The sequence below is a fragment of the Populus nigra genome, chromosome 18, assembly GCF_951802175.1.
Source record: "Populus nigra chromosome 18, ddPopNigr1.1, whole genome shotgun sequence".
Classification (NCBI taxonomy): domain Eukaryota; kingdom Viridiplantae; phylum Streptophyta; class Magnoliopsida; order Malpighiales; family Salicaceae; genus Populus; species Populus nigra.
The window spans coordinates 12,103,891-12,244,687 of NC_084869.1; the positions used below are offsets into that span (position 1 = coordinate 12,103,891).

A 140,797-nucleotide genomic window follows, 5' to 3' on the forward strand; every position below is an offset into this window, starting at 1 on the left:
AGAAACAAATATGAAACTCCCACTGTAGTCACCAATTATTTCAAGCTCTTTCGTGCTTGCTTGAATTAAAAGAACTTTGAATTACACAATTATATGCTAAATTTAATGTTAACAATCTGAACTTCAAACACTGTTTTTATAACTTTAGACTTGTAGTTCCAGACATATAACAATATTTTAAAATTTTTGTGATCTTTTAATATATAGGGTTCAAACTTATTTGCAAACCTAAGTTTCGATACCAATTATTGAAAATTAAACACACAAGTATTTGAACTTTTCAAGTACTTATTGATCAAACATTTATTAAAATTATGAATCCATTTGCTTTTATATTTATAGAAAAATTACAACCTCTAACTACCATTATTCAGTAAAAATTATAACTAACTAAGCCAACAAGAAGAGCTAATTAGTCTAACAAAAATCTTTTTTGTATTAAGAATTTCATACTTACACTAAAATTTACTAGTCTAACATAAATATTTTTTTAATAGAGAATTTTTACTTACACTAAGATTTTATTTAACAGTTATTATAAGAGAGAATTAGTACTAAAAGAACTATCCTTTACCTTATTATATTATAGATTCTTTCCACCATTTTGTATAATTATGGATCAAACGTATATAAAATGATACCTCATTTTTTTTATTATTTTTAATTCATAGTTATTTAATTTGGTACCGTAATCTCATTAATCAAATTTTCAAAAATTCAAATCCTTTAACGACCATATTATTTAATAAAGTTTTGCTAGGTGGGCGTGAAACAAATTCCAGTTTTTATTTTAAATGTTGAGAGAAATGAGATCATCCAATTAAAATCTAAAACAACATTAAAATCAGATAAAATTCACTTGCTCATGAACTAAGATGCATAAAAAAAAATATTCAAATAAATTGAAATTAATGATGAACAAACAAAACTCACATGTTTATCATTACAGTGTCAGCAATTGCCTGAGAACATCATAATTTTTTCTCTTCTTTTCAAATCGCAGTGGAAGTATAATATATGAAATTAATTTCACACTTATCATTCATTTCAAATAATATTGTTGATATAAACAGAAGTTAAAGAATGATTTTATTGAATTTTAATTTAAACATTAATTATTACAATTGAAACTCTACTTAAATTAACGCTTGTGAAAGGCAATTGTGAAAGGCTCGATACCAATACCCTTCGCAATCCAAATGCCTTGGGTTGTTTGACTCCTGAAAATATATATAAGCTAGATTATCTTTCATGGCAGGGTGCAAAACTAGTAAATCAATAGACGAATCCTCCTTTCCAAAACAAATTAAAGAACACCGAACCTTCCTTCTTCTGCATCCATCAAGCCTCTGCGTTTTTTTCCATTGGGTTATTTTCCTTGGATAAGGCTTATGTGGGTTCTAGCAAATGGGCTGACATTATCATATGCGTATTTTGCAAAGATGGATACGTGTAGAAAATATGCTTTTATCTACTTTAAATATGGAAAAAGCCAATGGTGTTTAACTACTTTGAATATGATGAGGTAGGGCAATGTTCTAATGATTGTGGGAGATAAAAATTAGTAAAAATGATTGAAGAGTAGCATGTGTAAGAACCCTTTGAAGACAAGGCCGAGCTATACAAAACTGATAGAGATAATAAAAAAAATATTTATAAGTATGATAATGATGATGAGATACATTTCTTCAATGTTAAAAAAGATATTGCTAACATAAAAAATTGTTAAAAATTTATAATAAAGTATATTTCATACCCGATTCACCATAAATAATAATATGTTTGATTTAATTATTGACATAAATAATTATAAAAATATTATTGATAATACCATTAATATGTTAAATTACCATTAGAACCACATTCTAAACCGTATAAAATTATGCATCCTTTTTCTGTTAGAAAATATAATCATGAGATTTATTATTCTTTTTAGATGATTTTGACCAACCAAGGTCTAAAATACTCTGAAAAATAGCTGTAGATGGAAGCTAAGTAACCTTCGAAATTGTGTGTTCTTTCTGATGATCATGGATTTATTGGCCTTTTTTTTCTTTTTAATTAGTTTTCCTAACTTGGGAGAAAGGATTAATATTGATAAACGATACCATGCATAAAGGAGATTAGGTCGACACATGTCCTGTTGTGTGGTCCCACACCATGTAATGGTGAGACCACCACATTAATTGTCAAGAGACAACTGCTCTCTCTTGGAATTAAAATAAAATGGTCGGCTACTGTAGATAGTAGAGAGAATAGAATTAAAAGAGAGCAAAAACAGAGGAGAAAAACATGAGAAAGAAAGAAGAGGAGGCAGCAGAGCAGTCTGTCTTCTTTCTTCGATTTCCAGTTCGTTCACCGTTGGATCGGGCTGAGATTTTGACAGCAGCTTCTAGACACGTTCCGCTTCATTCTGAACGATTGGATTGAAGATTGGTGGTGTGGAAGCTGGTCGTTTTGACAGAAAACAGGGCTGTCAGTGTTGTGAGCTTTTCTCTAACATTACTCTCTTTAATCTTGTTATAATCCGAGAATAAGTTGTTCTTGATGATATATATGTTGTAGCCCTTAGTTGAATCTGAGGAAGAACTATTGTGAACCCATTATTTGTGATAGTGGAAGTTTTTAGGTGGACTCCGGTCCCGTGGTTTTTCCCGCATCGGGTTTTCCACGTAAAAATCTTGGTGTTGATTTGTGTGATTGTTGCATTATATTTGTTCATTGTTTGATTCTGTTTTTACTGCACAAAGAGGGAAAATGATTGGGACTTGTGAATTGTGAATTGTATTCCGCTGAATTGATCTGGTTAGTTGTCCCTAGTTTTCCCAACAAAGTGGTATCAGAGCATTTGGTTGTGTAGATTGAATTCTTGTGCAGTTAAAATGGAAAAGGAAGATTCGGGTATGATAAAGCTCACTTCCTCAAATTATTTTCTATGGAAAACAATGATGGAGGATCACTTATATTGCAATGATTTGGCTTTGCCGATTGAATGTAAAGGAATAAAGCCTGATGACATGGATGATGCAAAATGGAATGGACTAAATAGAAAGGCTACCGCTAATGTTAGAAAATGGGTATTTTCTAAGTCCATTAATTATATTTCTCAAGAACATGATTGCTATAAAGTTTGGAAGATGTTGGAAGAAACATTTGCCAAGAAGAGTGCACAAAACAAGGTTTTTTTAATTAGAGACCTTGTGAATTTGAAGTATAGAGATGGTGAAGATGCTTCAGTGCATATAAATGTATTCCAAGGGTTCTTGAATCAGCTGTCATTGATGAACCTTGAGTTAGCCAATGAAATGCAAGCATTAATCCTATTGAGTTCATTGCCAAATAGTTGGGAGACTTTGGTAGTGTCACTTAGCAATTCTACTCCGAATGGAAAGCTCACTTTGAAAACAGTGAAGGATTGTATCCTCAATGAAGAGAAGAGGAGGAAAGAGACAAGCATTTTCGAGTCTCATGCACTTGTTACAGAAAGTTGAGGGAGAAGTCAAAGCAAGTTCTCTCACTGCAAGCAAGATGGAGAATCCAGCAATAGAAAAGGTAAATGGAAGCCAAGAGGAAGATCTCAGTCAAGGAAGAGTTTTAAGTGTTATTATTGTGACAAGCCTGGGCATATGCAAAAATATTGCAGAAAGTATAAAAGAGATAAAAAGGGTAGAGATGAAGACAAGAATGAAGAGAATGGTACAGCTGCAGTTGTATCTGATGGTGATGTTGCCATTGTGTGTGATGATAGTTGTGTTAATCTTGCATGTCAAGATACCACTTGGGTTGCAGATTCAGCAGCTTCTTACCATGTTACACCCCGACATGATTTTTACACATCCTACACTGCTGGTGACTTTGGTCAAGTTAGGATGGGAAATCAAGGGATGGCTAGTGTTGTGGGCATTGGAGATATTTGGTTGGAAACCAATACTGGGTGCAAGTTGCTACTCAAAGATGTTAGGCATGTGCCTGATATGCGCCTACATTTGATCTCTACTAGTACTCTTGATGAAGAAGGCTATCACAGTTACTTTGGAGATGGTAAATGGAAGCTCTCCAGAAATTCCCTAATTGTTGCTAAAGGGAAGAAGATGGGTCTCTACATGTCACAAGACAAGGTGATCAAAGGAAAGGTGAATGCAATTAAAGATTGCTCTACTGATCTATGGCATAAACAGCTTGGACATTTGAGTGAGAAAGGCCTTGGCATCCTTGCCAAGAAGAACTACCTTCCATTAAAAGGTATGAACTTGAACACATGTACTCATTGTTTAGTTGGTAAACAACATAGAGTTGCATTTCAAAGATCACCTTCACATAGAAGGTCACATGTTCTTGATTTAGTTCATACTGATGTTTGCTCTATGATTGATAAGTCTCTTGGAGGTGCATTGTACTTTGTTAGTTTTATTGATGATCACTCCAGGAAGATTTGGGCCACTTGTTTGAAATCCAAAGATCAGGTGCTTGATGTCTTTAAGGATTTCCATGCCAGAGTTGAAAGAGAAACTGGTAGAAAACTGAAATGTGTTCAAGCAGACAATAGTGGTGAATACAGGGGTCCATTTGAGAAATATTGCAGGGAACATGGTATCAAGTTGGAGAAGACCATTCCTAAGACTCCACAGCAGAATGGAGTGGCTGAGAGAATGAACAGAACAATTGTTGAATGAATTAGATGTATGCTCTCTCATGCAAAGCTGCCTAAGTCCTTTTGGGGTGAGGCAATGAAGACCGCAGTTGCCATGATCAACCTTTCTCCATCAGTTGCTCTTGAGTTTGATGTTCCAGATAGAGTTTGGAAAGGAAGGGATGTTTCTTATGCACACTTAAGAGTGTTTGGATGCAGAGTATTTGTACATGTTTCAAGGGATAAAAGGTCTAAACTTGACAACAGGACAAAGTAGTGCATTTTCTTGGGCTCTAAAGATGATGAGTTTGGTTATAGGTTATGGGATCCAAAGGAGAAGAAAATTGTGAGAAGCAGAGATGTTATCTTCTTTGAAGATCAAACCATTGAAGACTTTGAACTAAAGGAGAAAACAGAGTCTACTACTTTTATTCCATCTAATTCAAATCCAGCACCTACTCCACAGTTACCTTTGATGCCTGCTAATCATGGGGGAGACTTGCAAAATGATGAAAATGGTGGTTTTCTTAATGAGCCATTAGTTGGTGATCCTGAATCAGCTAATGATGATATTGATGTTATTCCTGAACAGGTTATGCAAGAAGCTCCAGATGAGCCACAATTGAGGAGGTCAACTAGACCTCGCCAACCTTCCACCAAATACTCTCCTCATGAGTATGTGCTGGTTACTGATGGGGGAGAGCCAGAATGCTTTGATGAAGCTATGTCACATGAGAAGAAAAGTGAGTGGTTGAAAGCAATGCAAAAAGAGATGAAATCCTTGCATGAAAACCATACCTTTGAGTTAGTGAAGCTTCCTAAAGGTAAGAGAGCACTCAAGAACAAATGGGTGTTCAGGTTGAAAATTGATGAGCATTGCTCACAGCCAAGGTACAAGGCAAGATTGGTTGTGAAAGGTTTCGGTCATAAAAAGGGTATTGATTTTGAAGAAATCTTTTCACCAGTGGTCAAGATGTCTTCGATCCGAGTTGTGCTTGGCTTAGCTGCTAGTTTGAATCTTGAAGTTGAGCAACTTGATGTGAAAACTGCCTTTCTCCATGGTGATTTAGATGAGGAGATCTACATGGAACAACCTGAAGGGTTTGAAGCAAAAGGTAAAGAGCAGTTAGTTTGCAAGTTGAAAAAGAGCTTATATGGATTAAAGCAAGCTCCAAGACAATAGTACAAGAAGTTTGATTCTTTCATGGTGGATCATGGTTATGACAGGACCACTTCTGATCATTGTGTATTTATGAAAAGGTTTCCAGATGGAAACTTTATTATTCTCTTGTTGTATGTGGATGATATGTTGATTGTTTACCATGATGCTAAGAAGATTCAAATGTTGAAGGAAGAGTTAAGCAAGTCTTTTGCAATGAAAGACTTAGGACCGGCAAAACAGATTCTTGGCATGAAGATCACACGTGACAGGAAGAAGGAGAAACTTTGGCTATCTCAGGAGAGATATGTTCAAAAGGTACTTGAGAGATTCAACATGAGCAACTCCAAACCGGTTTGTTCTCCACTTGCAAGCCACTTTAAACTAAGTTCTAAGCAGTGTCCTTGAAGTGATGAAGAAAGAGATGAGATGAAAAAAGGTTCCTTATGCATCCACAGTTGGTAGCTTGATGTATGCCATGGTTTGCACAAGGCCGGATATAGCTCATGCAGTTGGTGTGGTTAGTCGGTTCCTCTCCAATCCTGGTAAAGAACACTGGTCAGCACTGAAATGGATACTTAGGTATCTCAAAGGTACTTCTAGTTTCAGCTTATGTTTTGGTAATGATAAACCTATGTTGGATGGATACACAGATGCAGATATGGCTGGTGATGTTGATTCTAGAAAGTCCACATCAGGATACTTGATGAAGTTTGCAGGGGAGCTGTCTCATGGCAATCAAGGTTGCAAAGTGAAGTTAGCATAGTTGTAATAAATTGGTTTGGTAGAGGTTGAACATGGCGTGTCTTCTCTCTTTGGTTTTTTCTGGGTCCAAAGACTTGGTTTAATCTTCACAATATTAACTCTTAATCATTTCAGCCAAGCGAGACGCAAGTCATTTTTAATTTGCGTGCGCCCAAGTGACTAGCATTTCAATTTTAGGCTGAACCTGATATTATTTAGATGTTGTTCGGTATCATTTCAGGTTTTTTTTAATAACTTTGTAAAATAGAAATAAGTTTTTGTAAATAACAAAAAGTGGATTTTTATTTATTTATTTATTTTTTATCTATAAGATATCATGTTTCTAATATCGATTTATAAGGCCCGCCACCGCTCTGATAGCCATAGCCGCCACAGCAGCAGCAACAGCAGCAGCAGCAGCAGCAGGAGTAGCATTCTTCGAGTTCTCCTGTGACCATCCTGAAGGAAACTCCAAGTATTACATTTCGAGAGATGCATAAATTTCTAGTAATAAAAAATTTAATCGGTTTAAAGTATTTTCTTGGTTTCATTGCTTAAAGTTTAGAAGTATAGGAACTTCACTTGGTATATAAATTGAAGATGGCAAATGATAAACCGAGAATGTTCTAATAAATTAATTTTAAAGTTTTTGTTTTTAGTAAAAACTACATTCAAACAGATATTGTGAATGCAATCAAATTACCAAATGAACATGTAATGTGATACCAGAGTAAAATATACCTGGCGGGATCTAGCTCCGGTCATCATAGGCTTTATCTTTTCTATGAAATTCATCCACAATGATTTGCAGTCCTCTGGTTTAAGGAGAGTGGTAGCTTCTGGAGAAACCTGCTCATATTTGATTATTATGTGAAACCAGTTTGACACAGAGACGTGTAAAACTAAATGCATTACATTTGCATACCAATAAGCATGCATAAATATAACTTAGCATGCATTCACCAACTGTTACCTCTTCCCATGTGTCTGAGGCAAGGGGGTCCAGTTTAGCTCCCATGAACGTATTTTGCGAAGATGGATCAGGAACAGTTCTATCCATAAGAGAGGAATAGAGTACCTTCTCAATCTGATCAGGCATTCCATCGAAGCGTATGGCCGCCATGATTGATAGTATTCTCAAAGACTGTAACAAAATAATTGGGAGACATTCAAAGGTAACTCAAAGTTTAACCAATTATGCATCCCAGCAGCCATTAATTATACAAAATCTAGGCAATGTTACCTTTGAGAGTGCGTTCCTTTCAATTTCATCAAGGTTTATTTCCCCAGTCCAATTATACCATGACATTGAGTTTTCGTAATCACTGAGGACCTGTGAAAACCTGGAATACGCTCCAAATCTTTAATAAAAAACAAAAGTGAAAAAGAAAACATCTACAATGATGTAATGTACCTATCCTTCATGCGCCTCAGAACTCTTCCTGCATCTGCTGCTTCTCTTGCCTTCATCTCCACTAAATTTCTGGCATGCTCCCTCAAATGTTGCAATTTAGTGCGGATCGCAGAACTACGCAAATCGAAACTAAAAACAGCATCTGAAAACTCTGATACAGCAGCCTCAGTGTTGCACTCAAAAAGATTTCCTATTGATGCCCATGTATCTCTTTCACCAGCTTCCAATAACGATTCTACTCTTTTGGCAAGCGCACGCGTTATTTGTTTCTATGCAGGAGTAACATAACAAGATTTGATAATTTGATTAAGTAGAGTGACATACATAGAACCAAGAACGCTAACGGATTGTGATATCAGTGAAAGAAATACCTTGTACTTTGCCATCATTTCTGACAACATATCACAAATAAGTTTTTCGCGGAATTTTGAAGCATTCCACTCACTCTGTTGAATGGCAGCATCTGAAAGAGCACAATATTGAAGGTAACTTGCCAAATCTAGGAAACTGAGTTAGTAGATGAAAGATGCTCACCAATCATATGAACACAATTTTAATCATAGAAGGATGAGCTATAATAGCAACATCTTAAAAAGTTGTAGTCACTGTGTTACATTTTGCCCACTAAGTTACTTTTTTATTCTGTTTATCTCAGCCAATCACTTTGTTCAATAAAGTATCCATTAAACTACCATTAATCTTCTTGATGCAGCCAGGTTATGTAAATATATCAAAGACTCTAGTCCTGCCACGTGTCAAAAGATTAGAGAATGAAATGGTTGAAATGCTGTTAGTAGTTGTTAATCTTGTTTGTCAGTTAAGAGAATTAGTTAGTATTGTTTAGTGAAGAATAGATAACGTGAGTAAGCTTCTTACTGTAGCAAAATATAAACTGATGTCAAATAAGGGAACAACATTCACTTAATAAAATAGTGAATCAAAAACAGAATTTCTTCTTCCTCTCTGTTTAACAGAATCCTTCTCTACTTTTCTTCTTCTCTCTCTATTTCTCTTTTCTGTGTAAATCTTACTATCCTAACAGGTTATACAACCCGAAGGTTCTGAGCATTCAAGTAAGGACTTGACACTATTAGATGAGGATCTAATACAGTCACTATGTAGCTGGTTAACATATATTTTTATGGACCAATGAGATAAGTTTAGACATAAGAGAAGGTCTAGTCATGCTAGACTAAGTTAGTACTTTAAAATTGAGATAACATAAGATTTACTTATTGAATCGGGTTCAAATTTTTCAAAATGATTATATAGACAGTTTTCCTATGAAAAACTACTCTATTGCTTATTGAATCGTTGAATCTTTCAGAATTAGGCCTATAAGTTACTATTTGGAATAATTTTGATTTTTCCTAGGATTTTCTAGATTTATCATTATTATTTTGGATTTTGTTTTAATTTCCTTAATGTTTTTAGAAATTAGGTTGTTTCCTGGTAGATATAGGTTTTCCTGGCCTATATAAAGAACATGAAAATTATTTGAGAAAGCAGCCAATTTTTAAATAATAAAATTGTGAATTTAGGATTTATTTCTGTGATCTTTTTCGCTCATTAAAATTTCTGTGTTTTCTGTGCTATTGTTGTTCTATTGTTGTTCTGTTAGCTTCCGCCAACATCACTTTTAGAGTGCAAATTGTAACAGCTTGAGATTTGCATGAGTACAAAATACAAGTGATCACCTAAGAAGAGGTGGAGGAACACATCCTGAGAATGTTGACTACATGTATACCTTCATTGATTCTAGTGATAGAGCGAATACAAGATTTTATATCGTCCATGAGATGAATAGCAGCAACATTCTGTGACTGTTCCAGGCTAGTTTTAAAATTTTAACTGTGTTCGAATACAAATGCATCAACATGGTATCATAGGCATCGTGTACCACCTCCATAACATATTGACACATTTGAGTTGATCATTATAAGAAATTAACATATAAATACAAAAACACCCGCGCAAAAAAAACGAAAAGCAAGTCAATTCTACAAATGTAAACGTAGAAGCAAAAAAAAAAAAAACAAATATCGACACATTTGACACAACCTAGGATGCGCCCTTGACTCTCCATTCAACTCTAATATTATACAATTACATGGCTATTTCCGAGATCTTTTAGGCGATGATATTATCACTCTCTACTTGTAGAAAATTAAAGGCTTATTTGATGAATTAGCCACAGCAAACAGGTCTAGATGGAGCAACTAACTGTCGTAACTTGATTTTGAGTTTCTAAAAAAATATCTCTGCAGTCATATTACTTGCCCATTGAGTGCCGCTAGTTTCCATTACAGGAGCATGCCGAAGAGAAATATAAAATTTCACAATTCATCAAACAGAAATACAAGAGTATGCCGAGCATCCTGTATCTAAGAAATTTAATTAGACCATCGAGAAAAATGAAATATTGACAATTTAACACACAGTCAAATGTGTTGATGGTAAAAATACTTGATAACAATAGCATCCAGAGAGTACCTCAACATTATAATTAAGAAAAGAATATAATGATAAAACAATTGAAAGAGGAGTTGCTTTAGAATATTATGAAGTCCGAAAAGAATCCTTTAATTAGTCATATTAATTGGATTTTTAGAAAAGCAAATAAAAAATAATATGTTCAGTGTTTGGAGTCTAAATACCTTCACATCCTTGATCAAACATGCTCATGCAAGATTGGGAACAGAGATGAATAGCAGCAACATTCTGTGACTGTTCCAGGCTAGTTTTAAAACTTTTAACTGTGTTCGAATGCAAATGCATCAGCATGGTATCATAGGCATCTCGTACCACCTGCATAATATATTGGCACATTTGAGTTGATTAGTATAAGAAACATATAAATACAAAAACACGCAAAAAAAAAAAAAGCAAGTCAAATCTACAAATTTAAATGTAGAAGCAAAAAAAGAAAGGAAAGATCAAATATCGACACATTTGACACAACCAGGGAGCTTAAGAACTTATAAAGAGGAAATATACATGCTAAGGCCTTACCATCAACGCCTTTGACAGCAACTGTCGCCGTTTTTCATTTCGTACTTCTTGATCAAAATACTCTACCTCCCTGTCATATCTATTGGGAAAAAAAAATGCAAAATAAGAGATTCCAAATCAAGTTGAACAAGAAGTAACGGATAATTTAAGTAGGAATCAATTACTTCGCGAACCAAAGTATAAGTATTAAATTGACACATCGTTTTGAGACAGACAATGTAAGTTAACATTAAATATCACACAGATCTTACAATGTGAACACATCATCATATAGAATTGACACCATGATGTATACTTACTCTGAAAGATAGGTTTCCAAAATAGAACTGACAGCTCCTCCAAACCCTGATACTGGACCAGCTTGAACAGCTTCCTTCATTTTCAACCAATCCTGTAAGAAATAAATTTAGTACTAACTGATATTAAATGAGGTCGGTGAACTTTAAAAGAAAGAAATTAGAAAATAAATTCAATAAAGTACCTCGTCGGTTGTAAAGCATTTGACCTTCTCACCAGCAATCTCTTCACATCGAACAGTGGCAACCGTGACCTGATAAACAAGATGAGAAGTATATTTACATATGAAACCTGATGGTTTATATTTACACAGGAAAATGGCGTTTAATAAACCTTGACAGCAGGAAGATCTAAATCCCTGTTGTCTTTTATTATTTTCCAAATCTCTTCTGCACGAAGAGGAAATCCTGAAGCAGGTTCAACTTCCTCCCTGTCACCAACAAGACCTCCTGGATAAATGGAATGGACAAACCGCTGCCTCAGTTGAGCAACCTGTAAATGTCAATGCTATCAGAAAAATGGAGTTACGAATTACAGATACTGGATTGTCACTTGATAATTGCTGTCCTAATTGCTCCCACATGCACAGATCCATAAAATTATCTTATCACTGGACGTAATGCTCATTTTGTCATTCTTACATTATACACTCCTAATGACTATTAAACACTCTCTAGTCAAAGTTAAGCACCAATGTGTAATGCATGATTATCAAGTTTAACGTGCATAAAAATTACTTATTGGTTAATTATGGACTCCATAGTTAACTTCTACATTAACCACATGAATTGAAGACGTATTCTCAGAAACGAAACACAGCCTGTCACTCCCACCAAACCTTTCCTGAGAGACCTGAGTGCATTGATGTAGCCATGTAGGGTATCTAAGAATATTTGCCCCATAAAGGGTTGGAGAATTAGGTTCAGGGTTTGACATATATGCAGACTTGGAATTAGTTTGTTCCCAGTGTGTCTAGAAGAATTTGGAGGTAAAATCAAAGCTGAGACTAGTGCCTAGCGAGAAGAAGAGAATAGAGAGTAAGAGAGAGAGAAACCATAGGCACCAGGCTTTCAAAGTAACATAACTCTCAATTTTATCTTGTAATTCAACTCTAATACAGGAATATGCTGCTGTTCTGTCCCTTCACGCAAAGCCAATGATTGTGAATTCCAATTATTTGGTAAGCATATGCAAAGCTACAAATCATTCCAGACATCAATTCTAGAAAACACGCAGCAGCACAATCTAGAAGAACTCAGGACAAAAGTTTTGAGGATTGACAAACTGCTTTCTTAGTGGGAAAGCTACCTGCTCTTTAAATTTCTCCTCTTGGTATTCATAGCTAGGCAAAGCAGTGATCCCCACCTTCATATCAATAATTAGAAGCATATTAAGTTCATGGAACTTAAACAAAAAGGCAATATATGGTGCATATATGCCAATGGCATCAGTATGGAGATGGAGGTGATTTGTCATACATTAAAAAACTCTCTGAGAGAAGCACTACTGAGAGTCTCAGGCTCAGCAACAGCAGCCCAAATCTGCAGAAAGTATGACCTCAGAAAATGCTGGAGAATAAGAAGAGAAATAATTGATCAAGAAAGAGAATTGCATAAACAGAGAATAAGAAGTATGAACAAAAGTACCTTCTCAATATCTTCTAAGAGAGCAGTCTTTAAATATTCAAGTGGAGTCTACATAGACAATCAGAAAAGGGACAGAGATTCAGCGTTGAAGATGCATTTAAAGAATGGAGCGCAAGGTGCATGGAATCTTCTCTCAAGAAACTTATGGGCACAACAAGTCCATACCTTTGAGTGATCACGTATAACAAACAGTAGTGTTTTTTTGCGGGGCTTGAATAAACGCTTCATGACCTGAATACAAGAAATAATAGATTATCACATATCAGCATCAAATTATGTTGGGTGAAATACTCAATATTACACACTGGGCTAAATGAATGCAGCTAAACAGTTTCGATAAAATGGGGTAAGTTTGCTGTGAATATGGAATCGGTGGCTCCTTATCTATATTCTATGCATGATGAGAAATTGATAGATATTAATTAATATATTAATCACGGCGCTCCGCAGTGGGTCAATATCTTTTTTTTTAAATATAAAAAAAATATTAAAAGTATAGAGAATATTTTAAGTCTCTTGAGTCTGGTAGTCAAGCCAAACCTAAGAGTGTTGGGTTTAGCGGTTATGCCAAACCCACGGTACTTTTCAATTTAACCCTTGTACTTTTGATTTTTTTTTTCTTGGCTATTTTTTCAAAGTTCTTATAGTTTTTAATTTTACCCTTCAAATCAAATTTATGGTTTTTTTCTAATAGTAATAATATTTTTTTTTCAAATTTGTTAATAATAACAACAACAATTTTTAATTTTATCCTTCAAATTAAATTAATTTTTTTTCGATAGTAATAAGTTTTTATTCAAATTTATTAATTATATTAAAAATATTAATAATAATAAATATAATGATATATGTCTGACCTAAGTTTAAGTGGGGTCTGACAAGTATGTCATACCCACTGTGCTTGGGTCTGGCAAGCATGCACTTTTGATTTTTATTTTTTCTTGACTCTTTTTTTTAAGTCCTTGTAGTTTTTAATTTTCCTCTTCAAATCAAATTTATGATTTTTTCCTCAATTTATTAATAACAACAACAATAATAAGAACAATAATAAAAACAATAGTAATAATAATAATAATTTCTAATTTTACTCTTCAAATCAAATTAATAGTTTTTTTCGAGAGTAATAATATTTTTTTCAAATTTATTAATAATTATATTAAGAATATTAATAATAATAAATATAATAATATTTGTAATATTAAAAATAATATTAAAAATGTCTTACCCAAGTTTAAGTGAGTCTAACAACATGCTAGACTTACCGTGCGCCAATGTCAGATTCAAGTTAGTTGGGTCCGTTGGTACTAGACCTTAGTTCCTTGGGTATGACATCCTCTACCAGATCCTAGTTTCTTGAGTATGACCCTGCCAGACCCAAGTTACTTGGGTCAGGCATCCATGCCACATCCAAGTTCATTGGGTCTGGCAAGGCTGAACCCCAAGAACAAGGGTTTGGAAGGGGATGTGATACCCAAGTTCCTTGGATATGGCACCCTGTCAAGCCTAAGTTTTTTGGTTTGGCAAGGAACTTGGGTTTGGTGCCCTTGTCAACCCAACTTACTTGGGTTTAGCCCCCTGCCAAACCCGTGGCATTTGAGTCTAAAAACCTTTCCAGACCTAAGACACTAGGGTTTGGCAATCATGCCTAACCCGAGGGCCTGAGGTCTGACTGTTTTTCCAAACCCGAGCGCCTTGAGTCTGACAAACATGCCTGACCCTAACGCCTGGGGTTTGGCAGTTATGTCATGCCCCGACGTCTGTTGCTAACCTAAAGTGCTTGGGTGTGGCAACCATATGGAAACGACAAAAACACCCTTACATGTAGACTTGTTTTTGTTAAGTCTCAAGAGTAATTTTGTATTTGAATTGTTTCAATAAAATGAAAAGATGGTGAAGCCCCTCAACACAAACATATATTTTCCCTCCTTCTAGGGTATGAATGTATTTTCACTGTTTATTTTTTTCTAAGATAAAATAAGGCCCTAACCCAAAGGTTAAAATGTTGTGTCTTAAAGGACTAATCAATATCTATATATCATTGCTCAAAGAACCCAAAAGAACCATTATGTCCCAATCAATCTTTCAATACCAAATGTATCCTATGAAAAAGATAATCTCACCCCAACTGCATGCTAACAAGTTTTTTTTTACAAGAATAATTAAGTTATTGGACTACTTCAATCTACAATAATTTATGTTTTGGTGAATAATAAAAGAGTGAACAGTGAAACACTGATCTCCCTGTAAATTGTATAATAATAATAATAATAATATATTTCTCCATATATAGCTATTACAAACTGGCTTACCTAAGGTTAAGAAAACCACAGTTAACCAATCAAATGCAATTAAACGTGACTATGTAAAGAAGTTTGGAAATTGGTTCAGTTACTTGATTACAGCTCACTTGAGTTAATGCAAATTGCTTTCAAGTACCTGGAAAACTGTTTTTAAAAGGGGTCTGCTGGCTGCATGTTCCAGACCAATGTCTTTGTACCACCTGCATATGATACTCAACACAAAATCATTTGACAGAAAAAAGTACTGTACAGAGTCATACCCAGTTGTGGACATTTATCAAACTTCCCAGGCAGAAAAGGCATTCAAATATTATAATGATGAACATACAAAACTCACATGTTTATCAAAACAACGTCAGCGATTGCCAAGGCAAATAGGGTGCTTTGTTTCTCAAACGCTGTGTCATCCTGAAAAAAGTACACATTCGCAGTGCCAAACTTGTATAAGCATCACACTCGCAGATTGAAGCCATGAAGTAATGCAACCAAAAATATTGAAACCATTCAGTAATCAACGATTTGTATGTCACAGAGGTTGAAAAGAATTCTATGCAACCATAAAACCCCTCTCAATTAACAAAGCAAAGCTAAAGTAATAGAAAGCTCAAAGAGTTACCTCGCCTCTTTGATTGCTGTCCGTTCCCTCGAAATCCATGGCAATCGTAAAAGGGTCAATATCACTACACTTTGCAATCCAAATGCCCTTGGTTGTTTGGCCTCTGAAACGTATATAACTATATTATCTTCCTCTTTCATGTATACAAAGCAACAAGAACAGTAAAATATACAAATTCTCAACTAAAAATAAAATAAAATCAAACCTTCCCTTGTATGCATCCATCTCCTCGAAATTGGTATGGAAGGTCTGATTCATTAGGGTGCTTTTCCCTGTTCAAGATTAATTAAGTGAAAAGCTATCACTACCAACTTCATTAAAATCAATGACTATATATTAAGAAATGATTAATAAATCAACAGGAAGTTAAGAAGTTGAAAACTTGCTTACCGCTACTCTGTGAGCCAATGATGGCAACAATAGCATAGGAGAGACCGGACTGAGCGAACTCGGTGGCTGTCATGAAGTCTTTGAGTCCATCCACGTTGAACTTGCCATTTCCATCAATCAGCTGCATGCCTTGCTCCATTTTCATTAACGATCTAACACAACCACAATAACCACAACTCTTGAAGTGTCTTCCTTCCTGTGTTCGTGTTTCTGGATTGCAGAGGAATCTTAAAGCAAAAGTAAAGTGGCAGAGACAAAGAATCCTATTAAAGTAAGTCTTCATGAGTCTACTTCTACTCGAAGAAGTTGTTTGCTTTTTTTCTTTTGAGTTTGGACCCACCAATAACTAAGAATAAGAATATGGATGGATGGTTATGAGAATTATCAATTTTATTTAATAGGTTAAGTTTTTGAATTAAATTAATTTTTTAATTTAGTATCAAAGATTTAATAACCAAATATTAATGAATTTAAATCTTACTGTTCTTATTTATTTGATAAAAATCAAGCACAAAGTAATGTGGATCTGTGTAAATTTTAGCTCAAAAAACTTTTAATTAAGGAGATATCTTAGAGAATAATATAAATTATATTTTGGAACCTTACATAATAGCTTAAGTTTTTGGGTTGAATTGATTATTTGATATGGAGATTAATTATTCTTGTGTTTTAAATTATTAATTTTGAATTTTTTTAAAATTTTTCCTAAATTAAAATTAATTATTTTAATATTTTTAGATATTTTGCTGATGTTAAAAGAATTGATAACATGGCATATCAAGGTTTAATGTCTTTAACTCAGTATTCTTCTTTCATAAATTTTCAGGGTAGACTATAAATTATTCTCTCTAGTTTTGCAAAATGAGTTCCTCAAACTAATTAATTAGTCTTTATATTTTAAAATCAGCCTATAACTTGATTTGTTTCATCCATTTCATGTTTTTTCCAATTAATTTCATTTTATTTTAATTTTAAGTATTAATTTCAAAAGAAAAAAGAAAGATAATATGAAAAGACTATTGAAAAGAAAATATTTTTTGGAACAAAAATTATTAAATTAAATATGTTTAACACTGGTAAAAAATTAATTTATTAATTTTCAAAATTAGAAAGACTATTCAATTTATTTTGAAAATATAAAAAAGAACCTAGCTAATTTATAATTTACTCTTCTTATGTCTAATGACTATCAAAGTACCTCTAAACTTTGACTTACGTTACCAAAATACGTTACCAAACTCTCAACTGAGTCCCAAATCCATAAAATAATCAATTTGATCCCAAATATTAAAACAGTTCTCAATCAGGTCTTTCTATTAATGTTCATCAATATTTTTTTCCAAATTTTCTTTAATCCATGTAGTTTTAATTGTATAAATTATGCGTATAAGATTTATACTATTAAAAGAAATTGATTAAACGATACAATTGAGAAATGCAATAAAAAATTTAGATTAATTAAGTTTATAAAATCTATAAATTGAAAATGTAATTGAGAACAAGTAAATGGATGTACGATTAAATTGATGTTTTCTTTTATTATGTTTATTGGAAATTTGACATAGTTTTTTTTCATAAATATAATTTTTAGTTAGTTTTTTTGTGTTAAAAGGGTAACATAACATAGCCAAGTTTAATGTCTTAACTCAGTACTCTTCTTATATTAGGCGTAAAAAATTTAGTGCTCCTAGTGTTACTTGTAATTGAGCCCATAATACTTGGGGTAAATTATTTATTTTTACTTGTAATTGCATCATAATAATTCTAAATAAAATAAATTAAAATAAATTATAAAATTTAATTCTAATAAACTCATTATTGAACAATGATATTAAAAAAAAATTATTTAAAAAGAGAAACAATAAAACAACCAAAGTTTACACATATTAACTTGCAAAACTCATGATTTAAATCATGAGAGTGAGGTAATTTCATATAAAATAAATTAAGACAAATAAGAAAACATAATCAATAATCAATCCAATGTTCAGGATGTTGAATGATAAAATTTTAAAAAAAATCATTTAAAAATTAGATAAAAAAACTTGAGACAACTAAGTTAACTCGTTGAACCCATAGCGTAGATCATAAGATTACTATAACCATCAAAAAACCAAACCACAATAAATTATAAAAGTTCAATCTCCATTAAACCAAGTGTTGCATGATGAAGTCAGGGAAAAAACATAGGTTTAGAAAAAAGAAAAAAAAAGTATTTACATAACAAAACGGTTAGAACAAAATTGAAATGTTTAGGCTGGAATTTGATCAAAAAATCCAAAATGAACCAAGATCCTAAGTGAGATAAAATTTATTTCAAGTTATTTTGTTTTTTTTAACTAGTACATGATATATCGAACATTCAAGATGAAACAAAATAAAATTAGCAACCTTGACAAATAATGTTGATTTGTCAAGCACAACACTTTTTGGAAGAATATATGAAACATAATGAAATTGGAGTTTTTAAAATTGTAAAAGTATAAGTGTTAGTGTTAGTTACATTATTATAAAACCTGAATTAGCTTGTGGGTTAGCTTAGAGATTAGATTGGCCTGGATTAACAAAAAAAACCTCTAAGTTTTCTCGATCAAACTCAGATAACTTGCTTGGTTGACTCGGAACCTAGGTGATCTAACCTAGTTGACTGCAAGCCTAGACTATTCACCAAAAAAAACTCTTAGAAAATTAATTCAATCAAACTCCAATTACTTATTTGCTTGATCCAATATCCATGACCTAATGAAACCTAGGCGAGATGTAATTATTTATTTTTAAATGGCACCATTTTAAATTAGGTATAAAAAAATCCTCAATCTCAAAATAGACAGTTACCATGTAGAACAGCTAATCCCCTTTCACTTTCAACCCAAAGCCTACTTCTTCATTTTCTTTTTCCCTTATAATTGAGGGCCTCAACCTCATCAACACCTCTTGCAATATCTCTTTCTGCTCCTCTAGTTAATTTATCAGCGACGAAAAGTCTTGCCTCAGCCTTTCTCTCTCTTCTTAGAGAGAAAACCAACAACCAGATCAATTGATGGCATTGATGCTGTCACATCTTGATATCACGATGATTAATTAAAAATTTTCATAGAATTTATCGGATAAAGAATAAATATTTAACATTTTGTTATTTAAAAAATTTTCCAATTATATAGAAAAGATATAAAGATGTGTTTTGCCAAATACACTAGTAACAAACACAATTTATACCGGATGAGTCTAAGGCCCAGATCCACCTCATTTTTTTTTATTTTTTTCTTACTGGGCTGGGTCTAGCCTAGCTGAACAGACTGGGCCAGACCCAGCCAGCCAGCCAGCCGGGTTACTGGTTCAGACCAGCGACCCGGCTCCCTTGTCTTTCTTATTTTTTTATAACTCGCAACCGTCCGTGAACTGTTCACGCACTCTTGCTACAGAAGGGGAGTAATTAAAATGCAGGGAGCGGCAAAATGCAGGTGCTGGATGAAGCACTCCTCGGACTCCCTCTCTGCTCCTCGTCTTCTCTTCTTGGTCTTTACGTTTTGCTTTCTCAAGACCCAGTCCTGTCCTCCCTTCCTCTCTCTTTTCTTTTTATTTTCTTTCTGGTTTTATCTCTGTATCGTCTCTGTTTTTTTTTTTTTCGTTCTCTCTCTCTCTCGGTCTCTTTCTCTTGCGTTTTTTTTCCTTTCCTTTTTCCTCTGGTTGATGGGATTAACTAGGGGAGGGGAAGTTGAAGTCCCCTGTTGCTCTCCAGCCATCTCTGTTTTTGGTTCTGCCTCCCTTGTTCTCCTGGTCTCCTCTCGTCTGGTTCTCCCCCCTGCTTTTTATAGGGCTGGACTTCTGGTGGTTCATCTGCCACCGTCTCTTTCCTTTCAGGATGAGGATAAGCGTGGCTTGGGGGTGTTGTTGTTCTGCCAGGACTCGGACACCAACAGTCCCGCCACGGGTGGACTGTTGGTGGTCGATTTTGACCCGGACTCTGGCTGTGTATTTGGAGGGGCAGCATGATTGCCTTGGGACACTTGGTGGACCACATCGGTCCGCGTTTGCTACGTTTGAGCCGCCCGTCATGGGTGGCATTTTGAATTTTTTTCTCACAGGCAGCTTCCTCTGTTCGCAGAGGAAGAAGACGATGAATGGGAATGAAACGGCGCCGTTTCTAGGCGGGGGCGGCACTTTTTCCATTTGGTCCTCGAAGTTGACTTGTTTAATTAAGCCCCTGGTCCAAATTGTAATTAGACCGCTGGATTTCAGCGCCTAGTCACTTTGGTCCCTGGAATTTAATCTATTGCAATTTTGACTCAAATTGACCTAGAACTTTGATATTTCTTTAATTAAACCCCTAATTGCATTAATTAACTAAATCAAAATTTAATTATATCCCCAAACTTATCAATTCTTTCAATTTCTATCAAAATTGACTTCCAAACTTAATCTCATTTTAATTAGTCCTTAAAACTTTTAATTTGTGTTGACTTGAACCAAACTTCAAATTATTCTTCATTCATTTTTAATTTTTTTAGTGAATTTGTGCTGTTAAAAATTGAATTATGACAAATATATTTACAAATATATCATCCACTTGTATGAGGGGTTTAAAAATTGGTGGTTGGGCCGGGTTTCTAGTACTCAGTCTTCTAGTTATGGTCTCATGGTTGCGGAAAAGTGAAAGAGAACACAAGGAGAAAATATTGGTTATGTTATGCTTTCACCATTTACCTCTTGCGAAATTCAGGTAATTTATTGAACATTGCTTTATTGTAATCGATCATGCAGTACTGATTTTCTAAAATCTTTATTGTTGAAGCAATTATCATGGTGTTTTTAAAAGCTTTTGGAGTTTGTAACTATTGGGAATTTCTTTTAATTAAACAAATTATGAGTGAATGAGAAATTAATCTCAAATAACTATTTTTACATTGTATTATTTTGGCTAACCTAATTCTTTTACATTTTGTTTAGGATCTTTTTTTCTAAAGTTCGATTCATTTCCTTCTATTCATCTAAGTGATTCTTGACTTTGACTACCACTTGTTTTGAAATATTATTCACTATTTCCATCATTGTATGATTAAAGTCAAATGTTACTTCATCATTTCGTTTCTTTATTTTGACATTCAATTTTTAATTAACATCTTCTAATTCCTTAATCATTCCTTTATAAGATTTCTTATTTAAGTTTAGAAATTTTTCAACCTCGTGTTCTAGACTTCTTTCACCATTATCTCTCTCTTAAATTTTTGGCTCTATAATGTCATGGTAGATCTCTCATTTGTTACCATAATCCCTTTATGATGATATTTAATTAATCATTTTTATATTTTGTTTATGTTTTTTTTTTAATTTCTTCGAAAAGAAGCCTATGTATTTTTTCAATTATTTTGTTAGCTTCTTCCACCATTTGTTCAAAGAGTATATATCTCTCTTCTACACTCAAAAACCTGCGTTCCTCTTCTTTATTTTCTACTGTTACTCTTGAAATGATTGATTCTATATTTCATTTTCAACAAGAACATCCACCAAATATTTTCTTTCTTCTGAATTTTCTAGTAATTTTGATCTTCCTCGTGCTATAGTTTTAAAGAAACAAATATGAGACTCCCACTGTAGTCACCAATTATTTCAAGCTTTTTCGTGCTTGCTTGAATTAAAAGAACTTTGAATTACACAATTATATGCTAAATTTAATGTTAACAATCTGAACTTCAAACACTGTTTTTATAACTTTAGGCTTGTAGTTCCAGACATATAACAATATTTTAAAATTTTTGTGATCTTTTAATATGTAGGGTTCAAACTTATTTTTAAACCTAAGTTTCCATACCAATTATTGGAAATTAAACACACAAGTATTTGAACTTTTCAAGTACTTATTGATCAAACATTTATTAAAATTATGAATCCATTTGCTTTTATATTTATAGAAAAATTACAACCTCTAACTACCATTATTCAGTAAAAATTATAACTAACTAAGCCAACAAGAAGAGCTAATTAGTCTAACAAAAATCTTTTTTGTATTAAGAATTTCATACTTACACTAAAATTTACTAGTCTAACATAAATATTTTTTTAATAGAGAATTTTTACTTACACTAAGATTTTATTTAACAGTTATTATAAGAGAGAATTAGTACTAAAAGAACTATCCTTTACCTTATTATATTATAGATTCTTTCCACCATTTTGTATAATTATGGATCAAACGTATATAAAATGATACCTCATTTTTTTTTTAATTCATAGTTATTTAATTTGGTACCGTAATCTCATTAATCAAATTTTCAAAAATTCAAATCCTTTAACGACCATATTATTTAATAAAGTTTTGCTAGGTGGGCGTGAAACAAATTCCAGTTTTTATTTTAAATGTTGAGAGAAATGAGATCATCCAATTAAAATCTAAAACAACATTAAAATCAGATAAAATTCACTTGCTCATGAACTAAGATGCATAAAAAAAAATATTCAAATAAATTGAAATTAATGATGAACAAACAAAACTCACATGTTTATCATTACAGTGTCAGCAATTGCCTGAGAACATCATAATTTTTTCTCTTCTTTTCAAATCGCAGTGCAAGTATAATATATGAAATTAATTTCACCCTTATCATTCATTTCAAATAATATTGTTGATATAAACAGAAGTTAAAGAATGATTTTATTGAATTTTAATTTAAACATTAATTATTACAATTGAAACTCTACTTAAATTAACGCTTGTGAAAGGCAATTATGAAAGGCTCGATACCAATACCCTTCGCAATCCAAATGCCTTGGGTTGTTTGACTCCTGAAAATATATATAAGCTAGATTATCTTTCATGGCAGGGTGCAACACTAGTAAATCAATAGACGAATCCTCCTTTCTAAAACAAATTAAAGAACACCGAACCTTCCTTCTTCTGCATCCATCAAGCCTCTGCGTTTTTTTCCATTGGGTTATTTTCCTTGGATAAGGCTTATGTGGGTTCTCGCAAATGGGCTGACATTATCATATGCGTATTTTGCAAAGATGGATACGTGTAGAAAATATGCTTTTATCTACTTTAAATATGGAAAAAGCCAATGGTGTTTAACTACTTTGAATATGATGAGGTAGGGCAATGTTCTAATGATTGTGGGAGATAAAAATTAGTAAAAATGATTGAAGAGTAGCATGTGTAAGAACCCTTTGAAGACAAGGCCGAGCTATACAAAACTGATAGAGATAATAATAAAAATATTTATAAGTATGATAATGATGATGAGATACATTTCTTCAATGTTAAAAAAGATATTGCTAACATAAAAAATTGTTAAAAATTTATAATAAAGTATATTTCATACCCGATTCACCATAAATAATAATATGTTTGATTTAATTATTGACATAAATAATTATAAAAATATTATTGATAATACCGTTAATATGTTAAATTACCATTAGAACCATATTCTAAACCGTATAAAATTATGCATCCTTTTTCCGTTAGAAAATATAATCATGAGATTTATTATTCTTTTTAGATGTTTTTGACCAACCAAGGTCTAAAATACTCTGAAAAATAGCTGTAGATGGAAGCTAAGTAACCTTCGAAATTGTGCGTTCTTTCTGATGATCATGGATTTATTGGCCTTTTTTTTTTCTTTTTAATTAGTTTTCCTAACTTGGGAGAAAGGATTAATGTTGATAAACGATACCATGCATAAAGGAGATTAGGTCGACACATGTCCAAACAGTATGGCTCCATTAATTAATGTCTCAAAAGCTAACACTTCATGGTACTTTGTAGCAGTCCGTGCACCAACTTCTGCTTGCCTTTTGAGGACAAGTTCACATGCATCTTTACCGAAAGTTGGAGATTAATTATTTACCGAAAATATCATATTAGAAGTTCCCTCCTTCTACCTCCATTGATTATTACTCTACAATACCAAATTCGATTAATCTATGATGAGAGATTTGCAAGATTACCATTTGTGGAAACTAAAAATATTTTTATCATTGTTGATTACCATTTGTAGAAACTGATGATATTTTTACCAGTACCGCTTATCAAATTACAAACAAACTTCTTTCATAAGTTTCACCATAACATGTTGCATGGATCGTTGGACACACAAATATAAACTATCCAAGTGTGGATTTGTCATTATAACTGTTGTCCCCACCTCCACGCTCTCAAGAAGATCATCGCTGCATTTACCACTGCAACAGGCCCCGCCACCACAACCCCCACCCCCACCCCCGCAGCCGCAGCCGCAGCATAGCTTCGAGTTCTCCTGCGACCATCCTGAAGGAAACACCAAGTATTACCTTTCGAGTGATGCATAAATTTCTAGTCATAAAAAATTTATTCAGCTTAAAGTATTTTCTTGGTTTCAGTGCTTAAGTTCAGAAGTATAGGAACTTCAATTGGTATATAAATGGAAGATGGCATATGATAAACCGAGAATGTTCTAATAAATTGAGTTTAAAGTTTTTGTTTTTAGTAAAAACTACATTCAAACAGATATTGCGAATGCAATCAAATTACCAAATGAACATGTAATGTGATACCAGAGTAAAATATACCTGGCGGGATCTAGCTCCGGTCACCATAGGCTCTATCTCTTCTATGAAATTCATCCACAATGATTTGCAGTCCTCTGGTTTAAGTAGAGTGGTAGCTTCTGGAGAAACCTGCTCATATTTGATTATTATGTGAAACCAGTTTGACACAGAGACGTGTAAAACTAAATGCATTACATTTGCATACCAATAAGCATGCATAAATACAACTTAACACGCATTCACCAACTGTTACCTCTTCCCATGTGTCTGAGGCAAGGGGGTCCAGTGTAGCTCCCATGAACGTATTTTGCAAAGATGGATCAGGAACAATTCTATCCATAAGAGAGGAATAGAGTACCTTCTCAATCTGATCAGGCATTCCATCGAAGCGGATGGCCGCAATGATTGATAGTATTCTCAAAGACTATAACAAAATAATTGGGAGACATTCAGAGGTAACTCAAAGTTTAACCATAAGCATCCCAGTAGCCATTAGTTATACAAAATGTAGGCAATATTACCGCAGAGAGAGCGTCCCTTTCAATTTCATCGAGGTTTCTTTCCGGAGTCAAATTATACCATGAAGTTGAGTTTTCATCATGATTGAAGTCCTTTGAAAACCTGGAATAAGCTCCAAAGATTTAATAAAAAAATAGAATTGAAAAAAAAAGATAGCTACAATGAAGTAATGTACCTATCCTTCATGCGCATCAGAACTCTCCATGCATCTGCTGCTTCTCTTGCCTTCGTCTCCAATATATTTCTGGCATGCTCCCTCAAATGTTTCGATTTAGTGTCGATTTCAGAACTGTTCAAATTGAAGCTAACAACAACATCTGAAAACTCTGATACAGCAGCCTCAGTGTTGCACTCAAAAAGATTTCCTATTGATGCCCATGTATCTCTTTCACCAGATTCCAACAAGGATTCTACTCTTTTGGCAAGCGCATGCGTTATTTGTTTCTATGCAGGAGTAACATAACAAGATTTGATAATTTGATTAAGTAGAGTGACATACATAGAACCAAGAACGCTAACGGATTGTGATATCAGTGAACGAAATACCTTGTACTTTGCCATCATTTCTGACAACATATCACAAATAAGTTTTTCGCGGAATTTTGAAGCATTCCACTCACTCTGTTGAATGGCAGCATCTGAAAGAGCACAATATTTAAGGTAACTTGCCAAATCTAGGAAAATGAGTTAATAGATGAAAGATGCTCACCAATCATATGAACACAATTTTAATCATAGAAGGATGAGCAATAATAGCAACATCTTAAAAAGTTGTAGTCACTGTGTTACATTTTGTCCACTAAGTTACTTTTTTATTCTGTTTATCTCAACCAATCGCTTTGTTCAATGAAGTATCCATTAAACTAGCATTAATCTTCTTGATGCAGCCGGGTTATACAAACTGAAGGTTCTGAGCATTCAAGTGAGGACTTGACATTACTAGATGGGGATCTGGCATAATCATTATGTAGATAGCCTAACACATGTTTTTGTGGATCAATGAGACAAATTTAGAAATAAAAGAAAAGACCTAGTTACAGTAAACTAGATTACCATCTTAAAACTGAGATAACAAAAGATCTGACTATTGAATTGAGCTCAAATTTTTCCAAGAGATTCTATAGACAATTATTTTACGAAAAGCTACTTTACAGCTTATTGAATCGTTGAATCTTTCAAAATTAGGCCCATAAATTACTATTTGGGACAATTTTGATTTTTTCCTAGGATTTTCCAGATTTATAGTTATTATTTTGGATTTTATTTTAGTTTCCTTAATGTTTTCAGACAGTAGATTGTTTCCTAGTAGATACTAAGAACTTGTAAATTTATTGAGAAAGTAGCTAATTTTTAAAGAATAAAATTGCGAAATTAGGATTCATATTTGCAACCCTTTTTGCTCATTAAGATTTTTATGTTTTCTGTGCTGTTGTTGTTCTATTAACTTTCGCCTGCATCACTTTTAGAGTGAAAATTGTAACAACTTGAGATTTGCACGAGTACAAAATGCAAGTGGTCAACTCAGAAGAGGAGGTGGAGGAACACATCCTGAGAATGTTGACTACCTGTATACGTTTATTGATTCTAGTGATAGAGGGGATACAAGATTTTGCTTCGTCCATGAGAGAATAAAACTAATTCAGGGCTATTTTGGGAGTTTGATTACTCATGCATATCAGTTAGATATGAAGTTTTTTCTTCAGGTTTAAATTATCTCTGCAGTCGTATTACTTGCCCATTGAGTGCTGCTAGTTTCCATTACAGGAGCATGCCGAGGAGAAATATAAAATTTCACAATTCATCAGACAGAAGGCTAAATAGCAGTATCTAAGCAATTTAATCAGACCCTCAACATTATAACAATAGCATCCAGAGAGTACCTCAACATTATAAATAAGAAAAGAATATAATGATAAAACAATCGAAAGAGGAGTGTATTGGGAATATTATGAAGTCCGAAAAGAATCCTTTAGTTTTATGCATATAAGATAACTGTATTGGATTTTTTAAAAAGCAAATAAAAAATAATATGTTCAGTGTTTGGAGTCTAAATACCTTCACATCCTTGATCAAACTCGACCATGCAAGATTGGGAATAGAGATGAATATCAACAACATATTCTTGTCCTTCATTCTGTGACTGTTCCAGCCTAGTTTTAAAACTTTTAACTGTGTTCGAATACAAATGCATCAGCATGGTATCATAGGCATCGCGTATCACCTACATAATATAGTGGCACATTTGAGTTGATCAGTATAAGAAACATATAAATACAAAAACACCCGCGCAAAAAAAAGAAAAAAAGCAAGTCAAATCTACAAATTTAAATGGAGAAGCAAAAAAAGAAAAGAAAAGATCAAATATCAACACATTTGACACAACCAGGGAGCTTAAGAACTTAAAAAGAGGAAATATACATGCTAAGGCCTTACCATCAACGCATTTGACAACAACTGTCGCCGTTTTTCATTTCGTACTTCTTGATCAAAATAGACTACCTCCCTGTCATATCTATTGGGAAAAAAAATGCAAAATAAGAGATTCCAAATCAAGTACGTTGAACAAGAAGTAATGGATAATTTAATTAGTAGGAATCAATTACTTCGCGAACCAAAGTATAACTATTAATTGATCATAATTCAAAGTTTCCAATCTTCGTTTTGAAACAGACAAGCATGTAGTTAACGGATCAACTGACGGAAGAAGTATTAAAATTGAAGAATCTTGGAACAAAACTGATGATGTGTGTCAATGGGAAGCCCACTGCAAGGTATTGTCCCACGTGACTTTCAGTGAGTTTTGTCCCTTAAAAGACACATCGTAATGAGAGAGGTGTCTTTGATACCATATAAGCAACTAAAACCCTCATCTCCCAACCAATGTACGTGGGATAATGGCATCATAAAAAACACAGCGTAAGTTAACATTAAATATCACACAGATCTTACAATGTGAACACATCATCATATAGAATTGACACCATGATGTATACTTACTCTGAAAGATAGGTTTCCAAAATAGAACTGACAGCTCCTCCAAACCCTGATACTGGACCAGCTTGAACAGCTTCCTTTATTTGCAACCAATCCTGTAAGAAATAAATTTAGTACTAACTGATATTAAATCAAGTCGGTGAACTTTAAAAGAAAGAAATTAGAAAATAGATTCAATAAAGTACCTCATCGAATGTAAAGCATTTGATCTTCTCATCAGCAATCTCTTCACATCGAACAGTGGCAACCATGACCTGATAAACAAGATGAGAAGTATATTTACATATGAAACCTGATGGTTTATATTTACACAGGAAAATGGCTTTTAATAAACCTTGACAGCAGGAAGATCTAAATCCTTGTTTTCTTTTATTATTTTCCAAATCTCTTCTGCACGAAGAGGAAACACTGAGGCAGGTTCAACTTCCTGCCTGTCACCAACAAGACGTCCTGGATAAATGGAATGGACAAACCGCTGCCTCAGTTGAGCAACCTGTAAATGTCAATGCTATCAGAAAAATGGAGTTACGAATTACAGATACTGGATTTCTCACTTGATACTTGCTGTCCTAGTTGCTCTCACATGCACAGATCCATAAAATTATCTTATCACTGGACGTAATGCTCATTTTTTCATTCTTACATGATACACTCCTAATGACTATTAAACACTCTCCAGTCAAAGCTAAGCACCAATGTGTGATGCATGATTATCAAGTTTAACGTGCATAAAAAATAATTATTGGTTAATTATGGACTCCAGAGTTAGCTTCTACATTAACCACATGAATTGAAGACGTATTCTCTGAAACGAAACACAGACTGTCACCCCCACCAAACATTTCCTAAGAGACTTGAATGCATTGATGTAGGGTATTTAAGAGTATTTGCCCCATAAAGGGTTTTTGGTAAGCTTGGGTTGGGGAATTAGGTTCAGGGTTTGGCATTTATGCAGACTTGGAATTAATTTGTTACCAGTGTTTCTAGAAGAATTTGGAGGTAAAATCAAAGCTGAGACTAGTGCCTGGCGAGAAGAAGCAATAGAGAGTAAGAGAAAGAGAAACCATAGGCACCAGGCTTTCAAAGTAACATAACTCTCAATTTTATTTTGTAATTCAACTCTAATACAGGAATATGCTGCTGTTCTGTCCCTTCGTACAAACGCCAATGATTGTGAATTCCAATTATTTGGTAAGCATATGCAAAGCTACAAATCATTCCAGACATCAATTCTAGAAAACACGCAGCAGCACAATCTAGAAGAACTCAGGAGAAAAGTTTTGAGGATTGACAAACTGCTTTCTTAGTGGAAAAGCTACCTGCTCTTTAAATTTCTCCTTTTGGAATTCATAGTAAGGCAAAGCAGTGATCTCCACCTTCATATCAATAATTAGAAGCATATTAAGTTCATGAAACTTGAACAAAAAGGCAACATATGAAGCATCTATGCCAATGGAATCAGGAAGGAGATGGAGGTGATTTTTCATACATTAAAAAACTCTCTGAGAGGAGCACTACTGAGAGTCTCAGGCTCAGCAACTGCAACCCAAATCTGCAGAAATTATGACCTCAGAAAATGCTGGAGAATAAGAAGAGAAATAATTGATCCAAAAAGAGAAATGCATAAACAGAGAATAAGAAGTATGAACAAAAGTACCTTCTCAATATCTTCTAAGAGAGCAGTCTCTAAATATTCAAGTGGAGTCTACACAGACAATCAGAAAAGGGACAGAGATTCAGCGTTGAAGATGCATTCAAAGAATGGAGCGCAAGGTGCAAGGAATCTTGTCTCAGGAAACTTATGGGCACAAGTCCATACCTTTGAGTGATCACGTAGAACGAACAGTAGTGTTTTTTTGCGGGGCTTGAATAAACGCTTCATGACCTGAATACAAGAAATAATAGATTATCACATATCAGCATCAAATTATGTTGGGTGAAATACTCAATGTTACACACTGAGCTAAATGAATGCAGCTAATAAACAGTTTTGATAAAATGGGTTAAGTTTGCTGTGAATATGGAATCAGAGGCTCAGGCTTACCTAAGGTTAGGAAAAACACAGTTAACCAATCAAATGCAATTAAATGTGAGACAATCCAAACTTGACTATCTAAAGAAGTTTGGAAATTGGTCACTTAAGTTAATGCAAATTGCTTTCAAGTACCTGGAAAACTGTTTTTAAAAGGGGTCTGCTGGCTGCATTTTCCAGACCAATGTCTTTGTACCACCTGCATATGATACTCAACACAAAATCATTTGACAGAAAAAATTACTGGGCTGCCTACCGACTATGGAAGGTCACATCATGAGTTTTTTTTTTTTTTTTTAATTTCGGCTAGACAGAGTCATACCCAGTTGTGGACATTTATCAAACTTCCCAGGCAGAAAAGGCATTCAAATATTATAATGATGAACATACAAAACTCACATGTTTATCAAAACAACGTCAGCGATTGCCAAGGCAAATAGGGTGCTTTGTTTCTCAAACGCTGTGTCATCCTGAAAAAAGTACACATTCGCAGTGCCAAACTTGTATAAGCATCATACTCGCAGATTGAAGCCATGAAGTAATGCAACCAAAAATAATGAAACCATTCAGTAATCAACGATTTGTATGTCACAGAAGTTGAAAAGAATACAATGTAACCATAAAACCCCTCTCAATTAACAAAGCAAAGCTAAAGTAATAGAAAGATCTATGAGTTACCTCGCCTCTTTGATTGCTGTCGGTTCCCTCGAAATCCATGGCAATCGTAAAAGGGTCAATATCACTACACTTTGCAATCCAAATGCCCTTGGTTGTTTGGCCTCTGAAACGTATATAACTACATTATCTTCCTCTTTCATGTATACAAAGCAACAAGCCAACAAGAACAGTAAAATATACAAATTCTCAACTAAAAATAAAATAAAATCAAACCTTCCACTGTATGCATTCATCTCCTCGAAATTGGTATGGAAGGTCTGATTCATTAGGGTACTTTTCCCTGTTCAAGATTAATTAAGTAAAAAGCTATCACTACCAACTTCATTAAAATCAATGACTATTAAGAAATAATTAATAAATCAACACGAAGTTAAGAAGTTGAACACTTGCTTACCGCTACTCTGTGAGCCAATGATGGCAACAATAGCATAGGAGAGACCGGACTGCGCGAACTCGGTGGCTGTCATGAAGTCTTTGAGTCCATCCACGTTGAACTTGCCATTTCCATCAATCAGCTGCATGCCTTGCTCCATTTTTATTAACGATCTAACTCAACCACAATAACGACAACTCTTGAAGTGTCTTCCCTCCTGTGTTTGTGTTTCTGGGTTGCCGAGGAATCTTAAAGCAGAAGTAAAGTGGCAAGCACAATCCTATTAAAGTAAGTCTTCATGAGTCTACTTCTACTCGAAGAAGTTGTTTGCTTTTTTGCTTTCGAGTTCCCTCCCCAGCAAGATAATAGTAAACTATAAATTAGTCTCGATCGCTAGTTTTGACTAATGAGTTAAATAATCCCTCTAGTTTCAAAAACAAACTAATTAGTTCTTATGTTTTTAAATTCACACACTTAACATGATTTGTTTCATGTTCTTTATCAATTTATTTCATTTTTTATTTTAAGTATCTATTTCAAGAGAAAAAAAAAGTAGTACGTAGTAGATATTACGAAAAGCTTACGAGGAGAAAAGAAAAAAAACAATTAACAACAACGAATTAAATCAATTATGTTTGTTCAAAACATTAATAAAACATTTTTAAAAACAAATCATTATAAAAATAATAAAAATGTTTAAAGTAAGTAAAGTGGTTTGCTTTACTTACTTTAAAAATAATAAAAATAATCACGATAATATGCAAGTAAAGTGGCAGGGACAAAATATCCAATTAAAGTATTCTACTATAAGTTGTTTGCTTTTTTTCTTTTGAGTTTTTACCCCACTAATAATAATAATAATAATAATAATAATAATAAAACTCAATTTAGGACTAAACCTATATACTCACTCTCAACTGAGTCCCAAATCCATAAATTAATCAATTTGATCCCAAATGTTTAAATCAATTCTCAATCAGGTCTTTCTATTAATGTTCATCAATATTTTTTTCAAATTTTCTTTAATCCATGTAGTTTTAATTGTATAAATTATGCGTATAAGATTAAAACTATTAAAAGAAATTAATTAAACGATACAATTGAGAAATGCAAGAAATATTTTTGATTAATTAAGTTGAAAAAATCTATAAATTGAAAACGTAATTGAGAACAAGTAAATGGATGTACGATTAAATTGATGTTTTCTTTTATTATGTTTATTGGAAATTTGACATGGTTTTTTTTATAAATATAATTTTTTGTTAGTTTTTTTGTGTTAAAAGGGTAACATAACATAGCCAAGTTTAATGTCTTAACTCAGTGCTTTTCTTATATTAGGCGTAAAAAATTTAGTGCTCCTAGTGTTACTTGTAATTGACCCATAAAACTTGGGGTAAATTATAATTTATAGTTAGTTTTACTTGTAATTAAACGATAATAACCCTAAATAAAATAAATTATGAAATTTAATTTTAATAAACTCATTATTGAATGATAAAATTGAAAAAAAAATCATCTAAAAAGAGAAACAATAAAACAATTTAAGTTTACACATATTAATTCGCAAAACTCATGATCTAGATCATGAAAATAAGATAATTTTATAGAAAATAAATTGAAAAAAATAAGAAAACATAATCCATAATCAACCAAATGTTCAGGATGTTGAATAATGAAATTGAAAAAAATATATCATTTAAAAATAGATAAAAAAAAATTAAGATAACTAAGTTAACTCATTGAACCCATAGTGGAGGTCATAAGACTAATATAACTACCAAAAAAGCAAACCACAATAAATTATAAAAGTTCAATATCCAATAAACCATGTGTTGCATAATGAAGTTAGGGAAAAAAAAATAGGTTTAGAAAAACTAAAAAATTATTTACATAACAAAATGGTTAGAACAAAATTAGAATATTTAGGCCGGAATTTGACCAAAAAATCCAGAATAGACCAAGATCCTAAGTGAGATAAAATTTATTCCGAGTTATTTTTTTTTTTAACTAGTACAAGATATATCAAACATTCAAGATGAAACAAAATAAAATTGACAACCTTTACAAATAATGTTGATTTGTCTAACACAATACTTTTTAGAAGAATATATGAAACATAATGAAATTGGAGTTCTTAAAACTGTCAAAGTGTAAGTGTTAGTTACATCATTATAAAACCTGGACTAGCTTGTGGGTAATCTAGGATTCAGACTGGTCCGGGTTAACCAAAAAAACCTCTAAAAAGTTTTTTCAATCAAACTCAAATGACATGTTTGGTTGACTCAGAACCTAGGTAATCTGACCTATTTGGCTCTAGGCCTGGACTATTCATCAAAAATTCCCTAGAAAATTCATTCAATCAAACTCCAATTACTCATTTGCTTGACCCTATTTCCAGATGACCTAATGAAACCTAGGTGAGATGTAGCTATTTATTTTAAATGGCACCATTTTAAATTAGGGATAAAAAAACTCCTCAATCTCAAAACAGGCAACCACCCTGTAGAACACCTAATCCCCTCTCCCTTTCGGCCCGAAGCTTGCTTCTTCTTCTTTTTTCCCCTCATAATTGAGGGCCTCAACCTCATCAACACCTCTTGTAATATCTTTTCCTACTCCTAATTAATTTATCAGTGATGAGAAGTCTTGCCTCAGTCTTTCCTTCTCTCCCAACAAAGAAAACGAGCAACAAGATCAACTGATGGCATTGATATTGTCACACCTGAATATCGCGACGACTAATTAAAAATTTTCATGGAATTTATTATATAAATAATAAATATCTTACATCTCGTTATTTAAAAAAATTTCCAACTAGATAAAAAAAATATAAAGATGTGTTTTGCCAAACATATTTTTAGCAAACATAATTTGTGCTGAATGGGTCTAAATCCCAGATCCAGCCCCTTTTTTTTTTAACTGAGCCCAGCCGTACAGCTGGGCCAGACACAGCTCCTTTTTTTCGCTTGCTACAGAAGGGGAGTAATTAAAATGCAGCTCTCTGAAAAATAAAAAATAAAAAATGCAGCTCTCTGCTCCTCGTCTTCTCTTCTTGGTCTTTACGTTTTGCTTTCTCCAGACCCAGTCCTCTCCTCCCTTCCTCTCTTTTCTTTTTATTTTCTTTCTGGCTTTTATCTCTGTATCGTCTCTGTTTTTTTTTTTTTGTTCTCTCTCTCTCTCGTTCTCTTTCTCTTGCGTTTTTTTCTTTTCCTTTTCCTCTGGTTGATGGGATTAACTAGGTGAGGGGAAGTTGAAGTCCCCTGTTCCTCTCGAGCCATCTCTGTTTTTGGTTCTGCCTCCCTTGTTCTCCTGGTCTCCTCTCGTCTGGTTCTCCCCCCTGCTTTTTATAGGGCTGGACTTCTGGTCCGTCTCTTCCCTTTCAGGATGAGGCTTGGGGTGTTGGTGTTCTGCCCGGACTCGGACACCAACATTCCCTCCGCGGCTGTACTGTTGGTGGTGGATTTTGACCCAGACTCTGGCTGTGTATTTGGAGGGGCAGCATGATTGGCTTGGGACACTTGGTAGACCACATCGGTCCGCGTTTGCTACGTTTGAGCCGCCCGTCATGGGTGGCATTTTGAATTTTTTTCTCACAGGCAGTTTCCTCTGTTCGCAGTGGAAAAAGACGATGAATGGTAATGAAACGGCGCCGTTTCAAGGCTGGGGCGGCTATTTTTCCATTTGGTCCTCGAAGTTGACTTGTTTTAATTAAGCCCCTGGTTTAAATTATAATTAGACCCCTGGATTTCGGTGCCTAGTCACTTTGGTCCCTGGAATTTAATCTATAGCAATTTTAACTCAAATTGACCCTGAACTTTGATATTTCTTCAATTAAACCCCTTATTGCATTAATTAACTAAATTAAAGTTTAATTATATCTCCAAACTTATCAATTCTTTCAATTTCTACCAAAATTGACTTCCAAACTTAATCTCATTCTGATTAGTCCTTAAGACTTTTAATTTGTGTTGACTTGAAACAAACTTCAAATTATTTTTATTTTTTAGTGAATTTGTGGTGTTAAAAATTGAATTATGACAAATATCTTTACAAATATATTATCCACTTGTTTGAGGGGCTTAAAAGTTGGTGGTTGGGTTTGTAGTACCAAGTCTTCTAGTTATGGACGCATGGTTGCGGAAAAGTAAAAGAGAACACAAGGAAAAAATATTGGTTATGTTATGCTTTCACCATTTACCTCTTACAAAATTCAGGTAATTTATTGAACATTGATTTTAGGTAATTTATTGAGCATTGCTTTATTGTAATTGATCATGCAATACTAATTCTCTGAAATCTTCATTGTTGAAGCAATTATAGTGGTGTTTTTAAAAGCTCTTGGAGTTTATAACTATTAGGAACTTGTTTTAATTAAATAAATTATAGATGAATGAGGAATTAATCGCTTGTATAACTATTTTTACATTGTGGTTTGCTATCCTTTACTACTAGGATGTTGAAATTGTTTTTTAGCTTCATTGAGGAAAAAAAAAGAATTACACATCAGTAAATTATTCTGAATCACATGAAATAAAAAAATAGTCTGCAATAAAATAAATCACAAAACGTAGTTTCTTCTTCAGTAAACATGGCCGTATACATATGGCATACGAATCATAAAATATATTATTCATTGTCACAGTCGTCAACGGTGTCATCGGCACAATCATCTACAAGGTCATCGGCACTATCATTGGCATTCTCGATATATTGTTATCAACTAGGTCATTATCATCGGCATGGTCATCAAAAGTGTCACCTTCAAGGTCATCGTCAAGGTCATCAAAAGTGTCACCTTCAAGCTCACCGGCACTGTCATTAGCGGTGTCACTAGCATTCTGGAAATCGGAACTCTTATCGACAGTTTCACCCTCAAGGTCATCGACAATGTCATTGGCCCTGTTATCGGTATTCTCGTTGGCATTGAAATTGTCCAGCTTCAGCATGTGTCTCTTGATTATCTTTCTGACCATTATTGTCGTCACGTCCCCTGTTTTCTTTGCCGCAACTGCATCCCAATCCCCTATGAATGCTGCCGCTGCAACTCCTGCCCCTGCCATGCCACCTATTCCCAGCGCTACGCCTCTCACAGCCTTTGCCTTTAATGTATTGTAAACCTTATGAAGAAAACACCATGTGTGCTATGTGATTATTGAGTAGAATATTAATCCAATACATGTACATATAAGAAACTTTAATTGATGCAAATATATATTACATGAATCGTCAATAGTCGATGATTGTTTGGAATTCTAGAACGTGAAAGAGCTTTCCCTGACTAGTACGGATTTTAATACAAGGAAATTACCTTATAAAATCGGGTTTTCGTTTTGGATTTCATTTTCTCAATGTTAAAAAGAAGAGTTTCCCTGACTGCTGAAGCATCCCATTCCTTACTTATGGAGACATCTGATCTAGAGAAAGCCATTAATATATAGGGAATTGAATAAAATGACATGCCTGTTAGAAATTAATTTTAAATTTAGTGATTTTTTTAAATTTAATTCAGATTTAACCCAACCAATTCCAGCATTTTATATCGATAGCAGCCCATGTATATATGCGAGCATCATTTATGAGTCTTTCGTCCAGGTTTGAAACTCCTTAGCAAATCATACTTTCAAAGTGAAGGATTATAAACTATGAAGTTTATGATTTCAAAGGTTGAGTTAATGTAGTACGTTAGCAATTTAAGTAGACTCTTTATTATCAAACGAAATAATTAACAGATAATTATTGCATGCTATCCATAGTTAACATTGCATTACCTTTACATCCCTTTTCAAATTGGTGCATGGCATCCTGAACAATATGATCAATGGAAGCCTCAAACCCATCTCTAGATGCTTCCTTCACCCTCTTTACCAACTTGTTCCTAAAACTTTTAAGTGCGCTATAATGTAGATGTCGCAGCATGTCAACATAAGCTGGGTGTAGAACCTACATAACAGACCAGAAACTTGATCACCAGGAACATTGACAGATTTTTGGGCCGATTAGCTAATGTATTGACAATGCGTTGTATACCTAGTTTTATTTAAAAAAAAATAAAAAAATTATGAGCGTTTAAGCCACGCCTACCACCCCCCCCCCCCTAAATTTCTCTTTTCTTATTTTTTTTCATGCTAAAATATATATATTTTTATCCAAAATATTATAAAACTTAAAAATGATTTTTTGTAATAAAAAATAGAAAAATATTTTTTTATTTTAATCCCTTTATGAATTTAAAATAAATAAAAGTACAAAATTTGCATATGCATTAAGAAGTTTTTATAACAATACAAAATAGTTATTTTTTTATATTTGTTTACAACATAAACTGTTAAGACTTTCCCTGACTGCCTCAACAGCTTTTCTCAATGCCAACCAAATCTGTATGAAATCAATTGTATAGCGAATGATATGTTTCTTAGATCAAGGTAGCGCAGTAACTTTTGGAAGAAGAAAGAAATACCTTATCAGATTTCAAAAGACTGAGCGTCTCCTTGGCAATTTGTTCACATTGAAATGCGGCAACCATCACCTGATAAACAAAATTGAGAAATATGATCAGACAGGACAATCTCCTTAAAGTTTGTGTATATACATTTTTCGCAAAAGAAGTCATTATTTAAATAAACCTCCATAGCAGGAAGATCCAGATCCTTGTTCTCCTTTATGGTTTTCCATATCTGTTCTGCACGAAGGGGAAACCCTGAAGCAGGTTGGACTGCCGGAGAGATAGAATGGAGCCACTGCCTTAGCCAATCAACCTGTAAAATACATCACGTAAGGGATTTCAGTCAATAATAACAATAACACAACTAGGTAACCCAAAAGCATAAGAGTCTAGACGAGTTCTTAGGATATAGTTTTATTTTTTTTCTCCTCTCAGCCCAAAACATCGTTAATTTACCTTATCTTTAAACTTCTCCTCCTCGAATTCATAACTAGGCAAAGCAGTGACCTCCACCTTCATTTTATATTAATAATAAGAACACAAAGACAAAGCTATAATTAGCATCCGTCGAAAAACTATACCAATTAATCAAGAAATTTAAGTTAATAAATGAAATTTAACAAATAATATCATTTCAAAAAACCATATTAAATTAAAAACTTAAATTATTAGTTGATGCCCAAAGAATTAATGACTTTATATTAAGGGAGAAGAAACCAACGAACATTAAAAAAATCATCCAGAGGAGTCCCTTTATGAGCATCAGGCTTTGCAATCTCAGCCCATATCTGTATAATTATTTACCAGAGGAAAGATCATGAGAAATTGTTTTGCAGAATTAATCACAAACAATTATTTCATATATAATGACTAAGGAGATTTTGTGCACAACAACGTACCTTCTCAATATCTTCCCTCAGACTACGATCAAGACGTTCAAGTGGAGTCTACTCAGAATCAGAGACATAGCTTCATCAGTATATGTTAAAAATATTTATCACACGCGAATTGTGATATTGCAGGTTACGAAAAATAGTTTTTTATTCAGAAAAATCTCTCTATTTATAAAATAATAATTTTCTATAAACTATGAAAACTTATTGCTACAATATATTCCAATCTCTTCTCAGTCCAGGAATAGAACCTTTGTGTGATCACGGAGGACAAACAGCAGGGTTGTTTTGCGGGTTGTTTTGCGGAGACGAGTCATGGCCTGCATATTATTTGAGAATTTATTAAAAAAATCTTTGATTTTACTGATTATATTATATTATTATAGGCTCGAGGCTGCTTATTCACCATAGGCAAAAAGGCTAGAGCACCTCAAAAACTGTTTTCAAAAGGGGTCTGTTGGCGGCATGTTCTCGACCAATGTCATGGCACCACCTGTATACAATAATTCAAAATGAGTTTATTCTTCCCATTGCAAACAAAAACGTGTAGCAATTCAAAATCAAAGTTTAAAGGGTCAACTCGTGACTAGCTCATCCGGTCAAGATTAAATGTTATTTAGTCGGATTGACTTCAAATAAAGCTTTTTTAATATTTATTTAAATTGTTATTGTTTCTTATTTTTAAATAAAAAAAATTAAATTGCCTTTTTTTCATAATCCAATTAAAATCTAAAACAATTGTAAAATCAAACAAAATTCTGAACGAAGATAAAGAAAATATTGAAATTAATGATGAACATACAAAACTCACATGTTTATCATTACAGTGTCAGCAATTGCCAAAGCAAATAGAGCACTTTGCTTTTCGAATGTTGCTCCGTCCTGTAAACATTCCAAATTAACATAATTAAGAGCTTATGGTTCACAATAACCATATATCAGTTATTCTACTAATTGCTACTTAAAGCAATTAGTAGAATTATTTAATGTTTGATTAATGCAAAGATTAGTTAATTTATACTTGGCCTCTTTCCCTGCTGTTCGATCCCTCCACGTCCATGGCAATTGTGAAAGGCTCGATATCAATACCCTTCCCAATCCAAATGCCTTGGGTTGTTTGACTCCTGAAAATATATATAATTAAGCTAAATTATATTTCATGGCAAATTAATAGACGAATCCTCCTTTCAAAAAGAAATTAAATAATACCGAACCTTCCTTCTTCTGCATCCATCATCCTGAAATTTGTCTGAAAGAGCTTGTTTAAGAGGGTGCTCTTCCCTGTTCACCAAAAAAGGCAAATTAAACAATTTATACTCTTTCTCTGCATGATGTTGGTGTGCGATAAACACACAGATCACTACAGAAACTACGTAAAAATAATACATACCGCCACTCGGGGGCCCATAATTGCAACAACAGCATAGGAGAGACCGCATTGTGAGAGGTTGGTGGTCCTCTTGAAGTTTTCGAGTCCTTGCTTGTTTAAAACACCGTCACCGCTAATCAGTTGGAAGCTGCAACAATCTTCCGCCATTATTATAGCTCAACTTTGGACGTGTTTTTAGGTTAGTGAATTAGATGTAAAGGATTCTCTGGGAAACTCAAGTTTTGATTCTTATTTTCTAGGATTGTCTTAACAGATGGAGTTTACAGTACTGTGTTTCAAACTACGTACACTCGGCGGATAGATAGACAGAGTTACTTGAATTTATTGAAAGACAATAGCATTTTAGGGTTTTGTTAAGAAGAAGAAGAAGAAGAAGGGTGGGGGTAGAGTTTCACAGAAGTTGAATTTATAGAGACTCAACAAGTGTCTGGTTCCTCACAAGTATTAATTTAGTGCCAACTGAGGGTACGTGGCGTTGGGCTCTGTTTCTTAATTGGCACTTGTTCTTCATTTTTATCCTTAGTTGTCAGAGTTATGTCTACCGACCACGTGCACTTGACTAAAATGTCACTCCACCGTTTAATCCTCCGGCTTTTATTCGAGGGTGTTTGGAAATGTAAATTAAGAAGATTAACTTTGAATTTTTTTTTAATGTATTAAAATTATTTATTTTTAATTTTAAATTTATTTTTAATATTAGTATATTAAAACAATTTAAAAAAATAAAAAAATAAAAAATAGATTTAGCAATTCATTGCATCGGTTTATTTTGTTCGGTTATATTGTCAACTCTTATTTTAGTGACAACCTGCATGGGGTTTTTATAAACTCTTATTTTAGTGTCAAATCAAGTTGGTTGACATATTCATAAGAAAAAAAAAAATTCAAAGTGGTCTCTATCTTGACTTGATCAATCCCTTTTACCAATTTTCACTTGAGTTTTCCTTCTTCTTCTTGTTTTTTTTTTTTTTTTGTTTTGCTAGAACTTTCACCTAAGTTTTTCAAATCCCTTGATGAAGACGCATTTCTGAAGCTACTTCAAGTTCATTATTATGAATTATTATAGAGATTTTCTACACATGTTCATTATTATTATGAATTATTTTTATTGTTATTTTCTAAAAATCACCCCCTAAATGCGGGTCTCTCTATGAGCAACACAGTAGGTTTACATTTTTAAAGTGTAATATTTTTTTTATTTTTAAATTTATTTTTAATATTAAAAATTAAATTTCAATAAAAAATAGATTCAGCATGGTTGCCCGACAAGCAATTCATTGCATTGGTTTATTTTGTTCGTTTATATTGTCAACTCTTATTTAATTCAGTGACAATCAGTATAGGATTTTTATTAACTCTTATTTAATTAGTGTCCAATGGGATTTACACTTCATTCCTCAAATATCTATAAAAAATTAAAATAAAAAATAAAAAAATTTCTTGTTTTTTTCAAGAGTGTTTTTAAAACATAAAAACAAACTAAATCTAAACCCGTGAGTGAATAATTTAGTGCCAGCTAAATTGGCACTTGTTCATTCTTATATTGGAGAGAGATTTGTTTGCCATCCACGTGTGAATAGAAAAGTGTTACTCCGCGACTGAATCCTTCTAAGTCAATTTATATACAAATTTTATAGGTAGTTAAGTTAGCATGGTTATGATAAATTGGTTTGGTAGAGGTTGAACATGGCGTTTCTTTCTCTTTGGTTGTTGCTGGGTAGATTTCAGCCAAAGACTTGGTTTAATCTTCACAATATTAAAATCCGTTTTGCCTGTTGTTCTTCTTGGGTCGAGGATATAGCTCCCATGTGCGTATCTTGCAAAGATGCATCACAAGAGTTATGCTTTTATTACCAAGATACAAAGAAAGTTTACCGAAAATATCATATTAAAAAGTTTCCTCCTTCCAGTTAGGGCTTATATTTTTACTAGTACGGCTTATCAAATTACAAACAAACTTCTTTCATCCTTTGATTAGTACTTCTCTACAATACCAAATTCGATTATACGATGAGAAATTTGCAAGATTAGCATTTATAGAAACAGAAAATTGTTATATCAATCTGGATTAACACAAAATAAATACAAATAAAAAAAACTGAAATTCTCATTAATCTCTTTATTTTAAATATACTTAAGTTAACTTAAATATAAAAGTAAATGTATTATTTAACAAAAAAAAAATTACCATTGTTGATTACCATTTGTAGAAACTGATGATATTTTTACTACGGCTTATCAAATTACAAACAAACTTCTTTCATAAGATTCACTCTACAGTTTATAGTTGGACACACAAATATAAACTGTCCAAGTGTGGATTTGTCATCATTACTGTTGTCACCGCCTCATCGCTCTCGAGAAAATCACAACCCCTGCATTTACCTCTGCAGCAGGCCCCGCCACCACAGCCCCCACCCCCGTAGCAGCAGCAGCAGCAGCATAGCTTCGAGTTCTCCTGCGACCATCCTGAAGGAGTATTACATTTCGAGTGATGCATAAATTTCTAGTCATAAAAACTTTAATTGGCTTAAAGTATTTTCTTGGTTTCAGTGCTTAAGTTCAGAAGTATAGGAACTTCAATTGGTATATAAATTGAAGATGGCATATGATAAAACGAGAATGTTCTAATAAATTAATTTTGGATTAACACAAAATAAATACAAAAAAAAAATTTTAAATTCTCATTAATCTCTTTATTTTAAATATATTTAAGTTAACTTAAATATAAAAGTAAATGTATTATTTAAAAAGAAAAAAATAATTTAGCATTGTTGATTACCATTCGTAGAAACTGATGATATTTTTACTAGTACGGCTTATCAAATTACAAACAAATTTCTTTTATTTTTTTATTAATAATCAAAATTTTATTAAAAAAAAAACTACAAAAATAGAACAAACTTGTGAAAACCTAGAATACGCTCCAAAGCCTTAATAAAAAAAACAAAAGGGAAAAAGAAAAGAGCTGCAATTAAGTGATGTACCTATCCATCATGCGCTTCAGAACTCTCACTGCATCTGCTGCTTCTCTTGCCTTCATCTCCAATAAATTTCTGGCATGCTCCCTCAAATGTTGCCATTTAGTGTCGATTTCAGAACTGATTTCATAACTGTTCAAATTGAAACTAACAGCAGCATCTGAAAACTCTGATACAACAGCCTCGGTGTTGCACTCAAAAAGATTTCTTATTGATGCCCATGTATCTCTTTCACCAGCTTCCAATAAGGATTCTACTCTTTTGGCAAGCGCATGCGTTATTTGTTTCTATTCAGGAGTAACATAACAAGATTTGATAATTTGATTAAGTAGAGTGACATACATGGAACCAGGAACGCTAACGGATTGTGGTATCAGTGAAAGAAATACCTTGTACTTTGCCATCATTTCTGACAACATATCACAAATAAGTTTTTCGCGGAATTTTGAAGCGTTCCACTCACTCCGTTGAGAGGTAGCATCTGAAAGAGCACAATATTGAAGGTAACTTGCCAAATCTAGGAAATTGAGTTAGTAGATGAAAGATGCTCACCAATCATATGAACACAATTTTAATCATAGAAGGATGAGCTATAAGAGCAACATCTTAAAAAGTTGTAGTCACTGTTACATTTTGTCCACTCAGTTACTTTTTTATTCTGTTTATCTCAGCCAATCGCTTTGTTCAATGAAGTATCCATTAAACTAGCATTAATCTTCTAGTTGCAGCCGGGTTATACGTACGGAAGGTTACGAGCATTCAAGTGACGACTTGACACTACTTTATAGGCATAGGCATGTAACAAAGTTACTATGTAGATAGCCTAATAGATGTTTTTGTAGATGAATGGAACAAGTCTAACCACAAGAGAAAAAATCTAGTTATGGCATATTAGGTTATCATCTCAAAAGTGAAATAATAGAAGATGTGACTGTTGAATTAAACTTAAATTTTTCTAGAAGATTTTATAGCTAATTTTTCTTCCATAAGCTACTTTATCGCTTATTAAATCGTTGAATCCTTCAGAATTAGGCTCATAAGTTACTATTTGGGATAATTTTGTTTTTTTCCTAGGATTTTCTGGATTTATCATTATTATTTTGAATTTTGTTTTAATTCTTTAATGTTTTCAGGCATTGGATTGTTTCCACGTAGATATAGGTTTTCCTAGCTTAACGGACTTGTAAATTTATTGAGAAAGCAGCTAATTTTTAGAGAATAAAATTGTAAAATTATTTATATTTGCAATCTTTTTTGCTCATTTAAATTTTTATGTTTTCTATGTTGTTGTTGTTCTATTAACTTTCGTCTGCATAACTTTTAGAGTGAAAATTGTAACAGCTGGAGATTTGCACGAGTACAAAAAGCAAGTGGTCACCTAAGAAGAGGAGGTGGAGGAACACATCCTGAGAATGTTGACTACATGTATACCTTCATTGATTCTAGTGATAGAGGGGATACAAGATTTTATTTCGTCCATGAGATGAATAGCAGCAACATTCTGGGACTGTTCCAGGCTAGTTTTAAAAATTTTAACTGTGTTCGAATACAAATGCATCAACATGGTATCATAGGCATCGCGTACCACCTCCATAACATATTGACACATTTGAGTTGATCATTATAAGAAATTAACATATAAATACAAAAACACCCGCGCAAAAAAAACGAAAAAGCAAGTCAATTCTACAAATGTAAACGTAGAAGCAAAAAAAAAAAAAAAAAAAAAAAAACAAATATCGACACATTTGACACAACCTAGGATGCGCCCTTGACTCTCCATTCAACTCTAATATTATATAATTACATGGCTATTTCCGAGATCTTTTAGGCGATGATATTATCACTCTCTACTTGTAGAAAATTAAAGGCTTATTTGATGAATTAGCCACAGCAAACAGGTCTAGATGGAGCAACTAACTGTCGTAACTTGATTTTGAGTTTCTAAAAAAATATATAAAAAAAATAATTAAATTTTAAGAAAAAATTATAATAATAATGATAAAAATATAACACAGATTAATCAGGCATGTAAATTCATTCAGAACGAAAGTTGGATAAATGAACTGGGATTTTGTTAAAGAAACGTTGGAAAATAATTTGATAATATAGTCAAGACAACATAAATTGAAGGTTTGAGGACTAATAAGGATGAAATTATAAAGTTGGAAGTCAATTTGGCTTAAAATTGAAAGAATTGATAAGTTTAAGAACTTAATTGAACTTTGAATTAATTTAATTAATACAATCAAAAGCTTAATTGAAGAAATATCAAAGTTCAAGATCAATTTGGATTAAAATTGCAAGAAATAAAATTTCAGGAACCGAATTAAATAGGCGTTGATACTATAAGAGGGTTAGTTGATTTTACCGGGGATAATTTTAAAAGAATTAAAAGTTTGAGGAGTCAACTAAGGATTAAATTGAAAAAAATTAAAACCAAGGACTATTTTATAAATGACAGTCAAATTCAAGGGTCCAATTGCATAGATCCATGGCGATTTTTTTTTTTTTTAAAAAAAAGAGATTCTCAAAGATGAAAGCTTGATTGCAAAACATCAGAACTTCAGGAGCCAAATTGAAGAATGACCCCTTCCACACTAAAACGACGTCGTTCCAAAAACTATTCATCCTCTCCTTCCTCTGGAGCAGGGGAGATCGTTCGAAGAAGCCATCCAGACGGCCTCTGTTAAACCTAATATTCTCGTCAAACCGAAACCAAATGTTAAACCTAATATGCCCGCCACAAAACCTATAAGTCAGTTCAGTGTTCCTCGCCCTCACAACTCTCTGACGCGAAGACAGTTTGACTCTAACAGTCCAACAATGGCAGTGCCGGTGGTGTGTTCAATCCACCAAACACGGAGCAAATCCAAGCAGTAGTCATCTTCATCTACAAGATTACCATACTAGGAGATAAGGGATGGTTTTCCTTCAGAACTCCAGCAAACAACCATCCTGAGAATCTTTGCTTTCCCTCACAACAGACACTACTGACCCAACCCACCAGACATTCAAAAAAACTCCCATCACTTGACAGCCCCATCCCCGGCCACAAATTACTTTCGCCTGATAAAAGAACCTCAAGAGACCAGTCGAAGACTTGGCATTGTTTTGGGTGTTCTGCCTCTGGATTTCAACTTGATTAACCCATCAAGAAAGTTTTCGCCACGTAGCTTTGCTTATCAAATTATCACCAGATCTTCATCGTAGCAACTGGTCAGCAGTTTTTTGCGAGTACTGGCTTTTGAAATGAAGGCCAACTTAACACGATGCATTTATAATTAACCATCGGTCCCTTTTTTTTTATGCATTAATTTGTGCACACAAAAAAGGAAGAAAAAAAGTCTTTGTTTTTACCCAATATATATATATATACACACAAACACACTAATTTTTCTTTTCGTTTGCATGTGGCAGAGTAATAAAAAAAAATCATAGTGATATTTTCTGAAATTGTTTAAGAAAAACATTTGCTTTTCATGAATTTTTTTTTTAATCTTATGCATGTTTAAGCATTAGCTTTTTAGCATTTTTTTAAAAAAGTATATTAAAAAAAAATTTCCATGTATTTTTAAATTTTATAACATGTTTATAAAATCCAATGAAACTTTGCAAACGTTAAAAGCCAACATCCAATATACATATAGTTTCTTTTATTTATTCAAATAAATTTATTTTATTATGTTAGAGTCATGAATATTATATTCACTAATATTAAAATTGAGAATATTCTTGATATTTATTAATGTCATAATTATAAATATGAACACTAAAATTATAAATTATTCGGAACTCTAATATTCACTGAAATTAAAGTTAGGGATGTTATACATTTTCTTCACGTAATATTTACTAATATCAAAATAAAAAAATATTTCTAGTTGAATATTTACTAGTGTTAAAATCAAGATTATTATAGATAGACCATAAAAAATATAATACAATAAATTCTTAGCAATTTAAGACAAAATCAGTAATGCAGCCTATCCAAGATAAGATACTTAAGAGGTAATAATATTTTTCATTTTATATAATCAATTTCGTATAATATAATCTTTGTTAATCAGTTAAAATTTTTAATGACCATAATATTATGTGTCGATTATTTAAACCAGATATTTTTCTCTTTAAGAACAAGATGTCATATATTATTTTTATTTTTGTTTAAAATTTAAAGGTCATTGATGATGTTAGGTGCAATAGATCTTAATAAAAAAAAATAACATATTGGGTTGAAGGGAATTTTTTTAATGTATAAATATTTCATCCCTTGTGTGTGTGTATTTCAATATAAGAATTTAACATATTGAGTTGAAGGCAAATCTTTAAGTATTAAAAATGCTTTATCCCGTCTAATTTTTAATTCCAAGCATACATCGAAAGATTGACATATATGAATCGACACATATTATCACCAAAAATGTCTAATTTAAAGTGAAAACCTTACTTCTAATAAACTTTATATTAAATGAATTTTGATTTGAAATTTGTATAAACTTATTATTAACTTGTACTGAATTTGTTTAATATTTATTAAAAAATATTTGTATAAACTTTATATTAAGTGACCAATAGAGTTCATTTCCTTTTGTCATGTTAATTTGATAAAGTTTGACCCATATAAGATTAGAAAGTGGATATTTGTGGAATTTCAATATTAATAGCACTCATTGAGAAATTTTTAAGAATATAGAAGCTCAAATAAAAAATAAAAAAAGTACATACATTCAAATAGAAAAAAATTAAAGTATATGCATTCAAATAGAAAAAAAATTTAAAAATATAAAGACTTGTTAGAAATGAAGTAAAATGTTCACTGGGTGAAAGTACCAGCAATTTAATAACCATATGTCAATTTGGCATAATCTAATAAAAAAAATTGATAATAAGAAAATTTAAAAATTAATGCCTCCAAACAATAAAATTTGATGCATTCAAATAAAAAATAAAAAAATGAAATGAACAAGAACACTTAATTAAAAAATAACATTTATATAATCACATGTTTAAATAATATAACATAAAAACTTAATTAAACAAAGCTGGAAATCAACACGAGCAGACCATAAGATTTGGTACATTAAATATTAACTAACTTCTACGAAAAATATCACGCGCAGTATCAATTAGCTGTATTGTTGCAGTCGACACCCCTATCCCTGTTGCACTTGCCGTGACTGGATCACTAACCAGCGTCAGTGCCGCCCCCACCGTCACCCCCGCCACGACCCCCGCAGTCGCAGTTGCTCCTTTCTTAATTTTTTCTTCCTTGATTTTCTTCCTTTCAGACTTCATAAGAAAACACCAAGTATTACGTGACTATTAAGTAGAATATTTCAAAAAAATATATAATTTTTTATTTGAATTTATTTTGTATGAAATTGCGAATCTCATAATTTTCTAAATTTATCTCAGTATGCAAGAATTTAATCAGTAGGCAACATAAATTCTTGAATATATGTTTTTGGATGATTGGGAGTCAGAACAAGAAAATCAACGTCATGGTGAAGTATTTAAAGAAAGATATTAAAAATTCCAAAGATGTAGAAATTATATTGAAAAACCATAGTTTTAAAACCCGGGCTGGCCTAGCGAATCGATCCAGAACTTGGTTGATCCGAGGCTAGAACCGGACCGGGTTGAAGAAAAAATAGGAGAAAGAGAAATTCAGTGTGACCCGGTGGGTTGACCTGGCAAGACTCAGTCAAGACCCGGTTGCAAACCTGTTGACTTTTTTTTTATTAAAACGGTGTTGTTTTGATTTTTTTTTTAAAATGAACCGGTTAACCCAGTGATCAGGTCAAAACCCGGTGACCCAGTCAGAACTCGGAACCTGGATCTTGAACCGGATCGGGTCTTAAAACTATGTAAAAAACAGAAGGGGTAGAAAAATAAGAGGGATAAATCTTAACAAGATTTTTTTTAAAAAAAGTAACTAACTGAGCACAAAATTAAAGAAATTTATCAAAGCTTATGCCGGCCTGGACTAGGCGTACAAGTGCCTCTTAGCCAAACTCGGATATGCATTACTAGGCATGTCGCCCTTATGCAGTGCGGTGTTGCAGTAGTCTATTTACTTTTCAGAAAAAAAATATAATTATTTATTTAGTAAATATAAAGAGATAATTTTTTTTTGTTTTTTTACCAGTAATTTTTTTTAATTTTAAAATTAAATTTTTTTGTAACCATACACTGTATAAATTCAATTAAACTTTTAATAAAATTTAATTGAGTTCATAAATATTTGATTTTGAATTTTTTTTTTCAAATTAATTTGTTTTATAAACAAGTCTCTTCTTAGTTAACAAAATATAGAATCAAATTTCAATTTTTGTATTTTTAAACTATTCAACTAATTTTTTAGTTATTTTATGGATGTTTTGATTTTTTTTTCACTTTATTATTTTTTGATTTTTCCCTTCTGAATATATATGTGTATATATATTTATTTATTTTTGTTTGTACAAGAACCCAAAATTAAATTACAATAAGTCACAAAGATACAAGGGAAAGATGGTATGGATTTTAATACCAAGGAAATTACCTTATATTCGGCTTTCTTTTTGGATTTAAGTGTCTCTATGTCCCCGCGAAGTCTATCCTTGACATTGACTTTTTCAGCAAGCCAGCCACTAACCCTTTGTTTTATAATTGCATCTGATAGAGAGCAGGGTATTAATATACAACAAACTAAATAAGTAGTGTGTGTCTATATATATATATATATATATATATATATATATATATATATATATATATATATATATATATATACTAGTTACATGACCCGCGATGTCATGGGTCAATAGTTTTTATATAAAAAATATCAAAAAAAATTCGGGTTAACTTGTTAAATCAGGTTAACCCGTCAAACCCGGAATTCATGTTATGAAAATCTGATAACTAAATAAAAAAATTAACATTAACAAACTAAATTAAACAAAAAAAATTCATTAAAATAAAAATACACAAAGAAAAAAGCAAAAAAAAAACCCATAAAGACATAAAAAAAGAAAAAAAACAGAAAAAAAAGGGAGAGGGCTGCTCAGCGTTTTACCGTGGACTTGGACAGTAAAACACTAAGAATTTTAGTTTATTCTTAATTTATATAATATCCCAAGTTTTAAGAGAATAAAATAAACAAAAAAACAGATGATATGTGCATATACAACATTACATTACCTTCACATCCTCTCTCAAATTCGAGCATGCCGCACCAACCACAATTATCAACAGACTCTTCAAATCCATCTCCTTGTTTCTCCTTCACCGTCTTTTCCAGCCTAGTCTTAAAGCATTTCAGTGCAGTAGAACGTAGATGTTGCAGCATGGCAGCATAAGCTGGGTATACAAACTACATCACAGACCAGAAACTTAATCACTGGCAACCGTGACTATCTCACGTCAAAATAGAAAAATATTGCAGGCATTATTACTATATTATTGGTTGTTTTTTAAAAGTATTTTTTATTTAAAAATAATTTTTTAAATAATTTTTAATATTAATACATTAAAATCATAAAAGGAAAATGTTCACACATTAAGGCCTTACCTGTAGTGCTTCTGTTTCTAACCGTTGCCGTTTGTCTTTTCTAATGCTTTCTTCATAATCCATCGCCTCCTTGTCATATCTATTCAAAAAGCAATATTGTATGGTCCATAAATAATATTAGAGACTCCCCTAAATTATATCCGTTAAAAATAACAAACTTTATTAATAGAATGTGTCGTTACAATTAACCAATTAAAAACATATATATAAAAATACAATCAAATAATTATAAAAATAAATTATAATATTTAATTATTCAAAATTCATGATTTCATCGTTTGATGTAATACTTGATTTTTTTTTAATAATTTTTTTAGATTAATGTTTGTGTTCGAGTCAGCTTGTGTGCATCTCAACTAATCATAGTTGATTTTTGTATAAATAATCGTATTGATTGCATTTCAATCCAAAATATACTATTTTTATTTGTTTCCTCAACATGCCTTCTCAAACTTATAGTGATTTAAATAAATAAAAATCTTCATGAGTTTAATATCTATATTAAAAAATAATATTGAAATTTTAATGAACATTTTCAGCAAGATGTAACTTACTGAGAAAGATAGCTTTCCAAAATAGAGCTGAGCTTTTTCCCAAACTCTGATACGGGGCCGGATTTAAGAGCTTTACTCATTGCCAACCAAGCCTGAATAAAATCAATTTGATATTATTGAGTGATATAAATTATACAACAAGGTTGTGCAGTAACATTTGAAAGAAGAAACCAAGAAAAAAGAAAGACCTCATTCAATTTCAAGCTACTGAGCTTCTCCTTGGCAATCTGTTCACATCGAAATGTGGCAACCATCACCTGGCAAACAAAGTGGAGAAACATATTCACACAAGAAAATCTAATTAAAATGAATATTTTTTGCAAAAGAAGTCAGCATTTAAATAAACCTCCAAAGCAGGAAGATCCAGATCCTTGTTTTCCTTTATGGTTTTCCATATCTGTTCTACACGAAGGGGAAACCCTGAAGCAGGTTGAACATCCTTCCTATCACCAACAAGACCTCCTGGAGAGATGGAATGGATGAACCGCTGCCTCAGCAGAGCAACCTGTAAAATACATCACAAAAGACATCATTTGAGGGTTTGAATCAACAAACCACTCAACCTTTTAAGGAGTTATATAAAATCATTCATCGATTTTTTTATATAAACTACTCTAAAATCAGTTAGAGTTTTTAATAACCAAAATACTGGATATAAATTGTTTTTTTTCTATTGATAAAAAAACAAGAAATTTCTATTCTTTATTCTTTTCACTTACATTGTTCTGGATTATCTTGACCCAAGAGAATGATTATTGTGACACTGCATATGTGCAACATCTATTATAAGATTTATTCTTAGACTAAATTACCCTTTATCTTTAGTATAATTTATTGAATATTTTTTCACATTTTAAAAATTTATAGTAATAGTATTTTCTAATTACTAAAATTTAAATTAATTCAGATAAAAAATAAGAAGTATATAATTGAAGCTTTCAGAATTTTAATTACCATATGATATGTTAGGAAATAAATATTTTATTGGTATATAATATTTAAAATCATAAAAAAAAATATTTAACAATAAAAGGAAAAATGTTTCAAAAAATTAAGTATGGTGATAAGCGATTATTAAAAATATGATAAAACTTAAATATCTTCATTACAAAACAAGACTTCTGTTAGTTGTATTACTAGTTATAAATTTAATGCTATCATTTAATGTCAATATTTGTGAAAAATAAAATTATCATCATTCGTGAAAAATATAATTAGAAGTATTTTGATATATTTGCATTAAAAAATAGAATATAGAGTGGATTAAAGATCTATAAAATGAGAATAACACAACCTCCTACTCCTCCTCCTCTTTACATTATTATTATTATTATTATTATTAGGCTTTTACTTAATTAATATAGACGATTCGGTTTAATGACACCAAGGGTTCTGTGGTACGATTTAGGCATAAACACCATTTTTAATTTGGTAATTAAGGCTTGCACTTAATTAATATACAATTCAAGTAAATTCCTGATCACTAGTAATGTGAATCTAATAGTTTTCTCTCTAGCTTGTCGTCCTACGATGGATCTCAACTTATACCTTATCTGTACATAATGCTTCCTCACCCTGAAAAAAAAAAAGCTACTTAAACTTACCTGCTCATTAAACCTCTCCTTCTCGTATAGAAAGTTAGGCAAAGCAATGATCTCCACCTTAATTTCATTAGAAAAATAAATGAAAAGGATATATTAATAATAAAAACAGAAAGACAAAGCTTTAATTAACATTTGTCAAAGAACCATAATAATAATAATAATAATAATAATAATAATAATAATAATAATAATATCATAGACAAGGAAGATGAAATCAACCCACATTAAAAAAATCACCCAGAGTCTGAGCCTTGGATTTAGCAGCTGCAGCCCATATCTGTATAATTTAGAAGAGTAAAGAACGTGCATAATTAAGAGGAATTATTTTACAACAATTGTCTCACAATGATCAAGGGAGAGTACATGAACAATATCGCACCTGATCAATATCTCGCCTCAGAATATGTTTTAGACGTTCAAGTGGAGTCTACATGAACACTCAGAAGAGGCAGATTCACCCGTATGTATTAATATATGACAGATTAACACTAAGAGACACAGATGTAATTAAACGATGTAAATCTATGTTTAGGGACAGAGCACAAATTAAACACTACCGGTGTTTGGTCGCGTAGAACAAACAACAGGGTTGTTTTGCGGGCGCCAAATAAACGCGTCATGGCCTGCATGTAAACGGCAGTAATTGGGATATCATTCATCCTTCGGATTCAATATTATAATAGGCCAGCTCAAAGGCAAATGATTAGGGTACCTCAAAAACTGTTTTCAAAAGGGGTCTGCTGGCAGCATGTTCTCGACCAATGTCATGGCACCACCTGTATACAATAATAATTCAACACGAGTTGATTCTTGCCAATGGAAACTGCTAATTGTGAATTCTTTGACTTTCCAGCATGTGTCGTGGCTGATTGTTTAGCAAAGGAGAGCTTAAACAAAAGCGAGGAACTTATAATAGCTTGATTGTAATATTCATTTTAATTCCTGCCCCAATTACCAGTATCTTGCTGGTATATGTGTGCTTTATTTTAGATGCAAAAATAAAGGGGAAGATATTCACAAATTAGAAATAAGGATGCGAAAATATTGGGAATAATTAAACTCACATGTTTATTATTACAATGTCAGCAATTGCCAAAGCAAAGAGAGCACTTCGCTTTTCAAATGTTGTTGTGCCGTCCTGAAAGCAGATATCATAAAATTAATCTTTAAATTGCAGTACCGTAACTATAATATATGGAATTAATTTGACTCTCGCTATTAAATCTCTAATAACAATATTGTTGATAGAAACACAAGTAAGAGAATAATTTTATTGAATTTAAATTATTACAATTAAAACTCTACCTAAATTAATTAACTTAATAAAGGCTTAATTAAGAGTTTATGATTCATTAATGACCATATGTAGCTACTAATAATTAAAGACATGGCGTCATATCAATTATGTTACACCTTCCTATATATATATAAGAATAGAAATAATGACCATATGTAGATACTAGTTTTAAAGTACAATCTTAGAAAGTCGAAAGCAAACTTTTTGAACACTTGGGGCTAGACAAAGAAATCACCATTGGCGATTAAGCACAGCTAATTATTTAAAACAATCAATCGAATTTTTTCTGTACAACAAAATCAAGTAATGCTAGATGCAAAGCAAGCTTAATTAATTTATACTTGGCCTCTTTCGCTGCTGTCCGATCCCTCCACATCGATGGCAATTGTGAAAGGCTCAATACCAATACCCTTCCCAATCCAAATCCCTTGGGTTGTTTGACCCCTGAAAATATTAGCTACTTAAACCATCTTTCATATCATGGCGCAAAACCAGAATATATAGACGAATCCTCATTTCTAAAACAAATTAAAAACACCAAACCTTCCTTCATATGCATCCATCATCGTGAAATCTGTCCCAAGGAGCTGATTCAAGAGGGTGCTCTTCCCTGTTCACCAAAGAAGGCAAATTAAACAATCTAGATGCTTTCTCTGCATGCTAAGTGTGCGATAAACACACATATACGGTACAGGTCACTACAGAAAATATCTAACCAATATTGACACAAAAGAAAAAAAAATGTGACTCTTGTTATTAATTGTACATAAGAGAAAAAACGTTGCAAGTATACCGCTACTTTGGGGGCCAATAATTGCAACAGCAGCATAGGAGAGACGACGCTGTGCGAGGTTAGTGGTCCTCGTGAAGTTTTCGAGTCCTTTCACGTTTAGGACACCGGCACCGCTAATGAGTTGGAAGCTGCAACAATCTTCCGCCATTATTATTGTATAACTCAGCCCAACAGCTTTAGACGTGTGTTTAAGGAACAAGAATTTTACGTACGAGAAGAGAAGGGATGGAAGGGATTTTATAGACAACTGAGCTTTCGATTTTCGATTTTGTAAGCGCACACCACCATGTGGAAAAACTGGGACAGTACTATTAAGATAGACTTGACAGCTAGGACTATAATGGCTTAGAATTCTGCTGGGTACAGTATTACTAGACAAGTGGCACATAACTTGGACTGGGTTTGACTGAGGAGAGAACGCCAACTTTGAAGACTCAAGCAAAGTCGCCTGTCGATTCGCGGCATCTTGCGAGGAATCCGAACGAGTTGTCTCTCTACTCCTTTGCGTTCGAGTGGATTGGCCTGCCTGTCCAAAACCACTGGCTCCAATTTTAATCCTACAATTAGATTTTATTTTTTGTTTCTGTAGAAGGACTTCAATTTCGATCCTGCCCTATCAAGAAATTGTTTAGATTTTCACCGTGGATCCATTGAAAGTTTAACCGGAGTAGGTATTTGTTTATCTTTATGTTTTAAAAATATTAAAATATTAAAAAAATTATATTTTTTTAATATAAATTAATTTTTTTTAGAATTATATCCAAGCATTTAAGCTAGTTTATTTTTATCTTGAACTAATTAATTATAGATACTCAATAATTGTTACTTGTTCTTCATTTTTATATTTGTTAGATGTATGTTTACCCAACCGCAAGTGAATGAAAGTGAGACATAAACGTTATTCCACATTTTAACCCTTCCGCGGGAATTCGTAGGTCTAATCATATCTAAAGCATAGTTATCATACCTCCCAATATACTCAATTTCACAGCAGCAGTTACTAGCCTTCTAGCCTTCTGCTCATCTTATTGGTTCTGTTTTTACAAGTAGTTGGTTCATGTATACTGGTGCGAATCAATATATTACTCTTGATATTGCAACTTTGACTAATTCTGCTTTCTATGTTGATAACGATCACTTGTATATTAGTAATGATAAGAATTTTTTCATATTCTATATTGGGTATATCATGTTACGCTCCCTTAAACACATATTTACGTTTCTAACGTTCTTTGTATTCCTCATATTATCAAATTATTGCTATTTGTTAAAAAAATTTGTTATGATAATAATGTTTATTTTAAATTTTATATACTCTATGTTTTATGTAAATGATCTCACCACTAAAACAATGCTCTTTTTTGGTCAGAGCAGTGCTTCTTTGTATTTCTCATATTATCAAATTATTGTTATTTGTTCAAAAATTTTGTTGTGATAATAATGTTTATTTTGAATTTTATATACTTTGTGTGTTATGTAAATGATCTCACCACCAAAACAGTGCTCCTTTTCGGTCAGAGCAGTGACGGTCTCCATGTTTTTTCTTAGTCTTCTGCTATTACTATTCTTTAAGTGTAATGGTCTCCTTGCATCTCTGCGACTACTCATCTGTGGCATTGTTGATTGAGTCATTCTACTTCCTGTATTTTTAATTTGTTAGTTTTTAAAAATAAAATAATGTGTACTTCTAGGTGCTTTCTTGTTTAATGTCAAGCTTGTCTTTGCAACCTACGGGTCATAAAACTTAAGCTCCATTTGATTTAATATTCAGTGATGTTTGGGGTCCTGCTTCTATGTTTTCCTTTGATAGTTTTTGTTACTTTGTTATCTTTATTGATGCGCATACAAAATATATATGGTATTATCCTCTTGTTGCCAAATCAGATGTGTTTTCTATATTTTAATATTTCTAACTGCTTGTTGAGCGTTAGTTTTCCCACAAAATTAAGTCTGTACAAATTGATTGAGATGTGAATATCTCAAGTTAAAAAATTTCTTTCAAACTATTGGTATTCATCACCGATTAATTTGTCCTATTACACATGAGCAAAGTGGCAGCGTCGAGCGTCTCTATCGTCATATTGTTGAAACATGTCCTACCCTTCTAGGACAATGTAGTGTCCCGTTATGATTTTGAAATTATACATTTGAATCATCAGTATTTCTCATCGAATTGCATGCCCACTCTTGTCCTCCAAAATCATTCTCCTTTTGAATGTTTGTTTAATCGTACTCCTGATTATGATTTTCTATGTACTTCTTGGTGTCTCTGTTTTTCTTTTTTATATATATACCATGCTCATAAGTTGGATTTCCGTTTATCTTCATGTGTGTTCTTAGGGTATAGTTCTTCTCATCTTGGTTATTGTTGTCTTGATTAAGTGTCTCAATGTATATATGTCTTTCGTCATATTCGTTTTCATGAAAATGTATTTCTGCTTATAAAATTTAAACAAATAGCTCCACCCACATCCACCTCTACCTAGGCTGCACACTTGCCCACCTTGATTACCTTCCTTGTTTTTCACCCCGTAGCCCTGCCACTCCCCCTTCCTAATAGCTTTGTCGCACCTCTTGCCCCACATACACAACCACCCTGTTCCTTACCATTATTTGTCACCATACCACCGTCACACAACCCGACCCTTATGTCACCATTTGCATGTTTTTCTGATGATCATTATGCATGCACAAGTTCTTCTCCTTTAGAATTGCATCTTTTCAAGTTTGTTACTACCTTCAACACAGATTCTATGGTAAGCTCTCCTTCATTTGCTGCTGTGAACATAGGTTCTTTGGCAAATCCCTCTGTAGGTCTGCAACTCTTTGTTGATCTCCCTACTTTTTCATTTCAGCTGCTTCCTAGTTCAGAGTCTGCTCCCCCTTAGTTTGCTGTTCGTCAGCATTTGATGGTTCTTCACCTACTGCTGTCAAAAACTGCACTTCTCACAGCATCTGTAGCCTCCTTTGCTGCACCTACTCTCAGATAATGTCCTCTCTTGCCTCTGAGCCCATTGCATTTTCTGATGCTAATAGGTATGAGGTATGTCATGCACGATGAAATTCAGGCCAATTTAATCAATAATTCCATATGAATTACCCAACATCTTGCTATTCTCTTTTAATAGCCAATCTAATCGGTAATTTCATACGAATTACCTAACATATGGCTGTTCTCTTTTAATAGCCAATCAAACTAGTAATTCTATACAAATTACCCAACATCCCTATTAAATTACAAACAAGTTTCTTCTTCTACTTTTTTCATATCAATATGTCATAAAACAACTCATAACTAATAATGAAACTTTGAATTTTAAAAGAAAGTGATGAATCACCTACTTTCTGCTCGTGATGGCCCAGCTCTTCCTGTGTAATAACCAGCTTCAGACACAACTTTTGAATCAATCAAATTTCATTATATCATTAGTCCATCAATATTTTTCTTATGTGTCGAAACACAAAGCACGTGATTTAATTATTTTATTTAATTTGTTATGATAAAAATTCATTCTCAAACATAACATCATCGTTTTACATACAACCACATATTTAAATCAAGTTATTTCTTTTCTTGGTTTATTTCATAATTCCTCCATCAAATAAACCTTCTATTTTTTATGCCTTCACATCATATTATTTATTTTATCTAAACATATGTAAGACATATGTTCAAACACAATCTAAACATCTTGTCTTTATGCTTTCTTTTTAACTACTTCAATTCTCTTTTAAATTTAATTTACTTTTTTTTTTCTCAACTTCAATGCTATTTCTTTATTTAGTCTTTCTTACATATTTTAAATATCATGATTAAACGTAGTTTTCTAAACATTAACATCAAAACTCATTCATCTACTTTTTCTTCATTTGTCCGAATGTCATCTTCCTTTTCCTCCCCCGATTTTTTCTTCATTTATTTGTTATTTTAACTTGTTTTCATGCTATTCCACTTTAACTTCATAATTTTACTTCCCCTTCTAATTTCCCCAAATTTCCATAGGAACCATATGTTCAAGGATCAAGGATTTAAGGGAAACTAAAATAAAATTCAATGAAATTACTTCATAACTTAATTAAGTAAACTTAAGAACATCTAAATCAAACATTAAATCCAAAATTCTCATGCGTAACCAATTGACTTCGTTCTAATTTATATTCTCTTTCAAGGTTAGCCAAATTCCCTCTCTCAATTCCTCCTTCCTTCACTTGATTCTTCTCTAGATTAGTATTTTATAAGTTGGACTTTATAATTTCACAAGGTTATTCTCTCACTTTTTTTTATTTTTTTCCTGATTTTTTTATGTTTTTCCCTTACTTTTCTCTCTTTCTCTCATGCCTTTTCTTTTCTTTCTTTTTTCATTTTGCTTCTGCCCAGTCGATATCATATAAAAGGAAGGAAGAGCTGATTTGTTTTATTTTTTAATGGTAAATAACCAATTTACCCTTAATGAATCATTTTGTTTCTATTTGATAGTCCTTATTTTTTTTGTTAGCACTATCGAGATCCGTTCATTCTAAAAATTTAACCAGATTGTATTTAATATATTTTAAGGTCTCTTGTAAAATTTCAACTAAATCTGATGGTTGTATTACAAATTATATCCAATAATATAAATCTGGTCAAATTGTGATTTTTCGTCAAATTTCTGAATTTTTCTAAAAATTTTGAAATTTTAAGCCAAGCTAAGACATCATATTAGAAGGCTTCATGTAAAATTTTGAATTATTTTATATTATAAACTAAAAACTATATTGTTTTTTGGGTTTTTTTTTTGTAATGTCTAATGGGTATTTTTTTCTGGTTTGGCTTGCGATTCGTTTTTTTATTAATTTTTATTTGGTTCGGTTTTTTAATTTCAGGTTTATGAAACCAAACCGGATATTTTTTAAAATACTCTAATCGATTTAATCGGTTTTTTTTCATGATTTGATTTTTTTGGTTATTTATTTTTGGTTTTCTTAGTTTGCTCATCCCTACCTTTACCAATTAGGTCGTCATGGGATTTACACTCCAGTCCTCAAATATCTATACAATTTTCACTTCAGTTTTCCTTATTTTATTTTATTTTTGCTAGAACTTTCACCCAAGTTTTTCAAATCCCTTGATAAAGACGCATTTCTGAAGCTACTTCAAGTTCATTATTATGAATTATTATAGAGATTTTCTACACATATTCATTATTATGAATTATTTTTGTTGTTATTAAAAATCACCCACTAAATGCGGGTCCCTCTTCGAATCCAACAACTGGCTGTATCAGCAGCAGAGGAAGTTGCAGGGCAATGATAGACCGAGTTTGCCAGTCATTGAAGATGCTGTATTTTTTATTTAAAAATATATTAAAATAATATTTTTTATTTTTTTAAAATTATTTTTAATACCACCACCTTAAAATAACTTAAAAACATAAAAAAATTAAAAAATATTTTTTTAAAAAAAAAAAAAAACTATATCTAAACCCGTGAGCGAATAATTGAGGGCCAGCTGAGGTCACGTTGGGTTCCGCATCTAAATTGGCACTTGTTAGCCATCCAAGATGGAATAGAAAAATGTGACTCCGCGACCGAATCCTTCCAAGTCATTTTATATACATATTTTATAGGTAGTTAAGTTAGCAATATGGTTGTAATAAATTAAATAGGTTGATAAATTCATAAGAAAACAAAAATTAAGTTCGCCACGGGATTTACACTTCAGTCCTCAAATTAATAGTGTCCCATGGGATTTTTATTTTTTTAATCTCTCTATCTTGACTTGACTTGATCGATTCCTTTTACCAATTAAGCCGTCACGGGTCAGTCCTCAAATATCTGTACAATTTTAAAGCAGAACACTTTGAATCCAACAACTGGCTTTCTCAATAGAGGAAGTTACAGGGTAATGATAGACGGAGTTTGCCCTTCATTGCATTTGCTGTTTAAAGGCCTAATTTGGTGTCTTTTCTAAATTTAGGAAGTTACAGGGTAATGACAACTGGGTAATGACAGACAAATTCATTGCATCTAAAATTGCATCTAAATTTGTTTTATACAGCAACTGGCTTTAATTCAGTGTCTTTTCTGGGTAGATTCTGCCAAAGAATATAAATTCATATGTTTTCTAAATTGGCAATTTTTCGTATGAATTAATATTCCAATACAAGTGTTGGACAAAAAAGTAATATTCCAATACAAATTGTACCTTGGAAGAATCTCCGTCCTCGAACAAAATTTTTTTTTAAAAAAAATCACTACAAGTCCATGGAGTTCGACAGAATCTTTCCAAGTCAATTCATATGTTTTCTAAATTGGCAACCGTGTCTTATCTCTTTGGTTGTTTCTGGGTAGATTCTGCCAAAGACTTGGTTTCTTAATCTTCACAATATTAAAATCCGTTTCGCCAGTTGTTCTTGGGTCAAGGATATAAATAAACCCTTTTGTTTGGTTTTTTGTATTAAAGAAGCTTGGGCTGCCTTGACAGGCCTGTGGGGTTTTTTCCATTGGGTTATGAGATGTTTTGGTCTGGGCCCATTTATTTTCCTTGGATAAGGCTTATGTGGGCTCTAACAAATGGGCTTACATTATCATTTATGGGGTTGGGTCTGAACAAAAAATTATCCACAAGTTCAAAATATGGAAAAAGCAATCTGCATTACCAATATGCGTACTTGAATATAACCTCTTACCATGTGCCTATCTTCCAAAGATGGATCAGGAACTTTTCTGTTCAGAAGAGTTATGCTTTTAATTACCAAGATACAAAGAAAGTTGGAGATTAATTATTTACCGAAAATATCATATTAAAAGTTTCCTCCTTCTACCTCCATTGATTATTACTCTACAATACCAAAATCAATTAATCTATGATGAGAGATTTGCAAGATTACCATTTGTAGAAAATAAAAATATTTTTACCATTGTTGATTACCATTTGTAGAAACTGATGATATTATTACTAGTACGACTTATCAAATTACAAACAAACTTCTTTCATCAGATTCACCATAACATGTTGCATGGATAGTCGGACACACAAATATAAACTGTCCACAAGTGTGGATTTGTCATTATTACTGTTGTCACAGCCTCATCACTCTCATGAAAGTCGTAACCCCTGCATTTAACACTGCGGCGGCCCCAGCTACTGCCGCAGTAGCCCCACCACGGCCCCAGCTACTGCCGCAGCAGCCCCACCAGCAGCAACTGCTGCAGCAGCAGCAGCAACAATTGCAGCAGCAGCAGCAACAGCAGCAGCAGCAACAACAGCAGCAGCTACATAGCTTCCAGTTTTCCTGTGACCATCCTGAAGGAAACACCATGTATTACATTTCGAGTGATGCATAAATTTCTGGTCATAAAATCTTTAATCGGCTTAAAGCTTTTTTTTGGTTTCAGTGCTTAAGTTTAGAAGTATAGGAGCTTTAATTGGTATATAAATTGAAGATGGCAAATGATAAACCGAGAATGTTCTAATAAATTAAGTTTAAAGTTTTTGTTTCTAGTAAAAAACACATTCAAACAGATATTGTGAATGCAATCAAATTACCAAATGAACATGTAATGTGATACCAGAGTAAAATATACCTGGCGGGATCTAAATCCGGTCACCATAGGCTTTATCTTTTCTATGAAATTCATCAATAACGATTTGCAGTCCTCTGGTTTAAGTAGAGTGGTAGCTTCTGGAGAACCCTGCTCATATTTGATTATTATGAGAAACCAGTTTGACACAGACGTGTAAAACTAAATGCATTGCATTTGCATACCAATAAGCATGCATAAATATAAATTAACGCACATTCACCAATTGTTACCTCTTCCCATGTGTCTGAGGCAAGGGCGTCCAGTGTAGCTCCCATGAACGTATTTTGCAAAGATGGATCAGGAACAGTTCTATCCATAGTAAAAAAATATGATCAGGCATTTCATCGAAGCGCATAGCCGCCATGATTGATAGTATTCTCAAAGACTATAACAAAATAATTGGGAGACATTCAGAGGTAACTCAAAGTTTAACCATTTAAGCATCCCAGCGGCCATTAATTATACAAAATCTAGGCAATGTCACCTCTGAGAGCGCGCTCCTTTCAATTTCATCAAGTTTTATTTCCCTAGTCCAATTATACCATGACATTGAGTTTTCGTAATGTCTGAGGACCTGTGAAAACCTAGAATACGCTCCAAAGCTTTAATAAAAAAACAAAAGGGAAAAAGAAAACAGCTGCAATTATGTAATGTACCTATCCTTCATGCGCCTCAGAACTCTCCCTGCATCTGCTGCTTCTCTTGGCTTCATCTCCACTAAATTACTGGCATGCTCCCTCAAATGTTGCAATTTAGGGTCGATAGCAGAACTACGCAAAACGAAACTAACAACAGCATCTGAAAACTCTGATATAGCTTCCTTAGTGTTGCACTCAAAAACATCTCTTATTGATGCCCATGTATCTCTTTCACCAGCTTCCAATATGGATTCTACTCTTTTGGCAAGCGCATGGGTTATTTGTTTCTATGCAGGAGTGACATATCAAGATTTGATAATTCGATTGAGTAGAGTGACATGCATACCACCAAGAACACTAACAGATTGTGATATCAGTGAAGGAAATACCTCGTAACTTGTCAGCATTTCTGACAACATATTGCATATAAGTTTTTCCCGGAATTTTGAAGGATTCCACTCACTCTGTTGAATGGCAGCATCTGAAAGAGCACAATATTGAAGGTAACATACCAAATCTAGGAAAATGAGTTAGTAGATGAAAGATGCTCAGGACAAGCTATAAAAGCAACATCTTAAAAAGTTGTAGTCGCTGTGTTTTATTTTGTCCACTAAGTTACTTTGTTCAATGAAGTATCCATTAAACTAGCATTAATCTTCTTGATTGATGCAGACAAGTTTATAGAAACTGAAAATTATGAGCATTCAAGTGAGGACTTAACGTTACTAGATGAGGATTTGACATAGACACTATATAGATGGCTTAACAAATGTTTTCATGGACCAATAAGATAAGTCTACACAAGAGGAGGCCTAGTCACATCAGACTAGGTTAGCACCTTAAAACTGAGATAACGGAAGATCCGACTATTGAGTCGGGTATAAATTTTTCTAGGTAATTTTATAGACTGTTTTCCTACGAAAAGCTACTCTATCGCTTATTGAACTATTGAATATTTTTAGAATTAGACCCATAAATTACTATTTGCGACAATTTTGATTTTTTTCTAGGATTTTCTGGATTTATCATTATTATTTTGGATTTTATTTTAATTTTCTTTATGTTTTCAGATATTTGGTGACATTAGGTTTTTCCTGGTAGATGTAGGTTTTCCTAGTCTTTATAAAGGACATGTAAATTTATTGAGAAAGCAACCAATTTTTAAAGAATAAAATTATGAATTTAAGATTCACATCTACTGTTCTTTTCACTCATTAAAATTTATGTGCTTGCAGTGCTATTGTTGTTCTATTAGCTTCCGCCTGCATCACTTTTAGAGTGAAAATTGTAACAACTTGAGATTTGCATGAGTACAAAAAGCAAGTGGTCAACTAAGAAGAGGAGGTGGAGGAACACATCCTGAGAATGTTGACTACTTGTATACCTTCATTGATTCTAGTGATAGAGCGGATACAAGATTTTATATCGTCCATGACAGAATAAAACTAATTCAGGGCTCTTTTGCGAGTTTGATAACTCATGCATATCAGTTAGATATGAAGTTTTTTCTTCAGGTTTAAACTATCTCTGCAGTCATATTACTTGCCCATTGAGTGCAGCTAGTTTCCATTACAGGAGCATGCCGAGATCAAACAGAAGGCTAAATAGCAGTATCTAAGAAATTTAATCAGACCCTCGAGACAAATGTAAGATTGACAGTTTAACACAGAGTCAAATGTGTTGATGGTAAATATACTTGATAACAATAGCATCCAGAGTGTACCTCAACATTATAATTACGAAAAGAATATAATGATAAAACAATTGAAAGTGGAGTTGCTTTAGAATATTATGAAGTCCGAAAAGAATCCTTTAGTTTATGCATATAAGACGTAACAACAAAGGCAAAGAAAAAATAAATTAATATTGGATTTTTAGAAAAGAAAAAAATAAAATAAAAAAGAAAAAATAAAAATCTTCAGTGTTTGGAGTCTAAATACCTTCACATCCTTGATCAAACTCGAGCATGCACGATTGGGAACAGAGATGAATAGCAGCAACATATTCTTGTCCTTCATTCAGTGATTGTTCCAGGCTAGTTTTAAACCTATTAACTGTGTTTGAATACAAATGCATCAGCATGGTATCATAGGCATCGCGTACCACCTACATAATATATTGGCACATTTGAGTTTATCAGTATAAGAAACATATAAATACAAAAACACCGGCGCAAAAAAAAAAAAAAAAAAGCAAAAGAAAAGATCAAATACCAGGGAGGTTAAGAACTTAGAAAGAGGAAATATACATGCTAAGGCCTTACCATCAACGCATTTGACAGCAACTGTCGCCGTTTTTCATTTCGTACTTCTTGATCAAAATAGACTACCTCCCTGTCATATCTATTGGGGAAAAATGCAAAATAAGAGATTCCAAATCAAGTTGAACAAGAAGTAACGGATAATTTAAGTAGGAATCAATTACTTCGCGAACCAAAGTATAACTATTAATTGATCATAATTCAAAGTTTCCACTCTTCGTTTTGGGACAGACAAGCATGTAGTTAACTGATCAACTGACGGAAGAAGTATTAAAATTGAAGAATCTTCGAACAAAACACAATGTAAGTTAACATTAAATATCACACAGATCTTATAATGTGAACACATCATCATATAGAATTGACACCATGATGTATGCTTACTCTGAAAGATAGTTTTCCAAAATAGAACTGACAGTTTTTCCAAACCCTGATTCTGGTCCAGCTTGAACAGCTTCCTTCATTTTCAACCATTCCTGTAAGAAATAAATTTGAGCTTAATAAAATTACAATTATAAATTATTTGAATTAGAAAATAGATTCAATAAAGTACCTTATCGGATGTAAAGCATTTGAGCTTCCCCCCGGCAATCTCTTCACATCGAACAGTGGCAACCATGACCTGATAAACAAGATGAGAAGTATAATTACATATGAAACCTGATGGTTTATATTTACACAAGAAAATGACTTTTAATACCTTGTGAGCAGGAAGATCTAAATCCTTGTTCGCTTTTATTGTTTTCCAAATATCTTCTGCATGAATAGGAAATACTGAAGCAGGTTCAACTTCCTGCCTATCACCAACAAGACCTCCTGGACAAATGGAATGGACAAACCGCTGCCTTAGTCGAGCAACCTGTAAGTGTCAATGCTATCAGCAAAATGGAGTTACGAATTACAGATACTGGATTTCTCACTTCATATTGCTGTCCTATCCTAATTGCTCCCACATGAACAGATCCATAAAATTATCTTATCACAGGACGTAATGCTCATTTTGTCATTCTTACATCATACACTCCTAATTAATGACTTTTAAACACTCTCCAGTCAAAGTTTAACGTGCATAAAAATTAATTATTGGTTAATTATGGACTTCAGAGTTAACTTCTAAATTAACACGAATTGAAGACGAATTCTCGGAAACGAAACACAGCCTGTCACTCCCACCAAACCTTTCCTAAGAGACTTGAATGCATTGATGTAGGGTATTTAAGAGTATTTGCCAACGGTTCTTTTCTATGGTGAAAGGCAAACAACAAAATCTCTCATGGCAGCTTCTTTTCTCCTGCATTGTGTGGAATCTTTGGCTTCATCGGAATAATGTCATCTTTAATGGCGCTGCTCCAAACCTTCAAAGCTGTCTTTCCTTGGTCCTCCGAAGTTTCTCATTATGGCTGAGGCTTGATACCAATTCTTCGGACTTCGCTGGCGAGAATGTTCATAACAGCTGTGATGCCAACGGTTCTGAAGAAAGGAGGAGCTGAATTCAATTGTATTTTCCTTTTGCCCCCATATTTTTCCTTCCCCTGTTTCAAAACCTCAAATGCATGTTTGCTTTCTAGTTTTCTTTTTTTCTTTCCTTTTCAGCTAGAACTTCTGTAAGCTAGGCTATTATCTTTTTAGCCATTTTACTATTATCCAAAAAAAAAAAGAGTATTTGCCTCATAAAAGGTTTTTGGTAAGTTTGGGTTGGAGAATTAGGTTCAGGGTTTGAAATTTATGCAGAATTGGAATTAATTTGTTACCAGCGTGTCTAGAAGAATTTGGAGGTAAAATCAAAGCTGAGACTAGTGCCTAGAGAGAAGAAGGAAATAGAGAGTAGGAGAGAGAAACCATAGGCACCAGCCTTTCAAAGTAACATTACTCTCAATTTTATCTTGTAATTCAACTCTAAGACAGGAATATGCTGCTGTTCTGTCCCTTCATGCAAAAGCCAATGATTTTGAATTCCAATTATTTGGTAAGCATATGCAAAGCTACAAATCATTCCAGTCATCAATTCTAGAAAACACGCAGCAGCACAATCTGGAAGAACTCAGGACAAAAGTTTTGAGGATTGACAAACTGCTTTCTAAGTGGAAAAGCTACCTGCTCTTTAAATTTCTTCTCTTGGAATTCATAGTAAGGCAAAGCAGTGATCTCCACCTTCATATCAATAATTAGAAGCATATTAAGTTCATGGAACTTAAACAAAAAGGCAACATATGATGCATATATGCCTATGGCATCAGTATGGAGATGGAGGTGATTTTTCATACATTAAAAAACTCTCCGAGAGGAGCAGTACTGAGAGTCTTGGGCTCAGCAACTGCAGCCCAAATCTGCAGAAAGTATGACCTCAGAAAATGCTGGATAAAAAAAACAAATAATTGATCCAAAAAGAGAAATGCATAAACAGAGAATAAGAAGTATGAACAAAAGTACCTTCTCAATATCTTCTAAGAGAGCTTTCTTTAAATATTCAAGGGTAGTCTACATAGACAATCAGAAAAGGGACAGAGATTCAGCGTTGAAGATGCATTCAAAGAATGGAGCGCAAGGTGCATGGAATCTTCTCTCAAGAAACTTATGGGCACAACAAGTCCATACCTTTGAGTGATCACGTAGAACAAACAGTAGTGTTTTTTTGCGGGGCTTGAATAAACGCTTCATGACCTGAATACAAGAAATAATAGATTATCACATATCAGCATCAAATTATGTTGGGTGAAATACTCAGTATTACACACTGGGCTAAATGAATGCAGCTAAACAGTTTTGATAAAATGGGGTAAGTTTGCTGTGAATATGGAATCGGAGGCTCCTTATCTATATTCTATTCATGATGAGAAATTTGTAGATGCATATTTCTCCATATATACCTATTACAAACTGGCTTATATCTAAAGAATTGGTTCAGTTACAGCTCGCTTAAGTTAATGCAAATTGCTTTCAAATGCCAAGTACCTGGAAAACTGTTTTTAAAAGGGGTCTGCTGGCTGCATTTTCCAGACCAATGTCTTTGTACCACCTGCATATGATACTCAACACAAAATCATTTGACAGAAAAAAGTACTGGACTGCCTTACCGACTATGGAAGGCTACATCATGAGTTTTTTTTAAAAAAAATATATATATTTGGCTAGACAGAGTCATACCCAGTTGTGGACATTTATCAAACTTCCCAGGCAGAAAAGGCATTCAAATATTATAATGATGAACATACAAAACTCACATGTTTATCAAAACAACGTCAGCGATTGCCAAGGCAAATAGGGTGCTTTGTTTCTCAAACGCTCTGTCATCCTGAAAAAAGTACCCATTCGCAGTGCCAAACTTGTATAAGCATCACATTCGCAGATTGATGCCATAAAGTAATGCAACCAAAAATATTGAAACCATTCAGTAATCAACGATTTGTGTGTCACAGAGGTTGCAAAGAATACAATGTAACCATAAAAACCTCTCAATTAACAAAGCAAAGCTAAAGTAATAGAAAGCTCTAAGAGTTACCTCGCCTCTTTGATTGCTGTCGGTTCCCTCGAAATCCATGGCAATCGTAAAAGGGTCAATATCACTACACTTTGCAATCCAAATGCCCTTGGTTGTTTGACCTCTGAAACGTATATAACTACATTATCTTCCTCTTTCATGTATACAAAGCAACAAGAACAGTAAAATATACAAATTCTCAACTAAAAATAAAATAAAATCAAACCTTCCTTTGTATGCATCCATCTCCTCGAAATTGGTATGGAAGGTCTGATTCATTAGGGTGCTTTTCCCTGCTCAAGATTAATGAAGTAAAAAGCTATCACTACCAACTTCATTAAAATCAATGACTATAATTAAGAAATGATTAATAAATCAACACGAAGTTAAGAAGTTGAGCACTTGCTTACCGCTACTTTGTGAGCCAATGATGGCAACAATAGCATAGGAGAGACCGGACTGAGCGAACTCGGTGGCTGTCATGAAGTCTTTGAGTCCATCCAAGTTGAACTTGCCATTTCCATCAATCAGCTGCATGCCTTGCTCCATTTTCATTAACGATCTAACTCAACCAGAATAACAACAACTCTTGAAGTCTACGTCTTCATGAGTCAACTTCTACTCGAAGAAGTTGTTTGCTTTTTTGCTTTTGACGTTTTGACCCCACCACTAACTGAAAATAAGTATATGGAATGGAGATTAATTATTTTTGTGTTTTAAAATTATTTTGGAAAAGATTTTAATTTTTTTATTTTAAATTAATTATTTTAAACATAGATTTTTTTAAAAAAGGAAAAACAACTATTCACATAACAGAACAGTTAGAACAAAATTGAAATGTGCATATAAATAAAGAAATAGCAATAACTGTTTTCTGAAATTTTAATTCCTGAAATTAGAATCAATAGGAATCTTATGGCTCACCTACTATTTTTTATTATAGTAATTATATGATGATGATGATGATGAGTTTTTCCTACTGTTGACATAACTAACATTTTAAATAATGACTGTGTCAGGTGATGAAAACAGCTTTTGATTGATCTACGTACCGTTACCCCCTTTCTTATCAAGCTTAAATTCACACCATCTCTTTCCAAATATTAATGAATTGCTCTTGGAGATCTATAATTTTCCAATCACTTAAGATCTGTGAACACTAAAAGCGATATTGATAAAGGTTGTGATTGTTTTTTGAAAAATTATTTTTTAAATTTTTATATGTTTGTTATTATTAGAAAAGTTCATCAACAAAAAATAATTTTTGATCAATAAAAAATACTTTTCAGTTAAAGAAAAATTTGGTTTGGTTTCCAGAAAAGTATTTTTCTTTTATTTTGAACGGAAAATATTTTCCGGAAGTTGTGAAAAATTTAGAAATGTCATATTATTTGTTGATTATATCAAATTTGGTCCTCAAACTTTTGATTGCTATATATATTTTGTTTTGAATATTTGTTTTTCAATTTCATCCTTTAGAATTTAATTTTTATATTAACTTTAGTCCTTATTTTTATAATTGTTATTTGTTTTTCCCTTATCATTTTTTAATTGAAATTTTTTATCTATCAAATTAGATCATCATTCTTTTGATTGTTACTTATTTTATTTGAAATAATTTATGAAATGTTAATTATTATTATTTTAATTTCTTCATCTTTTAATTTTTTAATTTTTTAGATTTGATATCTATTATTTTGATTATTATTTATTTTTTTTGAGGTAATTTATGAAATTATATTTTTTTTCAATTTTATTCTCATTCAACTTTTTAATTTGTAAGATTTATTCGTCATTATTTTAATAAATTTGAGAAAAATAAAATATTAATAAGTTATTTTCCATGAGATAATCAAACACTGGAAAATATTTTTCAATTTATTTTCTATTACACTACCAAATATCGGAAAATAATTTACTTTTTTAAAATTCACTTTCTCCGAATTTATTTTCCAAAAAAAAATCTATTTTCCAGCAAACAAACAGAAAAAAATAAAAATAATATCTTGAGCTCAGCACAACAGAATCACCATTAACCAGAATCACCATTCATCTTCCCAGCTATCTTCTTCAAATCAATCCCACGCATTAAATTCATCCTTCTTGAATGGATTTTCAAGATATCACAACGTGACTGAACATCACTCTTTACGAAACAGCACAAGGAAACAAAATAGTCAAACAAGTGAAAATGTTACTTACATCTTCGTTGGGATTTGGAAATTCAATCTTCCTGTCAATTCGTCCTGGCCGAAGGAGAGCTTGATCCAGAATATCAATCCGATTTGTAGCCATCAAAACCCGTTAAAAAGCTGGTCAGAAAAGGTACCGAGTAACATGAATAACTGTTTCAATACAATGTTCTATCGTCTTCTGAGGGCACTCCAGTACCTTTATCTTGTTTGATGCTTCAAATCCATCCAGCTGATTTAGAAGCTCCAGCATAGTTCGCTGCACCTCACTGTCACCATTGCCGCTCCCAGATTCCATTCGAGCAGATCCGACACTGTCAATTTCATCCATGAAAATGATTGATGGAGCATGCTCTCTGTGATGAAACCATAAAATCAGAAACCATACCAGATATAGGATGTGAAAGACAAAGCAGAGTAAATAAGCAAACATCTGTACAACATGGAGATGACGCGCCTCCACTGTTCCAGTGTCCAGAAGTGGCTGCGGCGCATGCCACTGCTCCTGCAGTTGCAAAGGCCTTCCCTGCAATACCTAGATTGTTATGGATTTATTTTATAAAATTCAAATTATTTAATGTATTGTTTGTTTTATTTCGAATTTTGGTGATCTAGTACAATTAAATATGGGTGTGAGAAAAACATAATGAGAATGGATATCTGTGTGTGATTGTACTTTTTTATATATATTTTGGAATTATAAAATTAAAAGGAAAATAAAAAAAATTAAATGTTTTAATTTGTATATGATTAAATATCTTAAGGACAAATAAAATCATATTGTAATTCTTGTGAAAATGCAAGAATATGTTTACGCATATGTTCTGGGATTTAATAACTGATTTATTAAAGCCTAAGAATTTGGCTAATATGTTAATTTTTTAAATCACATCAAGTCACGAAGCAATTTATCTCAGGTAGGGTGTGTTAGAGATGTTATTATATTTTCTAGTCATAACCAGTCTCGTGCCTAGCTTTAACAATGACCAGTACACTTGAGTTTTCTAGCAACTTTCTATTAAATACTAGGTGGCGACTCCCAAATAAAACAAACGAATAAAAATCACCATGAACGCCGCTCAAAGACATGCGAGAATAATTATACTAAAAGGTGTATGAGTAAAAAGATAATTATACTTAAAAGGTGCATGAGTAAAAAAGATATAATCATGAAACTAAATCAGTTTATCTAATAACTTTTTACTTGATAACATGATTATTTTTTTTTATGAACATGTTAAAAAACAGATATAAGGAAGCATACTGATCATGTAGTTGAAATATCATTGAATTCACCTTGCAAGCATCATAACCACATGATGCTTGGTTAGAATCATGGTATGATCTTATCAAATCAAACTCCACAACTCATTGATTTGAAAAGCATAGTTGCAGTTAATACTCAAAAGCAATGCTTTTTTAAATTATCAAGACCACAGCTTCATTTGAGTCTATATTAATTGTAGAGCAAGAAAAAATACAAATAAATCCCCCTTCATGATCTCTTAGAACTCCACGAATTCTTAAGGTCTTGAATTGCCAAACACGTCAACATTCAATTTCAGCATACTTAAGAAGAAGATATCCAAGATGAATCACTTCTTATTTTTATCTTATTTTTCTCTCATTAAAAATTAGATTATTTTGAGCATTTAAAACATAATAGACTTCTTTTGTAAATTATATAATGGAATGATATATATATATATATATATATATATATATATATATATATATATATATATATCAAGACCATAACTTCCAAAACATATCATAGTATAGTAAAATATGTTTTGTAGTTTAAATCTTATTTTGTAAAATAGATTGGTTAAATCATTATCTTTTAACGTATCTTTTCAATATAGAAAATCTTTTGTTGGCAATTTATTCAAAAATAAAAATACTTAATAATCATATTAAACCTCTTGAGTGACGATGGAAAGAACTTACTGGAATAATCACACTGAATATATTTGTTTCTGAAAACATTTAATTCAGCGGAGATTCATTCCAGAATCTCGAGTTATTGGGATTTGAGATACCCAATAAACATGTTTATGAAATATCTCAATACAATAAAAATTAATTAAGATTAATAAACAAAATAAAATTAAAAAAATATTTAGTAAAGATATTTTCTTCAATAAAACAATTATGATTAAAAAAAGAATTTTAATCAACATCATCAGCCACTTCTCTTTCATCAGCATATCATATTGATCTATATACACTATATTTCATTCTCCATTAAAATATGTTATCAAATTTTGAACAAGGATTGTGGAAAGAAAAAAAAATCTAATATGATCTTTAATGTTAACTTAAGTATAGAATAAGTTTCACATTTGTATGGTGAGGGCATTGCAAATTAATACAAGTGATGACAGAGCGCAGGCCTTCAATTATTGAAATTGACTCCAAAGAACACCACCCCCGCAATTCCAGCTACTTCCAGCGCAATGTCCACTGCCACTGGAACCCAGGTGAAGTTCCTCCACCGGAAGTTTGCCGCCTGACGAAACACCAAGCAGCATTACATGTAAGAGTGTTGAATAGATTCCAGGACATTAGAAACTTTGAACAGTGCATAAAATATCCTTAGTTGATTTTCAGAGACGAAGGTTAGAAGCATAGAATGTTATTCAGGAAATATTCTGCCAAATTATCAAAATTAGTTGATTTTATAAATAAAACATTCGTTTAAATAGTGTGAACGCAACCAAAATCCATATGAATATACATTTTGCATGAGGATACACCATAAAAATGGTACGAAGATATATAATAAGGTACCTGGGAGGAAATAGCTTGGTCCACTACATTCTTGGTCTCTGCTTCAAACCGCTCCCATAATGACTTGCACAGCACTGGTGTCAGCAGTGTATCATTTGGAGAGATCTGCCTCATATTTGATATTGCGTGAAATCATGTGAAAATCAGTTTAGAAAGTTGGTAGAGATATAAGCACATATGTAAGGTATAACAACATGGTTAGAAACATGTTACCTCTTCCCATTTGCTTGAGGCAAGGGGGTCACTAGCAGCCTCATTGCTTCCATCTCTGGAAGATGGAGCAGAGACAGTTTCATCCATGAGCGAGGAAAGAACTTTCTCGATATTATCTTGCTTCTTGTCTAGGCGAATGGCTGCCATGATTGACAGGATTTTCAAACACTGAAAGAAATAATTTCGAGATTATTTTCAGATGTAAGGTATGTATATATGTGCTGGCAGGCAATCCGCAAAAGAACCTTAGCTATAATACCTCAGAGTGTGCATCTTTCACAATTGTTTCAATGTTTTCTCTGCCAGTCCAAACTCTTGGCCTTGAATGGTTGTCATAATTGAAAACCGTTTTGAACCTGAAATATGACCCAAAGATTTAACCAGAAGAAAGGAAAAATTGAAAGAAGAAAAGTATGCAACAATTATGTGCTCCACCTATCCTTCATCCGGGGAAGGGTTTTATCTGCTGCTGCTGCTTCTCTAGCTTTTTTTTCAACTACGTTTCTTGCATGCTTCCTCAAAGTTTGCACCATTCTGTCAAATTTAGATCTGTCTAACTCAAAACTAGCAACAGCAGTTGAAAATTCGAAGACAGCATCCTTAGACTTGTACTTAACAAGTTTTCTCAATGAAGGCCACGTGTTGTTTTCAGCAGCTTCCAGTAGGGATTCTACAGGTCCAGTGAGCTCATCAGTGAGTTGTTTCTGAATATGAATAAAAAAAGTGTCAGGATTTAGTCATTTGGTATAATCATCGATTGTAAAAAAGTATCTGAAGATTATATGCCTTAATTTTGGCCATCAATTCTGACAACTCGCTTTTGGATATCGATGACGCGAGTGTCTCCATATCACTGCCAAGTTTTTTGCGGACCTCGGAAGCATCCAAATTACTGTGTCTTATGGAAGCATCTGAGAGAGCAGGATGTCCAAGAAAATTATTAAGTATACCATCAGATCTTTTCCAAGAATATGCAAGCAGTTTGAACATCATAGAAGGATTAGTTCTGTAATAGCAGCAGCTTGATATTAAGTTGTGGTACCTGTCCTTGGACACTAGAGTACCTGTTCTATATCAGCCGATCAATTTATTTTTATTTTTTAATGAAGTATTCATTCAACTTGATACTGTTCAAGAATAGAATGCAAGCTATTCAGCATGGAGGTGGAGGATATCAGGTGGAAGAAAAACCAACTCTCATAAAGAATGAAAACTGTTGCAGGGAGTTTTTTAAATCCTCGCATGCATTGCTAGAACAAAGTTATTTCAGCAGCCATACAGATAGTCCACGCCAAGGAGAGTTGCGAAATTCCACGATTTACTGAATAGAAGTATTCTAAGTTGTAGTCTCTAAACTCTTTAGGGGGACCCTAAGCACGATTGGACTGGTAGAGATGAATAGTGGAAACAAGATCCTATTATTATACTAACAGCTATAAAAACTCAGATTATTTACACACAAAAAAGACATACCAAGAGTAGCAAGAGAGTTTTAATTCAATTGCAGAGAGAACAGATGATGTGCAAATACATGTTAAACTTGTGTCGGCCAATATGTCATATACATGTGTGTGTGTGAACTTTCAATAGCAAGATGTTACCTTCACATCCTCGATCAAAATCGGACATGGAAGAACGTTTACTAGCACGAACAGATTCAGCAAACCCTTTTCCATCGTTCAGCGATTGTTTCAGCCCAATCTTAAAACTTTTGAGTGCCTTCGAACTTAGATGGCCCAACATGGTAGCCTGAGCATGGCGTACCACCTATGCATGATAGACAAACTTAATCATTGGTAATTTTGTAACAATTTTAGTTAAATCAAATAGAACTTACATCAAGAAACTAAATTCCAAGATTATATCAATAAACCCACCTTGTAGAACTAGGATAGCTGTTAAAATATGACTTAAATTGAATCATGGAATCTTTGTTGAAAAAGGAAGCAAACTACTTGTTAGAAAATAATATAAATCATATCTTGAAATCTTACTTAACAGTTTAAGTTTCTAAATTAAAATGGTTTTTTGATATAATATCAGAGTTTTAATGACCAAACAGTCACGAGTTCAAATCAATAAATGAGGAAGTCTACTTCATTTCAGCTATCTAAAGGGAACAATGAAACTAAATAGAAAAGAACAAACAGTAACTGAGGTATTACATCTAAAAAATTTAGCTCCAACTGTTGCCGTTTTGCATTTCTTACACCATCATCAAAATAGATGGACTCCTTGTCGTATCTGTTGAAAAAGAAATTTAGACTCCATGAGCAATATCAGAGATCATTGCAAATAAAACTGAATAAGGAGCACAGTCCAGAACTAGGCTGCAAGAAAAAGCTCTGGAAATGTCCTGATAAACTGGTTTAAAAGCTTTTGAGTTTCTGTTAAAAATTGAATATAGCACATCATTTCAGAGAATTGTAGAATCCATAGCTATGTCCACACTTACTCTGAAAGATAGGATTCTAAAATAGAGCGAAGTGTTTCCCCGAACCCTGGTACCAGACCAGCTTTAACATCTTCTTTCAATGCCATCCAAACCTGTAAGAAATCAGCTTACCACTGCCTGATCCTAAACTTACCAATTGTGAAAGTAATTCTACAGAGAACAGAAGGACGAAACATATTACCTTATCAGAGTTCAACCGTTTGAGCATCTCGTTTGCAATCTCTTCACATCGAACAGTGGCAACCATCACCTGGTAAGCAAACAGCGAAACCACATTTTACCTAAGAGAATTTAATAATTTATGTTCACATAAGAAAAGGGCAGGGATTTTAATAAACCTTGTGAGCAGGAAGATCCAGATCCCTGTTCTCTTTCACTGCTTTCCATATCTGCTGCAGAATGAAAGAAAATCCTGAAGCAGGGACAACTCCCTGCCTATCACCAGCCAGGCGGCCCCCTGTAGAAAAATAATCGGAAATCCGCTGCCTCAGTTGAGCAACCTGTGTAAGACATCATATTAGTGTACCGATAGAAAACCTCAATTCGATGCAACTCAAAAGGCAGTTTTCTCTATCAGTTTATCTCTTCTTCTTCTTTTTTCACAATCAGACACGTTTCAGTTTGAATGATCCATTAAACGCAGTTTCCGATAAATGATTTTGAACTTCAATCACTTGTGCAAACATAACAAGCTACAGATCAATAATCAGCACTTCAAAAGAAAGCTAATCCTTTGAAAACATAACTAGCTAGTGTTTAACTTCTTTGGCGAATCCTTTTGAGAAGAGAGAGAATGAAGTAATCCTAACTTCAACATCAAGAGATCTATTAAAGGTTCCATTGGGTTCAATCACAAGACTTATAATGAAGAGGTTCAAAGAGGCAATTAATAGACTTCTTCAAGATACATAAGTTAAGGTGAACTTCAAGAGGATATTAAATAATGAAGAATAAGCCTTAATTAATTTGATTCATTTTCAAGAAGAGCTTGTAGGAGAGTATCTAGACATTATAGAAAGATTGGAATAAGAAAATTCAAATCTGCTAGATTTAACCTTTCACTACTATTTTGGTAATAAATGAAGCTACATAATGAATTTTAATGCGATTCTTATTGCATTGAAAAATAGACATCCACAACTTTCCAGTGACATATGGTAGACCTTCTAATATGTTAAGAAGAGAGAGAGCTATTTATTTGAATTTGGGTTTTGATTCTACCAATGAATAATGAAATTCAACTTTGATCTTATTTTAATTAGTCGAGCTATTATTTATTTATCTTTTAGTTTATTTTAGAGCCCATGGAATTTAAGATTTTATTTGGGCTGTGTTATATTTTACTATTTTAGTTATTTTGGGTTTTTAATATGTTAAGATCTATTTATCAAGTTTTGGTCCATTAAGTCAAATTAGGATTAGCTTTTTACTATATAAACCAATTGTTAACATTATTTTGCCATATATTGTTTGTTTTGTTTCTTTATATGGTTGAGTGATTCTCACATTAAGTTCTTGATTGAACTTGCAAACTCTTCGAAAAATTGATCAACTTCGTTGTGATTTATACTTTTTATTCGCGTCTTGTTATAGTTGTAAGGTGGGGGTGATTAATTACATATAACTTTGGTTCTCCAAAACAAAGTTCTTGTTGAGTCAAGCTACAAACTTTTTTTTCAAACCTCAAATTAACAATTATCTAAAGGACAATTTCCCATTAAAAAAATCCATCACTTTTAATTTGACTGTTGGATCACATCTAAATTTGACCAGAGATTCTACCAGCCTAGCTCTATAGAGGCAACTCGTTGTGTCCAACCAAGGTCCAAAAACCTTTAAATTAGGCTTGGAATATGATGTTGGAGCCAATTTTGTTATTTTACTTTTATTTTTGGATTCTTAGTTAAATTTTGGATTTTATGTTGTTAATTTAGTTTAATTTCCTAAATCTTATATCAAATAGAAAACACAATTAAACACTATTCTTATCATAATAAAGGTATACATAGTTACCTCTTCTTTAAATTGCTTCTTATTTGCTTCAAAGCTAGACAAAGCAATAACCTCCACCTGTGTAAATTATCAGAAGCAAATACAAGCTAATTGAAAAGTAAAAAAAAAAACAAACAAACAAACGAAGCATAACTAAAACATTTGTGAGAAATATGCAAAAGAGAGGACTTTACATACATAAAAAAAATCACTCAGGGGAGAACTTTTTTGAGCCTCAGGTTTAGCAACTTCACTCCATATCTACAGGAAGTATAACCTTAAAAAAAATACTGCAAAAAACAAATAGTTTCCCAGAAGAGAAAAGGCCATACACAGTACAAATGCAAAAAATACCTTCTGAATATCTTCCCTAAGAACAAGCTCTAGATACTCAAGTGGAGTCTGAATAGACAATCACAAAGAGGGTGAATATTCATCACATGACAAAAGATACATTCAATAATCAGAAGTACTTTAATCCTCGTACAAGAAGCTGAATAGCATAAATCCAGACCTTTGTTTGATCACGTATAACAAACAGCAGTGTAGTCTTACGGGGGCTGAATAAACGCATCATCACCTGTGTGCACCATGGAAAATGATGGACTATAACATATGATGAATCCATCCACAAAGACATTTTAGCCGCAGGCATACAAATGGCAGATCAATACCTGGAAAACTATTTTAAGAAGGGGTTTGTTGGCAGCATGCTCTCGACCAATATCATGGCACCATCTGTTAGAGAATAATATAAATCATATCTTGGGACCTTACATAATAGCTTAATCTATTAGGTTGAATTGGTTATTTGACATAGTATTAGAGCCTTGTTGACTAAGTAGTCACGAGTTCGAATCTCATCATCCTCATTCTATTTGATATAAATTAAGCACAAGGTAGTATGGACATATGGAAATTTCAAACTCAAAAGGCTTTCACTTGAAGGTGTGTATTAGAGAATAATATAAATCATATCTTGGGACCTCATCTAATAGCTTAAGCTTTTAGGTTGAATTGGTTCTCTGACATGGTATCAGAACCTTGATGACTAAGCGGTCACGGGTTTGAATCTCATCATCCAGATCAGGACTTCTTATGGGTGGCAAAGAAAGTTTATTTAGAGTGTATTTTGAATCTAGTTTGGTTCTTATTAATGAATAAAAGTTTGGGCCATATGGGGTTCAAAGTTGGCTTGGATTAATTAAGATGTTAGGATTAGATCAAATATGTTTGGGGTTGATTTCCTAATTCTACAAGGACTTAAATAAGCAAAATATTTGTCTAAAATTCAAGGAAATTTCGTTCATTATTTTACCTATTATTTAGGAGAATATTTATCAACAAATGAGGAAGTTTCCTAGTTAACAAAAGATGTTAGGGGGGTTGCCCAGATCTAATTTTCTAAACTAGAAAGGATTCACTAATGATTCTTCTAGTCTAGAAAGAAAACTAAATTAACAAGTATAAAAGAGGGAGATTTTCTTCATTAATTATCCATGTAAAATAAGGAAACTAAGCACAACAAGACAAGATAACTTCAGAATCAACTCCACATTCAGATAAGATTTCCTAGTCTATTTATAACTTTTTATGGATGGCAAATATAATTCTAGCATATCTAGGATATTATTTTTATATTTTTATTATTTTTTTATTTTCTTCTTAATCTTTGGTGTATTATTACTTATTTGGATCAATTTTGTAAGTGGGCTCAAATCAGCCCACATATGGGATTCATTAGGGTTATTTGAAACATTATATAAGTTTTTTTGTATGCTGAAAAGTAGGAATGATGAATTTATGAAATAAACTTGTATTTTATGTGATGCAATGCGTTATATTTGCTGGGACAAAGATCAAATATGACTTATCAAGGTATAACTAACCTTGTGGCATCATTCGTTTCAATTCCAATAATGTTAAGGTCTTGGAACAGGTTTTCATTGTGAGTTGTGGGTTTTCATTCTTGGAACATGTTTCAATTCTCAAACCTGATTCTTGACTTTCTTGGGGAAGTATCATCCTCGCTGTGGGTTATTTGACCACGAGATCAATAGGTTCACATTAGTTGATATTAGAGCTAGGCTTCGAAATCAGGTTATATCCCTTATTGTTTTTGTTATCTATTTGTTTCGCGACAATTTCTCTTTGTCTGTCTTCCTTTTGTTTTGGGTCAGTATTTTTTTCTTTCTTGTGTTTATTCTTGTTATTCTATGGTTTTTTGTGTTCTAGTTAGAAAAAAAAAAGGAAGCAGTCAGAAAATGTTATTTGGGTTAAGACATGTTTGTAATACATCTGTTTTGCGACAGTATATCAAAACTTATTATAATTAACTCAAAATTAATATTCTGGTTATTTAATGTGAAATCACACTAAATATCAAATTTCAAGTCATTGGGACATTGTTGGGCCTTGGTTTTAAAGGAGCTATTACGCGTCCATATATCAAATCGGGTTTTGTTTTAATTATCCATGTAAAATAAGGAAACTAAGCACAACAAGGCAAGAAGACTTCAGAATCAATTTTACATTTAGATAAGATTTTCTAGTCTATTTAGGACTTCTTATGAGTGGCAAATCTAATTCTAGCATATCTAGGATATTGATTTTGGATTTTTATTATTTTTATTATTTTCTTCTTAGTATTTGGTTTATTATAACTTATTTGGATCAATTTTATAAGTGAGCTCAAATCAGCCGACATATGGGATCCATTAGGGTTATTTGAAACATTATATAAGTTTTTTTGTATGCTAAAAAGTAGAAACAATGAATTTATGAAATAAACTTGTATTTTTCATGATGCAACACGTTATCTTTGCTGGGAAAAAGATTAAATATGACTTATCAAGGTATAACTAACCTTGTGGAGTCATTTGTTTCAATTCCAATAGTGTTGGCGTTTTGGGACATGTTTTCATTGTGTCATACTTCTCAAACCTGATTCTTAGCTTTCTTGGAGAAGTATTATCTTCGTTGGGGGTTGCTTGACCGCATGATCAAGAGGTTCGTATCAGTTGGTATCAAAATGAATATCATCATCCTTATTTATTTAATAAAAATTAAGCACAATGAAATATGGGTCTATGCAAGTTTCAAGCCCAAAGGCTTTCACTTGAGGGGGTATGTTAGAGAATAATATAAATCATATCTTGGGACCTCATCTAATAGCTTAAGTTTTTGGGTTGAATTGATTTTTTGATACCATCTGCATATAATATGCAAGTTCTAGTTATAACAAGAAGTGAAAACTCTGAGTGCACTTGTGTGCACAATATCTCATCAACCTATAGCTTAACCTGACTAATTTATCACCTTAATTGGCAGATTTATTTTATGTGGTTGTCTTGATCAAACACGAACTAATCAATAAGTCATACATAATATTGAATGGTGTTTCACTCTTTTTTAACCACGATTAGGCAAAGCGAAACATAGCAAAAGATGGTAAAGTAAAACATATATAAATGCTAAACAAATTTAACTCACATGTTTATCAGTACAATGTCTGAAATCGCTAGAGCAAAAAGGGCACTTTGTTTCTCAAATGTTGTATCATCCTGAAAAGCATTAAATATTTCAGCATATGAATAGTGTCAACATTCCCCTGGTGCATGACTACATTAGACACACTAACTGATTAGAATTATTATTTAGTTTATCTGGCCTTCTACAAATAGTATGCAGGATTGTTAGCCTCATAAATTACAAACATAGTAGAATATTATAACAAAAGCTAAATGATGTCGGGAAATCACTGTAAATCAAAAGACCTTTTACAATGGATTGTAATAATAGTTTCACTTTTAATTTCTCATATTTTCATGCAAGGTGATTCTGTGGCTTTCTTTTTCTTCCTTAGAGAATGGGTGACGCCCACACCATTAAGAAGGCACATGTGACACTTTCTAGTGGCCAAATCTGGTCATTATAACTATAACAAAAGCTAAATATTGTTAGTGATCGATTGTTTATATTTTTTCTTTCTTCTCTCTCCTAACAACTAAAGCACACAATTATCCTCTTTGTTTGTTGTTTGTCAAATCAAGTATGTTTGTCATACCCAAGTACCTTAAGTTTAGCATGGTTTCTAGACCTATGCACCTTGGGTCTGACATGGTTGTCAAACTCATGTCGCTTGTGTCTAAACCCAAGCTCCTAGGTCTACAAGATCCGTGTTTGGGTCTAAAAATTTAAACTTTTTCAAAAGCACAATTAGACTGTAAAAACAAACACCGCCTCATTCAAGCATGATTTTTCATGCATATATAGTAGAACTTAACTATAGACTTTTTTTTTGTTTGTGCAATTTATTTTATAAAATTTTTATATTTGAAGAGGAAATAATGGAAAAATATTGAGTTCCAAGTGATTTATTTCAAGTCTTCAAAAATAAACCTTTTTTTATTATGCATTGTGGATGAAAATATTAATTTTATATTTCCATCCAAGTATTGGACAGTTTATAAAGGGTTCATGCTTTTTAAAATTTGAGATGTTGCTTGATCTAATTGTCAAAGTTTGTTACAAGAAGAATTTATTCTAAATTATAACTATTAGTATATATGAAAATTTGAAATATATGATCATAAGAGAAAACTTTTGAACTTTTGAATTGATATATTATGTTGTAAGAAAAGAAAATATTGTATATGTAAAGGATTTATCGTCCTTTTGACTATCTTAATTTGTACAATTTTGTAAATGATTTCTTCACTAAAATTAAAGAATAATAAAAAAAAGTGAATTTTAGGAAAGCGTGTGGTTAATGTCCCAAAATAAAAGAAAGAAATATAGAAAAGATAAAAATATATTTAGGTAAAAAGACAAAGATGAAAATACAAAATAGATATGTTTTTAGAACAATTATAAGTGAATTTCTATATTTTCAAAAAAAAAATGCATAGGTCTGGCATGGTTGTCAGGTCAAGACGCTTGGATTGGTATAGTTGCTAGACCCAGGCGCGGGCCTACTAGACCCAAACAGCTTAAATTTAGCAACCATGTACAAATATACTGTGGACCACGACACAGTTCACTATAAACTTGCACAATGGATTTTTCAAGCTCTAAAGGCTTGGGATGGGGCTAATGTTATCTTTTCACATAAAGTTAAATTATCATTTTGTCCTTTGCTTCAAAAAATTGAAGCCCTGGTTGTAGGGGTATTTTAATATTTTTCATAAGCTCATTGGTCATTAAACATTTCAACATGAGCATGGTAGTCTTTTTACGATTATTTGCATAATAAAAATATTATTTTACCTCCAAAATTAAGATATATTACTTAGGGATTTTTTGACCTTTAACAAACTATTAAATAGTTAAAATACATATTTAACCTTTGAAAAGATAAAAAAAATCCAAAAAAACAAAAAACAATAAGCTTTGTATATAGAGGTATTTTTCTTCTTTCACACTGTTTTTTGTATAATTTTCTATAATCATGGAAGACATTTTGATATTTTAATATTGTTTTATTATTTTTAAATTCAAAAAGTTGTGGTGCCTTGGACTAATATTTACTTGAGTCTGGTAAATAAACAAGACTCAAATTACTAGGGTGTGTGACCCAAATAACATGAGTATGACATGATTGTCAACATGGGTTTGGCATGGCTGCCACACCCAAGTGTCATGGGTCTGGTAATGGTTCCAAACTTAAGTCTTTTAAATTTAGCATGACTGTTAGATCCAAAATATTTAAAATATTCTATATATTTTTAATAATTTTTTTTGTATTTAAAAAAATTGATATTTACCTTAATATCATCTGAAAAGCAAGGGTAAACTAATAGTGCAATGCTCAGTACCTGGCCTCTTTCCCTGCTATCTGTTCCCTCGAGGTCCATGACCATTATGAAAGGCTCGATACGAGTACAATTTCCAATCCAAACACCCTTTGTCGTCTGACTCCTGGAATATAATTAGATGATTGCTTTAGGTTTTATGATGGAAAAAAAAAAGTGAAAAGGAGAGAAATATAATGTGACTATGGATGTGTACCAAGTTATAGTGTTTGATATTATTTCGATGGTTATTTTTTAAATTATTTTTTATTTAAAAATATATTAAAATAATTTTTATTTTATTCTTTAAAATTTTATTTTTAACATCATTATATCAAAACAATTAACAAGCACCAAAAAAATTAATTTAAAATAAAATAAAAAATCAAGAATTTTAAAAAATACAATTAAACCATAAAAACAAAAGAAATTTGGACATTTCAAACGAGTTCTCTAACAAAAATAGGCATATGATATAAGTCAAATGTTATATCAAACTAAAATTTTATATATTCCTGTAAAGTTAGCTTGTTAATGCCAACCAAAATCATAATCATGTTCAAATTAGACCCAGAAGATATTATTTTTCTAGTTATTTTTTGATTCTTTTCTATATTAGTTTTCATAATCTTATTTGATTTAAATTTCATTAATTATTGGGTCGGTTGTAACTCTTATTTGAACAGTTTAACAGTTTCATATGTTATTTTCTAAACAAATTTAAGAATTATTAATATTCAGAATTTTCTCTTTAATTTTAAGGCTTGGAAAACTCTTAGTTTCTTTCTTTCGTTACACACTGCTTTCATAATGAAAGCAGCAAGAAACAAATAAATGATTCTCCCTTTTAAAGTCAGAACTCCATAAATGTAAAAACAAACCGTCCCCTGCAGGCGTCCATCTCCTTGAATTTTGTCCCAAATGTACGATTCAATAGAGTGCTCTTCCCTGTTCACAAAACAAGAATGAAAAAAAAAATTCAAATTAAATCCTCAACCCCATGTCTGAAACACCCTGACAACATAGAATTCCATTATTTATATGAAATCTTGAACTTAACCCAACAGTTGGATCTAATTTTCTTGTGTGATGAAGGGTTAGTGTGGCCTGTCGCGGCCAGTTCGTCATAAGTCTTGCAACTATCCAATAAACTTGACGAAACTGATATTACACTATATATGAAAACAGAATTAAAATGTATATATTGAAACGACCTTGAGTCAAACTTCAAAACGCAAAAGAAAATGATCGTAGTAATCTTGAAAACACCTACTTACCACTACTTTGGGGACCCAGAATTGCAACAGAAGCATAAGTGGCACCACAGTCTGACATTTTAGTGGCTCTCATGAAGTTCTCTAGGCCTTCAACATTGAACGCTCCATTTTCATCTATCAGTTGTGCGCCACAACAATCCTGTCCTCCTTGCTCCCTTACACTCATTAATTGGATTTTAAACAGGATTTGTATAGCATATCGATCCAGAGTGTTAGAAGAGTGAGGGCTTCTTATAGAGTGGAAGTTTTAGCAGAAAAGTGAAGTGAGCCAAAATAAAAGGTCCTGCCGTCCAAGCGTAGGCCACAGATGAAGTTTTGCAGGCCTCCGATTTGACAGGGCACGTAAGAGTTCAGTAACTTCTCCTTTTTTTTTTAAGAATTTTTTACCATAATTTATTGACTTCTCTAAACAAGTCAATGTCTTGTATAAGTTTATTGTTAAACAAGATCTTCAATTATCAAAAGCAAGTTGTGAGTAATTAAATATTCTGAAATCATGTTATAATTGGGTTTCTGAATTGAGAAATGATCATTGATTACTTCACACCAATTCACTAATCACAAACTCGTACAATATTTAAAATAAATGGTCGTTAAGTTGATATATTTATTTTGACGAGAAAGAAAGAAACTAGAGTTTCATAAGTTTTAAAATTACAATTAAGTTATAGATAAAAAATTTATTTGATAAATTCTGAATGTAAAAGAAATAATTATTTTAAAAAATAAGCTAGACAATATCATTTAAATAAAATAAAAATTTAGATATAGCAACTTTCAAATCTAATTTTGATATTAAAACAACTTCAATTGGTTATAGTCAAGTTACTCCTATAGAATTGGATTTACAAAATTTCAATTTAATCTAACAATTAAATTGAAAATTATTTTTGTTTTCACAAGAGATTTAGTACTTATCGAAGGTCCAAGGATAAGTTTAACTTAGGAATATGTTCAAAATATAGTGATGATTCCGTGGGTTAGGATATTTCCTAGAACGAACACCGAAAACAACGTTTCTATATAATAACATTTTCCCTTTTTTTTTTATATACAAAGTGATTTTCATAAAGCTAAGGATAAGAAAGAGGGACGAAGGTAACAAAGTTACGTGAAAGCTGGAAATCAGTGCGAATTTAGTTATGTAATGAATGATTTTTTTAAAAAATATTTTTTTATTAAAATATATTAAAAAAATTATATTTTTTTAGTTTTTATATTATCACATCAAAATTATTAAAAATTATCAATTTAATATATTTTTTAAATAAATATATTTAAAAACCAAAACTATTAAACTCTCATTCAACACGATTGGAGCCAAACCATGTATGATTGTTACTGATCATGACGGAATGCTTAATATATCGGTAATTGTATTGTTTTTTTATTTATTAACTATATATTAAAAGTTTAATAACGAGTTACAAAAATCTTGTTTGTGAATTTATTCATAGATATTATCAAAGTAAAAAAAAAGGATCATTTTCTTTATTAAATTAAGCTATTTTCATTTTCAAATTAATCTTTGGTGTCAAGTAGTATTGGTGTTTGATTTTTGGAATTTTTTTCCATTATTTTAAATTACAATATTGATCTAATAAATTTAGCAAGAAAATATTGATCTACTATAGTTAAATTACAATATTAAATTAAGCTATTTTTACTTTCAAATTAGTCTTTGGTGTCAAGTAGCATTGATGTTTGATTTCTGGAATTTTTTTTCTTAATTTAAAATTAAAATATTGATCTACTATAGTTGAATTATAATATTTTATTCTTTGAGGGAATACATGCTTATTTTTTATTTTTTATTTTTTTTTCTTACCAAACAATGGAGACCAAAAGTAAGAGTTTCATGGTAAATCAATCAGGAAAGATATTCTGAAATATTCATTATAGATATTTTTAAGTTACAAGTATTTTTATGATATGCCATCACTTGTATATTTGAGATAAAAATTAAAAAAAGAAAAAAAGGATCTCGCCCATTAAATTCTGTAAGATTTTTAATCTTAATATTAGAAAATTTTAATATATAGTTATAGAAGTGAAATTCTAAAAGAATTTACAATGGTCAAATTAATTTTTTTTCTTGAGAGGAATTCATTATCAAACCGCTCAAGGCTGATCACAAGATATAAGGTTTGAAGTCCATGAATAATGAAACCAGCTCAGCTTAACGAGTCTTTGAGTTATTAAATGGTATCCTTTCTAAATAGTTATCTCCTTCCATTGTCGGACCATCCTGATATTACATGAAAAGAGATTTATCATTCTAATATTTTTTTTATTCAATTTAAAATATTGATTTACCAAGAAAAAAACAAGTAGAAGAAGAAAGCAAGAAACCAAATGGAGTAAAAAAAATTTCACAATTTCAAATTGAAAGAAAATGATAAAAAGAACTTATAGTTTCTAAAATATATTTTATAATACCATTGCAAACTATTAATTAATCTAATGATTGTCATTAACATACTTAAAACTAAGAATATCCAAACCCCATTTCGTTAATGGCATGACATTAAAAAAAAAAAACAAGAAACCAAGTCGAAGCAAAGAAGAAAATGAAATTGTAATAAAAAAATTAATTAATTACCTCAATTAAACCAAGTTCAGGAGCTGGAGATTCATTAATTAAATGAATTGATTAGCTGAAAGTTTCCCATTTTAATACGGCACCGTTTTCAGCCAAACAGAGAGGCAGAGAGTGTGATAGAAAGCGGAAATGGAAATATTTTTATGGTGGGACTTGGGAGAGAGAAGGGGACAGGGGGAATGATTGTCTACGGGTGGAACACATGAGTTGATGGGAGGTAGAGTTCTGTATGATTACGTGGCAATTTTCAGTGGATGGAGTGGTGAAGTTTATATGTGATGGGTTGCAGTGGAAAATAAGAGGTGGTGACGTGATGTTAGGTCTGTGTCTTGACGAGTATCTAGGACTTAAATCTCGGATCTTACTTGTGTCTAATTTGCATTTTTAATGTTCTAATTACTAAGAGATAGATTTTTCTTACTTTGTGTTTTGAATATATATATATATATATATATATTGTTTAATCTCCTCTTTGTGACTAATAAGTCTCATAAAGCAAACATTTTTATCCCTAAATATAAGTTAAATGAATAATTTTATTATGTGAATCCACGTAAAATATTAACACATGCACAATAAATTATTAAGTTTTTTTTTGTTTTTTTATAGTGTGTTTGGTAATATGATATGATATGCTTTTTAAAAATATTTTTTACTTGAAAATATATCAAAATATTTTTATATTTTTTTCATTTTGATATAATATATTAAAATCAGAGAAGCACTAGAAAAACATCAATTTAATTTTTTTAAAAAAGTTAAAAAACATAAAAAAAAAAAAAAACACTTCCACTTGTAACAAGCTTTGCATCAAATGGCTATGATATAAAAATAAAAGTAGTCTCACTTTTTTCCCCGAAACTTTCATCAAACAAAAGAAAGAAGAATATCTTTTTGGAGTCAGTACCTATAGGATATAGCATGTGCTGTGGTGGAGGAGAGGAGGATAGATCATGGAAGCAACAAAGAGGAAACTTGACGACAACCAAACCCTAAGAATTTCAACTACTCTTTTTTCAAGACTGGGGTCCCATCTTCATATTTCATGCCGATACAACCGGAGTATAAACTTTTTAAAAAAATATAATTGGATCAAAGGATAATCTGAAACCTATTAAAACATATCAAACCAAGTCGGGTTTGGGCTATACCAACCGAATTTATAACCGAGTCGACTGGATATATATATATAAAAAAAAAAAAAGAGGCTGAAATGGCCATTGTATCTTCCAGGTTCTCTATCATATGTACTCTCGCTAGAGGAGGGGAAAAAGCATGGAACTTTAGTACACCCTTTTGTCAGAAAAATACAGCAAGGCTACCAAACTAGCCAAAAGGGACGTCCTCTCCCTCCCTTTCTCTCTCCTTCTCCCCTCCTCTGAATTCTCATAAAGAAGAAAAATGAAAAAAAAAAAAAAAAGGACACAACTTTTGTCCGTCACAGCCTTCTTTCACACGAAGAAAGCACAGACAGGCACCAATAATAGCATCAAAAAACACAATGGCAGTATCGTAAATCTCAGCCAAGGTATCCTTCAGAGATCATTGACTAGTCCACCAGTCTGAGAAGTACTGGACAGAATAAATGATAGATGGATGGGTTCTATCCCTCTTTTCCTTTTGTAGAGGGTGTGGTGTATACACGCTCCAATCATAGAGGTTAGCCGATTGGGGACCCCACGAGACTCATCGGCCCTCTTTGTACATGACCCCTTTCTACTTATCTAGGGCGCGTGAGTTCAATATTTCTCGAGAGATTCTACTTTTACGAAAAATCCATGTATATTTCAAGAAATAATGATATAAGGGATTTAATGCAACTGATGGACATGTTGAAATACTTGTATAAATCATATAGATTTGAAGCACAATTGGACCTACCATACCATATATACACTATTCAAGAATCATAAAGCTAATAAAAAAAATTGATGATCAATTTCTAAGTTTTTTTTTTATTTTGATCGATTTTAATATATTTTTTTGCATGCACTCTATCCCCCTTTATTGCATAAAAAAATATTTATTTTTCAACAACATTTCTAATATAAAAATTAATTAAATTTTATTGGTAGTATAGTGTAGTATATTTTTGGTTTGAAAATATATTAGAATAATTTTTTTTTATTTAACTTATTTTCAACATTTGTCCAACAAAATAACAAAATAAAATACTAAATAAAATATTAATTTAATATTTTTTAAAGTCATATATAATTTTAATCACACTCAAATATCATTGTTTCTACATGATCTCCATCAATTAGAAGCTTTCCGATGCCCTACATTGCACTTTCGAATTTTGACAAAAATATAAATCAACCCTAGTTGAGTGTCAACACATAATATGTTATAAACTTCATGAGGGATAAGTAGAGGGATAATTCATGGAAATGGGTCTAAAAATGACATAGATTACACAAGATTATGAATTATGTACAATGAAAATGGGATTAATGATAATAATTATGATGATGATTAAAGTGAGTTGATGAAAGTTTTTACTCACTGATTAAAGTGATCATAACAATAATAGGAGGAGTATTATTATTTTGGACCTGATGACTGGCTCTTATGAGAAGCCAGAGCAAGGATTGAATTAGCAAGCTTGTTAATGGCATCAACTAAACCACTAATGCCTTGCCTGTTGATTTCTGTCTTGGATTCCTCGATCTTGAGTCTTCTCTCATGCAAACTCAAGAGATCTCTGTGTCTTCTTTCTTCTCTCTCATCACAGGCCTGAATTGCTTCTGCAATGATAGAAGCACTTTTGGAAATGGCAGTGCCCACTTCATGTGAGGTGCTTGCACTGGCAGTGCCACCACTGGTTCCTTCCCCACCTCCACCGCCTCTTCTCCTTCTCTTTGCTGGTGAGTTTGAATACTCACTTGTATCAGAATCTGAGCTATCACACATCTCCAAAACATGAAAATGTGGAACCAAACCAATCAATACTAACTGAATACGTATAGTTATAATTATATATGCTATGCTATGCTATGCTATAAATAAATACTATCCAATCAATGTTGATGAGATCATTCAACAGTCATTTCTGTCCACACAATCAAACCAAAAACTGTAACGGGTTCTTGCAGAAAAGGCAGTTTACGCTAATCAAATTATATATGCCAACATTTTTTGGTGTTCAAGTTCATTAATGCATAAGAAATAAATATATTACATCTTAAAATCTCAATGTTTTAGAACTGCAATGATCACTCAAACTCTTGCTGTGTTTTAGCTAAGACAGAGCTGTTATGGAGGAGGAAAATGCAATTCGATATGACAGAGCAAGATGTCTTCTTTTGTGCATGAAAGTACACATGATATCAGAAAGAATATGTGCCGAGAAGAAGAAAAGGAAAGAATCAAGCTGGAGGATTTCATAGATGGAGATTCAAAGAGAGGGAGAGGGAGAGGGAGAGAGTGTGCACCTACTGTGGGAAATGGCTCAGGAAATTGGATTGGAGGAGGTGGTTGAGCTTGTGGTTGTTGTGATGGTGGTGGGCAGGGAGGAGGTAGAGGTAATGCTGGAGTTGGAGCAGCTGAGACTTGATGCTGCAAAAGAGGAGGCAGTACTGAAGGCTGAACATCAGTTATTGGTCTCTCTACCACATAGCTTGTGTTAGGATTAGAACCTGACCCACCAGCAGCTGTAAGCATCCTCTGTTGACCACCTCTCCTCTCCACAACCTCCACTAATTCCTGATATATCTGAGGCAACATGTTACTAGGCAAGTTTCTCTCTTTTCGTTCATTCTTTTCAAGCTTCCAATAAGACCCTCCATTTCTTTCTCCTGTCTCAGCAATTTTCCTCTCATAATCTCTGACTTTCTTGTAATCTCTCATTAAATTATCCCATTTGTCATTGCACTGGTTTTGGCTCCTCAAACACTCTTGTTTCCAACAATAATCTTCAACCCATTTCCATCTAAGCTCCGTTGGCTTGCTTCTCCCTTCTGCACTATCACTTCTTTTCATTCTCCTCTCATCATCCATTCTTTTTGCTTCAATCAACACCATAGTCTCACTAACTGTCCAGTTACCTTTCTTATATTCCCTTATCAAACTCTTACCACCTTGATCAGCCATCATGATCACCACACAACTACTAAGGTTAAATGCATGCAAAGCTCTTAACCTTTGCAGCTAGTAAGACATAAAAAGAGGGAGACAAGTGAAGTGCTTAAAGAAGGAAGGAATGAAGTGTTGAGAAGAGGAGGAGTGAGCCAAGAAGCAAAGAGAATGGGTCCAATTGGTCTTTGTCCTTTGCTCCCTTTTTAGAGACTTGATTTGATGCGGGTGTTCAAAGCAGTCAAATCTTTACTAAGATTGCTAATTTAGGCAAAAAAAAAAAAATTAATCACATTAATGTGGGCTACCTTAACAAGTATAAGTGGTTCTATAACATGACATTTATAACCAGCCCGCTTTCACTATCTCTGCCTCAAAATTCTCAACCTTTTTTAGCTTTAGTTAGATTGCACTCCCCTTAAAATCTTCAAAAATCTTGATAGATGAAGGTTCAAATCTAGAACTACTTATGCAAGCCACTGCTCCCTACACATCGAGGGAAAACCATGAGAGAGACCCTACACATCGAGGGAAACCATGAGAGAGACACAAAGGGGTGACGAAGAAAGGAGGAGAAAGGACCAATCAGCTCCATTCAAACTGACATATCTGCAAACCCAAAAAGTAACTGACATATCTGCAAATCCAAAAAATTTAAGGTGTGATAACCATTGTATTTGAATGTATTTTTAGTTTGAAAATATATTAAAATACTTAGAAAAAAAAAAACAGGTGTTGACAGCATTAGCAACGAGTGCTGCTGCCCACAGACGTGGTCTCTGGTTGCTAATCATCTCACCGTGTGACACCTTCGTTAAGAGTTGATTAGTAATCAATGCCATGGGATTTTCTCAACTTTAGTAGCATTCTTGGGTCTCTAGCATACTTTGACAAGTGAGATTCTTTTTCGATTGACTTGATTTCCCCCAATAAAAATACCTTTATGAGATATACAATGGGATGGTAACACTTGGATTGTGAGTTGCAAGATATCCATCAAGTTTATTTGCATGAGAAACGTCTAAAAGTTCAAAGGTTAATTGACCAAATGATTTTGGACATGTCGTTCTTCAACCTTTTCCAGTATTTCACATGGGATTATAGCTTGCAGGGTGCTTATGAAAGTTCGAACCCTATGGAATCCTAAGATGCAACCATATGTATGAATGATCCTCCAAAGGTTGCTTTCAATTTCTTTAACTAGTTTGACGAGCTAGCTTTCCTTTTCTTTAGCCACGAATCTAGCTGCATAGGGTCACTTTTTCTATCCAAAACATTGGGCTACTTATGACTGCTCCCAATGAGAGACACAAAGCAGTTAATCTTGCATTATGACATGTAAATATACTAAGAAAAAAGTAAATGGTTTTTTCACGAATAAATTATATAATTTTAAACTTTGTTAATGTGGTAAAATTATACTTTTTAGTTTTTTTTTATATAGAAAACAAGTTTTTATTAACATCTATCATAGTTACTATATTTTATTACATGTAAATATTAAATTTTTTTCAGTCAATTGAGTTATCTTTAAACAAGTCAAATCCACTAGATCACATCGAAATAACTCTTACATGATTTAATTTTAAATTTAAGTTAAGCAAGAAGTTGGGTCAATAGGTTTTTTTTATTATTAACTTCATCATTTTTTTTCAATTTTATCCTTAATATTTTTTCACCATTCAACCAGATTGTTATTAGATTGACCAAATTGACTGAATTATATCAGGTTAATTTTATATTATTTAATTTTAAACATGCATTTAAATAAAAAGTTTAGTTAAAACACTTTAAAATTAGTTTAATGGGTTGAGTTTAATAATAATACTAAATAATTCTATACAACTTGTACAATTTTTGTTATGTTCAAATAAATTTTGATTCTACTCATAACGTAGAACGTGCATGTAAACTAGGTGAAATAAATTGAGGGGGAACTAGCTAACTTATGTGCGCAAAGATTCTTAAATTCTCGCATGAATTAGATCATGCAACAATGTTTATGATTAGTTGAGTATATGAACCATATAGTATAATCATTGAAGAAGATCAAGCAGAAGAATCAACATTGAGAGACTAAAATAGCATGAGAATTATGATTTGGTGAGGCACTGTCTGTCTCACAACAATCCCGTTACCGTTCAAGAATGATGAACAAGCGTGCAAATACACATCAAACCCTAAACCTCCATTGATTTTACCAAGAGTGCCAAGATTTGGATCTTTTCGAAGAAGTTGACAGTTTTGTCCTTTCAGGAGGTTACACAGATGTCAATTTCGTTTTTTGAGGCAGGACATTAAAAGCCTGGGTGGGAGCCATGTCAGTAGCCATATATATATTATATTTATTTTTCTCTTTTTTCCATCTTGCCAGCTATATAGGACCTGAAAGAAGAGGGTACAAAAATTGCAGGGTTAACTTTGACCAGGGCTTTGACCGCAGAGGACGGTTCGATGGGGTCCTGAACTGAAACCCTTGACTGGTCTTTTCCGTTCCAAGTTTTTGGACTCTAGCCTGCTCCATTATGGGGGTACAAGATACCGAGGGTATCTTCGTCATTTCAGTAAACCCAGCCTCTTCTTTAGAAATAGCAGTTGACGATTTTGGATAACCATGGTACACGGTGGTTCATAGAATCTAGTTTGCATTTTTAGTTAGAGTTTGTAACCTTTTATCAGTTGAGTGATTGCAAAATCCGAGCATGGCTGTGAAAATCGAAAATAATCAAATAAAAAATAAAAATAAAAGAGAGATAATCATGCTAAATTATTGTTGATATGCCTTAGATTAAAATTTCATTGGATTAGAAAAAATATCTTGGCCGCAGTGAATTTTTTAGTATTATTATTACACTTACAATATTAGGTTCACTTAAAAAACTATCGTATAACTTTTTATTTGGTGTAAATTTCAAGTTAAATTGTATGAAAATTATATTAATATGGTTTAGTTGACTTGATAAATCCAAAATTAACCTAGATAATAAATAAAAAATATAGTTTAACTTTAAAAAAATTTCAGGATGATATCATTTTTTAATATTGAAATAAAGACATATTAGATTGATATATGTTTCATAACTTAACCCGTCAAACCTATAACCCAGATCGTGGACTCCACTCAGTTTAATAATTTGTTTTTTTTAATTACATAATGATACGATAACAAAAATAAACGATTGAAAAATCAAACACCAACCAAATATCAAAATGTTTGTTTAAGACTATAATAACTTCATAAAAATAAAACTAAAAAAAATTATAAATATCAATTTAAAATAAAGATAAAATTGGAAAAAAAAACTCAATTGAAAGAAGAAAAATTGGAAGATAGATTTTTTTAAAAAAAAACTATTTTGCATTGTTATTAAACTCAACCTATTGAGTTGACTTTAAAACTTTTCGACTTGACTCTTTATCTAACCCAGATTTAAACTTAACCAGCATGTGATTTGACTCCAGGTGAACCTAATTGACTTGGTGAATCTAAAGGCAAACCGAGCGACCAATAAAAGCATGATTTGACTTAAAAAAATTAAAATATTTTTTTAATATTAAGATAAAAATATATTGAATTAACCTGGGTTTTGCGGCTTAACTCGCAAAATCAGCGACCCAAATCATGTAATTCATTAGGCTTCAAAACGTTTTTTAAAACTATTTTTATTTAATAATATAATAACAAAAATATATGTTTATACAAATTAAACATTAATAAAATATCAAGATATTTATTTAAGATTATAACTATCTCATAAAAAATAAAATAAATTATAACAATCAATTTAAAATTAATAAAATATTGAAAGGTGGGTCTGGAAGAAAAAAATAAAGATATTCATAACTACATTTTTTTCACCCTTTTTCTCCATCTCCTCTCCTCTTGCCTCTGTCTCATTTCTCTCTCTGAGTTCTCTCTCTAGTTTGTCCGACCAAACTAGTAATAAATAAAACCCATCCGAAAGCTCTATTTTGTAGCATTTTATAGGGAGGCGAGGCTTCAGGCCCCTCTTGTTATAAAAACAAGGTCAAATATCAAAAACTTTTTCTTATTTGCTGGAGACCTGCTGTTTTGGGTATATAATTTCTTGAGCTGAAAGAGACTTCCAATCTCATGGAACAAAAACAGTTTAACCGTTAATGGCTAGGATGTCCTTCCTTCCCTAGCCATTTGGCCCAGGCATTCTAGCAGCTAGGAATCCTGGCCATTAACGACCAGAATGTCGTGCACTTCACCCCCAAAAATGTATATTTTTAATAGTCAGCCTTTTTTTTGTATGCAAATCTAGCGGTCAGGAGAAAAGAATAGAAGATCAAACAGTAGCGTAGAAGGAAGAAAAATGTGTTACACAAAATAAAAAAAATAGAGCATGAAAGCAAAAAATAAAAAAGAGAAAAAAGAAAAATGGGATGATGGAGCCATACTCTTGGGACCATAAAAAAATCCTAATAAGAGAAATTCATAAATATCAAGAAAAGCCACATAAAAAAAAGCTATAATGAATTGCATTTTTTAGGGTATGTTTGAGAATGTGTTACACAAAAAAAAATTATAGAGCAAGAAAAAAAAAAGAATAAATGGGATGATGCAGCCATATCGAAGCTTCGAGACACTCTTGGAATCATAAAAAAATCATTCATAAATACAAAAACAAAAAACCATATAAAAAAAAAACTATAATGAATTACTATTGTATCTTTGAGAGTGAGTGTTTTTCAATTAAAAATGCATCAAAATAATATTTTTTATTTTTTAAAAATTATTTTTGATGTTATCACATTAAAATGATTCAAAAACACTAAAAGATATATTAATTTTTAACCAAAAAAGAATTCAAAATTTTTTAGAACACAAATTGAACTACATTCCCGGACAATCTCTAAGTATAATAAATGATTCACTCGATAGAACAAGCAATGCAAGTGCCAAGAAAAACTACAAGAGTTTCTGAACGTTTGGCTTTTCGACCGTTAGGGCCAAGCCTAAACCATCAAACTATCTGCTTCTGCTCTCTCCCTTTCATTATCTTTTCTTTCTCAACGAGCCAGGCTATCTCAATTTTAATATTATTTTTAGTTCATAGAATTATTTTTAGTTCATAGAAGTCATATGGAACTCTTGCATAGCCGATAGCTATTTCCTATCTAAAAGCACTATCAATCACCGACTTTTTTTTTAATGACATAATTTTTTATATTTTTAGTTTTGAAAAGTATTTTTGAAAAAAATTAAATTTTTATTTATTTTTTTCTCTACTTGAAATTAATATTTTTTTATTTTTTAAATTATTTTAATATATTGATGTTAAAAATAATTTTTAAAAAATATTATTTTAATATATTTTTAAATAAAAATTTTTTAAAAAAACAACTACAACAATAATACTCGCACAAACAGCTGTGAAGACTAATCACCAACCCATAACGCAATTAAAAAAATTCCAGACCTAGTATGAGATTTTTCACAACTTCATTAGGTATCAAAGGTAAGGTTCAGCATCTGATCAAAATTTAAATGTAACCCCACAATTCACAAAGATCTACTCGACGTCGGCAGCTTCGGTCCAGTAGCTGCTGTGAGATGCTGAAAGAGTAACCTTTTCCTTTTCACAAGGACCAAGAAATTAAGTACATCAACATTAATTTTTTGGCTTGAAAACCCTCCTCTGTATCCAGAATATCTTTCTTCTAAAACGGCAGATCGTTCAGTCACTTTTGCATCCGGCTTCCCTCTTGTGGAGGAAGCTTGTGTTTCCTCTTTTTCTTTATCCGATTCCTGAGACCGAAACCTACCTGTTCTTGAACCTTCTGCTGAGCTTTAAACCTTTCATTTGAAGTACCTTGTCATTCTTACTGGTCTAGTGGCTCTGGTTGGATTGAAATTCCTATACAATGGCTTCGCATGTTCTTCTTTCTTGTTCTTTACATCTTCTGTAGCAAAGGGCTAAAGGCTTCTCCAGCCGAACCACCGATTTCTACCATTTCATGACGCTATTGCACAAGATATAGACAGCCAATGTTGCTCATTCTCCATCCGAGGTCAATCCCAGCTAGATGGTGGTCAGACTGGTTGAAACCTCAATGCACCAAGTCAGGAAACTCGATACTTTGAATCTTGCTTTTATAGTTTCCTCGAATGGAGGCAGAATCAGAGGCTGAAGCAGTGGAACTTCGCGAATAAGAAATCAGAAAGGTAAAAAGAAATTTGCCGATTCTATTTTTAGCTCTCAAACACAAGGCCATCTCCGTTAGCGGCAAATTTGGTTGTTGCTTTTGGAAGGCATACAAAATTCTTCCAAGCTTGTATCGTTTATAAGCAAACTTCCTTTGCTTCAATTATTTTCATTAAGCATTTCTTCCTAGTTCGCATGCAGGCATAATGATTAAGCAGTAACAAGAAAAGCATTTGGAAGTTGCTCAAGTGCCAATCAAAAATTACAAATGTAGCAATCATTTGAGATACCAACATCATCAAAGTATTTAAACTATTGTCTTGATCTAAGCTATTCCCAGAAAGGATGGAAAAACAAAACAAAAAAACAAGTTCAGTTCCCAACAAATGATGATATTCTTTCTAAGACTCGCTGAAGATTATGCCAAATATGCAATACATGGTCAAAGTAAAAACTGTAGCAGGCCTCACGACCAACTAACACCATCATCGACTACAGGTTGAGGTGGGGGCGCAGGAACAGGAGCAGGAGCAGCAGCAGCACCCCAATCATCCAATCCACCTGCTGCCGAGGAAATAAACAATTCAAGCATGGAACAGAACAGCTCAAGAAAACAATGTTGAAATAATAAACGTAGGATGTGAGAAAGCAAGTGGTACAGTCAGCAGACTAACACAAAATGCCTTCACCTGAATCACTGACAAGCAAATTAATCAACAAAACACACATTTCATACCTTGGTCTGGTGTCAAGGCTGTTGTAGCAGGAATCGGTATCGCTTCATTGGTCCATCCACTATCAGCAACAGGATTAGACCAGCCATCAGTGGCACCACCCATATAGTCAGCTCCAGTAAGTGCATAGTCAACTGGAGCAACCACATTTTCCTCCTCCTGTGGTTTTGTTTCCTCAGGCTCCCTGTAGAAAAATAAATCAACCTGCCAGGAAAAATAGATGGGCATCACAAAAACTAGAAGCTAAGATATAAAATCGCATGATAATTTATGTTGACAAGGACCTGATGTATAAAAGATTAAGAACAAGAAGTCAGTCAAGGTTTCTCTTTTTAGCAAAGAGAACATGAGTGTGCATATTGGAGAGGAGAATTGATGTCTTATTGGAATTTCAAACAAGAAATGTCACACAGAACTCACCATCATGTCCCACTTGTGCCCTGGACGAATGGTGCCACGCATTTGGAGAACCATCCTTGCCAAAAGCCAAAATAGACACCCAATGCTGTGCTTCCCCTTGTTATTGGCTGGAATACCAATATCCACAAACCGCATTGGTGAGTCAGTGTCGCAGAAAGCAATAGTTGGGATATTTCCCAAGGCTGCTTCTTTGATTGGCTGCAATATAAAAAAAATAAAACCAAGGTTAGAAGCAAGACAAGGACAACAAACCACGAGAAAATCAGAAAACGCTAAAGCAAGCTGCCCTCGTCAATGAGAGACATCAATAATTGCCAGCAACAATTCACCTGGTGGTCGGTCCTTGGGTCAGTAAGGACGAGAAGCCGAGGCTCACAGAAGGAAGTTTGGAGCTGATTTGTAAATGTACCAGGAGTATGCCTTCCAGCAATAGCATTAGCACCAGTGCATTGAGCAAACTTCAAAACAGCTCTCTGACCATAGGGCCTAGCTGACTGAACAATAATGTCTTGTGGGTTTTCAATGGCAACAATAACCCTGGCAGCCAAAAGAAGTTTATCCCATGTCTTCCCAAGGTTGATGATGTAAATTCCTGTAACAATAATTACAAAACAACTCAAAACACAGAATCAAAGCACATCCTAACATATCTAATTTAACAGAATAATATTTCAAAAGCAACCAAGAACAGCATCTCTACAAGCACAAATATGGTTTAAAAGCAAAAAGAAATACTTAATATAAAAAACACACTCTTTTTAAGCTAAATTATCTTAATTAAGATTAAGATTCAATATAACCAAATTCAAGAATCTAAGTAATCCTGATTAACAACTAACCGAAATTCAATGAGTAAACCTAATCAAACATACTGCACAAAATCACTTTCCAAGAACACTTATCCACTGGAAGTTTGTCGAGACCAAGAAATCCAATGGCTGAAATTCTTCTACAAGCTGATTCCGGAAAAGATTTTCCGCAAGATTACATACATTGTTCAAAAAACATATTCCTACATTTCTCATCCAAAAACACCAACAAGAATTACCATTCTTCTAACAAATACCATAAAACAAAAGCAGAAAACATAAAACCTTAGAAAAACAGAAACCAAACATGGAAAAGGGAGCCAATTCATCACTTGACAAAATCCCATCTAGAAAAAACTAAAATAGAGCCCAAAAAACCTTGTTCTTTCAGACACTAACTACACACATAACTCAAAACTAACCATTTCACTGACAAGGAAACAGTGTTTAACTTCGTGTTTTGTCGTTATAAGTAACTAACCGTCGTTGCGGCGCTTGAAAACGTAACGTTCCATTTGGAAATTACAGTTCTTGGTGCCGAGGTGGACTTCAGCAGCCAACATCATTTGAATGTCGGCTTCTTTCTGCGACAGCTCCCGTGGTGGAGCTGGTGATGCCGTGTTCGTCGCCATGATTTCGTCCTCTGGAGAATCTAACCCGCAGAAGCTTGGGTTTTGTGCAGCAAGAGAGAAAAAATGAAGGCGCTGGCGTCGTTAGAGAGAGGGTGTTATAAAGATGACGATGATAAAGAAGAGTATAAGAAGAAACCCTAGATGCAATATTTTTTGGTTAATTACTGGGTTACCCTTTTGAAGTTGGTCCAGAGCGCTTACCTGCTTCGCTGAGGTGCGCTTTTTTTTTCCCCCATTCAATTTCATTTTTTTAACTACTTTACATGAAGGTATTTTTTTAAAAAAATATATTTTTATAAAAAATAATTTTAAAAAAAAAACTATTTTTTTATATTTAGTAGTATCATAAAAAATTAAAAAATATTTATTGGTGTTTAGCTTTGTTTTGAAAAATAAATTAAAAAATAGCTTATTAATATTTTTTTATCAAGTTTATTAAAAAAAATAATGATCAAATCTAACTGATGAAAAAATTAAAAATGATAAAATTAAAAAAAAATTATAAATTATTTCACATAAAACAAATAAAATTTTATAAATTATTTAAAATAAAATAAATAATAATCAAAAGAATAATGACCAGATTTGACAAATAAAAAGTTAAAAGATGATGAAATTAAAAAAAAAATTACATAAATTATTTTAAATAAAATAAATATTATTCAAAAAAATAAATACCAAGTTAGACAAATAAAAATTTAAAAGTTGATAAAATAAAAAAATCAATTTTATAAATTACTTGAAATAAAATAAATAATAATTAAAAGAATAAGAACCAAATCTGATAACTAAAAAAATTCAATTAAGAAAATGATAAAAGAAGAATGAGGACTAAACTTGATATAAAAATTAAATTCTTAGAGATAAAATTGAAAAAGAAAATTAATGAAAAATTTAAAATAAAATAAATAGTAATCAAAAGATTGAAGATCAAATTTGATATAATAAGTAAACGATATTTTTGAATTTTTTACAATTTTTAAAAAATATATTTCGCCTAAAATAAAAGGAAAACACTTTCTAGAAAGTCAAGTTAAATTTTTCGTTGACTGTAAATTGTTTTCCGTTGATTCACTTTCTCAATAATAAATAAACATTGAAAAGTTTGGAAAATAATTTTTAGAAAACTACTTTTCATGAAACAAAATGAAGCCTTAATTTTATCCTCAGTTTTTTTTAGTGGTCACCTAATATGTTTTTTGAACGAGCTAGATAAAGTATTAGTTTAGGAAGTTTTTTATTCTGTCAATTTCATGCTTTCTTTCTCAATTTTATCTTTAAGCTTTTTTTATCGATATAATAAGTTATATTTGGACTGATTAAGTTGACTAGGTTATATTGAAACAACTTTTATATAATTTAGTTTTAAACTCAAGTTAGACAATAAATCGTGTATAAAGATTTCAAGTTTGAACTGTCAAGCTGGTTTTAATAATAATATTAAATAGTTCTAATAGATTTTAATTTTTTTTTTAAAAAATTGATCTATAAACAATTAATGTATGCACATGTAAAAATATTTTGAAACATGAAAGGTTGAGCTGATAATTTACCGATTCAGATTTTTGCTCAAGTGATGTATTTAAATTATTCAGAAAGTAGCTTGAATGATACAAATTCTGTATGTTTGGTAATATGATAGTAGTTGATTTTCAAATAATTTTTCGTATCAAAATGCATTTTAATAATATTTTTTTATATTTTAAAAATTAATTTTAATATAAACACATCACAACGATCTAAAATATTTAAATCATATTAAATTTTATAAAAAAATATAATTTTTTTAGGAACACGGATCGACTAGTAACTTGGATAAGAGTCTATCATTAATTGTTTTTTATTTATATCCAAAACAACGTTGTTGTTTTATTTTTATTTTTCAAGATTTTCTTATTCAAAATAATATCATTTCATTAAAACCCTCAGCAGACTCGTCCAATCAACAACTGACTTGTATTCAACTTGCAATATAAGCTTTTAATCGGGTCGTAGACCGAATTGGATGTTCTAAATATGTTCTAAATATGAAATTTCAATAAATAAATTTGTTCGAGTAGTGTTATTTAGCACCGAAGGATTAAATCCTTTTTCGTGGTTAGTCATGACTGGATATTCTGTATAGAATATTGTTGAAGAAAGATCTAGTTTTTAAATAAAATTTAGTTTGAAGAATAAAGATACTCTGTTAAGAGAGAGAGAGATTAGCACATCAAAAGATGAAGCTAATCATAAGATTTTCAACAAATCAAGCGAATTGGGAACAGGTTAAATGATAATAATGTTATTCAAAAGAAGATGGTGATATTGACTCGGTCCTTCATGTTCTGTGAAGTTCCTCCATTTGGGATTCTTCCTTGTAGTTGATTGGAAGATAAATTAAGTACTCGAGATGCAGAAGTCCTTTCAAAGATGTTGGGATCATAGCAGACGAGTTGTTGTAGGGTAAATCCAAGTATTCCAAGCCTTTCAACTCACCGAATACTACTGGAATCTGTCCTTGCAGCTTGTTGTGAGATAGGGAGAGATTGAGTAAATTCTGCAGGACTCCAATGGTGATAGGATGTCCAGAAACAGGCCTCTTGGAGTGGAAAGACCCCCCCAAGCATGGTGCTATGGACCCAGATATTCCATTTTTACTGAGAGCTATGACACATGTGCTCCTTAAATAACAAAATTCATTTGGAATAGAACCGTGTAGACTATTGTTCATAACATAACATCTTTGGAGATTCTGTAGTCTTCCAACTGTTGAAGGAATCGAACCAGTAATGTCGTTGCTTAGCTCTAAGTCTCTGAAGCTGCTCGATTTCTTGAGGGATGCTGCCCTTGAGTACGCAGTCATTAGCCCAAGAAGTTAGAAAAAGAATTTTAGAGATTTCCTATAGCTGTTGGAAGAAAACCATCTAATGGATTATTGCCGATCCACAGCAGTATCAAATTTCTACATTTCGTCAAAGAATCAAGAAAGCCAAGATTTTTAGAAGGTTCACTTGTCAACTAATTTCTCTGAAGACTAGCGTTTGGAGGAATTGGAGGCAACAAAGATTCATCGGTACAAAAACTGTTAAATGAGTTCTAGAACAGTGAGTTTTGAGGCATTGGAGATGGAACTTGGAAATGTTACCCTCAGATTACTTGATCCCGTATAAAAATCTTCAATATTGGGAAGCCACCTGCCGAAACTTTGTGGAAGATTGCCTGAAAGTTGATTGCTAACAAGACCAGTGATTCTTATTGATGAGCTGTTGAAAATACTTTATGGAATGTCAGCAGTTAGGTTGTTCAGTAAGAGACCTAGCTCCTCCAGGTATTGAAGTACTCCTATTTCTTCCAGAATTCCCCATGCAATGCATATAATACACTATCTCAGTCATGTAATTCTTACTACCATGTTGGTCCAGTGGGATGTGTTCATGCCATATATTTGTAAGTTCCGCAAAAAGAAATTGCACTCGAAATCATGTTGTTCAGTTTTAGCTTAGATGTTGAAAATTCCAGGCGGAATACGATCTGTTATTAGCCTCCACGGTCACCGCCTCTAGATTATGAAGACTGCCTGGTTCCTTAGGAATATTACGTATCAACATGTAAACACAACATCGTAAGACCATTAAGATAAACATTTCACAGAACATACTTGCATATAGCATTGAAAAATTGTGTTTCATACAGGTAATTCACAGAAATGTCAGGAGCAAAACAGAACGCCACACCTATCAATTTGTGGCGCCAAGGCAACGTCTGATGCACTGTCAAGTTGCCGATTTCTGAAGGGATACTTCCTGTGAGTTAAGGATATGGTTTCAAGTTTCCTGCAGATGCCTAAACTAAGTGGGAATGGACCTTGCAATCGATTCTTGGAAAGATAAAGTTCTGTGAGATTTGGCAGATTGGAGCCCATATCCTCTGGCAAATTGCCTGATAAGTTATTCTATGATAAATCAATTCCTTGTTGAATATGGCAGATGGAATTCTCCCTTTTAGGCCACTTGCAGCCAAGGAAAATATTTCCAGTCCTCGAAGCCGCTGGAATTTCATCTGCAAAATCATTAAACCAAATATTAACAAGCATGTACTATGGAACTCAGTACGTACCAATATTGAATAAATCATGATGGGTATACTATGATATAGATTGATAAATTCAATAAATGTGATGTCGTCGGGCTAGCCAACATCGAGGGTATATTATGATATAGATTGTAAACCACCCATTATTATTTTAAGAATAAAATAAGATGGTTCTTTGTATTTCAATCCTAATATTACAGTCAATTCTTTATTATTATTTTTATGCTTGCAGCTATACTTATCATGCTTGTGCCTGCATCAAAATGTTCTATCTAATTCGATAAACCTTAGAATTTACACTAGCTATTTGCTACCAAATAAAATGATTATCTAACATGTTATACAATAAGCGAGGTATCACAGATTAGAAGTTTCTGGTTACTGGTTGCAAGTATTCCAAGTTGAGCTAATTTGCGGTTGCCCTTGAGGCCTCTCAACGAAATAGCTAACCTTTTTGTCCAACATGAACACATATTCTGTCCACACTCCAAATTCAGAGCCCCATGCGTAGACAGCTGCAAAAATGAAGTCAAAATTCTCGTCTAAATCTCTCTTATAGTACTAGACATATTAGTGGCATTTATGGAGGGGGTTTGGGCAGCAGCTTGATTGCAATTGAATCAAGTTGTATTTTATTTTTTGGAGAAGTATCGTTTAAAAATATTGACGGTATTTCAAGAACGTTTAGGAGTGAGTTCTAACTTGTTTTTTTTTTGTTAAAATTTAAAATATTTTTTGTTTTAAATTAATATTTTTTTGTGTTTTTTCGATTGTTTTGATGTGCTGATATTAAAAATAAATTTTAAACATAAAAAATTATTATTTTGATACTTTTCTAATTAAAAAAACATTTTAAAAAATAATTATTATCATATTCTCAAATATTTTTTATTTTAATTCTGATTAAAACTAACAAATTCTGGCCACAAGCTACAAAGGAAAAGGGGGGGAAATAACAAATGGTAGGAGAACAAGTACCTGACATAGTATTATTGCCAAGGAGTAACAGCTTAAGCACAGTACAAGTTCCCTACTCTGAATGGATTGTTGAACATTGACAAGCTTTCAAGAGCTTGCAATTGCATTAGAGACATATTGTTGAAAATTAATAGTTGATGGTATTGGGACCAGACAGCTGGTTATTTTCCAAGTGATAGTGACTCCATTGTGTAAATACCGCCCAATCTAGAAGGCACCATTCCTGTGAACTGTTGTCTTTGCACAAAAGTATTCTCAAACGTGATAACTGCCCTAGTTTACCAGGCAAATGGCCATGGAAACTGTTGTTTCTGATAATATCGAAAGTGGCGAGGAAGGAAAGGTTTTCGATGTGAGGTGCGGTGGTTCCTAAAAGTCCCATGTCAGAAAGATTCAAGGATGTAACCCTGCGGTGCTGATCAGTAGTACTACTGTTCCCACAAGTGATACCAAACCAGTTGCAGAAATGTGGTGTTGAAAACCATATTGCCAGAACATTTTGAGGGTCTAGTGCTATTATATGGGCTTTGAAAACAAGAAGAGCTGATAAAATCAGTGAGGTTTTTGGTCATCAGCATGGATTCAAGGCTAGCCATTCTGTATAGCGTAGCAAGAACAAAGATGAATGACCATTTCATTTCCATCGATCTCCAGCGATGAAGAGAGAGGGGGGCAGAGAGTGAATACGTTTTCCGACTATGAGACACATATTTATACGATTCAGTATATTTTCTTTCTTTTTCTTTCTTTCTTTCTTTCTTTTTTGTTCAAGGAGGCTCATAGATTCTCTTGTTTTCTGGTGCAACGTCAACCACTGTGGGCTCAATGCAGCTATAAATGTCCAGCTCGCCAATCAAGTGAACAGGTTTTGTAGACTCCATAGCCATCAAACTCTCTGTTGCCTGTAAAGAAGTGGTCGGCAAATGAGAAACAGACACTAAAAGCATGTGCACGTCATTTGTCATCCACACGGATCCCGTATTGTCGTCTCTTGTTAACTAGTTTGAATAACCGTTTTATGGGGCGGAGTCTTTTTTTTTTTCTTTGAAAGCGTGGTGTCGGTAGAGTTTTTTTACTGTTAATAAAAATTTAACTTGGCTAAAAATATTTTTTTTTAATAGTAAAATTCATCTAGTTGTTTTGAGAAACGAATAGATCAATTTACATGAAATAATCATACTGTTTTAATTACTATTTTAATTTATTATAATATAATGATATGCAGCAAGAGGGAAAAAAAATCATTTCCCCCTCTTTTCTTTCACCTTGAATTACTAGAAAGTGATAGCGAAGAGTAGAAAAAAAGAAGTATTTTGAGAAAAAAAAACACAATTACCCTAGAAATTAAGAGAGATCTAGGAGAAGAAAAGCTAAGTTAGAGTGAGAAAGTGAAAGAAAAGATAAAAAGAAAGAAGTTTGGGAAAAATCTTAATGAATCGACTTTTAAAATATGTTTAGCAACTGGTAAGGTGTTTAAAACCCTTTCGTATTGATTTGAATAAGTGTTTAATAATTTGATGCAAATTTAACAATATTTGAATTAAGGTTCTTGAGATAAGATTTGGGGGAAATTGAAATTAGTTGTTAATTATTGTTATGGGTGATTAAATGACTAGAGAAAGTGAGAAATTTGTTAAATTGAATCAAAAAATTTGAATGTGTAATGAAACTTAAGGGCTGGTCATGGAGAGTCAAAAGGGTATGTTTCATTCGTGAAAATTGTGTTAAAATTATAATAACCAAACATGTGGGTGGTGGTGTAGATGATTAATTATATTTCTATATGATAAATGTGAATTTTAATGTTGTAGAAATTCAATTTTTTTGAGAAATTGATGAAATTAGAATGAATTCTACTTGCATAATACTTGTAATGATGAGGTGAAAGGTTGGTTGTTGATTTGATAAGAAAATTATGGTTAATTGGTAAGAAAATATACCCTTGCCTAAAAGGAAGCATTTAGTCAATTGAAAAAATTAAAAGGGATGAATTGTTTGAATAAATTAATATTTAAAAAGAATAAAATTTGTAACGAACTAATCATGGGATGATTAATTGGTAACTAGGTTTTGATGATTTTAATTAGAAAATATATCCTTTTCTTTTTTGTATTGACAATCAAAGATAAAAGAATAGTATATTTTAGTTCCTCATTAAATTTATTGAGTTGTATTAAAAGAATGTTATATTATATTAATTAATTAATGGTGGTATAAAATGATTTATGGGTCCTTGCAGTTTTGTTAGGATTAATAGATTATGGAACCTCTTATGTTTTGTATTTTATAAAAGCATAACTGATGTTACATATTTTATGTATTTTTTAGATGATAACATGTATGTTAATTATTTTAATGTAACTATTATTATGCTAGGAATTTTATGAGATGTTGGACTTAAATATTGGTTAAATTCATAATTACCTAACATAGAATTTTTCTTTGATAATGTTTGTATTAATTTTGAACATGGTAGTTAAATGATACTTGATTTAAATTATATATTGTTATATTCCAGATATTTTGTGGATAAATCTTAGTTAAATTCATGTAGTTGTTAAATGCAAAATACAAAATATAACTAATATGATGAGATGAATTGTAACGTGACGAGTCCAAGAATATTAGATAATAATTGAAATGTATATTGACTGTTTATTGAAGTATAACATGTTTAGTTAATAACTTGGGATTTTTTGGTATAGTGAAGACTTTGTTAAAATTTCAATAAATTCTTAAATCATGATAATAAAAAATAAATTTACACTATTTTTAGATTTATTGCATGGAATTTATACCTAAGTATAAGGGATGTTAAGAAAAAAAAAAGCAAATGTCAAATCCTATAGATATAAAAATTGGCTTGGCTGTAATTTTGTTTAAGATTAGGTTAAGAATTGGATATGTCATATTAAATTAACTTGAGTTAATTTAAAATAATATTATTTTAATAAATAATTAGAATAACATTGTTTTGAAATTGTTTTTTTTTAAAAAAAGTTAAATTGAGTCTCGTATGAATTTTGATAAGATTATAAAGTGACGTGTTAAGTAACAAAGTTGACTAAATTAATTTCAAACTATATTGGATTTTAATGAGATTGCATATTGAACCTTTTAAACTAACAAAGTTTGACCAAATTAATTTATGAATAGATCTGATGAGATTAAAAATAGAATTCCTAATCAATTTTATATAAAACCCGACTTGAGATAAGTTTTAAATCGATAAATTAATGAATTTACATTTAATAATTGCTATAGGTAAAAGGTAATGTTATTTAAATAATAGGGGTGTTTGAGAGTGATTTTAGTTTGTTTTTATATATTTTTTAAAAGTAATTTTTATTTAAAAAAATATTAAATTAAATTTTATTAGTATTTTTTTTATTTTTGATAGATTAGTATCAAATATTAAAAATATGAAAAAAATTGTATTTTAATATATTTTTAAACAATAAATTATTTTAAAAATCACTCATCAGTACAATGCGAAACATCCTACTGGCAGAAAACATTTAAGAAAAAATGGGTAGAATAGAAGTGAAATATGAAAAAATGGGTACAATCCGAAACATCGCTTTCACGTGTGAACCCGAGGGTCTTTCTACTTACCAAGAAGGAACCTCCCTCTCTCCGTCCCTTTGCCTTTGCTTTGTTTTTTTCTCTTCCTTGACCCTTTCCTTGCTTTTGTTTTCTTCGCCTAATACTCTCTCTCTCGCGCGATCAAAATCAAAGACTAGAAAATCATCTTTGATTTTCTTGATCTGATTTTTTATTTTTACAAACGTCGATTACCGGTAATTATGGCCACCACTGGAAACAAGAATATCAATGCTAAATTGGTGAGTTTTTAAGCTTCTTTCTTTATTTTATATGGATGATCGTTATCTGGGTGTGATTTAATTTTGAAGAATTTTGGTTCCATTATTAATTTGTAGGTATTTATTTAGTTTTTTTATGCAATTCCTGATGTGGGTTTTGTTTAGTTTTGGAAATTTTTATAATTTCAGCAAAATCTGATGTTATTTTTTCTGCACTTTTTTTGTTTTTGTGATCGCAATTGAGAACTGAGTTAGCTCGTTGTAATTGTGAATGTTTTGTGTGTTCTGTTGTGGGTTTCCGATAAATTTTAAGGATCTTATATGAATTTGTTTAATTCCGATCGCTTAGCACTGTTTTGGGTTATAAAATTAAATGTACAACTTAAGTAAGCTAAGTCTTGATGTTATCTACTACATGTGAACAGCTTTTGTATTCTGGTGATATTTTTTCTTTTGTACAAGGAATCAAGTGGGATTTATACATTAGGTTAGTGGTTTTATGAATTGCCTTTGTAGCATTGTTCATGTGCAAATATTATATGCTTTAGCCCTTGCTTTATGAGTCCGAGATTGAGACTTGTTAGGGGTTCATTTATCTTTGAATCCCAGACGCATTGTTTGTCATTTGTGTCTGTTTTTGCTTGTAGAGAATTTGTAGCATGTCCTTCATTTCTTTTTGCATAACTAAATTTAAGGTGGCTGTGTTTCTCCATGCCTTTGGTTTGACTTTTTTTTTGGCTGTTTTTTGAAATACATCATGGATTTTTTTGAAATTTAATATTTGGTTTATGGTTGCTTTGTGCTGCAGGTGCTTCTCGGGGATGTTGGTGCTGGTAAGTCCAGTCTCGTATTGCGTTTTGTCAAAGGACAGTTTGTTGAGTTTCAGGTTAGTGTGTACTGGACATTAGGGGGTTATAACATTGGTAGCAGAAATTGCCCTGTTTGATTTTGGAGGATGACTTTTGCTGTCGGTATGTTATTGTAGGAATCAACCATAGGTGCTGCCTTTTTCTCGCAAACATTGGCTGTCAATGATGCAACTGTAAAATTTGAGATTTGGGACACAGCAGGCCAGGAGAGATACCACAGCCTGGCTCCAATGTACTACAGGGGAGCTGCTGCAGCAATCATTGTGTATGATATATCTAATCAGGTAAGAAAGGTTGCTAATTCCCAAACCTGATGCATGTCATTCCCCTCTGAGCAGCATTTACTTTAAGAAAATAGTTATTATGTCTAGGTTTTTATTATATACTGTGTTATATAAGGAAACATTTGACTTTTTGGCTTTAGCAGTCTGTAGTGTCAGTCTTCAGGTCTAAGGGTTTATAGTTCAGGCCTCTTGCTCCAATATTTATTTGCTTGAAGGATATGGAAGAAGTGGGAAGTGTTTGGCAATTTGAATTTCGACCTCCTCATTTAGAAAGAATTTCATGTCAAGGCGACAAATTTTCATTTTGCAAATCTTTGCATCAAGAGCCTTCATTGTTGAATTGATTTGCTCAGTGTGCTTCTGCTGCCTTTAATAGTATCAAAACTACCACGTTTCATTTTTTAAGTTAGCTGTATGCTTTCCTGTTATTATATCAGGCTGCTGATTTTCTTTGTGATGCGTGTGCCTGTGCTCTGGAGTGACAAGTTTGTAGTATGTTTGCATGCCTTAGATAAAGATGTCATTGCTAATGGCACCTTTAAATTTTTCCCTCTTTTGAAAAAGTTAATTTCATCTATAATTCATATTTTCTGTTTTTGGGGAATAGATGAAAGATATCCAGGTTCTAACATCATTCACTCTGAACTAATTTTAACTAGATAGGTGACATGTGTCATGGTGCATTTTCCCTTGTAGGTGCACCATGCTAACATACCCTCGTGCCTCATTCGGTTCTCTCTCATTAAAAATCCCAGTTATAGAAAAAGTCTCTCTTCAGTTTTTCCTTTAAGATTATATAAGACAATAACAGATCTCAGTTAATGCATACAACTAAAGGTGGTTTAAGGTGTTTACTTGTCAGACAGTCTAACTATTTCTTTGCTGTTTTCATGTCCTGTGGTTTATGTCCCTCTTCCCTGAGTGGCAGAGCCTGCCCTGCCCTCCAACTTGCTGGAAGATCTTTCTCTTCCACATTTTCCTCTTGTTTCTCCCTCCTCTTGCAAGGATATGTGTCTCTTCCATTTTGTCTTGTTCCTTTTCAAAATTGTGCTTGTTTTCAGAAAATAAAAGGTCAATATCAGCTTCGTTCTATAGCTCAAAAAACTGAGTCACTCGCCTTCATCAAGAAATGAAGGCAATATTGCATGAAAGTGCTTTGGCTTGCCTGGTTTAAAAAGTTTTCAGAGCTGTCTTGAGAATCTAATGGCTCTTAGAAATGGTTCCTTCATGCAAAGATTATTGGCTGAAAAAGACACCACTTTATTTAAATTGTTTTACTAAGTTGGTTGATTTCATGTAGTCACTAAAATTCCTAATCTTGATTCTCTTGTAGGCCTCATTTGAGCGGGCAAAAAAATGGGTTCAAGAACTTCAGGCACAAGGTAGTTTTTACATGTTTGCTTGTATAAATGTGTATATGGCTGTTCTTGATAGCCTTCTTCATGTGGCATTCTTGCGTCCTGTTGCTGATATTACTGTTAAATTACCCTTATTTTCCTTTAACTGTATTCTATCCCTATCTTTTCTTTTCTTTTGTTACCGGAAGCTTTAATCATTATATTCTGCTTGCTTCCACATAGGCAACCCAAATATGGTTATGGCACTTGCAGGGAACAAAGCTGATTTGCTGGATGCAAGGAAGGTTACTGCTGAGGCAAGTAGCTCGTTTTATGCAATAGTGACTTCTTACTAGTTGATTTTTTATCTTCAGTAGGTCCTTTAAATCATGAAAGGTATAGCAGCTTATTGTCAAGGATATAGGAAATTGAAAAGAAACTGGAATGATTTTTTATTGGTTTATATGAGATGACTTGGACAAAGTAAACGTGTCCTTAAAGATCCTTTTTGGGCATAGATTACATGGGAAAAGTTAGCAGCAAGAAGTTCTCTCTTTTTCTTTTTTCTTTTTTTTTGAGTTCTAATAATTAATTTGTTACATAATTTTTACCTTTTACAGAAATCATACCTTAGCATTTATTGAATAACTTGGCAAGTTCATTTAGTGATCTGCTAGGAATCTTCATTTGGAGAAATAATTTTCATGCAGGAAGAAATGTTATGCAATGGCACATATGCAAGCCTTTACCTTCTTTGTGTATTTTCCATTAAAATAATTTCTTATAATTCTTTCTTTTAAAGACTTATACTGATCTGCAACCCTCAAATTATTGATGATCTAATGGCGATCTCTATGTTTAGACCTAAGACTGTCCGTGAATGTTTGCTGCTTTCTCTCTTTGTTCTAAAGGAACATCTTATAGATGCTCTAACCAGGACATTCATTAATGCTTTGCAGGAAGCACAAGTTTATGCCCAGGAGTATGGCCTTTTCTTTATTGAAACATCAGCAAAAACTGCAACCAATGTCAATGACATTTTCTATGAAATAGGTATGGGATAGGTTTAAATATTTGTTGGTCGAAAATAGAAAACAAAGACCTAAATTGTTTCTAAAGTGAGTTCAATATTTATCTTCCAATATGTGTATATGAAGTTAATCTTGGGTACAAATGAAGGATGAGAATATTTTGCTCAAAACTCAACAAAAACTTGATCATGTTGGACTATTTAATTGCTCTTGTTAATGCACATTTACTACTCTTTTCTAGAATTTGATGGTGATTATTTTGGTTTTCTGGCCATTCTATGTGCAGCAAAAAGACTACCTCGAGTACAGCCAGCACCAAACCCTTCTGGTATGGTTCTTATGGATAGACCTACTGAAAGTACAGCAAGTGCATCTTGCTGCTCTTAAATACCTGAGTGACAGCGGTATTGCTGCGTATCTGTATCTTCTTTGTAGTTCTTGTGGTGCTCTCCCTAGAAGTCTATGTTTGATATTCTCTGGTTCGTTTGTGTATTAAGAATTTCCTTTTCAACCAGTGAAATGGAACTGTAGTGGCTTCTCGTGTAATGAAATGGCGTCTTTTTCTTTCACATTTTAAAATTTGCGTTACATAAATATATATTTATTTTTTTACTTTACAGAACCATTCTTTTTATGTAAAAAATTGCAGGTGGTTTGTTTTCTCGTAAGATGATGACTCATGGTGTCATTAATTAAGCTGCGAAGCACAATGTAAAACCTTTACACCAATTTCAGCATCTACACTCTGAATTTGCCTTGTCTTCATTCTTTGGCTGTTAGGTCACACACAAGTTGAAAATAAAATGGCCTATAACTGACCGCAAGCAGTCAAGAGAACGTTGGAAATTTCTATGGATCGGGATGTTGAACCGGATGGTTGAAACATCTAATTCATCCTTGATAAATGTCTGGGTTTCTGAAGGGGAAACCTAAGGATTCAAGGTTAGTATACGAGGAATCGGCATTCGTGCACTAATCTCCTGTGTTAAAAATGGGTGTCTAGATAAAATGATCGTGAAGGAAACTTCGCCGCTAGCTTCCGGAGAGATGACATGTATCGACTTTTAATAAATCTTGTTCACAAAAACACCCTAAATTTTAGCCTCAAAGTAGATGCGATACGGTATTTTTCAGATTTGTGCAGGTGTGATTGGCTGCGCTACATAGAACTTGTAGCTTACTAGCAACCAGTAAGGATAATCGGTCGACTTATAACATTACTTGAAGATTACTTAATTTGTTTGCAAATGCTTTGTCACTTTCTGATCTGACCCCATCATATAAAAAAAAAATACAGCTCCATGAAGCTTCTCCACTTGAATCTGTTCCTCTTCTACCACGCAAAGAGAATATAACAACTCATTTCTTATTCAGTTCAAAGCCTTAAAAGCATGATAATCTAGCCTGTTCAAAGACTTGACAAAGTACAAAACTCAACATTAAAAAAAAGGAAGTTGCAAAGTACACTTTAAAAAATCAATCAACCACCTACATGCACCACTGGCAACTGCAAGAACTACCATTAACTGCCGCTTAATTAGGTCTTGTTAAATCCTTGAAAAGATGCAGCTGAAGCACAGTCCATTGGTCGAAAACCAATTCTCTCTTTCTCCATGTCATAGACAACCTCCACGTCTTGTTGCTGGAAGCTCCCCAAAACCCCAGCTGGTCCATAATCACCATCATCCATGGATTGGAACAGTAGGCATTTGACCACAGTAGAGTTACTTGGGGCACTCATAGCATAGAAGTGACTTCCCTGGGACAAAACTAGACTCGCATTGTTCAAAAAATGGAAAGTTATTGAAGGGAGGAGATCACCCGTGAGAATGCTGTTGTTTTGACATGGTACCTTGTAACAAAGATCGAACCCGGTTCTCATCTCCATATCAGTGGCTCTAGGGTAATTTATTATTGATTGAAGAACAGAGAGAACCTGAGAATAGAATGGCTCAGGTAGGTGAGTGTAAGTGGTTCCTGAGTCAACCAACATGCCCCCATTACCAAGTGAATCAAACTCCCTCAAGCTTGATGGCACTTCAGTCGCACTAACATTACCTACAGTTATGGCCTCTAGACCAACATAGTAGTAATTAGGGTACATGGTACTCTTCAACATTGGAGTGAATTGCATATCATCTTTAGAAGTAAGGGCAATATCTCCTATAATTAATGGGCTTGAAATATTAGGATTGTTTGCATATTTGAAGGCCAAGAAGCAATGTGAGAAGCCCTTTCGAAGAAAACCTAGTTGTGAAGGCAAAGAAAGTGCACCTCTACCAAACCCTGCAATCCCAATAGGTTCCCTATACGTAGACCCAACGCAACCAAAACAGAATCTTGGGATTTCTTGAATGACACCATGGTTTCTTCCATGAACCCTAAGCGTATCCCTAGTTAGTGTCCCACTGACAACCCCTCCTGCACCGTAAGTGTAAGCAAATGGAGGGCACGGCCAAGAACACGTGGCTTTAACAAGGGTACTCAATGAGCATCCAGCCATAGCGCATGGATCCAAGGGGTTGTCAGAACTATGAACATCAATGCAGAAGGGACTAGTACAGGAGTCCCTATGTGATGAAGAAGAATGAGAAGGAGAAAAACTTGCCATAATCCTGTTGTTTCTATAGTCATCACATTCTATGCAATCAAAAGAAATGTTTCCACAAGGAGCCCAAGTAAGGTCACTCCCAGTGTCCATATACACTTGAATGACTTGTGGGGGTGTGCCTATACTTAGAGATATCAAATACCCATCTCTAACTTCCCTCAATGGCTCCATCATGTCCAAAACATCAGTTAGTTTCTTTCTTGAAGAAGTGGAAGCCTTTGGATGAGTTGGAAGGGAAGCCCTAGAAGCTGGGGTAAGACCAAGAATGAGTGAATTAGGGTTTCTTGGTCTTGCTAGGGACTGAATTGAATAGAAGAGCAGACTATTGACTAGGAGAAAGAAAAGAAAGGTGGTGGTGTTGTTGAGCATAATGGCCATTGTTACCTCTTTGGTTGTGTTTTGAGATGGAGCTATAGGTTTATGGGGGTGATCTATTTATAAGCCGAAGCAAAGTCAAGGGTTTTTCTTCAGCCCTAGAGCAAACCAACAGATGTTGCATGGACGAGAAAACCAGCTAGGGTTTTTGGTATAGATGTGTGTGTGCGCGCCACTTGAGAGAGAGGGAGGATTACTAAATAAAATTAAATTTTCTTTTTAAAAAAACTAAAATAAATAAAATGTGCATGCATATTACTAATTGAAAATAGCAGCAAAAGGTGGCAAACGGCATTCCCTGGATGGATAAAATTACACCCGAAAATATATATATTCTAATTGTGTGTAAGAAATTAAAGAAGCATGCTAGCTTTCTATACAATAGAACTTTTGTTTTTGTACCTGTGAAATAAAGAAAATTTATATATATAATGTGAAGAGGATCCCATGTGTTTTCATGAGCTTCGTCATGCACAAGCACGCCAAGAAGCTTTAATTGTATGTGAAGAGGATCCCATGTTTACATGGCATGCATGTCTTATGATTAATTAATACTGAGGCTTCATTTCTGGAAAAGTAATTAGTCATTTTCAATCTTTAATTAAAGATTGATTTATATTTACTGCGCTTGTAAACCCACAATTAAACTTTTCTCTCTACAGGTTGAAATTGATGATATATATTGAACAAATTAATAGATAGCTAGGAATCCCAATGAGTTGGTATAGTGGTATTTAGCTAGGGGTCGGCTTCGGGTTTTCTCCCTCTAGAATTTCAAGTTTGAATCTCATTAATTAATATTTTTTTATTTTTTCAGCCATGGGACTTAATTAATCCTATTTAAAAGTTGGTTCTGGGTTGTAGATACTTTATTTGGTATGCATAAGCAGATCAGGGTACCCTGTGTTTTCAAAAATAAAAATTAATAGCTAGGCAAAAATTTTCGTTGTGTGATGTTGGTGTAAATACTATCATTCCAAACAAAATTCATCACTACATTATAATTCATATATAGTTTTTTAATCTTATTTTTCTATTAAATTTTTAGTCAGGTTAAAGGTTAGGTAGTTGAGAAGCCCCATTGCATGATTAAATACGACAAATCTAAGTTAATTATAATTAAGAGATGCGTAAGAATGTGTTTCAAGCTGTTACATAGTGATACAAAAATATTTTTTAAAATTTTATCTAATAATTTTTTAGTTGAGATGATTCTTTAATATAATATCAAATTTAAAATATTAAACGGTCACGAGTTTAAATCTCATCACTTTAATGACTGGCTTGTGATAATTTAACCTTTTGAATTGAGATAAATTTAAATGATTAAACGGTCACGAATTTAAATCTCATTACCATAATAACTAGCCTATAATAGTTTTTTTATTTGAGAAGGTTTTTTTTATAAAAAAAAATAATTAATTTTTTTATTTAAAATCAAGATAAAAACCACTCCAATATATACTCCTTGATTTTGTTATAAATTGAAGCCACACATCTCTTGTATTTAAATACACAAATAGTAGAATATATGGTGCACCTGGTATGCCAAAATTCATGATTAGTACAAGTGATTCATCACAATCCTACACAATTAAGTGAGCACCTTCTAGTTTATCAATTCAAGCATTGAAAGAGCAAATAAAGAAAAGACATGCTCATATTTTATCACTGCATCAGGAAATGACTTCTATCAAAAACTTTCTTAGCAACATGAGATACCAAGCTTAGACATCAAATATGGACCAAGGTATGTCGGCACCTATGACTTTATCTATGTCATCAAATGTGACTCCACAAATAACGACAAATATGCATCCCCTATTTATACTAGTATATCGACCTATATATCAGTCTCACCTTATAATAGTTAGCATTGTCTTGGTTCATTTCCACCACCACCTCCATGATAGAACATATTTATTAAATTATAATTTATCTATATTGATGTAAGTTTAATAGAATTTTAAAATTTATTATAAAATTTATTTTTATTTGACTTATTATTGTTGATAAAATAATTTTTAGAATTAATTTATGTTCTTTATATATTTTCTACTATTTTTGAAATATCCACAAATAATTATAAGAAATTCAATAAAAAAAAATAATAATTTATAAAATTCACGTTTAAAAAAATATTTATTGGACAAATCAGCAACACATTTCTCATTGTTGATTAACAACGGATCAACAACAAGATTGCAGTTAATTGTTGATAATCAACAACGGAATTTCAATAAAGGATAAGTTGTTAAAAAAATCAGCAATTGATAATCCATTACTGAGAAATTATGATATATTATTTGCATCTGATGTTATCGATTGTTAATTTTGTTGTTGATTTCTAATTTCATTGTTAATTTATATCAGTAATAAATTTTAGTTTTATTTGCAATGAACTAGATAGTTGCTAATATACCTTTTTTTTTTTTTTTAAGTAGTTGAACCATGACATTGATCAGGAATTTAGTGGCAGTTTGGTGGACTTAAATTCCAACGTGTTCCATTACCTTGTGTCTTCATCCAATCAATATTAGTTACATCGACTTCTTCTGAATTTTAATTAATTTATTGATCATAATTAATTTAAAACAGCTATCATATGATTGCGCCGCATCGATCTACTTGAGGTAATTCACTTTGGACATTATGCTAAAGCTAATTGGATTCTATGAGATAGTGGTAGTCATGATACTTCTTTCCAAGATTATGCACTAATTAATCTGGCTGAAATCAATCGATAGAGAGTACTATATTATAAAAATGATTAAAGTACAATTATAGAGTTAATTAATTTGGACCAAAGTCCTTGTTTTATGTAGGTCATCCTGGCATATGTGTTGTGGGCATCAACTCATCGTCTCAATGGCTGCACAATGAACATGTTGTACTGTCACATGGATTGCTATTCTGGGAAAACATGGATTTTTATGTCCGATTAGACCCACTGATTAATGTTTGGCAAGTACTGATCTGAGATTATTATTATGCTTAAATCAACTGTACTTCATAACCAAGCCACCATCACACTTGTAGATTATAATAAAAGTTTTATGAGGTTGGGGGGCCGGTGGTTATTGGTTCTTGAAGGATCTTCTTCGCAGCCTGCAATTGTTCTAGTATTGAATTAATTAGCTTTCCGTTGGAATATTGCTTAATTCCTAAAAGTAAAGCTGGTTTATATTGTATAGTTCTATGCTCTATATATTAATGTGATAAGTACGTAGGACCATTTGTCAGCGCATGTATATAAATTATGCCGAGGTAGAGTTCTTGTTGACTCAGATTTTGCGATATGCGGCTGGCTATGCCTTTCTAGGTCTTCGATCTGTCTAAGAAGACAAATATATTCATCACTTCATGTTCATGAAAATTCATAAAATATGCAATCAGCAATTCATCTGTATATGAACTTCTAAAAAAACAGGAAAATATTGCGCTCTCTTTGGGTATGCCTACCTGTCTTGCAGCTAGCTGGTTGCTAGGTCATATTAATTAATTATCAGGTAAGAAATTAGTGCATGTTTGTTGGTATTGAGTTTTTAATTGTATATTGATGTATTTTAAAATTGTGTTTGTCTTGAAAAAATATCAAGCTAAAGTTTTTGTAGTGTTTATATGAGTGCATTTTAAAAATATATTTGTCTTGATAAAATATCAAGGTCAAGTTTTTTTAGTGTTTTTTTATATGATTTTCAATATTAAAAATCTAAAAAAAATTATTTTAATATATTTTTAAATGTACAATACCAAAAAAAAAATGTTTTTAATCAAAAATATTTTAGCTCTATTTTGTAATAGAAATGTTGATGGCTTTTGGATTCAACTTAAAGCTAGCTTAAAGCTCAAGAACACTTGATTGGTTTGTAGATTTTTGGAGGTTTGAACAAGGGTTAGAAATTAGGGTTTGATCGAAGAAATTAACAGCAAATTAAAGGGTAGATTATCAATCTAAAACTGTGGATGGTGTTCTGTCAGTGGAACTCCTCCTCTGCAATCGACGTTGCCACCAAACAAATTCTGACAAAGAAAAGAGACAGAGTGTGTGTGATTTTTTGTCGAGTTAAAACAAAATAAGTGTTTAGTTTGAATAAATAATATTTAGAACATGTCCGGTGCGTATTTTTTTAAAATTAATCCTTACTACTTTGCTTTAAAGCAAATAAATTACAATTTAAAAATTCAAGGTAACATTGTAAAAAGTAATCTGAGTTTTGAAATTTGATTTGAAAAGGGTTTTGGTGTTCAAAATGAGTTTCTTCAGGTCTCTATAGTAAATTTATGATAGTTGGGAATGACGATGATTATTTTTTTTAAATACTCTTTTAAAAAATAACAAATCATAATTTTTTTTAATATTTTAGTATACTAATGTCAAAATAAATAAAAATATTTTAATGACACTTACATAGCAATACAAAACAAGCACTCAAAATGCTTTTAATAGAAAAATTAAAAACAAATATTAGCGAAGAATTTCAGTAAACATGACTTCAACCTTATTTGTTTTTCTTTTTTAAAAGTATTTTAAAAAAAATTATTTTTTTCTTCTTTAAATTAATATTTTTTTATATTTTATATCATTAATATTAAAAAAATATTTTAAAAAAATAAAATATATATATTATTTTAATATTTTTCCAAACAATAAATAATTTAAAAACCAATAAATTTAAACATTCAAATATTCGGGAAGCCGCCGGAGAAGACGCGGATAACAACATTGTGATCTGTTGTCGTGAACCAAGCTCGCCTCCTCGTTCTTTTTTTTCTAATTTTTTTTTCATGTTAAACGTCACTTGTTTTTCTTTTAAAATAAAAAAGTAGTTTATAGTATACTTTTAGATCTTTAATTTATATGAGTTCATGTGGTATGTGGTGTTAGTAATAAGAAAAACTCAAATTCAGCACGTCTATAAAGTTTATAGTATGCAAATTATGAAATTTGCATGTAGATTGAGAATTTTTTATAATAATAATAAGAGATAATTATTAAAATTCTCCTGTAGATTTGAATTTTATTTTCCATCTATACTTTTATAAATCACATTTTACATCTTGAATTAAACAAAAAAATCAAACAAAACACATTGTTAAGAATGTAAACTAAACAAATTACATTTTTTATGATGTAATTTATAAAAGTATGAAGAGAGAATAAATTTCAGATAAAATTATAGGTGAATTTTTGTAATTATCTCTTCTAATAATAATAATATAAATTGATATTTTAGGGTTTTTTTATACAGGCTTTCGTATAAGATATATTTTTAGAGATTGAAGGATTGCAAAAAAAAAAAAAATAGCTATTATCATTTAGTGTTCGGTAAAATTATATCAGCCATTTAGATATATCTGTTCTATTTGATAATATAAAACCAAAAGAAAAGGTAGTCTGTCAGACAACCGCATGACCATCCCCATCCAAATCTATGGTTGGAGAACGATCCTCTACAGCCATGATGATCACAGGGATTATCAAGCCATTACTCACGCTATGATCACACGGTCATGATTCCTCAACCAGACTTAGGTTCCTGTCTCCTTAGTGTTAAAGGACACAGAGGTACGATCCTATAGAACAGATCCTGTTCAAGTAAGGTCGTGCCTGTTTTTGTTTCTCCACGCTTTATTAGTTACTTTACTGCTTCGTTTGTTTCCGATGTGGGATTCTTGTAATGACTCGTTCCAGGGCATATTCGTCCAGAAGAAGAAAGTTGGCGCGCCTTGGGCTTCTCAAAGTCCTGATAAAATCCAAAGGAGAGTGCAGTGAAAGTACTAGGATACCCCCTGAGCTGCTGCGTTGTTATTGCGGTGGTATTTGTTAATTTTATACGGACACTGGGACACCAACTAGGAGGCTTCTTTGGAGTGTAATAGTCAAGAGTTTGAAGCTTTTACAGGTTTTTCCATTACACTTTACGCTTTGCAGTAGCCATACTGATGACATTAGAGTTGCCCAATTTGCAGAATTAGATCTTGAATTGCATCTTGTTCCCCAAAATTTGTCAGGAACTTTTCTGAACAAATCAGATTGTCTTCGATTGTGACCATTGAGCTATTGGCCATTGGATATGCACTCCTTAAGCAGCTGTGAGCTGAGCCTGGTAAGTTAACTTCGTACTGAAGAACAGATAAAAGACAGTGCGTATGGATTTTGCAGCGTCTTTGCCACAAGAAACGTTGGACTTCATTATTGAGAATGTAAACTGTTTTGAACATATAAATTATATGATAAAAGTTGTAATTTATAAAAGTATGAAGAGAGAATAAAATTCACATAAAATTATAGGTGGATTTTTGTAATTATCTCTTCTAATAATAATAATAAATTGATATTTTGGGGGTTTTTTACACGGCGCCTTGTAAGATATATTTTTATAGATTGAAGGATTGCAAAAAAAAACAAAAAAAAAATAGCCATTATCATTTATGTGTTGGGTAAAATATATGTAAGTGATACAGGCAGAGAGAAGAAAATAAAACTATTTTATAGTTAATGTTTACTTGTAAAATGGTGGGAAACTCAATATGAGTTCATGCTAAATTTGAAGGGAAAAAAACTATACTAATAGTACATGGATAAATGGTTGACACTTTCTAATACTGAATAAATTTGGAGTGAAATTAATAAAATTAAAAGGTTTGGAAGTTAATTAATAATGGATCAATACATGATGTTTCCCAAAGAATAATAATATGCAACACTTCTTTCTAGATAGGTACCTAACCCATGATTATAGCCCTTCGATTAGATTTTCATCTAGATGGGCTGGACTGATGGATGGATGGTCTTGAAGTCTCTAGCATGCGACTGTTTGAAAGGAAAAACCATGCTAGTTATAGATTTACGGATTAATTTGATCTTCAACATCTGATTACCTTTTCTTGTTTTAGCCTATATCATGTACAATAAAGAAAGTAGGAGGGGGGGCATCAGACCGGCCATGAGAGGAACATATTTGATACATGGCGACATCTGTCAGAGTCTTTTTGCCAAGGCTTTCTTCAATCCCTTTATGATCTTCCCAAACCACATCAAGTTCATGATAAATAGTACTGCCGGAACCAAAAAGGTCAGAAGACAGCCAAAGAGGCTCATCTGGATAACCTGCCAATGAGTCAAATGACTGTCACCATCACTCTAAACTTGCTAAACATATCACATTCATACTCTATACTATGATCCTGTGATATTTTGGATGAAACTTGGGAAGTTAGGGAATCAATGACAAAAAACTACGAAAATATAACAAAAACATGTTGGGACTACAATGACAAGAAAAGAGAGATCATAAAAAAAAAATCGATAATGTCTGGAATTGTTTTGAACAAGAAATCCGCAAGGCATTGCCAAACCAAATAATTGTATATGAAACGGAAAAATAAAACAAAGCGGGGTCAATAAAAACATCATGAGGAGAAAGCATTGTACTTAAATATATTTGAGGAATAGTAATTTTTAACCTATACAGTAGAGCAAAGACTGAAGACAGGGGGATTGGGATATTGATATCGCACTCATGCTATTTTTAAATTTTTTTCATTTCCACTTATCTTGCTCTCCATCGCATTAGAGTGGATCACTGGTGAAAATAAGTATCAGCATACAGAATATGTGTTATTTTACTCAAATCAATAGAATAATTTCAGAGATTGAAATTTTCAATTTGCACAAGTTCACTGCCTATAGGATACAAATATTTAAGAAGAGGGCATCACCTGATCATAGTGCAAGTAGATGTGGTAAAACAGGTAAAGAAACAGCAGAATTCTTGCCATCTGCATTCCAGTGTTTACTTCAGAAGATAATAAAAATGATAAATCAAGGAAAGAGAATTCAGTTGTGTTATTAAAATATAAGCGAGATATGTGTTCTTGCCACAATGTCAACACCAAGAGGCGAGAAACCCAAGCCAGCTTATCTGAATCTTGGATATATCATAACATGGTTGTTGACTCAAAAATCTATCAACCACAATATTTAACTTATGACAACAAGGTCATCCACGATTAATGATCTAGATTAGTTTGTGCATGCATATACATCATAGATACAAAAACACATTTTTTATTATAGATATTACTGTGCAACAATCACTAAATGATCGAGAAGATCTCACCAGCCAAGCAAGAAAGATGGCTAGACCGTTGATAAGATATGCAGCAGACCTCTTCAGACCAGCTGTATCAAGATACCTACATCAAGACAGAAAAAATTTAGAGTTAAGAAAAAAAAGCTCAAGCATAATGAGAATTGGACTCGTCAAAAAACCTACCATCTCATATTAATCTCTGGAGTTGTCACTTCAGAGATGAGGCACATGTATGTATAAAGCTGCAGTTCTCCAGACAACATAGAATACGCTACTGCAATTGTAGAAAGAGAATGATGGATAACCTGAAACCAGATGTGACCATGTTGTGAGTTGCGATGACATCAGGTTAAAAGTCAGCACTCTTACAGCAAGCACTATATTGTCAGTCTTCATTTGAGAGCTAGTTTGTGTTCATATAATCTGCTGTGCTGTAAACTTTTCTCTCTCATTAATCAATTTTGTGCTGACTCGCCAATCTAACATACAGAAAACAGTATCCAGAATTTGGCTAAAGATCGCTGAATCAGTGAATCTGAGATCGATGCCAAGGGGCCGGGAAAATCAAAGTGGAATGCAAGGTCAGAAACCTCACTTCCTTGAGAGGAAAACTCCATTATGAAACAAAAATATCTATATCACGAAGGATGGCAGGAGGAGGTTAACCTAAAAGTACAGCAGAAAGAAGACAAACACGCACATGAAAACAGTTGGATTGGGACGATTCTCATTTTTTTAAAACAGAAAAAGAAAAATGTTCAATTGCTCTCCATCACATCAAATGCACTTACATACTCCTTTCCACCCAAAGTAGGATAGTACAAAAAAATCATTCCAAAGTCCACAAAGAAGTACCCAATAGAAACCTGTCAAAAAAAGGCAAACTATTTTCATGTCAAAATACTTGTAGAATTTAGGGAACAAATAAATAGAGAAGACTAATATCAAAGAAGGCTGGCAAAGTATTCGTAGAGATATGATTTCTCATCATGCATCATAAATGCAAAGAGAACTATGTCTAGCTAAATGGGTAGAATAGCTGCATCAGCCTGTTGCCAATCCCGAGTGCACTTTTCCAAACAAAAAGGAAAACTCTCGCATGAAAAACAAATAGATACCCTATATGGCCAAGAAAGATTTGCTAATTCAACTTTGCATATAAGTTACACTAAACTGTGTGGTACTAACACCAGTAGCTAACATATGGGATATGAGGTTAACTACTAAGGCAAAAATATTGCACTAATAAATGAGTTGTTCACACTCAGAGAACTGCTTTTGGAGCACATGATATTATGGATCATTTCAGGAAAAAAAAAAAAAGGAAGTAGAGAGAGAAATAGTCGACAGCAAGGCAATCAAGAAGAGGCATGATATGCCGTTAAATATCAAGCAGAGCTAAAAAAAAGAACTCACCCCAAGTCCAACAATGGAGAGTTGTGAACTCCGTAATGTAACAAGGCCAGTATGCCGTTGGTCAGAAAAGAGATCCGACCAGAAGACAAAGTACAATGACATAGCTGTGATGAAAATGGCATGAATTGTAGACATGCCTCTGCCACATTTAGGTCATTGATCATCAGTGCTCATGAAAAAATTAAAATAGATGACAGAATATTGGAACATGCACTCACCTATTGTTCCACTCAATTCGTTGAAGTTTTGTAAGACCATTATAAGCTTTGATGTAAAAAGTGCTGATTAATTGAGTGAGATCATAGGCCTGTCAGACAGAGGACATAGGCACAAACAAATAAATTAAAAAGGTAACAATACAAGACCCATTTAATGAATAAAAAAGCTTATGTATTAGAATTGCTCTACCATCATAATGAGGTAGGTGCACGACTACACCCTCCACTAAAATTGAAATGAACATGCTAGTGTTGGTCAGGCAACAGCTCTCAAGTTCAAAAGGATCTAAAAGGTGAGACAGTTACCACTTTGCAAGCAAAAATGCCACCAAGGACGGAAGTGTAAGGAATGAAAGGATCAGCTAATATGTAATTCTTAACCAATGCCTCAGCCTGATTTTGGTAAGTCTTGATAGCCATAACTGTCTCAGTGGACACAGCCATATATAGACAATTCTTTTATCAGCAGATCTTCTCTTTTGTATATTCTCCTACTTTCTTCCCCTCTTCATTTTGCCCTTTCATCTCTTCCCTAACAGAAATGAGCAACAAGTTAGTCCCGAGATAAAAGGATATTATGATGCTAAAACAAACCAGTTTGATCTTTCCGGTGTATAATATTCTCTCAAAGTCTCAAATACACAGAATTAACAGATCGTTTTGTTCTCTATTTTTCAATCTAAAGAAAGAGTACAAAATATCTAGCATTTCGCCCTAGCGCCTAGTTTATGCATTTTCCATAAAAGAAAAGGATGCTGCAATAGCTAAATATATCTATAGAAGAAAAGGAAATTGAAATTTCATTGTCATCTTCCACTAAAAAGCATGCATTTTGCAGTAGCAAAATCAGTGAAAATATCCACAAATCTATTTAGCAAGACTTCTTGCTCGAGATTTAAGGAAATTGCCATAGGAACCAACTATTAGTTCTCATAATCAGTGAAAAATTGCAAGACCAGAGCTCCAGTTAAGCAAAGTTGACACCTACAAACCATCAACATGAGTCCACAAAATCATAAATCTATTTGCAATTGACGAATCCAAGTTTCTCATCGCTTCCTCAAGTTACAGTAATACATCAACTGAACTAACAGGAAAAAAAAAACATTTGACAAATCCTGATATATCAGCCAACAAACGACATCAAATCACAGCATCCATTGACATAAAAAACCCAACCTTTAAGGCCACTTCACATCGTATCAAAAAAATGCAACCACCCAATGTCCTTAAATTACCTAAAAACTCACATTAATCAATCGAAAAGTCGAATCATACATTCTTCTTGAAAGAATCAAATCCTACATTATAAAGCCATTACAGAGGAGATTTACCAACCTTCATATATTGTTGAAGAAACCACGTACTCTTTTACAGATCAAGACCAAATGGCCTAATGGGTATTTAAGGAAACAAAAGAGAAGCCAAGAAAATGAAAGAGCACATGGGGTGTTTGGTAGTGCTGGAGAAAGAAAGCTAACTAACGCAAAAGAACCCAAGTAAAGGACAAGAATCCACAAAAGAAAGAGAGCAGAAATTCACGAGTTAGTGCGAGGTGGTGAGTGTTTGAGACTGTGAAGTAATCAAATCATCTATCAAAGCAAAACCACACACACACAAGATGGAGCCAAACCGAAAGAAAGCTTCAATCAATATGAACTGTGAATGGGAATCTCTAACCGAAGCAATAAATAAAAGTTGAATAAAAAAATAAAAGAAACTACAACTCAATCCCTCAATTATGTATCTTTTTCCGATTTTGGTCCTTAACTTTTTAAATTAACAAATAACTCCCTAACACTGCTGGCATTTGTTTTTTAGGGACTCTTGGTGTGTCATCACCAATAATAATTAATTGTATTTTTTTGGAATTCAATGGATTTTTAAAATTTTTCAATTCGTGGAAGATTAATGTAATTCAATAATGATAATAAAATTGAAAAAATTAAGGGAAAAAAGCTTTCCACAAAATGTGAGTCGTGTAAAATTATCTGAGTAATTGAGAATTGCATAATAGATGGATTCTTCGGATTGAATATGATGCAGGGAAAGAGAGGGTAATGTTGAGTAAGGATTGATAGTTTTACATAACATTGCTAATTTTGAAGTTTTATGGGATTTAATGGAAACAATTTATATAGTCAAGGGACTGATTTGTAGATTTTCATAAAGAAAACAAGCAGGAATCGGGTAGGTGGTAGGGTGGCAATACGTGTGGACTTGAGTTCGGATGATGGATATTGTATTTTTTTTTTTTCCTCTCTTTTGTTTTGTCCTTTTTTACCCCACTTATGATGAAAATATAGAATTATAATTTATTAAAATCTAAACTATACAGAAAAAAATATTCTAGAATTTAATAATTAATAAGATTATTTTGAAAATAACACACCAACTATTTATATAGTGGTTAAACCATTATAAGTTGAAAAGGAAAAAAAATCAAAATAACTACGAAAATATAAATAAATCCGAAAATAACTAAATAAAATCTCCTAGGCTAAATTAATATGATCCTTATCTTAGCTAGCTCTACTTGGCCAAGCCCATAAAAAATAAGATTTGTAGGGTATCTTATTAAAATTTGAGTATGATTTAATGATTGAATAAAAAATTAAAATAAAAAAATCACTTAATATATTCATATTTCTCTATAAATTTTATCTAGTCTATAAACTTATCCACTAAACGTTTCACATTATTTTTAGATAGATGGTTGAGTCATTTAGCTTACATTACAATATTATTATTATATATAAACCTAAAATACATGGAGTTTTTACTGTTCATAAAAACATTGTTTATCCTTTTATATTTTATTGTAGATTACAATAGTATAATTTTGAAAATTTTCAATTTAATTCTTAATTTTTTTTTTTATCATTAAGCCCTTTAACGAGCAAATTAGAGTTCAATTGTATTTTATTCTTTTTGCAGGGGAGGGTTGAATTGAAAGAAAAATAAGTAACATAGTAGTGAATTGAAAATTTTAGTCAAAAATTCATTTGGACCCCCCATCATTTTTAGCTGTTAAGTGATCAGTCCCTTGAATTTTACAAAATTCAATTTGATACCAAACTTCTTTTTACTCATTTTTTGGTTAAAGGAGAGAGAGAGGAGGTCATCGAATTATATCTTAGAAAGAGAAAGTGTTCATTAGTGAGAAAACAATGCATTAGTTGATTTCTTTTTCAAATAAATTTTGAATTTATGTTTTAATTAGTTTGTGATGATTTTTTAGTGATATTGGGTGTGTTTGGATTTTAAAGAGGCATGTATGATTCATATGTGATTTTTTCTTAATTTTATATGGATTAATTTTTTAAAAAAATATATTGATATTTTTATAAGATTTTTCATATGTGTAGCCTTGTATTTTTTTATTTATTCAATATGTGTCGGTTTGTATTATAAATTTTATATGTTTTTCTATTACAAGTTTATTTTGATAGAGAAATTCATTAAATACAACAAGGTAAATTATTCATGTCGTAATGTCAAATATTTTGATATTCATTTGTCACTTAATTTCTTGCAATATCTCAGTATTAGGTTGGTGTTTTATTTTGTGATCGAATATTTTTTTATCAAGTAGTTAAATAAAAAATAGTTTTGGAAAAAATATTATAGTTATATTGGAGCCTATAACCTGGTTCGCAAGTTGGGTATGTTAGCATGGGTTACTCGATTCATAAATTTAACGAATTTACTCACTAATTAATCAATTTAATTTGAACCAACTCCCATGCAATTTCAAGATTGATCTATTAAACTAAATTCAATAACATGGTAAAAAAATTTATTTACCCTCTAAATATTATTTTAAAAAAATTATCCATTCATGACGGATTTCGGCCAAGGAACCAGTTGAGATATAAAGTGTGTGAGGAATGGAATAATGTTATATTTTTTTGTATGCTTTTAGTGGGTTGGACATGAGAAACAATGATAGTTGTTGAATTTTTTTTTTTATTTACCTAAATTGATAGTCGTTGAGTTTTCTTATCTGAATTAGGTAAGATGGGGTCAAGAGAATTCTACGAATGTGGGTGATATGTCACTTCTAAGGTGATTTAAAATACTTTTGAAAAACATTAAAATGTGATTTCGGGTAATAACAAAAAACCTAACGGTAAATTCATTTTGATCTTAGGTACTTTTTTTTAATTCACAGCTATTGTATAATTATCTTTTTTGCTCTTTCTCAAAAAAATAAATGTCTTTGTATTTGAAGTATTGTGATTTTCCTCATAGTTTATTAGTTATCAAAAATTAATCGGGATTATAGATATTTTTTATTTTATTTGTTATAAGAACATTAAAATTATGTAATTACCTTTCAATTTAGAATTTTTAAAGCTGGAACCGAGGATATCTATTTTTTTATTTTTTAAATACAGTAAAATAACAAGTTTACTTTTTAAATAAAAAAGATTAAACCATGTGTTTAGAGCCCTTTCAACCATTTTACTCTCGAGTGCATTTTGATCTATTAAGAACAACTTATTATTAAAAAAAAAACTAAAAGGGCTCAGGAAAACACTGTAACATGTGAGTAAATTTACTGTGGATTCAAACAGTATTTTTCGTTATAATCTCTTTATTCTCTCCTTTCTTCTCGCGTGATTTAATACTCTCACTGGCTTTCTTCCCTGCACTTGCAGCTTGATCGAAGCTTCAAGTTTTGGTGAGTTGATGTGATTGGTGTTATTGATTGCTTTTTAGAGGGGCTGGCTGCAGCTATATATATATATATATATATATATATATATATATATATATATATATATATATATATATATATATATATATATATATTAAAAACAATTGTTTAGGGGAATTCATGATATGCGTATATTTATCATTATAACTTTAAATCTTTAGCATTTGAACCTCCTCCTAAAAATATGAGTTTCATTTTCGAGCAACAACAATGGAAGATACAAAAAGAATCTAAAGGAAATAAAAATATTTTTATTTTCTAAATATTAAATATAAGAAAAACTAGATTGTATTTATTTGTAAAACATAAATTTTCATTAATTTAAAGGAAATAAAAATATTTTTCTTTTCTTAATATTATTATTAAAAATAAATTAAAACTGCTCAGTGTTTCAATATGCGCTAAGCAGCCTTCTTCTTTTTTTAAAAAAAAAATTTCATATTTTTTTCTGTTTTTTTTTCTTTTTCTATGCCTTTATAGGTTTTTTTTTTGTCTTTTTCTTTGTGTATTTTTCTTTTAATGACTTTTTTTTGTTTAATTTAGTTTTTTAATGTTAATTTTTTTATTTAGTTATCAGATTTTCATAACACGGATCCCGGATTTGACGAGTTAACCCGATTTAATGAGTTAACCTAAATTTTTTTTTAATTAATAACATATACTAAAATTGTTTAGTGTTTCACTGTGCAGTCCACAATGAAACGCTAAGCTGTTTTTTTTTCATTTTTAATTTTTTTTTTCTATTTTATTTATTTTTTTCGGTTTTTATACCTTTATGGGTTTTTTTTTTGCTTTTTTTCTTTGTGTTTTTTTTATTTTCATGAATTTTTTTGTTTAATTTAGTTTGTTAATGTTAATTTTGTTTTTAGTTATTAGACTTTCATGACACGGATCCCGGGTTTGACGGGTTAACCTGGTTTGACGAGTTAACCTGAAATTTTTTTTTTGCTTTTTTTAAAGTTTGACGAGTTAACCCGGAATTTGTTTTTTGCTTTTTTTTCTTTTTAAGTAATGTTTTTCGTTTAGTTTAGTTTTCTAATGTTAAATTTCTTTCTATTTAATTATCAGACTTTCATGACACGTATCCCGGGCTTGATGGGTTAACCCGTCAATTTTTTTTTCTATTTAGTTATCAAACTTTCATGACGCGAATCCCAGGTTTGACGAGTTAACCTGATTTGAAGGGTTAACCCAATTAATTCAGATTTTTTTATTTTTCTTCATTAGTTTTTTTCTTTATGTAGGTTTTTTTTCTCTTTGCTTTTTCCTTTTTAATTAATCTTCTTTTTAATTAATTTTATTAATAATAAATCATTTTTTCTATTTAGTTATCACACTTTCATGACACGAATTCCAGGTTTGACGGGTTGACCTAATTTGGCGGGTTGACCTGATTTGGCGGGTTGACCAGGTTGATTTAGATTTTTTTTTCTCATTAATTTTGTTCTTCTGATTTCATCTTTTAATATTGTATGCAGTCCACAATGAAAAGGCTAAAGCTTTTAGTTTTGTTTTTGTTTTTTTTATGTCTTTCACTGTGGACTGCACAGTGTAGTCCGCGGTAAAAAGACTGATGCTTTCTTTTTTTTTTAATTAAATTTTTATGTAGTTTGTTGATATTATTTTTTTTTCTATTTAGTTATCAGACTTTCATGACACGGATCTCAGGTTTGACGGGTTAATCCAGTTAATTTAGATTTTTTTTTCTTTTTCTTCATTAGTTTTTTTCTTCTTATAATTTTTTTTTCTTTTATTGTTTCTTTTTATTTAATATTTTTTTTATTTAATTTAGTTCATCAATATTAAATTTTTTCCTATTTAGTTATCGACTGATGCCTTTAGTTTTTCTTTTTTTTTTCTTTTTCTTTTTTTGCTATTATTATGCCTTTAACTGTGGACTGCACACTGTAATCCATAGTAAAAAGGCTGATGCCTTTCTGTTTGTTTTTTTCTTTTTAATTAATTTCTTTTGTTTAATTTACTTTGTTAATGTTCAATTTTTTTATTTAGTTATCAAATTTTCATGACACGGATCCCGGTTTGATAGGTTAGCCCAGTTAATTTTATGGTAACCCGTCAATTTTTTTTTTCTATTTAGTTATCAAACTTTCACGACATGAATCCAAGGTTTGATGGGTTAACCTGGTTTAAAGGGTTAACCCAATTAATTCAATTATTTTTTTCTTTTTCTTCATTATTTTTTTTCTTCCTTTTGTTTTTTTTCTTTTTACTTAATCTATTTAATTATCACACTTTTATGACACGATCTTGCAGCCAGACCCTCATCCAAGACTATTGGGTTTGATATTGCAGTTAGACCTACTTAAACTTGGGTCATGCAAGTTTAATATTATTATTAATATTATAAATATTATAAATATTACTCTGGGTCAGGCGTTGCAGCCATATTCAAGACTCTTGGGTATAACTTTGTAAAAAGACCTAATACTTTTAGATCTTAACTTTTTTTGATATTTTTTATACAAAAATTATTGTCCCGCGGCATCGCGCGGGTCATGTAACTAGTACATATAACTAAAGGGTGTGGGGAAATCACTGTTTCCCCACACCCAAAAGCACTGTGGATTACAACAGTAATCCACAGTGCTTTCCTCTTTTTTTTTTTGCTAACCTTTTTCTTTTCTCTTTTTTTTTGTTTTTTTTTTTAAAATTACTTTTTTTTTAACTTTCTTATTTTTTCTTTTTTTTTCATTTATTTTTTTCAAAATTATTTTTGTTGATTTTACTTTTTAAATATTGACCTGGTTAAAATTTTTGTTTTGTAATTTTTTTCTTTAAAATACTGTGAATTGCTGCGATGTTTTTCCACATAATTTTTCTATTTTATTTCTTTATTTTTCAAAATTATATTTGTCGATATTTTTTAATATGGAGCTGATTGAGAATTTAGTTTTATAATTTTTTTTTTCTTTAAAACATTATTGATTGCTACAGTGTTTCTCCGCATGGTTTTTTTAAATGGTTTTCTCAGAAATTATCTTTTGTTATTTTTTTTTAATATTGAGCTGGTTAAAAATTACAGTTACAATATGTGAGGAAAGCACTGTAACTTTCCTCGAAAATTACTGTTGATTGCTACAGTGTTTTTTCCCACATGATTTTTTTTCTGTTTTTGTTATGTTTTTCCTTAAAATTATATTTTTTAATTTTATTAAGCTGGTTAAAATTTATAATTACAAGTAAATACAAGTTTTTCCTCACAAAACATTATGGATTGATACAGTTCTTCCTCACATGGTTTTTTTCCAGTTTCTTTTGTGTTTTCTTTTTTTGTTGTAATCTTTTTTTTCTAAAATTATCTTCGTCGATTTTCTTTTTTTTAATATTGAGTTGGTTAAAATTTAACTTTGTAATAAAGCTTAGTCATGTGGGGAAAACATTGTAGCTTTGATCATAAAACATTGTGGATTGCTATAGTGTCTTTCTAAATAGTTTTTTTTGTTATAATTTTTTTCAAATTATCTTTTTTTATTTTATTTTTTTAATACTATTTTGTTTATGAATCACAATTACAAGTCATTACAAATAAGGCTAAATCATGTGGGGAATCACTGTAGCTTTCATCACAAAACACTGTGAATTGCTACAGTGTTTCCAACATGATTTTTTCCCTTTTTTTGGTGTTTGTTTTGTTATTTTTTTCCCTAAAATTATCTCTGTCGATTTTGTTTTTTAATATTGAGCTGATTAAGAATTCAGCTTTGTATTTTTTTTCTTTAAAACACTGTGAATTATTGCAGTGTTTTTCCATGTGATTTTTTTATGATTTTTTCCAAAATTATCTTTGTCGATTTGTTTTTAAATATTGAGTTGGTTAAGAATTATAATTACAATAAAGCTAAATCATATGAAGAAAGCGTTGTAGTTTTTCTCACAAAACACTGTGGATTGCTATAATATTTCTCTAAATGGTTTTTTATTTTATTTTATTAGGAAAAGCGCTATAGTTTTCCTCACAAAACATTTTCAATTGCTGCAATGTTTTTTCTCATGGGTTTTTTTCCTTTCAAAATTATCTTTGTTGGTTTTTTTTAATATTAAGTTGGTAGAGAATTTAGCTTTGTAATTTTTTTTATTTTTTATTAACTGAAAAGCTAAATCATATGGCGAAAGCACTGTATCTTTCCTCACAAAACACTGTAGATTGCTACTAATTATTTTGTTCAGTCTCTAAGTTTTTTATCACCAACACAATTTTTTTTCCGTCATAAAATATTTGCTCCATCATACATTTAATTTCTATTAGTTATCTAGAGCTGATTCACAATTATAACACTATTAAATATATTTGTTTAATAAGCACGCGGCAGCGCGCGGGATGTTATCTCGTTATTATTTAAATGAAAAAACTAAAAGAGTGTATGAGACGTACATGTTGACGTGTGGGAGGTGTAAATGCTTGTGGTGTCTCTTGGTAGCCAACAATACCCTCTCAAGTTCTCACTATGTTGTTAAAAGCAACGCCGTATTCTCTTTCTGTTGATGTGTCGTGTGCTAATGATGGTGGGTTTTAATTTTATTTTTCAATTTAAATTTATGTTATATTATATTTTTTAATTCAATCCTATTTTTTTTAATTTTTTTTATCATTTTGTTAAATTTATTTTTATTTTCAATTATCATTGTCTTTTATTTTTTTAATTGCTATTTTTATTTTGGATTCTTTTGTGTGATTGATTTTTTTTTTGTTTTTATTCTTCAATGTTTAATTTGTTGGAGATTGAATTTCACATATAATGATTTCAGCCTAATGACAAGAGGGTCAAGAGTTTGAAAAGTACAAAAAAAACTTTTTTTTTTTAATTTTATCATTCAATAATAATTTTTTCAATAAGCTTTATAATTTTCTTTCAAATTTTTTTAACTTTATAATCTAAAACACAAGTTTAGTAAATTAATACAAGTTGGACACTAATTTTTATCTTTTTTTATTTAATTTTTTATTTACACAATAATATTTTTCCACTTTTAGAAGTCATAATCATTTTTAAATTTTTTTTATCTATTTACTATCATTTTAATTTTTTCATTTGATGAAAACAAACCAGTTTATTTAATTAGTAACAACTATTACCTGAGTTATAGAGTTTTCTTCTTGTTTTTTTTTTAATGCGATTGAGGCGACTTTAAAATTAATAACGTTGTTTTCTAAACAAACTTCGGCCTAATACATGCATAAATATAATAATATAAAAAGAAAAAAAATAAAAAATAAAGGTAGCCTGTCAGACAACCGCATGACCATCCCCATCCAAATCTCTGGTTGGAGAACGATCCTCTACAGCCATGATGATCACAGGGATCATCAAGCCATTACTCACGCTATGATCACACGGTCATGATTCCTCAACCAGACTTAGGTTCCTGTCTCCTTAGTGTTGAAGGATACAGAGGTACGATCCTATAGAACAGATCCTGTTCAAGTAAGGTCGTGACGAATCCTCTTCCTCCACGCATTATTAGTTACTTTACTCCTTCGTTTGTTTCCGATGTGGGATGCTTGTTAATGCTTCGTTCCAGGGTATATTTGTCCAGAAGAAGAAAGTTTGCGCGCCTTGTGCTTCTCAAAGTCCTGATAAAATCCAAAAGAGCGTGCTGTGAAAGTACTAGGATACCCCGTGAGCTGCTGCGTTGTTATTGCGGTGGTATTTGTTAATTTTATACGGACAACAACTAGGAGGCTTCTTGGGAGTGTAATAGTCAAGAGTTTGAAGCTTTTACAGGTTTTCCATTGCACTTTATGCTTGGCAGTAGCCATACTGATGACATTAGAGTTGCCCTATTTGCAGAATTAGATCTTGAATTGGCCAAAATTTGTCACGAACTTTTCTGAACAAATCAGATTGTCTTCGATTGTGACCATTGAGCTATTGGCCATTGGATATGTACTCCTTGAGCAGCTGTGAGCTGAGCCTGGTAAGTTAACTTCGTACTGAAGAACAGATAAAAGAAAGTGCGTATGGATTTTGCAGCGTCTTTGCCACAAGAAACATTGGACTTCATTAAGGTGTTAGTCAGTGATGATGAATGGTAACTACATACACGAGTTTAGCAGCTGTGCATATATCCATTGTCTTGTGTCTGTCTAACCAGGAGGGGAACCCTGCAAAACTTCTTTACACGTCAGTCAAGGCCTTCGTCTGCCCTAACATACTTCTTTCCAAAGTGTTTTCGTGGTTCCATGAGTGTGGGGATGGTGTCATGGTGAGGCAAGCAATGGCCAGAACTGATTCCCCCATTCTTGTACTTTCCTACCAACCATCTTTGAATTTTGCCTCAAACCTTGTTCACTGCCTCCAAGTAGTTGCTTGATTCATGGTCTCTTGGAATTGTACCGTCGGAGCCGTAGGCCGTGGGATCGCTAAGAGTTTCCAGTGGACGGGGACAATTCAGGAACGGCACTTGCAGAGAGCCAGAGAACCCATGATGGGTTTTATCAAAAGGGTGTGACTGGAAGGAGCCATCAAATTGCTTGGGGACTATATATCTCTACACAAAAGTCGTGTCGGGTTGAGCATTGAGATCTTGAAAGTCATCGGGATTAGTTGGCTCTCGTGTTCTCTGGATCCTTGATGGAACTGGGGCTAGGAAAGCAAAAACAAAAAATAGTCAGTCTGTCAGACAACCGCATGATCATCCCCATCCAAATCTATGATTGGGGAACGATCCTCTACAGCCATGATGATCACGAGGATCATCAAGCCATTACTCACGCTATGATCACACGGTCATGATTCCTCAACCAGACTTAGGTTCCTGTCTCCTTAGTGTTAAAGGATACAGAGGTACGATCCTATAGAACAGATCCTGTTCAAGTAAGGTCGTGACGAATCTTGTTCCTCCACGCATTATTAGTTACTTTACTCCTCCGTTTGTTGTCGATGTGGGATGTTTGTCAATGCTTCGTTCCAGGGTATTTCTGTCCAGAAGAAGAAAGTTTGCGCGCCTTGTGCTTCTCAAGGTATTGAAAAAATAAAATAAAATTGTAAGGTGAATATCATGCCTTGTGCTTCTCAAGGCATGATATTCGTCTTTCTAATTATTAATTTCACAGCCAAAATCGTGGGTGTAATGGCCGTTTCTCACTTGAAAGAAAACAAAAATGGATTAAAAATTTGAAAAATTGATTTTTAATGAGCTCAATGAATGGAAGGCCATTTCATTGTCGTAAGAAATTAAATTGAAGAATTTAATTTAGCTGATTATAATTCGTTTGATTTTCTCGATGATTAGTAAATATTTGTTATTTATTTTAAATATTTAAATAAAGTATATAAAATATTCACTTTCATTACTCTTTTACAATTATTTTGAAAAATCAAAATAAACCCTTCCATTTAAGAAAAACAATAAAAGGAACAGGAGGAAAGGATTGCCTGTCAGATCACCACATGATCATCCCCAAGCCAAATCAAGGGCTGAGGGAACGATCCTCTACAGCAAATATGATCACAAGGATCATCCACCCATTACTCACGATATGATCACACGGCCATGGCTCATCAACCAGGTTTAGGTCCCTGCCTCCCTGGTGTTCGAGGATAGAGAGGTATGATCCTGACAGAGCTGCTTGCAAAATCATTTGAAATAACGTATTTTAAACTTTTGATTTTTTTTATTAAGATTATTTTTTATATTTTTTTTAATTTTTTTATAAGCTAATATCAAAAATAATTTTTAAATAATAAAAAATATTATTTTGATATATTTCCTAACAAAACATACTTTAAAAAATAATTATTACTAATTGAATATGTAATTGAAAACAATAAAGTTCGATAAAATAATGAAAATTGTAACAATTATTGTTTGTTATTGATAACTTAATAAAAAAAACTCTACCAGAATTTTAGATTAAAAAACAATTCTCCTGCATTGAAAACTATTTTAAATTTTATTTTTGAATTAAGATAGTTTTGTTCAACAAAAATATCTCAAACATTAGCTTGAATTAATCATATGATTCAAATTGTATTCAATGTTCTCTTCAAAATAGCACATAATCATTCAAATTATGTTCAATGTTTTAGTCTTGGATTCAAATAATTTTTCCAACCAGGACATATTTAAATTTTCATTAGAGAGATTAGTTATGTGCTAGGAAAAAAAAAATTTATTATTTCAAGAAATTTAGAAAAAACAAAAATGAAAGACACACCTTTTATTAATAATTTAAACAAAAAAATGACCATGTTAAAAAAAAAACTACATTATTCAATAAAAAATATTTGATTAATAAATTCATGAACAAATTAATAGTTTTGATCGAAGTAATCAAAAAAGGAAATATGTACAAGATTAAAAAGAAAAAGCGTACTTCAAAAAAGGAAATATGTACAAGATTAAAAAGAAAAAGCGCCGTTGCCGGGGATCGAACCCGGGTCACCCGCGTGACAGGCGGGAATACTCACCACTATACTACAACGACTTTGTTGAGACAATGAGCGGATATTAAACTAATTAGTTAACTTAATTCCCGGAGCATGCTTAAAATGTATGATATGCATCCATGTGACTATTTATTTGATCCATACAAAGCTAGAAATTCAATATTTTCCATTGTTTTTTTTTTTAAAAAAATACTAGAATAGTCTAAAGTGTAAAGATACACGTGGAGTAATCAAAGTGTTTAATGTATAATAAAAAAATTCTCAAATGCTCCGGTTATTTTTTCGTTGGTTGATATGTAATGCTATTAAATAATTATAAAATTCTCAAGAAAAAACTATTGAATAGTCATAATTGTTTGCTGGTTGATGTTAATTGTCTCTGTAGAAAAAAAAATTGTGCATAAAAAAATTATATCCATGAATAAATAAATTATACGAACATGGAGATGGACTAAATAATGATTTGATTTAATTAAAGAAAAAAGTTATATTTAGCCTGTCAGACAACCGCATGACCATCCCAAGCCAGAACTTGACTGGGGAACGATCCTCTACAGCCATGATGATCACAGGGATCATCAAGCCATTACTCACGCTATGATCACACGGTCATGATTCCTCAACCAGGCTTAGGTTCCTGTCTCCTTAGTGATAAAGGATACAGAGGTACGATCCTATAGAACAGATCCTGTTCAAGTAAGGTCGTGCCTAATCCTGTTCCTCCACGCTTTATTAGTTACTTTAGTTCTTCGTTTGTTTCCGATGTGGGATCCTGGTTAATGCTTCGTTCCAGGGTATTTTTGTCCAGAAGAAGAAAGTTTGCGCGCCTCTTGCTTCCTCAAAGTCAGGTAAAATCCAAAAGAGAGTGCTGTGAAAGTACTAGGATACCCCCTGAGCTGCTGCGTTGTTATTTAGGTAGTATTTGGTGTGCTACTTTATTAACTCTTATAAACTAAAAATTTCCAAATAATACAAAATCAGTTCTCACAAGGGTTATATCAGATCACTTATATTATTGGTTGACTCGGCAAATTGTTTGAGTTTGATTATGCTAATTAAAAACTTGATTTTAACTATTTAAAACCCAGTCAATATTTTAAATCGCTCGAGTTTTAAGTCAACCTATTAAAATATATTTTATATCTATAATTAAAATGAATTGACTCAATTTACTAAAACATTTTTTTTTAAATAAAATAATAATATTTTAAAAAAAACTCGGGTTTTTTATTAATCAGTCCCAGGGTCAAGGACTGAATAACATAACCGACTTGTCTAAGTAGCAGGTGTTATATCTAAACTTTGATGTTATTTTAATTCACCCTTGCGACATGATTACTAATTATTAGTGGCATAACTCTAGGAATATAAGATCAATTTTAAAATCTTATCAACAAATTTAAACCTTTTGATCTTTTAAAAAAATTATCTTCAACACTAACTTGAATTATTTATACAAACTTGTGACTATATTTTTTTGTCACGTAACTTCTAAGAATTTCAACAAAAAAAAAAAAGATCACTGAAACCAAAATCATAGATTTCTACTAATAAAACTTAAGGCTATATTTTAACTACTTTAGACTTGTTGGAAAATAATTATGAACA

General features: G+C 32.3%; 11 protein-coding genes and 6 non-coding genes across 33 annotated transcripts; 1 reads left to right on the forward strand and 16 right to left on the reverse strand.

Annotated features, from left to right (window-relative positions):
• Positions 1 to 1,120: 1,120 nt before the first annotated feature.
• Positions 1,121 to 16,497, reverse strand: LOC133678054 (protein ROOT HAIR DEFECTIVE 3 homolog 2-like). 3 transcript variants are annotated; one of them, XM_062100217.1, is made up of 20 exons: positions 16,209 to 16,497; positions 16,024 to 16,090; positions 15,819 to 15,921; positions 15,540 to 15,610; positions 15,339 to 15,402; positions 13,068 to 13,133; positions 12,903 to 12,950; positions 12,735 to 12,824; positions 12,565 to 12,621; positions 11,590 to 11,748; positions 11,441 to 11,509; positions 11,259 to 11,350; positions 10,960 to 11,038; positions 10,605 to 10,755; positions 8,319 to 8,410; positions 7,948 to 8,216; positions 7,777 to 7,876; positions 7,507 to 7,677; positions 7,275 to 7,382; positions 1,121 to 1,220 (listed from the first exon to the last, which is right to left on the reverse strand). In XM_062100217.1, the coding sequence occupies exons 1-20, from the start codon at positions 16,489 to 16,491 to the stop codon at positions 1,137 to 1,139; spliced, it is 2,223 nt and encodes a 740-aa protein (XP_061956201.1). In that variant the 5' UTR covers positions 16,492 to 16,497; the 3' UTR covers positions 1,121 to 1,136. The 3 variants fall into 3 exon arrangements, with proteins under 3 accessions (XP_061956201.1, XP_061956200.1, XP_061956199.1); XM_062100216.1 differs by lacking the exon at positions 1,121 to 1,220 and adding an exon at positions 2,093 to 5,724; XM_062100215.1 differs by lacking the exon at positions 1,121 to 1,220 and adding an exon at positions 6,805 to 6,992 and having other exon boundaries at positions 16,209 to 16,496.
• A 7,657-nt stretch (positions 16,498 to 24,154) lies between these two features.
• Positions 24,155 to 31,693, reverse strand: LOC133678055 (protein ROOT HAIR DEFECTIVE 3 homolog 2-like). The gene is made up of 20 exons (XM_062100218.1): positions 31,349 to 31,693; positions 31,168 to 31,234; positions 30,955 to 31,057; positions 30,676 to 30,746; positions 30,412 to 30,475; positions 30,064 to 30,129; positions 29,902 to 29,949; positions 29,734 to 29,796; positions 29,564 to 29,620; positions 28,579 to 28,737; positions 28,430 to 28,498; positions 28,248 to 28,339; positions 27,684 to 27,762; positions 27,306 to 27,471; positions 25,797 to 25,888; positions 25,426 to 25,694; positions 25,253 to 25,352; positions 24,985 to 25,155; positions 24,753 to 24,860; positions 24,155 to 24,471 (listed from the first exon to the last, which is right to left on the reverse strand). Exons 1-20 carry the CDS (start codon positions 31,485 to 31,487, stop codon positions 24,331 to 24,333), a joined length of 2,124 nt encoding a protein of 707 aa, XP_061956202.1. The 5' UTR covers positions 31,488 to 31,693; the 3' UTR covers positions 24,155 to 24,330.
• A 4,136-nt stretch (positions 31,694 to 35,829) lies between these two features.
• On the reverse strand, positions 35,830 to 40,199 carry LOC133678884 (protein ROOT HAIR DEFECTIVE 3 homolog 2-like). The gene is made up of 13 exons (XM_062101389.1): positions 40,049 to 40,199; positions 39,877 to 39,943; positions 39,684 to 39,786; positions 39,474 to 39,544; positions 39,092 to 39,155; positions 38,914 to 38,982; positions 38,669 to 38,716; positions 38,495 to 38,557; positions 38,226 to 38,282; positions 37,951 to 38,082; positions 37,785 to 37,853; positions 37,096 to 37,267; positions 35,830 to 36,444 (listed from the first exon to the last, which is right to left on the reverse strand). Exons 1-13 carry the CDS (start codon positions 40,197 to 40,199, stop codon positions 36,230 to 36,232), a joined length of 1,281 nt encoding a protein of 426 aa, XP_061957373.1. The 3' UTR covers positions 35,830 to 36,229.
• Positions 40,200 to 48,008: 7,809 nt separating this feature from the next.
• LOC133678057 (protein ROOT HAIR DEFECTIVE 3 homolog 2-like) lies at positions 48,009 to 55,123 on the reverse strand. Of its 2 annotated transcripts, XM_062100227.1 has the most exons (16): positions 54,837 to 55,121; positions 54,587 to 54,653; positions 54,385 to 54,487; positions 53,811 to 53,884; positions 53,459 to 53,522; positions 53,304 to 53,369; positions 53,126 to 53,173; positions 52,970 to 53,023; positions 52,747 to 52,803; positions 51,489 to 51,647; positions 51,331 to 51,399; positions 51,143 to 51,234; positions 50,589 to 50,667; positions 50,219 to 50,390; positions 49,581 to 49,693; positions 48,009 to 48,325 (listed from the first exon to the last, which is right to left on the reverse strand). In XM_062100227.1, exons 1-16 carry the CDS (start codon positions 54,982 to 54,984, stop codon positions 48,128 to 48,130), a joined length of 1,563 nt encoding a protein of 520 aa, XP_061956211.1. In that variant the 5' UTR covers positions 54,985 to 55,121; the 3' UTR covers positions 48,009 to 48,127. The 2 variants fall into 2 exon arrangements, with proteins under 2 accessions (XP_061956211.1, XP_061956212.1); XM_062100228.1 differs by lacking the exon at positions 52,970 to 53,023 and having other exon boundaries at positions 54,837 to 55,123.
• A 6,584-nt stretch (positions 55,124 to 61,707) lies between these two features.
• Positions 61,708 to 71,563, reverse strand: LOC133678056 (protein ROOT HAIR DEFECTIVE 3 homolog 2-like). Of its 10 annotated transcripts, none has more exons than XM_062100220.1 (23): positions 71,413 to 71,563; positions 71,170 to 71,326; positions 70,981 to 71,090; positions 70,809 to 70,912; positions 69,189 to 69,451; positions 69,005 to 69,071; positions 68,800 to 68,902; positions 68,522 to 68,592; positions 68,253 to 68,316; positions 67,896 to 67,961; positions 67,731 to 67,778; positions 67,565 to 67,627; positions 67,395 to 67,451; positions 66,001 to 66,159; positions 65,854 to 65,922; positions 65,685 to 65,776; positions 65,304 to 65,382; positions 64,981 to 65,146; positions 63,430 to 63,521; positions 63,059 to 63,327; positions 62,633 to 62,711; positions 62,403 to 62,510; positions 61,708 to 62,121 (listed from the first exon to the last, which is right to left on the reverse strand). In XM_062100220.1, the coding sequence occupies exons 5-23, from the start codon at positions 69,331 to 69,333 to the stop codon at positions 61,960 to 61,962; spliced, it is 1,959 nt and encodes a 652-aa protein (XP_061956204.1). In that variant the 5' UTR covers positions 69,334 to 69,451; positions 70,809 to 70,912; positions 70,981 to 71,090; positions 71,170 to 71,326; positions 71,413 to 71,563; the 3' UTR covers positions 61,708 to 61,959. The 10 variants fall into 10 exon arrangements, 8 of the variants coding, with proteins under 8 accessions (XP_061956204.1, XP_061956208.1, XP_061956203.1 ...); XR_009835890.1 differs by lacking the exon at positions 70,809 to 70,912 and adding an exon at positions 62,887 to 62,986 and having other exon boundaries at positions 61,983 to 62,121; positions 62,633 to 62,787; XM_062100224.1 differs by lacking the exon at positions 70,809 to 70,912 and having other exon boundaries at positions 70,981 to 71,039.
• On the reverse strand, positions 70,811 to 85,658 carry LOC133678885 (protein ROOT HAIR DEFECTIVE 3 homolog 2-like). The gene is made up of 23 exons (XM_062101390.1): positions 85,493 to 85,658; positions 85,097 to 85,163; positions 84,240 to 84,342; positions 81,916 to 81,986; positions 79,098 to 79,161; positions 78,938 to 79,003; positions 78,778 to 78,825; positions 78,622 to 78,684; positions 78,445 to 78,501; positions 76,770 to 76,931; positions 76,613 to 76,681; positions 76,432 to 76,523; positions 76,142 to 76,220; positions 75,578 to 75,743; positions 74,763 to 74,887; positions 74,412 to 74,680; positions 74,236 to 74,332; positions 73,977 to 74,144; positions 73,764 to 73,868; positions 73,387 to 73,482; positions 71,402 to 71,475; positions 71,170 to 71,326; positions 70,811 to 70,924 (listed from the first exon to the last, which is right to left on the reverse strand). The coding sequence occupies exons 1-23, from the start codon at positions 85,656 to 85,658 to the stop codon at positions 70,811 to 70,813; spliced, it is 2,478 nt and encodes an 825-aa protein (XP_061957374.1).
• Positions 85,659 to 90,442: 4,784 nt separating this feature from the next.
• On the reverse strand, positions 90,443 to 92,465 carry LOC133677829 (uncharacterized). 2 transcript variants are annotated; one of them, XM_062099960.1, is made up of 2 exons: positions 91,532 to 92,465; positions 90,443 to 90,994 (listed from the first exon to the last, which is right to left on the reverse strand). In XM_062099960.1, the coding sequence occupies exons 1-2, from the start codon at positions 92,190 to 92,192 to the stop codon at positions 90,642 to 90,644; spliced, it is 1,014 nt and encodes a 337-aa protein (XP_061955944.1). In that variant the 5' UTR covers positions 92,193 to 92,465; the 3' UTR covers positions 90,443 to 90,641. The 2 variants fall into 2 exon arrangements, with proteins under 2 accessions (XP_061955944.1, XP_061955945.1); XM_062099961.1 differs by having other exon boundaries at positions 90,573 to 90,994; positions 91,536 to 92,465.
• A 6,097-nt stretch (positions 92,466 to 98,562) lies between these two features.
• On the reverse strand, positions 98,563 to 101,047 carry LOC133678922 (small ribosomal subunit protein uS2y-like). 2 transcript variants are annotated; one of them, XM_062101442.1, is made up of 5 exons: positions 100,789 to 101,047; positions 99,828 to 100,090; positions 99,499 to 99,696; positions 99,081 to 99,282; positions 98,563 to 98,905 (listed from the first exon to the last, which is right to left on the reverse strand). In XM_062101442.1, exons 1-5 carry the CDS (start codon positions 100,937 to 100,939, stop codon positions 98,811 to 98,813), a joined length of 909 nt encoding a protein of 302 aa, XP_061957426.1. In that variant the 5' UTR covers positions 100,940 to 101,047; the 3' UTR covers positions 98,563 to 98,810. The 2 variants fall into 2 exon arrangements, with proteins under 2 accessions (XP_061957426.1, XP_061957425.1); XM_062101441.1 differs by having other exon boundaries at positions 98,563 to 98,908; positions 100,789 to 101,046.
• An 8,522-nt stretch (positions 101,048 to 109,569) lies between these two features.
• On the forward strand, positions 109,570 to 113,948 carry LOC133677835 (ras-related protein RABF2a). Its single transcript, XM_062099966.1, has 7 exons — positions 109,570 to 109,836; positions 110,624 to 110,701; positions 110,801 to 110,968; positions 112,302 to 112,350; positions 112,549 to 112,626; positions 113,269 to 113,358; positions 113,623 to 113,948. The coding sequence occupies exons 1-7, from the start codon at positions 109,798 to 109,800 to the stop codon at positions 113,721 to 113,723; spliced, it is 603 nt and encodes a 200-aa protein (XP_061955950.1). The 5' UTR covers positions 109,570 to 109,797; the 3' UTR covers positions 113,724 to 113,948.
• Positions 113,949 to 114,683: 735 nt separating this feature from the next.
• On the reverse strand, positions 114,684 to 116,434 carry LOC133677834 (probable aspartyl protease At4g16563). Its single transcript, XM_062099964.1, has one exon. It carries the CDS (start codon positions 116,323 to 116,325, stop codon positions 114,874 to 114,876), a length of 1,452 nt encoding a protein of 483 aa, XP_061955948.1. The 5' UTR covers positions 116,326 to 116,434; the 3' UTR covers positions 114,684 to 114,873.
• Positions 116,435 to 121,717: 5,283 nt separating this feature from the next.
• LOC133679039 (small nucleolar RNA U3) lies at positions 121,718 to 121,931 on the reverse strand. The gene has a single exon (XR_009836101.1). It is a non-coding gene; the product is annotated as a small nucleolar RNA U3 (small nucleolar RNA).
• Positions 121,932 to 122,952: 1,021 nt separating this feature from the next.
• LOC133678677 (uncharacterized) lies at positions 122,953 to 127,716 on the reverse strand. Of its 3 annotated transcripts, none has more exons than XM_062101113.1 (9): positions 127,394 to 127,716; positions 126,362 to 126,582; positions 126,056 to 126,144; positions 125,838 to 125,976; positions 125,213 to 125,287; positions 124,605 to 124,726; positions 124,449 to 124,524; positions 124,048 to 124,107; positions 122,953 to 123,436 (listed from the first exon to the last, which is right to left on the reverse strand). In XM_062101113.1, exons 2-9 carry the CDS (start codon positions 126,497 to 126,499, stop codon positions 123,308 to 123,310), a joined length of 828 nt encoding a protein of 275 aa, XP_061957097.1. In that variant the 5' UTR covers positions 126,500 to 126,582; positions 127,394 to 127,716; the 3' UTR covers positions 122,953 to 123,307. The 3 variants fall into 3 exon arrangements, with proteins under 3 accessions (XP_061957097.1, XP_061957096.1, XP_061957098.1); XM_062101112.1 differs by having other exon boundaries at positions 126,362 to 126,587; XM_062101114.1 differs by lacking the exon at positions 127,394 to 127,716 and having other exon boundaries at positions 126,246 to 126,384.
• An 8,302-nt stretch (positions 127,717 to 136,018) lies between these two features.
• LOC133679038 (small nucleolar RNA U3) lies at positions 136,019 to 136,232 on the reverse strand. Its single transcript, XR_009836100.1, has one exon. It is a non-coding gene; the product is annotated as a small nucleolar RNA U3 (small nucleolar RNA).
• A 1,178-nt stretch (positions 136,233 to 137,410) lies between these two features.
• On the reverse strand, positions 137,411 to 137,624 carry LOC133679037 (small nucleolar RNA U3). Its single transcript, XR_009836099.1, has one exon. It is a non-coding gene; the product is annotated as a small nucleolar RNA U3 (small nucleolar RNA).
• A 548-nt stretch (positions 137,625 to 138,172) lies between these two features.
• Positions 138,173 to 138,381, reverse strand: LOC133679040 (small nucleolar RNA U3). Its single transcript, XR_009836102.1, has one exon. It is a non-coding gene; the product is annotated as a small nucleolar RNA U3 (small nucleolar RNA).
• A 774-nt stretch (positions 138,382 to 139,155) lies between these two features.
• Positions 139,156 to 139,227, reverse strand: TRNAD-GUC (transfer RNA aspartic acid (anticodon GUC)). Its single transcript has one exon. It is a non-coding gene; the product is annotated as a tRNA-Asp (tRNA).
• Positions 139,228 to 139,682: 455 nt separating this feature from the next.
• LOC133679036 (small nucleolar RNA U3) lies at positions 139,683 to 139,895 on the reverse strand. Its single transcript, XR_009836098.1, has one exon. It is a non-coding gene; the product is annotated as a small nucleolar RNA U3 (small nucleolar RNA).
• Positions 139,896 to 140,797: the final 902 nt, after the last annotated feature.

What these genes read in the sequence shown, in the direction of transcription:
- LOC133677834 (XM_062099964.1), bottom strand. Translation starts at nt 116,325, where the DNA reads ATGGCCATTATGCTCAACAACACCACCACCTTTCTTTTCTTTCTCCTA.
- LOC133678056 (XM_062100224.1), bottom strand. Translation starts at nt 69,333, where the DNA reads ATGAAAATGGAGCAAGGCATGCAGCTGATTGATGGAAATGGCAAGTTC. An exon ending in AGAAGAAATTTAAAGAGCAG is followed by an intron (nt 66,160 to 67,394) that starts GTAGCTTTTCCA and finishes TGACACTTACAG; the next exon opens with GTTGCTCGACTAAGGCAGCG. An exon ending in TGCTGTCAAATGCGTTGATG is followed by an intron (nt 65,147 to 65,303) that starts GTAAGGCCTTAG and finishes TATATTATGTAG; the next exon opens with GTGGTACGCGATGCCTATGA.
- LOC133678057 (XM_062100227.1), bottom strand. Translation starts at nt 54,984, where the DNA reads ATGGCGGAAGATTGTTGCAGCTTCCAACTCATTAGCGGTGCCGGTGTC. An exon ending in TGGATCTTCCTGCTTTGGAG is followed by an intron (nt 51,400 to 51,488) that starts GTTTATTTAAAT and finishes TTTGTTTGCCAG; the next exon opens with GTGATGGTTGCCACATTTCG. An exon ending in GTAGCTTGAAATTGAATGAG is followed by an intron (nt 51,235 to 51,330) that starts GTCTTTCTTTTT and finishes GATTTTATTCAG; the next exon opens with GCTTGGTTGGCAATGAGTAA.
- LOC133678922 (XM_062101441.1), bottom strand. Translation starts at nt 100,939, where the DNA reads ATGGCGACGAACACGGCATCACCAGCTCCACCACGGGAGCTGTCGCAG. An exon ending in TTTCAAGCGCCGCAACGACG is followed by an intron (nt 100,091 to 100,788) that starts GTTAGTTACTTA and finishes TTATTGTTACAG; the next exon opens with GAATTTACATCATCAACCTT. An exon ending in ACCCAAGGACCGACCACCAG is followed by an intron (nt 99,697 to 99,827) that starts GTGAATTGTTGC and finishes TTTATATTGCAG; the next exon opens with CCAATCAAAGAAGCAGCCTT.
- LOC133677829 (XM_062099960.1), bottom strand. Translation starts at nt 92,192, where the DNA reads ATGATGGCTGATCAAGGTGGTAAGAGTTTGATAAGGGAATATAAGAAA. An exon ending in TGAGCCATTTCCCACAGTAG is followed by an intron (nt 90,995 to 91,531) that starts GTGCACACTCTC and finishes GTGATAGCTCAG; the next exon opens with ATTCTGATACAAGTGAGTAT.
- LOC133678054 (XM_062100215.1), bottom strand. Translation starts at nt 16,491, where the DNA reads ATGAAGACTTACTTTAATAGGATTCTTTGTCTCTGCCACTTTACTTTT. An exon ending in TCTTAGAAGATATTGAGAAG is followed by an intron (nt 12,825 to 12,902) that starts GTACTTTTGTTC and finishes CTTATTCTCCAG; the next exon opens with CATTTTCTGAGGTCATACTT. An exon ending in AAATGATGGCAAAGTACAAG is followed by an intron (nt 8,217 to 8,318) that starts GTATTTCTTTCA and finishes ACTCCTGCATAG; the next exon opens with AAACAAATAACGCGTGCGCT.
- LOC133678884 (XM_062101389.1), bottom strand. Translation starts at nt 40,199, where the DNA reads ATGGCGGAAGATTGTTGCAGCTTCCAACTGATTAGCGGTGACGGTGTT. An exon ending in GACACTGTAATGATAAACAT is followed by an intron (nt 39,156 to 39,473) that starts GTGAGTTTTGTA and finishes TATTGTATACAG; the next exon opens with GTGGTGCCATGACATTGGTC. An exon ending in TCCTCCGTGATCACACAAAG is followed by an intron (nt 38,717 to 38,913) that starts GTTCTATTCCTG and finishes GATTCTGAGTAG; the next exon opens with ACTCCACTTGAACGTCTTGA.
- LOC133678055 (XM_062100218.1), bottom strand. Translation starts at nt 31,487, where the DNA reads ATGGAGCAAGGCATGCAGCTGATTGATGGAAATGGCAAGTTCAACGTG. An exon ending in TTGGAAACCTATCTTTCAGA is followed by an intron (nt 27,763 to 28,247) that starts GTAAGTATACAT and finishes TTTTCCCAATAG; the next exon opens with ATATGACAGGGAGGTAGTCT. An exon ending in CTGATGCGCATGAAGGATAG is followed by an intron (nt 25,353 to 25,425) that starts GTACATTACTTC and finishes AGCTTATTCCAG; the next exon opens with GTTTTCAAAGGACTTCAATC.
- LOC133678677 (XM_062101113.1), bottom strand. Translation starts at nt 126,499, where the DNA reads ATGGCTGTGTCCACTGAGACAGTTATGGCTATCAAGACTTACCAAAAT. An exon ending in TCTCCATTGTTGGACTTGGG is followed by an intron (nt 125,288 to 125,837) that starts GTGAGTTCTTTT and finishes TTTTTTTGACAG; the next exon opens with GTTTCTATTGGGTACTTCTT. An exon ending in CTTTGGGTGGAAAGGAGTAT is followed by an intron (nt 124,727 to 125,212) that starts GTAAGTGCATTT and finishes ATCTGGTTTCAG; the next exon opens with GTTATCCATCATTCTCTTTC.
- LOC133678885 (XM_062101390.1), bottom strand. Translation starts at nt 85,658, where the DNA reads ATGAGTGTAAGGGAGCAAGGAGGACAGGATTGTTGTGGCGCACAACTG. An exon ending in CCCTGAGTGATTTTTTTTAT is followed by an intron (nt 78,502 to 78,621) that starts GTATGTAAAGTC and finishes TAATTTACACAG; the next exon opens with GTGGAGGTTATTGCTTTGTC. An exon ending in TGGAGCTAAATTTTTTAGAT is followed by an intron (nt 75,744 to 76,141) that starts GTAATACCTCAG and finishes TATCATGCATAG; the next exon opens with GTGGTACGCCATGCTCAGGC.
- LOC133677835 (XM_062099966.1), top strand. Translation starts at nt 109,798, where the DNA reads ATGGCCACCACTGGAAACAAGAATATCAATGCTAAATTG. An exon ending in TCAAGAACTTCAGGCACAAG is followed by an intron (nt 112,351 to 112,548) that starts GTAGTTTTTACA and finishes GCTTCCACATAG; the next exon opens with GCAACCCAAATATGGTTATG. An exon ending in TGACATTTTCTATGAAATAG is followed by an intron (nt 113,359 to 113,622) that starts GTATGGGATAGG and finishes TTCTATGTGCAG; the next exon opens with CAAAAAGACTACCTCGAGTA.